This window comes from Anopheles coluzzii, chromosome 3 (assembly GCF_943734685.1).
Source record: "Anopheles coluzzii chromosome 3, AcolN3, whole genome shotgun sequence".
Lineage (NCBI taxonomy): Eukaryota > Metazoa > Arthropoda > Insecta > Diptera > Culicidae > Anopheles > Anopheles coluzzii.
The window spans coordinates 60,989,817-61,111,712 of record NC_064671.1 but is presented as its reverse complement, the minus strand read 5'-3'; the positions used below and the strand labels follow the sequence as shown (position 1 = coordinate 61,111,712).

Sequence of the window (121,896 nt, the reverse complement as noted above, 5' to 3'; positions counted from 1 at the left end):
CTGCTTGCACTAAAATAAAAGGTGGAAGACATGTTTATTTATTTCTCTCCAAAGTCTATATGAAAAATATTTTTAAATGAAGAAGAACGAATCTCATGTATACGCACCAGATCTTATACAAATAAAAAAAAAACAATGGCGATGGTATGAAATATTGAAGTATATTCAAAAGCCAGTAAAGCTTCCTAACGCTATCAATACCCTGAGAGAGAAAGAAAACGTATACGGGTGTTTTGATGTGACATGATAATTTCGTAGAGAGAAGCATTAAAAAATAGAAAAAATTAAGATGGAAGAATCATTTTACACATACAATTATGTGTGTGGTTATACCGTATTGTAAATCTGTAATTGCTAAATTTGTCAAATGCTGATTGTGTTTGTGGATTGCTCATCTAATATCATCTTATACATACAACGCACGGTACTATAATTGTTGCGAACTGCAACAGGATTCTTTCTTTCAGCCCAAGTAAATTGTTTTTATCAAATCAAGCGTTTTTTAAGCATCGATATTTTTATTTGCGAAGCTAAAAATCCGTCGCTTGTCTCGGGGTTAGGAGAAAGAATGAACTTTGAATGAACACCTTGCGATCGAATCGGTCGTTAATAATAATTAACAATAATCTTTTAAGGTTCTTTTTCGCAGAGTTCTTTTTTTCCAAGACGTTCAACATTTTACAACTTTCTTTTAACAATTAACAATTTATAAGAGTCTTCAATATTGTTTTTTCATTTACCAAGCGGTAGATCTAATTAGTTTCTCCTTCGAACCCAATTGGTTCGAGGGATCTACAAATAATGTCAATGGCGTCTTATGCTTAATTTTAAGGCACAGGAGCGAATACACCAGCGATCTCAAACTCATTTGTCCTCGCGGGCCAAAATGCCACTGAAAATAGTAGTACGGGCTATTGCTTAGTTTTTACATAATATTATGTGTTCCAAAATTTAGATCGTTAGCAGTTCTTTCCATTTCATTTTGGGATGATAGTTTCGTTACAAAAGGTAAAACTTTGATGTAAGAAAAAGTAATGAAAAAACTTTAGAAGATTATTTTCAATTGATCATAGGCCTCTGATATATGCAACATTTGCAAAGTTTTATGGCAACTAACAAGATTTAGTGGGCCACAGTCATTTACAGGGTTTTCCAATTGAGTTTAGACTAGCCGCATACTTTTTTTGAATAGTCGCAATAGATTCTTGACTAGCATCCTCTATTTTTGATTACGAGCAGTGGATTATTGACTAGGAGCAATTGATTTATCGACTTGAATAATAATCTGTGGATAATATTTAATATCATCCGCCCATTAGCTAAAAGCGTTTGTTTTACTGCCATATATCATCCAAAAAATAAGATATATTTTATCTGATAGGTTTTTGGTGCTATTGTTTTGATTTTATGAATGCACAATACAACACAAAAGCACTTAACGGCTGAATTGAAATATGCAGTAGTTAACCCACAGGCATAACCTAACCAAAAGCTAGATTAGGCAAGTTTTTTAGAGTGACCAGATGTAGTTCTATCGATTTTCGATCGAATATCGGTTTACACTTGAACACACTAAAACTCAGTTTTTCTAACCAAAAATCAAATATTTTTCTAAGTATTGCCCGTTCAACCATAAAATTGGAATTTAATAAAATTTATGAGTGAATAAAAAGTTGTTTTTACTGAAAATTACCGAATTTGCTTTAGATTTCCTACCGATAACCTCTAAAAACAATCTGGACACTCCGCGCCAGCAACCGATCTGCTGAAATCAATTGCTCCTAGTCAATAATCCACTGCTCGTAATCAAAAATAGAGGATGCTAGTCAAGAATCTATTGCGACTATTCAAAAAAAGTAAGCGGCTAGTCTAAACTCAATTGGAAAACCCTGTAATTGAATTATCGAATTCTTACTTTTGTGCTGTTTAAAGTCCAACATGTCGAGCAGTACAGTTCAAATCTCCATTTAATAGAGGAGTGCAAGGTGTCATACAAGTCCTTAGTACCCGTTATTCCCTTCCTGCCAAGCTCCATAGAAATCTCCATTCATTATAGCGACCAAAATCATAGTCATAAGCAAAGATTCATAAGCCTCTGTTATAAGAAATTGCTTAATTGGTTGCCAAGTGCTTTGATTGATGGCTTAAAAGTAAAAAAGTAATGTTACTAAATTGCATACATATGAGTAAAACATTCACGATTTTGTATGTGGTTAAAGCTCAAACGTGATTTATTTCTTTTAGGAATTGTTCATGAAATATTTGTTGCCAACAAATTTAATCATCGGAATGGGTATAACATAATTTTTAATTTTTATAACTTTATTAGAAAAAAGTCGGTACAAATCTGGAAAAACTTTCAAAATCTGCAAAAATTAGAGCGAAAAATCTGTTGTCTACATTGTCGCTGGTTATAAATACCAGTAACCAGTTATCATGTGTACTTCTATGGGTGCCATGAACCAAAGCCGAAAAGGGATTGCTTCGTGTGATATTTTCTTTTATCAGTTCTCTCCAATCCTGACCATCCCTAGCTCACAACAACCAGCTTTTATCGACGCTTGCTGGAAAGACGCTTTTCGTTCGACGTTTTGCCGTTAGAAGTAGGTCAGTCCGGTAGCGTATTGGCGGTAAGGACAACAGAGCAACGTAACAGAACACGAACGTCGTGTAAGACGCTTCACATGTGAAGAATTTTCCATCCACTTTCGCATTATGACTAAATGAAAGCATCGTCTGAATAGCGCGTCGAGAGTACAAGCTTTTAATGAGGTTCTTCACCTTCTTCTGTAGAATGGGGTCTTTGTGGAGAAAATACGGGCAATAAATAGAAGATTGTTAAACCGTCTCACCCTACGGAACATGGGGCGTACAACGGCGGGACTTGAAGTCGATCTTAGCTATGTGACCGGGGTGGCGTATCTGAATAGAAGTTAATAACTATGTCTGAAAGGTAGTTTTAATGGCGGCAACACCAACGTGGCAACGAACTTGTCTGTCTAGAAGCACACATTCTTCGGCTAGTTTCAGTTTGTCTATCATTGAAGTTGAAGTTTCATGACTGGTAATTATGGTGTGAAGCGTTTAGTTTGTAGTTTTATGGTCGTTTTGTGTGCTATCATTTTATACATCGTCTTTTGTTGTTAAAGCAAGTAAAGTAAGTAATAGAAATGAAAATAATTTTATATTTTCCTATCCGTGTTCGCTCAAAACAAGCAGTAATACAGCAGATTCTTGCATATTCTTCTTATTTTCGCGTAACAACCGTTGTTGATCTAGGCCTGTCTTTGCCACCAGTCGGCCTATTAATGTCTTATTGACTACCTATCCGTACCGTACCAAGGGTACGCATAAGGAGGTCACGGTCCATAAGGGGCTTGATCCTATGACGGGCATGTTGTTGTTTACGACTATTATTATTATTATTATTATTATTATTATTATTATTATTATTTTTATTTTATTAATTGCTCGGCCACGTTGGGTTACAGCAATAGTGCTTACTGACTATAGTATACAATTATTCACGAAGGAGTTGGAAGGAGTTTATGGTACGGAAAAGGAGCGAAGACGGGATCGGTAGACAGGATAGGATATGTTGAAATCGAACAGATCAGAAGTACTATTAAAAGACGACATACCATGGAACCATGGAACCGATATCCGTACTTGTACGTTAAACTATATAAATGTCGCTTTCAACAGAATAAAATTATTATTTTCAAACAAATAAAATGGGTTACTTATTCCATTTCTCTCTCGGAAAGATTTTGAAAAGTATGTAAAGTAGGTTTTGATATGGTATGGTGGTACGGTCGGAAAAAGTATTGATGAAAAACTCACAACATAATTGCTGTTTGAAAAAGCCTCATATTTTATTCAAACCCATAATTGATATCTTAACTCCTCTTTGTGGATAGAATGCGGATGAGAATAGTACATAGCCCCTCGGAGCAAATTTTCACGGATAGCTAGTGGAATTCCATGAAGCATGGCTTTAAAAGCACACTTGAAAATCCTCTGGCTCCGTTAAATCTACTCGTTTTTCTTACCTTGGCGTCTAGCACAAAGAAAACACGGTTTTAAGTTGTCGTTGTGCGATTGTGACCTTCAAAGGGTGAGCTAGAGAAGACAAACTTTCGCTTTACACAGGGAAGACGAAGAGCGGTTGGCATATCTCTCGCAAGAAAGAATGTATACTTCTACCATAAACAAAGATGCAAATAAGGGCCTCTTCAACCTGGTAACATCTGGTGTGACGCCGACGGGAAACAATAGCATTGAAAGCAGAAAAAAATATAGAAACACTCACCAAGACTCTGAAAAAGGTGGTAACCGATTGTGTGAGGAAAAATTATGCAAATTATTACCTACAATATTAGCTTTCGTTTTACCGGAACCGGGGGGGGGGAAGGTCGAAACGGAAAAGGTATGGTTGGTGTAAAAGGATTTACACGCGATTCTCTGTCGAGCGAAGGCTTTGTTTGTGGGGGTTTATTTTAATTTTTCGCTCCCATGGTTCGCTTTTAGCAGGGTTGAACGACAATGAAGGAATCTTTTTTCTCTAACGGTTTGGGTAGTTGTTTAACTTTTATTTGAAAATGGTGGGTGAGTGATTCTGGTTTTTTTACTCTGCCACGTCTTATAGATTTGTGGCTTGGGCTGTGCTTGATAAAGCTATTTACCGATGCAATGTTTTCTCTTTGTTTATCAGTGTTATCCCCTTCGAAACAAAATGCTAATTTATGGAAAACAAGCGGGTAAAGCTGCATAATTTGTGTTTTGGAAAATTATGGGCCGATCAGGAAGAAAAGAGAGAAACACAAGTGTGGAAATAAATAAGATGGTTAAGTCTCCACTAAATCTAGCCTTTATTTATTATAGATACACCAAACGTGTTCGGTTGGGTGACATTGCTGACATTGTTCGATTAATCTATAGTACCTATGGACGATGTAAAGTAAGTGTAAAACATGGCAAAGATAGCTCGGACATCTAAATACTGTAGAATTAATTAAAACAACTCATTCCCTTGCAAGCGTGTCATAGCTCTATGCTCCTGGTTCTGGATTTGGAATGTAAGTAAGGTTCCTTCACTGCTGTCACGCGTAAATGCGCTTCTACTTGCTGGATCCTGCATTTAGCGTCGGTTCATTGCTTCCTCCTCGCGTCTGAGCGCTTGCACCAGCACGATTCCAAGCACGGCATTGCAGGTCTGGTTATTTTTGTTCGTGTTAGTATAAAGAAAATAAGGGAAAGAGATGTTTAAGAAAGATAGCGGGTACATATTTAATAGCAAATTCGATTGAAAAAAAAAAACAAAAATCTCACGTGTACGGCAGCCAGTATCATAGCCATGATGGCGGCCCAGATGGACTTATCTTCCAGGAACCAGGTCAGCTCGTTGACGCATCCATTGAAGAACGCATTGCCGGTAACGGTGTCACGACACTCCAGTGGCAAGGGTTGACGCATCACCATGTAGTCGTTCGGTCCGTCCGCTCCACAGCAACCAATCTGTATCGAACAACGAGACACCGTACGATAAAAAAATCTGCTCAGATCTTGTGATCAATGGGTGCTCCATGAGTGCTACACTTTATTTTACAGTAGCAATTCACTATATTGAAATCTTTACAGAAGTATCTTTCATCAGCGAAATCGATTTGTGGGAACGATCGGTATCGTGGGAAGTGCTATTTCTGATAGTAGCTGTTATACATGTAATGTTTTATAGTTTTACTGTTTATTTATTCATCGTGGAAGTACGGGATATAAGGAAAAGGTATACTAACAGCGAATCATGCCCAGGTAAGCACAAAAAGAATCGTTTTAATTAGTGTTTATGCTTGCCCATGAAAAAGGTATCGAGAAATGAAAAGTGCTATAAAAGAAATGATCGATTAATGCAAAGCATTGCATACCAGCAGATAGTTTATAATTAGTTACAGATGAAAATCGATCAAAAACGTCTTATCGATAAAGTTGATTATGTTGCAAAGTAAACTAGTTTAAAAACATAAAAGTTGAATGCAATACTAAACTTTACTTTCCATGTACTGAAATATTAGGTCAGATATAACTTTTTATTTATAATTCGTTGTTTTTACTTCCTTTCTTTATCACAGCTCGTTTGAAGAAACTTGGAGCCCAAAGAAATATTGAGTTGCAAAAATGTTGCATATGACTTGTAATTTTGTTTTTTTTTTGCTTATTATCAACATATCGTCTATGAGATCTTTTTGGTTGGTTGCGGTAAGAAAATATTTTTAGTTTTGTGAAAAAAACTTTCTACAGGAACACATAAAAAATAATAAATATATCATGAGACACAAACCACCTTGTAAGCCTAATTAAGCCAAGTTTAAACTTTCATAAAAATGATCCTATGAACAAACTGTAGGCTTTATGCACTTTATTAGTACCTCGCCATCTGATAGTCCATAACTGCAAAGGGACTTTCTTCGGAGGCCATGCCTGATAAGTATTCTGGATCAACCTTATAGGTGCTGGCGCGTTCAGTGGCTTTTCATAACTTATCCATTTCATAGACATGCAGGGAATAATCATGCATCTCCATGCAGTATCGATGGGTGAATATTCACCCATCAAATATGCATCAAGGAATCGTATTTCAGTATTAATTTCTACCATTTCCCTCGAGTATACATTTTCTTTCTTTGGATGGAATGAAGTGATACAAAAGAACCATAAGAGCAACATACAACGAATGCTTCTCAAATTACGCATAGCGTGGTAGTGATGGGAAGTGTTTGATTTCAATAATCGATTAATGAACTGTACATTCGATATAGGGTGAGCTATTCTCCACGCAAAAGACAAAAGGCAACACATTAGGAACACCGGGGAATTCGAGAACCTTAGGGATTGCTGATAGAGAATGAGAACTCATTGGAAACTGGGGAGTGAAATACAGACTGAGGCTGAATCATGAATATACGTACGCTTTCTTGGATCAGCTTTAGTGCGGCAGATGAATGCGGATGTTCGGAAGTGACGATGAAGCGGAGCATCGTTTGACGAATCAGCGGCTGGATGCTGGAGTTCATGGTCGAGTAGTCAAGCAGAATGGCCGAACCAATCACGGTCAGAACGAACAGAAATACTTGTGTGCCGATGAACTAGAAAGAAAAGAAAAGAGATAGACAAAATTAGAGGGAAACTTCATGACGTTATCCGCACTTGTGGCTACATTTAAATAAACATTTTTTTTAAATAATAAACATTTATGCAAAAAACTAAAAAAAGATCAAAATAAAACAAATCAATAGTTTTTCTTGTCATCATGACAGATTGAAATTTCAAAAGAATTACAAATTAAAATTATCCTGATTATTAAGTGGCTTGATTGTAAAATAAAAGTCAGTCAGTTATATAACAAGTAAATGGTTAATTTAATGTCACAATTGCTTTATGTTATTATATGTTAAGTTTATAAGATCAGTGATAAGGTCAATGATGGCCAATCACTTAACATTTACAAATAAACAAATAAACAAATAAACAATTACCCTAATTTTTGTTCATCGATTTTATTATAATTTTAATAGCTTAACTTCACGCTCTGTTTTCAAAAATATAGGCATATATACTGTAAGTCACAGACATTTGATTCTACGAACTATATGCAACGTCAAAGTTTTGATGAAGAGTATATTCCTCCACGAAGAATTAATTATCAGTAGCTTATCAATTATGATGTTTCAATCAGAAACGACGCTGCTGCCAGGAAAAAATTAAACACCTCTTTTCCGTTCTATAAAATGCTTCCAACCCCTTCCCAGCACATTTTTATTCACCGATACGTGGAAACCATCATCCCTTTACCGATCCCTGCTGATCAATTGACGTGAGAATCGATGCGATGAAAATTGCACAATTACGAACATGATTAAGCCATGTAACGGGGCCGATTATCCTGCCGCCTGTCAAATATCTCCTCCGGGCCATCACCGGGCTCTAGCCGATTAAAATACAATCGAACGAACGAGAGCTACCTTCCGGGCAGCGGTTGGTATGTGTATGTGCGTTTGTGTGTGTCTTGGTTGATTGGAAAGCGTCCGTTTACCATCGATTACGACGGATTGTGTCCGGTAGGAGCTTCCCACAGAGATTGGGCATAAATTACAATGAAAACATTATTAACGATAGCACGGAGAAGTATTGTGGAGTGGATCGAGCTCTGTATCGTTTTGCTATATGGAATTGCATGTTTGACATAATGGAACTATTCAATGTAAAAAAATGAGTGAAAATCGTCGATTCATTGTCGTTCTAAAAACATTCATTTAAGTCGAAAAATTAAAAAAATACTTCGATTTGTATCAAACACTTTACATTTACATACACAGATGTGAAATTATTACTGAAATTACACAATTACTACAAAGATGCCGTCAACAGTTGCATAAGTACAATATTATTCTACGAAGAATAGATGAGCTCGGGATCATTTATGATTGGTGTACAAATTGCTTAATACGAATTGGGTTACATGAGCTCGTAAAGAAACGACTTTCTTGTGCGATAAGCATTTTATTCGCACAGGGCTATAGTCTCGGCCCACACTGGCCAGAAGCTAAAAGAATTCGATAAAATTACACGATCTTCACGCAGGTGCATGCATTCAAGTACCCCATGAATGAGCTTCCATCAAGCATAGAAGCATTCGTTGAAAAATTCAATCAACTATAGCCATTCAATTTTTGCTCAATAGCAGCACGATGTGGGCGATTCAGTGGCACAGACCGTCCACTCGATGATGAATATCGCGAAAGCTGATCGTACCAACTAAAGGGAATCCAATATAGCCTCCATCAAGTGAATTGAACCAGTCGTCAAATAGAATTAATATAGGCAAAACGTTCGTTTTTTTGTGTGTAAATGGTCGGAGATGGTAATGGTATATCCTATTCATCGAAATCATTTCGCTAGTGGTCTTCGAAATGGTGCCGCTAGGCGGGATTTGAAACATGAATGCATTTCTTTAAAGGACTGCATTGCAAATATTGATAGATACCTCTTTTTTTGAAGAAAATGATTTTGCATTGTAGGTTGGCTGTTAAAGTAAAAACTGCACATTTTTTTCTTAATACTTTGTTGTAATGTAATAACGTAACACGTACAATTTATTTCTGTTTCAATTAAACTTTTTATTTTTTTTTTCAATAAGGAAACCTTAAGCAATACGGCAAAGCATTCAAAGTGTAAACACTAAAGGAATACTTGAGAAATTGTAACCCAACTTTTTGCAAAACTTGAGCTGCTATTGATTTGTTCCCTATTGAAATCATATTCAATGCGTACATTGATCCCACATGAGCGTCTACTTTATTCCACACACAGCTTATAAAAGAAAGCTTCCTTAAGGTTGAATTATACATGTACCGTATGGTAGATTGAGTCATTTGAATATTTAAGAAGCCATTTCAGCTTTCCTGTGACAAAATTATGCCTATCTCACAGCACGTTTCGGTCGATTACAAGCGACGGAATGGCTTCATCATCATATAACCGAACACTTTTCAATGCTTTTCCACACCACACTGCTTTTCATCCGTACTGCGGCGTTGTACCGGTTGACAAGTGGGTAAATTAAGGGGCCGCAACTACTCAACCCTACGTAGCGGCATGAAGCTCCAGCAAATGAAGTTCCACCTTCTGCCAATGGAACGGAATATTATTCTTACAAATTATGTTACAACATCAAAGTGTACGCCCTGCTGTATGGCCTGTTGCATGAAGGAGAAGTGCCTCAGTATGGGAATAGCTCTTTCTCCTGCGGCATCGTCTTGCGAGGCTCGTTGCGAAATGGAACAAGGTGGGTTTCTTTTATTGCTAGTTCATCGTTACATAAGCCATCGGTTACGAAACGAAGACAACCTGCCGGTAACCTGCCACGATGGTGGCCCATTCTTGGATCCCATCCCTTGAGGTAGGCAAGATCATGCATATTGAAAAAAGCCTTCGAAGCAAAAGCCCACCAGAGGACACTTCCGTGTTTCGTGATGGTTATGATACTCGTTGGTTATGAAGTTTGACATCAGGCTAGTGGATTGATCCTGCCATACTGCTCGATGGTGCAACGAATACGATAAGCTTGGGCAGTAGGAGCTTCAAAAGGAATGAAAGAGTATTTTCTTGAGCAATGAGTCAATATGCCTCTCGCTTTCACTATCTTGCCATCTTATGATCATTTTACAATCTTGAACGGTGCTATGCAGAAACTCCATTGTGATGGCAATGACCGTGCTTGTGGTTGATCTATTTGGGAAGCAGCCTTCCGGGGTGTATCAGTTTACTTCTTACGAAAGTCTTGTTCTTGTGTAAATAATGAATAACGAGTAGCAAGAAATGAAAGTGCTTTTACAATATAATATAGGCCAAGTGGTTGTAGAATAAAGATGAAAATTTCGAAAATTAAGACCAAAATAATGGATTACACTGAGGTACTATTTGTGAAACTTGTTTTCATTGGAGTAAATACTATATCATACAAATGGAAAAATAGTTTGAAATATTATGCAAAACTCAAAGAAACTATTGTAACGCAATTAAACTATTTACGTTTTAAAAACATAGATCCATGTTGCGAAGAATAGATTAACGATCCTTCAAAGGCATGTTGTATTACATGAACCTGATGAAATTATTTGAGTCTTTTGACTTTTCATCTTCTGCTAGGATTTTCACGAGATAACTTATTTCGTGTGACTGGACGGGCGGAATTGGCAAATGATTTAAAAATATCAAAAAATTGGAGAAAAAACCGCACACCTTCCAGCCAGTGCGTATTATTGTCCACTTTTTAACCGTCTCTGAACGGTGTCCACAAGAAAAAACAACATAAACCACCAGAAATCACCAGAAAGAAACCTCAATAGCCGGGGGCAATGCGACGCTTCGATGCGGCATTTGATATGCTTTCTCAGGAAGCAAGTAGCTCTGACTCTCGGCTTAGAGGCAAGTCGATGCACGGTGAGAAAAACACACGGACTAAAGCCAGCGAAACAATGATTTACAAAAAAAAAATTAAACCGCTTCCCTTCTTGTTTCATCTTCTTTCTGCCTTTTTGCTTCAGCTGTTTTGTTTGGTTTTTTTTCCTTTCCTCCAGATCAGAACGAAGCCTACATCGGGCAGCATTCTGTGTTGGCGGCCCTGAAACCTTTCGACCAGACGGAAAGTATTCTTGCATTGATGGTTTCAGTTTTTTTTTCACATTTTCTCTTTCCCTTACCATTTGTGGTGAAAGCTTCAGACGGGAATGTGATCACTGCCAACCAGCACACTCCTTTCCCCCAGCGAAGCGGTCAAGGAAGCATACGGAAAGAGTGTCCTGATTTGCTGCTACTTGATTTTCGCCTTCCCAGCGCCCACACCCGTACCGGATGTTATGAAAACCAATTTCCGTGATGTGATTGGAAATTTTTGTCATTTTTCATCATCTCCTACCGACCCGTCCGTACAACAGGTCTGTGTACTGCCAACCCGTTTTATCAGTCCAGTTCTGTCCTGTCCGACGAATTGTTGTCGCTCCAGGGAGGGCCAGGTTTTTTTTGCACTCATCTGTAGCCCTTTAACGTTCACATTTAGTGTCTGAGTGTAAAGCGGGTTTTCCCCTTCACGTTTGTGCTTCAAAACGAACATTCTGGGGTAATGGGAGTTTTTTTTTGTCCTGTTTTCTTCGAGCTAAATTGATTGAGTGGAAACAAGAAGCTGGCATCTCCTCCCGAACGAGCTGATCTGGCCGATGGTAAATTGTTCGTTTCGAGAGTGCAATGAACGAGCATGGATACCAATTGTCTGTTCACCTTCCATCTGTCTGGGGGATCATTGCAGAGATCCTTGCTCTATGGTACCAGCCGTGCATCATGCCTTTCTTTGACGTTGGTTGCTGAATTTCATACGGCAGACATCGGTCGACTGACAACTGCTCATTATTCATAAATCCATTTGGAAAACTTAATTAATTAATCATCACCATGTGCAGCACCGGATGCATCGCAGTATCAATCGTTCGCATTGTTAAAGGCAACCAAAAAGGTGCCAGAGGGGAATGAATGAATCTCTACACCGGAACTGTGTGGGACTGGACCGCACGTTGCTCGTTCTCGTCTTTTACCCTTTCCCCGTCATGAACGAAGACCAATTATTGAATGACGTATGGCTTTACGTTGGACACCTTAACATTGATGATTTCGTGAACATTTTCTTGTACTTTAATTTAACTTCTCGTGTATCAAACAGCGAATGGATGATAGGCATTCAATAACTATCCTGAACTTAAACTTACTATATGCTCTATTTTTGCTATGGCAGACATACTTCGTGTCCAATTTATAAAACTGGTGTGACAAACACTTTGCTCAAAATGGCAAAATAATTGATTTTTGCGGTGTACAATGAATAACTAAAAAGGGTTTTGTTTTTTGAATTTCTGGTCTGGTGTATTATAATCAAGACATAGTTTTAAAATATATCACCGAAATGTTAACTGATCTATAAATAAGCACGTCATAACCGTATTCCTCTTAAATTATATTCTTCGGAGTTATGGCTCTGTCAGTCGTACCACCAGATTGGATTATTCGATAGATGCTTTGGCTCCTACAGGACCGGACAGAATCGATTCTCAACCAGAATCGCTTCCTCCTACCACTATCCAGTTTCAGAAGACCAGCATGACTGCCCAGAAAAAAGAAGAATCTCATTCTTTCTACTGAAAGTTACATAGTTTTTTGTAATGCACGATGCATAGTGTGCGAGAAATCTAGACAGTTTTTATCTGTTTGATAGAATCCTTGAAATATTTTTGTTGTGATTCTTTATTGTTAATTATAATCTATTCATGACTATGCATTCTAAAATGCCAAAAGTAGTCATAGAGAGAAATTGGGCTTTGGAGAATTGCTTATCCAGATTGTCTCCTTTCCCATCGGTGGAGAGTCAAAACTGAGTTACAACTTTCAACACAGATATATAAAATATGCTGCTGGTTCATATTTGTAGGCAAAGGGGTATCTATTTTTCTAGAATTTTCTAGATTTTTCTAGAAGTATCTATTTTTCAATTCTCGTAACACGGTAGTGTTTGCGAAGCACTAGACAACTATTCAAATAAACATCCATTGGACCTTCTTCCCATCCACTTGATATGCCAGCGAACTGCTGAGTATTATTGCGAAGACAGGGAATCACTTGAATTGCAGTACTTTTAAGAATAAAAAATCACTGAAGCGATTTACAATCGGATTGCTGAGGTATTTTATTCAACCATTATGATCTGCATGATAGTTGGTTTCTTCCCTCGATTTCATGTCGGAAAACTGATATTATGATTGCCATTCGTGATGTATGGTTCCAAGGGCAAGGCATAGGTATTAATAATTTGTAGAATATATAGTTTGAATATTTTGAACATTGAACGCTCGGGTTGGAGTAAAATTTAACGTGTCAAAATTCGGTCATAGGATTAAGGATAAATTTTGTAACCGGGTTAGGTTGACATTTACTAAGATGGCTTTATATTTACGATCTTTGAAACAAACAAATCACCATCGCTTGCAAGAATATAAAATTCCACCCAAATTGACAAAAATGTTTTGCTTGCCTGACTAGCTTTACCACGAAGCAATGTGAACAAGGAAAAGTCATCCCAACTTTGACGGTTGCGGTACCGAGAAATATTCCCCAATGGCAAATAATCAAATAGCAAGCCAAACAAACAAATAAACCAACCGGCAAACAGGCGAACAACGGTTGACCGATGGTCGGCCGGTGTAAATTGTTGAAACCACAAGCATCTTTGTGCAAGGGGGTTGGCAATCTGGACGACGGGATGGAGAGACATTTGGAGTTTATGATATAATCAGCATGTTTATCCCAGCTTTGGTCTTTGACTCACACACCACCCTACCTTCACCCGGGGACAGGGAAGTTGGGCTTTCTCCCGAGGCTGAAACTTTCCGCTATGGTATACTGTGGTCAAGCGATGGTAGAGCTGATGGACGATAGGGAAGTTGTGTTTATTTTCTTAAAAAGCGATGCTTTTCGTCTAGGGCTAGACATCTTGTGACTTCTCCGGTGCGCAATTTGAAACCGATTGCGTGTGGGTAGTGCTGGAGAGTGTTTGCACAGATGGTACCTCAAGAAAGACAACGTAGGGTTAGGCACAACAACAGTTAACAGCAGAGAGTCCTTTCAGGAATTTGATGCTCATTAAAGCGAGCGTTTGAAGTATTGAAGAAGCAGATTGCAAGCTTAAACAAGCTTTAGCTTTGAGTGAAATTATATTTCTACAACCGTTTTAGGTTGACGATATACGCCTGCTCGCAAGCGATCGGCAATCGCTCGGCAAGGTTTGTTTAATATCGTAGCTTGTATTTGGGTATGAAACGAGATTAATTTTTTTTTTGATAATTGTCTCGATTAATTTTATTTAACGAAAATTCGAATCCTTTGATGGTAAACGGTTCTTTAAATTGAAACAAAGAGCGTTGATTGGAATTATTTTTTTCTTACTGTTAGTTTTTTTTTCATCAACTCCAAATAGTTTTTGTTTTCAAATAAAATGTCATTTAAAGTAGACCATTTTTCAGCCTTGCTTATATATCGTTATACAGGATTTCGACGATTTATTGGTCAGTTCTCATGATATTTTTGGTGCGTTCCCACGATGTTTTGGTCGTATCCCATAGATTTTTGGTTCGTTCCCATAATTTTCCGATTGGATATCAATACAATTTTACCAAAAAATTCAGGGAAACGATCAAAAAATCGTAAGAACGCACCAAAAAATATGGGAACCCACCAAAAATTGATGGGAACCGACCAATAAATCGTGGGAAACTCTGTATTGCTTATTAAATTGCTGTCCTCTGAGAAATGAATTTAAAAATAAAACAAAAGGTATCTTTAGAATAATCCTGCAACGACAACATCATTTCACAGAAGCGGCTTAAATTAAATCGATAAAATGCATTAAATGAAGTGCAGCTTGGATTGAATGCTAGAATGAATTGCCTGTGGTTTTGTGAGTGCAACTTCATCGACAATTTCCCAGCGATAACGAAATGGATCGATCGAAAATAGGAATGAAGTTCAGGATAGCTTTGCTTAGAAATTTATAAATCATTGCATCTGCTTTTTGGCATACATGGCCTCAATACAGTGCGGTAGGAGATCTGAAAGGTCATTGCTGAAAAGGGAAACACAAATCAAACTGGCATAAGCTGGTATACCTCCTGACACTTTTTCCTGGTTGATAACATGCACTTTTACATTGGTATTACAATGAAACCGGGTTCATTTTCCGAAGCACCTTGATACTGGCACAAAAACACCTATATCGTAGCTCAAACACATATACACATACACACGTATGTGTATACGTAAGTAAGAGACATCCTGCTTCAGACGATGCTCGTTCTATGGCTGCCTTTGCTTCACTCGAACGAATGGTATGCTCCGAATCGTAGAAAAAGTTGTTGGAGGAAACATTTTGCATTCCAAAAATTCAAACCACAAACGTAAGCAAGGCAAAAGGAGCAAAGTAGTAGTGTGCGGGGCTTTAGCTAAATTGAAAGCAAAAGCTTAGAAAGACAAATTCCATGTCGATGGATGTATGTTCCTTCGACAACAAAAGGAGCTTACAAAAAAAAAATGAAAGCATTGGTATGGAAGGCATCATTGAACGGAAAGGATTTCAACGAAACGGCAAACACAAAATCCCTGTTTAAAATGAAACGATTTTAGGGAAACGAACATTGACAGCATGCTAGTGTGTCCGTATGGGCGAACTGGATTGTTGAAGGTGAAATCGAAAACAAGGCATACCGTGAGACAGACGCTAGAGTAAAGAAGCTTTTCAAAGGAATGCATTATCAATGGGAATTCGATTTTTTGTTCCTGTAGTCATTGTGCATGTGTTGAAACAGGAAGCACAGATTAAATTGCATTGTGCATTTCGGAGTGTTACACATATGCGGCAGGTTTGATATGCATCCAATTTCATGGGAAAGACAATACAAACAAATGATAATTTTGTTGCATATATTCACTGCACTTTGTAAATTCGAGTGTACAGATTCGAATGGACTTCAGCGAAAACAGTTGCTGAAAATATATGTACAGTTATTGTTTTGTTGAATTTGGTAAATTCAATTAGTCAGCCAAATGAGAATAATGAGTTTTTTTTTTATTTTTTTATTATTATTTTTTTTATTTTATTAATTGCTCGGCCACGTTGGGTTACAGCAATAGTGCTTACTGACTATAGTGTACAATTATTCACGAAGGAGTTGGAAGGAGTTTATGGTACGGAAAAGGAGCGAAGACGGGATCGGTAGACAGGATAGGATATGTTGAAATCGAACAGATCAGAAGTACTATTAAAAGACGACATAGCTCTTACAAAAGGCTCATTGCGAGCAAAACGTGTACGACATATAGGTAACTGGAGACGAAAACGATAACGTAAGGTGCGACAAGGTGCATACAAATGTAAGCGCGACAGAAGTGAAGGAGTATCAATCGTATTGAGCAATATGCCAGCGACGAAAGAAGCCTGAGCGACCGAGAGGCGGTGCTCCAACTTGGCAAGGCCTAATAGAGCGCATCTATCGTCATACGAAGGAAGCGGAATAGAGTGATGACCCAGCGACCTACGAAATACGATCCTTGTAAAACGTCTCTGGATCCTCTCAATCCTTTGGAGCAGAGATAGTTGGACAGGAGACCAGATGACACAGGCATATTCCAGTACGGAACGGACCCAACAACAATAAAGGGACTTAAGACAAAAAGGATCACGAATTTCAGTGGACATGCGACAAATATAACCAAGACTTTTGTTGGCCTTGTTGATGACATAGTCCGTGTGCTCCTTGAAAGAAAGACTCGGGTCAAAGAAGACGCCAAGATTCTTAGACAAGGACGCACGGGGAATAGGGGCATCACAGACACTATAAGCATGAGTTATACTTGTAGGAGATCGGAAGAAAGACAAGACAGAACATTTTTCAGGACACAGGACTAAACCGTTAGAAGGACACCATGTAGAGAATTTACAGAGCCAGGATTGAAGGACTAGACAATCAGCTGTAGAAGTTACAGGAAGAAAAATTTTAACGTCATCCGCAAATAGCAAGAAGCCGTTAGGAGGAAGGATCGAAGTACAGTCATTGAGGAAGAGAATGAACAGTAAGGGACTAAGGACACTACCTTGAGGGACACTCGAAGAACTAAGAAAACATTCAGAGAAAGAGCCACAGATTTTAACTGCATATGAACGATTCTCAAGATAGGAGTTGAACCACGGCAATATAGAGCCACCGAAACCTAGTTTTCGAAGCTTAGCAACAAGTAATGATAGAGGTATACTGTCAAATGCCGCTTTGAAATCGGTATAGATAGTGTCTACTTGCTTACCACTAGACAGATAGTGATATAGAGAAGACAAAAAACACATTAGGTTGGTGGACACTGAGCGATTGGGCATAAAGCCGTGTTGTTCCGTAGAAATATAATTTTTTACACAAGGCATTACAGATAAATGGACAATTGACTCGAGGATTTTAGAACACGCACAAATAATAGAAATGCCTCTGTAGTTTGATGCTAGTGTGCGGTCACCTTTCTTATAAATGGGAACAAGCCAAGCTAGTTTCCATTGACTAGGAAAAATCCCTACACTAAGCGAGCGAGAAAAAAGACGAGTGAGAATAGGAGTGAGGGTATTGCCACATTTTTTCAAAACACAGGCAGGGATGCCATCGGGGCCTGGTGAAAACGAAGTTTTAAGTTTGGATAAAGCGGATTTTACTAGGCTTTCACTTACAACGACTTAATTACATGATATCACATCAGAGGGCGTGTAAGACAAGCCTACGTCCAAAGGAACCTTAAAAGTACTAGGATCGACAAATACACTAGAGAAATGTTTGGCAAACAGGTTACATATATCAGGATTGGACGTAGCAGAGGACAGATCAAGAGACAGGGTGGATGGAAGGCTGGTAGAGCCTCGCAGAGAGTTCGCAAAACGAAAGAATGACCCAGGATCAATAGTGAAGCGCATTTGAAGACGCCGAACGTAGCGACGATACAGATGGCGATTAAGAAGACGATAAGCCTTAGCCGCATATTTATATACACAAAGATTGTGTAAAGTATTATTTAAACGGTAGGCGCGATGAGCGCGGTTTTTGTCCGATTTTAATAGACGTAAAGCTCTGTTCGACCACTTAGGATTAGGAGCGGGTTTAAGGAGAGGACAGCAGGAAGGGAAGGCGGAAGTGATTACATTAGTAAACGCTGCTACAGCTTGATTTATGTTACAGTCAGCATCAATAAAGGACCAATCGGTATCGGCTAATATACGATGAAGCTTTTGGTAGTCCAATTTCCTAAAATTGAACATACGAGCCGTAGGTATTCGTTGGGAGGATGCAGGGCGAGAGTGCGTAAGGAGCACGCTTGTCTCAAGAGCAGGATGATGATTGTCTAGCGCGACGAGTGGTACAGGTGAAGCTATGACGGGGGAGCAGCACTCCAAGAAGGCAGCATTGGCAAATAGAAGATCTAATTGTCTTCCGCGTATATTTTTTATGCCGGATAATTGCAGCAAGCCGTTTACCGACATTCCATCAAGCAGAGAAACATTTTCACGAGATACACCAGTAGGAATGAACTGATTAACGCACGATGCCGACGGTTGCCAGGAGAGTGATGGTGAATTAAAATCACCAAGTAACACCATTAGATCATTTGGTTTAAGTTTGCCAGCAACGTAACTAACACTCTCATGTAAATCGTCAAGGACTACTTCGGAAGAACGCAAATCGGGTGGGATGTAAACGGCGCCGATATAGATTGCAAGGTTTTGAAGCTTAACAATTGTCCAAACAGACTCCAGCGAGTCGAACGGCAGTGATAAAGTTGACGTGTTCAGCACGGAAGAGCAGGCAATGAGTACACCACCACCACGGCAACGGTTACTGTTGAGAGAATTTCGGTCGCAGCGATAGATGACATACGCATCCTCCGAGATAAGAGAGGATGGAATTGAGGCATCGAGCCATGTTTCAGTTAGCACCAACACATCCATACCAAGCTCAGATAGAGAGAGGCGTAACTCGTCTAGTTTTGTGCGCAATCCTCTTACGTTTTGATAGTAGATGTTTAGTCGATCGATCGAAGGAATGAGAGAGCGAGATGCGCCGGGAGTGCTCTCGCTGCAAGTTATTAACGGCGGAAGAGAGTCGGACGGATTGTGTGTATTAGATGCAGGGTTAGCTTCCATCAATTCGGGTAAAGTCGGTAGTTCATGAAAATCTTCAGCCGGATCAGCCGGTTTACGCTTGCTGAAAGTACTGCGTATAAGGCAAGCTCATAGGACCATGATCGGGCGAAATAGTGAAATCAGCGTTTCGCAGTTGTGTCGTGTGGATGATAGAAGGCGGCGATGAATGATGATCCGATTCACGGGTAACAGGCGCAGAAGGTGCATGGGATGCTGCAGTAGTGGGTCGCCAAACATTGACGGAGCGGGGATTAAGGTCGATGAACTCCTTAAAAGAGATCCCGCGAGGCCAGGTTGAAGCAGCCAAAGCAATAGCCCGGTGCGAATCCGGTACACCAATTTTAAAAGATACGTAGGAGAGCGTAGAAAGATCCCGGTCGCGTCGTACAAGGCTGTATACCAAGATGTCGTCTGTCCCTATGTTGGAACAGGCCATTTCACGGATCGCTTCAATCGGAGTATCAGGAGCAATACGGGAGATAAAGACCCAAGTCCGGGGTGGGCGTTCAGGAACGGTCGTAATATTGTTGCAGAACAACCCTGTACCCGATGACAGCATAGCGCGTGTAACGGTATTGGTAGGCGACGGATCGGGAGAGCGATCCATCAATCGACGTTTGGAAGGATTCTCACCAACAGCTTGATGGGTGAGCTTAGAGGCCGCAACTGGATTCGTGGTCGTTGAGAGCGTAGCAGGAATCGCGGAATGGTGAGCACTCGATGTAGTAGTATGCGTGGCAAGATGAGAGTTGAGCTTGTTCATTAGTGAGTTGAACGAAGTGAGAAACTCACGGTGCATGAGATCAAGCCCCTTGATGCCATGCTTAACTTCATCAAGCGTTGTGAGTAATGGAGCCTGTGAGTAGTTGCGTTCCATTGAGTGAGAAGCAGTAAGTGAGTCGATGAAATCTTTCACGGAACGAATTGATGATGCTGATTCCTGTTTCATCAAAGCTATCTCGTTTCTAAAACAATCCAGTGAAGAGGAAAGTTCAAGTCGCAAGCCAGCTGATGTCGCCTGCACAGAACGTGAGGTATCGCGGAAATCGGACTGCAACGATTCCAACAGGTAGGCAGCATCACGAGAAAGGCCGTGCGAGAAGCGTAAAGTGTCAACGGCCCGCAAACGCTGAGCACAATCCGCGCAAGCCCAGAATAGATTTTGTGACTTCTTAAAATCACGCAGGAGCGGGGTTGAAAGTCCAATACACTTATCGTGGTAATAGTGTTCACACAGACCGAAGCACGGAATTGGATCGTTGGTAATAGCACCTTCACATTTCTTACAGATCACGGACGCCATCGCAAAATAGCGCAAAGTTCAACTGCACAGTGAGTGGTCACAACAACCGCAGGCGGATCGCAATGTTTATATGTTGAACCGTACACAGGTGCCGCACAAATTTGTGATACGTGAACGCGCGAGTGCAAATTAACCGAACTATAACAGTTCAAGCACTTAAACACCAAGAAAAATCGCGGTAAAAATCAACTTGGAAATAGCAGAGTGAGAAAGCACAACCAGCCGCTATGAGTGACAAATGACAATTGATGGTAGTTTTCAAATAAAAGCACTCGATGCTGTAAAGCCCTTTTCAAATGTTGAATATGAGATGTTTAAACAAATCCGGAAGTCGATTAATTAACGATAATTGATAGATTGGAGCATTGTGCAGGAGCATTATGAATCGAATGATAGAAGACGTTGTAATAAATCGTTGTGAGTGTCGCGGATCACGGAGGCTCACTTACATAATTGATAAAACTACAATATTATAGTTATGTTATGTTTGCCGGTCTGGTAGTCAACTCGTACGACTTAACGACATGCCCGTTATGGGTTCAAGCCCCAAATGGACCGAGCCTCATTCACAAAAGGGATGAATAATCTTAATAATTACAGACTTTGAAATATATTCCAAAATCCAATGATAGCACAACATAAAACACTAAAAAAACTTTTATTGCACACATTAAACCCACGAATGAACTCTTTAGTACACACTGAAAAGGACGAAAAACAGTCCTAAAAAGGATGTTTTTCTATAAAATGATAAAAATAAAATGAGAGGTGATGGTCAAACAGGTGTGCGCAGGAATTAAACAATCTCACAGCACGTAATAAAGGATCATTTAAGCCAACTGAAGTGCGTGAATTTGGAACAAATAAAGGAGCACGAGGGCGTAAGGAACGAATTGGAATATATAAATGCAGGGATGAAAGAATGATTTGTGAATCCACAGCATTAGATATGAGCGAAGCAACAAACATTATTTGGGAAATGTGACGGCGTTTCTCCAATGAGTCCAAACCCAAAAGATGGCATCTTTGTTCATAGTCCGGTAGGGTATCTGATGTGTAGCCGGGCATTTTGCTGACAATTTACCGAGTAAATGATCTCTGCACTCTTTCTATGCGGTCAATCGATGTAAATGAGCTGGGACACCAAACAACAACACAGTATTCCAAAATTGGTCTTACTAACGAACAATATAACGCTTTTAAACACAGAGGGTCGGTTATGCGGATTGAAACACGTTTTATCATACCGATTGTTTTACGAGCCTTATTAACGGTAATGTCAATGTGTTCGAGGAATGATAACCTGCTATCGAAAGTTACACCAATTCTTTTATCTTTTTTTAAAAGATCTTTTACCGAGAGTACACGATTTATTGCTATACCCTCGAAGTTGTAAGCAATCGTAACGGGACAACGTGAACGACTGAAGGACATGACATGATATTTTTCGGGGCATAGAACTAGCTGGTTCGATGAGCACTATGATGCAAATCGGTTGAGGGTGTTTTGGAGCGATACGCAGTCATCAACAGACGATATAGATTTAAAAATATTTAGGTCATCTGCATTACAAAGAAAACAATCGTGTGGAATGACAGAGTTAACATCATTAATAAATAAAACAAACAATAAAGGACTCAACACGCTACATTGAGGCACTCCCGATTTGTATGAAAAGGATTTGAAAAAGCAGGAGTTTAGTTTAACACGAAAAGAGCAATTGCTGAGAAACGAATCAAGCAATGTGTGAGTCAATGAAACCCAATTTGGATAGCTTCGCAAGAAGGATAGGGTGAGGAATACGGTCAAAGGCTGCTTTAAAGTCAGTATAAATGATAACAACCTGAGAACCGCTGTCTAAACTAGAGGTGATAACGGAAGTCAAGGAAATAAGGTTTGTCAAGGTAGAACGTTTAGGAAAGAAACCGTGTTGCTGAGGTATAATGCAGTTTCTTGCAATAAAGAGGACATGTGAGTGAACTATAGATTCAAATATTTTGGAGCTTGCACAGAGGATGCTGATTCCACGATAATTGGTAGCGTTTGCGCGATTACCTTTCTTAGGGATAGGAGTAATATGAGCTAATTTCCATGTGTCCGGAAATGAACATGAGTTAATGGATATACGGTACAGTTTTAATAGGAGAGAACCAAGCACAGTATTGCATTTCTTGTATACTGCTGCTGGAATGCCATCTGGACCGGGATTATATGTGTGTTTAAGATTTTTTATTGCTTGTAAAACTGTGCTAAGGTGTAAGTTTAGATTACTGTCGTTGATTACATTGGTTGGCGTGTTATGAGTGCTATTAGAGATTGATGCTTTGGTTTTGATTGATTCAGCATTCAGCACACACTTGAAAAATGTTCAGCTAGAAGGTTGCAGCAGCCGTCAGTACCGGATGCAGAGAGATTATCAAGAGTTAGATGAGAAGGGATATCATTAGATTTACGACGTTTATCAGCATATCTCCAAAAGGCTTTAGGGTGAATTTTAAACTGTGCTTGTACTCGGTGGACGTAAGATCTAAAGCAAGCTCCGTTATATATGCGATATGCATTAGAGGCGTATTTAAATATGCGCTTATGATGAGGATGTCGCATGTAATTACGTAGTGTGTGATTGCGATCTCTTTTGAGGGAGCGGAGTGTAGAGTCAGACCAGGGAGGGGAGTTGTTAGGTTTATAGGTGGGACAGCAGGAGGGGAAAACCGAGATAATCTCACTATATATAAAATCGAAAATCGCCACAATGACGTGAGAGTAAACATTCAGTGAGAGCGTTGAGAGCAGAGCTCTCTTAGCAACGCGCGTTGCTGCGAAAGGACTTGCTCCATGCCACACTGCCAGCCTGCGGGTAATGAGGGCAATGGTTACTTAGATGTTTTGTTTACACAAACCGATTTGAAAACACATGGTATTGGATATAATGATTTTTTTTAATAATGAAAGTTGCAAATTAGCCACCTGATGATAACGTGTCCTATCTCATACCCCTTCCCATCACGAATCAAGATATTCAAGGCAATATTTAAAAAAACATGTTTGAAAACTATGCAAAACAGCTTAATTGTGAAATAATTGATATTCCAATTCATTCAATCATTAATAAAGCCAACCATACTCATTATTGGTGCTTAAGCACCTCGAATACTACATACACCGTCGTCATCGGCAGATAAGTGTGGTACAGAATATCCTGTAAAACGGGTTGCCAGGACGTCGAACATGTACACTTCCTCAAATCTTCTTCTATTTGACGTAACGTCCTATGCGGACATGCCGGCCTGTATAGACTTTCGAGACTTAATTCATTACCACGTAGCCGGATAGTCAATCCTTGCTACGGGGGGCCGGTGCGCGGGCTTGAACCCATGACGGGCATGTTATTGAGTCGTTCGAATTGACGACCACGTACCACGGGACCGGCACAAATCTACTACTCCGCAATATTGGCTGAGTCGGGACAAGGAAAACGCATGACAATAAGAGGCGGATGTAGCCGAGAGACCCTAAGCGGCCATATGCTAAAAAGCTTTGCTGAAATTCCGAGCAAGAAAGAGGCGGATGTAGATGGCTTGAAAATTAAAATTGAATTTGTAACGATTTTTTTCAGGATGTCCTTCCGGAACAAAGCACTAAAGGGAGAGATGGTTCATTGCGCAACATTGCTGCAACATATAGCGCGTTAGGTGAGACAACCGTGCGCACTGCATTTAGCCGGATAAGCATAAACTGCAGAATGATCCACAATGAAACTATGCTTACTGTAGCGTGCCCAAGAGGGCTGAATTGATTCTGACTGTATCTATCAAGAGTGATGGCGATATCTACCATGTGATGCTATCACCATTTTTTTAAGTTATATCTACGTATATTAGACGATACTGAGCGCGGAGCCTTTTGAATATTTGCAGAAAGAGAGAATTCTAAAGCTGGATGATAATCATCTGGTCATCTCTACAGCCGATAGCACCTGAGAGTTTATATCAACGGCGCTCTCATTAACAAAAATTAGATGTAATTGACGTCCCAGACTATTTTTGATCCCTGAGATTTGACGGAGACTACACTCTGTTATTATGTCACAAAAAACATTATGTTGAGCATTGCTTGATGAGTGTACATTACTTGAAACAGAATAGTTTTCAATAGGCGTCCAAATAATAGAAGGCATATTGAAATCACCTAACAAAAACATTGAATCGTTTCTTTATAGACGGTGTTGAACCGCATATCAATACTATCGCTAAGGCTATTTAACAATACGTTATTTGCTATCATACCTGGCGGGATATAAATTCCACCTATAAATAGAGATACTCTCTGCATGCTTATCTTTACCCAGACCATCTCGATGATGGCTGGAGATGTAATCAATTCGGTGATCAGATCCGTTGCACACGCAATTATTATACCACCACCACGAGAGTACGCTGTTATTAAGAGAGCGGTCGCAACGGTAAATGTTGTATTTGTTATCCGAGAAGAGCGAAGACAGTATTTGTTCGTTTAGCCACGTTTCGGTAAAAACAATGACGTCATAGATGTAATCGCTGAGTACGAGAAGTAACTCATCCAGTTTCGTACGAACGCCACGCACATTTTGATAGTAGACCGTGAAAATGTTGCGTTTCGACGAGCGATTATTGCGACTGACATATCCTGTTGGAGTTCTCTCAGTTGTTGTAGTTATTGATGTCGAGGGATCGTATGTGTGGGTTATAAATTGGATGTGTGAGCAGTGGCCAGCGGTGATGCTATTAGTGTATGATTGTTGGTAGTGGTTATGACAGGTTTCACGCGTAAAACCGATGTTGTTATTTGTTGTTTGCGGTAATCAATAAATTCCCTGTAGGTTATAGTGCATGGCCAAGTGGACGGAGAGAGTGCTTTGTCCCTTAGTGCTGACGACATCCCAACTTTGAAGGATACAAATGTTAGTGTGCCAGTATCACGATCTTTCGGTGTCAGCTTGATGATGATGACGTCATCAGTCCATAGTTGTTCCTTGACGAATGTCTTTACCTCGGATTCGGATACCGAAGGAGCGAGTGTGGTACAACCAAAATTTTGGTGGTGCTGAAGGTACCGTCAAAATAGGGTGAGACGATGTTGGCGGTGCTGCTGTAGCCGAAAGAAGTGCAGGGATCACATTCGGTGAAGGCGGTGAACGATCGATGAGTCTACGCTTCGATGTGTTTGACAGGTCTTGTTGATGTGTTGTGTGTGCGGTGAGTGATGGTCTGCGTAGTGACGTTGTCGGTGCAAGTGGAGTGGAATGGGTTTGGGCTATTGCTCGAGGAACCATATCACCAAGTGCAGTGGCTAACGCTTTTTTAGTTTCATCCAAAGCCGAGGCCACGCGCCGCTCAAACTCCTCTATTAATTGCTCTTTGGGAGATGAAAGAGCAGATGACAGCTCTTGTAGCATCAAGGATCGACCAGTACGCCGCGACTCTAGGCAATCCAAACAAAACCACAGGCACTGTGTGTCTGTTTTAGTGAGTTCCTTGTACACGGCACTTGTAACACTAATACAGGAGGTGTGGAACCGGCGTTTACAAACACCATCACACGTGTATGTCGGGTTATCTGAGGTCACAGGGCGCGAACAAGTTACGCAAATATCGGTCATTATGAAATGCGTTGACACCCGAAAGTTTACCGAACTATAACAAGTGTAACAATTCACTGAAGCAGAAGATACTTGGGAAACTGTTGAGTTTATGTGGCGACTGTCGTAAGTGATCAAACAGAATAGTGTAGATTAATCACGACGATAATACTGTGGACGAAATCGGAAGGACGTTTGCACTCGATGACGTATGAGACGTGAGTGCTAAAATATCTCTGCGGAACTATCTATGGTCCGTGTATTTGCGGCCTTACAGATTTCTAAAATCCATTATACTTCAATTATATTTCAAAGAGTAATCGAATCAAATTTTTCGACTCAAATCGAGTAAAAGAATAAAAACACACATAATCAGTTTATGCTCAAGAATTCGTAGAAGAAATGATGTAAACCTGATGCCATATTACGGTTTTAGGTTATTTTGCCTAAAATACCAATATTAAAAAAGGCGCACAAATTGATTTCTGAATGCCATCATAGCTGAGACAACGTTGCTACTCAATGTTGTAATCACTAAACACTAAAAATATTTGTTTATTTGAAAGTATTTTTTCAGTTTTAGTGAAAAATGTAGAACAATTTTCCACAGAAAACAAAAATTGAAAGTTGTTGTTCAATTGATTCATTCATTAGTATACTAGAATATCACCTATTGGCCCTGAATTAGTCGCGTAGCGAAAACGTTGACTATTCTTATAGGAATCTTGAAAACGCTCTTTGATTAGAAACTGTATTTGGCGAAATCTAAATACCTAGCGGTTTCGGTCACTATCGAGATGCCAATAATGGTGCAAATTTAAAATAATGATGGCGCGACACCTGATTGCCGGATTCGAACGAATCGTCCTATTTTTAGTCATTGTTTTATGCTTTTGCAACATTCCTTAAGAGATGACCATGTAAAGCAGGACAGCATGAAAAATGAGTAATAAATAATAAATAAACTAAGTGAATATAATTATTTTTCTCGATAAAATAAATAATAAAACTTTTAGTTAAAGCTTGATCTGGGACTAAATTTAAGCAAGCCACTATCATCATTAATGACTTAGCGGAGGGTATATCTTACATGAGTGTCTACGGAACATAAAACGATCTTTAACATGGAGATCATTGCTCGTTGGCGAATATTCTAAAACAATGAATCGTGAAACCTTCATACCTTTTCCTATGAGATTAAGATTGTTGTTGTACGCTGATTATACAATATTTCCTGACAGGAATAAAAATTCTACCGACTCCTCTGAAAGCAAAGAATAGTTTGCTTGAACTGACGCCAAAGATAACGAGCGAATATAATGAACGTTGTAAAAACAAACACGTCTTAAATAAAACAATAGATGGAAGTGACATTCGCACACACCATGACACAGATATAATCACCATCCGGAAGGTTCATTATAGTTCTGCACTTCCGCGTACCGTAGCCAAATGCGATGCACCCGAGACGGCAATGGGCGCACTACTGAAAGCAATTAAAGTTATACGTTTGGCCGCGTCCGGTTCCACTGCAGTTGAGATTGTAATCTTTGCTGGCAAGGAGCGACACGGTGTTCTTCCGCTGGAAACCATCGAAAACGTTTAATAATACAGAAAGCAAAAGAGGGCAAAAAAACAAAGTGAAGACAAAAGAAACACGCTAACGACAAAATGGTGGTGTTGCTGAGCTGGCACTAGAAAGGAGTGGCTTTGTCATAACAAAATAGGGAGTGCCAAGAAAGCTGGAAAACGCACTACCACCAGGGGATGCATCGCCATCGGTTAGTTCGGTTGGTTGATTATTGAAATTGGTTTAGCCCGGGAAAGGTTCCGGATACGGACGGCTGCCCGAAAACTGTCAGCTGCAAGCGCGTTTTCTTTGAAAAGGGGAAATGGGACATTTTCTTTGTTCCGACAGCAAAGCCGAACGCCGTATGCAGTATTCATGGACGGCTAGGTTGCGGCCAGGAATTGTGCTGTATTATTCATGCTTTAATTGACACCGAAGTGTCATGTTGTATAAGTTATAATTTTCCTCACGCTGGCGCTCACTATTTTCCTGGGATCGGATGTAATCAAACCGAGTAGGGGCAAGACATTCCTGGGAATGCTTTGCTGGTTCAAGGGACGCAACTTTCGAACGTCTTGCTTCTTTGCTCGTCTGCAATGATTCGTTACGGCTGACCAACCGATTCAAGTTCCAGCACATGTCACGGTCGTTACATTGACCGACTTGCCAGATTAGTTATTTTTCCTAGACACCGAATCGAGGATCAAAGTTTTCTCCGGGAAGCCACAACCACGGAACCTCTAGTTTCAGTCGCAAACGAATCTTGGAACAGGATCATGAAATCGACATGAAAAGATTGTTCTGCAACGATACAGCGCACAAGTACGGGGATTGGTTCGACGAAGGCGTTTAAGTGACAGTTCGCCACCGGATGGCGTGCAGTCCATCGCGGAATCCATTATTCACTGGAGTCGAAGGCAAGCGTAGGATGATTGCTGGATTGGGCAAGTTTCATTAAAGCTGTCACTGGCAGGACACAGCCCTGTCACCAATGCGCATTATGTCCTGGTGGTGTTTTTGTCCTGTCAATCGAATGCCTTTGTTCCAAAGACGTCTCGGTGCGCGACGGGTTGTCTGACGCTAACGTTCGTTTGTGATTCTGCTTCCGTAGAATGGGATGGTTATTATATTATAATGAGATGTTGGGAGCTGGCCGTGCGTGTTAGGCAAATGATGAAATATTACTCAAACAGTGCTAAACTTTCAAATGCAAACAAAAGGAACAGGAAAGCGTAATATTGCTTAGCATAACACTTACCAGGTACAGTGCAGACGAGTGCTCCATCAGTGCTGAGCAGCAGCCAAGGAAGGAAAATATCATAACCAGTGCACCGGCACCAATCAGTATATACACTCCTATGTAGTACTCGTACACTTCCAATATAGCGATCCACTCATCGAACCCGGGCTCGGCACGAATAAAAATGGTAAACGCAAACAGTCCCGCTCCAACGATCTGAAACACACATACATACACCACAAACAAACCGATTAGTGAACATTCTCCGAAGCGGCTGTAGAATACGTAATCTACCGTCCAAGAACACGATTTAGATGAAGATAAGCTTAAACTGGCCACTTCTAGCGGGAAACTGGCCAAATGCCACGGGTGAACACGGGTATGTGTAATGAAAAACAGGAAATAATTTGCATTTCTCTGAGCTTACTCTCGGCGTCTGTTTCCGGATTGCACATTTTTGTCAGTTCTCTTTCCTCTTACCATTTACACCAGTGGGTGGCAATATTTTACAACAACGCATTGCGGCGCGCATTGCCTTCTTTGATTGTGATTCCCTTTCTGGGACGAAGATGGGCCAGCGAATCATGGCAGCGAATCAGTACCATACAAACAACTAACTCTCTCTAGCGCAAATAATGCAATGAGTCAGGTTAGAGTTAGAGCAAATGAAATAAAATGTCAAACCAACATTTAAACAATTTAATAAAATTAAAAGCTTGAAAGCAAATGATATTTCCAAAAATTTTGTTTAAGTTTCAGAAACCTTGAATACATTGAGAAAAGAATTGACGCCTTTTTTTGTCAGAATGAGGAATTGTAGACTTATCAACTATCAGTATATATTACTTATTTACTTATTACGCTCACTGTAATCGCATTATTTTGAAATAAAGATTATAAATGTGCTAACAATATAAATTGTTATTACTCTTTTGTTTCATAGCGATAAGCGGCGTAGCACATGTCGTTCTCGTTCTCTCTTTCCTACCTCATTCGTTCTCAAGAGAATCACTGAGCGTCAGATACAAAGTGAGCAAAACCGTCATGCGATTTCATATGACACGGCGCTTAAAGTGTTAAAAAATGTGTTGTGTTAAAAAAGTAAATAAGAGTTTTTTACAACGTGGTCATCTCTACATCAATCTTTACATCATTCTAATTGATCGTTTTTTAGTAATGGTATAGATAATACATAATGACATAAAACGTTTAATACTGTTTTAAAATTTTTGATTTATCCTTTACTTTTCCTAGTTGTTGTCGTAACCAACACCAAGTTGTTGTGGTGTTAGAATTCGATCGACCGTAAACTACCAAGCGTCTCCATGATCAACCAGTCGCATGAACAACCGGGCGTCTCCATGCGCCAAGCACCTCCTCGTTTGGTATTCTGTCGTTTGCACCACCAACCACAAGCAGGCAACCGTTAAACAACAATACAATTTATCTCAGTACCACTGTCAAACTAGAACTGGATGTTTGCCGAAACGAGCTAGCGTAGCAACGCAGAGATAAGCGTACTTTTTTCGAGTTTTCTTCGATCTACTCCATCCTACTCAGTCGTTGCACCGACCCGTAGTATGCGAAATTGGCAAAATACCTCAAAGGGTAAGTAAAGAATAAAAACATTATGTAAATCAGCATGAAGTGAACATTTTCGAGCTGCTTCTTAAACAAATGATAGTTTCCATTAGCTGCGAGAATATGGAAGTCGAAAGGATAGCAATTGGTGTCCAGTTTGGCCAATGTTACCAATAAGTCGTGTGGGAATAGTGTTGTGCATGTTCTGCATCGCTTATCCGTTGCCAGAGCTGCTTCGCTCATCGCAACGCTTCTGGAAGGTAGCACATTGGTTTTATGCATGGGTGGCTATACTGTTTTTCTTGCATTGATCTTTTATGGGGTACGATTTACATTTGCCAGTTGCAAAAGGACAACGGAATCGACATTACCTCTATTTCTGGTTACGTGCTTTGGTTGTGTTCGTGCGTTATTTTTAGTGTAATGCAGTGCAAAAATGCCAAATGATTTTGTTCGGAAACATTGGTCAGGGGTACAGAAGATGTATACATTTTGATATAACATTCGTTGCATAATGTTAATTTTGATTTTTTGTAGTTTGGCTTGAAACGTTTCATTTTAGATATTGGATTGTAAGTGCCTTGGATTGATTAGAGATATTAATTGTTTTATTTCAATAAAACCGTCTAAATTGCAATAATATTAATTGCAGGGAAAATTCATTCCCACTGTATTTAGAAACACATTCAATGATTTAGTAACTGTTATCATAAGTAAATTATTTGCAAAATGTATCTTAATATTATTCTTATATAAAGTTTAAAATTATCAATATTCATGTAGTCATACCGCTCTATACAAGATTCCTAGACGGATAATGTATGTCACGGATAAATGCAGTCAGATATTTCATCTTTGCTACGAAATCCATCGAAAGCGGTCTTGTAATTTATTGAAATGTATGTAATTCACATGAATAATGTTTTATTTCTACTATTTAGCTCCATATATTAATATTGATCGGAGATCATTATAAAACAATATTACAATACCTACCATTGTTTTTTGAATGTGATTGCAGTCCTTCTCATCGGTACATTTGGATTGCCTTAGCATGGTTAAATTAAATTTTAACCTTTTTACCCATTTTAATAATATTTACACTATTCCGGATTGATGTAGGCAACTTGGCTACCAAAAAAGTCGAATCTAAACATTTTGTATGCCCGCAATTTCTAGATGAAATTCAAATGTGAAAGATTTGCAAAGCAGCCAATCCTTAATACTATGCAAAATTAAAATCTACCTATTTCTGCAGATTTTTATCTCAACCACATACGGGCTTCCATGCGCGGTTTTAGTTCAAATGACTCTCTTCGTTACGGTTTTGATAGCAGCACCCAGCAATCGGAGGTGTGTTTCGATCCTTTTGCTCTCGCATTATAGGTGTGGCTTGAGCAAAGCTTCAGGCACCCGATGTTTCTCAAACCTCGACACCGAGCCTCATTTCATATGCATTGAAATGGAAAGTTGTGTCGAATTTTTAATCAACTCTTGAATTATCATTCAAGCAGGTTTTATACGACGGGCGGCAGGCAGAAAAAAAGAAAGAACAACCAATCCCCGAATAACACAGGACAAAGCGCATCTCATCCATCCTGTGTCGGTGCGGTTTGCAACATCAACGGTCCAATGAATGAGCATCTTTCTGGTACACTGGTTCCATTCCATTCCCGAAATCCGTCATATCAACGGGAGAAGACATGACTTGTTCCTGACCCTCATACCAACTCTTTCCCAACCGGCCCAGTCCCAGACGGCCTCGGGACGAATGAAGGTGGTGGTTCATTTATATTCATCACATCACGTGTCACGGAATTGGCCTTCGGTATTCAACTGCTCGCGTAATGGTCGCTCCGATACGATACTCCATCCCGGCACGTTAATGTGCCCGTGTGGCATCCGTACAAGGGTAAATGAATGATTTTACCTCGATTTACGCATGTTTTTTTTTTCTTGTACTATTACCATCAACGGCATGTTTTGCTCATTTTTATGCGTAGCTTTCATTGAATTCCTGCCCAATGCGGGAAAGCAATCTCCAACGACGGGTATAGTGTCCAATCCTTCGGGAGCTCAATTATTCGTAAATTTATCTACGGCCTCCGGTTTTGGTTCGGGAAATCGAGGCATCCTTTCCGATGAAGATGAAGATATCCGGTACCGGCGGGGGAGCTTAATTCCCATGCCCAAACCCAATGGATAGCTTCCCTTATGCTGTAAGGGGAGGTGGCATATTCATCCCAACACTCGGGAGATGGGTGGCAAACCCATGATCCTTTGGTCATTTTCGGCTTTCCGACAAGCGTGCAGAGGGCAATGTGAGAAAATATAAATTTCACATCACACCCGCAGCCAAAAAAAAGGGACAACACGGACCTCGGACGCAATTCCCCCCAGGGGGCGCCGGCACCATCGCCTTGCAGACGCAACGGAAAACGTGGCTACACCCAAAGCATCGTGTCCCTCCCGGTGAGGATATGGTGAAAAGTTATTTTATTTAATAGAACCATACCGGTCTCAAAAGCCCGCGTTGAGAGGAATGGGTAAAAATCCTTTCTAGACGTGAGGGTTGCCATTGTTGCTTTATAAATTCTGGACACATCGCCAGTGCCGATACGATTCCCATACTAGCCTCGTGTTTCGGTAGCCTCGTATTATATAGCCCTCCTTCCCCGTCGATACAGTGACGGAACAGAATCGATGATTTTCCATTAGACGCCGAAAGATGGCCGGGAAGGGAACGCACCGGTTGACGAATGAAAGGAATCTTTTTTCACTCCTCTACAGCGACGGTAAAGTATGAATCTCATCTACATCCTTTCTCGCCGGACATGCCGCGTGTCGATAACCAACTGCTCCGCCAACGCACTTGACGAATCGGACGCAATATTAAGCCCCAAAGGGAAATCCCGGCTCTACTGGGAAGTCATTTTGGGGAATGTGTAAATAGAAATCAGAAAGCATCTCCACTCATCACTCGCACTAGATTGGCTTTCGATTGGGACGCTGCTCATCAAGCGTCTCCTGGAACGGGATGGAAAAACAGAGCAATATTGTGCTGTACAGTTCGTTCTGTTTGATTGAAACATAAGAATAGGAACCTTCTGTTTGAAAAAGCATAATAATCGCTCCCCTTACAGCTACAATCAAGCCCGATCGAAGGGGTGCCCGGGCGAAGCGAATGTAATCACCATTAGGAGAATATTTTCACTACCGAAAACTGAAAATGGAAATGAACTTGACTTCTGTACGGGGTGTGTTTGGGCATACGGAAAAGAAAGCAGTGGAATCACGGTGCCCAAGGATGGATGGCATACGATATCCAACGGCATCGGGATAAAACCGATTCGTCCTAATTTCGTATCGTTCTTTCGCTCCATGCCTTCCGTTACAAAATGACCGTGTGGTTAGCGTCAGAGGAACGGGGAAAGAAAAAGGGGCCCACAAAAGGAAAAGGACAACAGTTGAGTGGTGATGTATAATGCGTTGCTTGATGGAAGTGGGATTGGCCCCCAGCCTCGGAAGCAAGGGTTTGATGGAACGGTGAAAGGGAGACAAAGACAAGGCTGAGCGGTACAAACTCAGCCAACACTATCCCACCTCATGTTACCGGATGACCTCTGTTTCGGGGCCCGATCGAAACATGCAAAACCTGCGGTGCGAGGCACAATTGGGGTTGTCCTTCTATTATTCATGCGATTGTCTCTAAAATCACGAAATGAGATTTATTTCTAACCATTCCTCTTTTCTCCGACCGGTACGGTCCCGGATGGTTGGTTGGTTGGCTGGCTGGTTGGCTGGCTGGTCGGTTGGTTGAGCAGTAATAGAGAAATTGCTTCCCACTCGCACCGAACCCGCACCAGATCGTACCGTCCGGTTAGTTTCATGTTCACAATCTGTCAGACGAACGAGCTGCCATCACTGTGCGGGGTAGTGAGATTGTTAAGTTTTCGGCAGGCTTCATCGGAACCAGCCGCCATTGGTTCTTGCCCTTCCACGAGGGCTGGGTTTTTTGAAACTGGTGAATTATTAACATTGGCTTCCCTCACTTTCCAGAGAAGCCATACCATTGAGCGTATTTGAGTGGATTTACTGAGCCGTAGAATTCATTTGGTGTGCCTGAGAATAACTTCAAGCTTATCCTTTTTTACCCTTTGCTGGATAGGGACGGTAAATGTAAAATGATTATGATCAGACAGATCTGGCAGATATGAAGATTGTGTCGAATTTATGCAATCATTAGCATATTTTAAAAGATGAATGGATCGGGTTGCTGCCGGCTGTGGGGCAGACAATATGCTTAGTTAGGGGTTTATGGGTTATGAGACAATATAAGGCTTTCAGGTCGTTTCAGATACAGCCACCAACTTTGCATCAAAATTTAGCATATAAGTGAGGCTACATTCTAGCAAGCAAATGGATGCTTCTTTAAGTGTATCGATCCATATATGGCAAGAATGAATTTCGAGTAGAAGGTACATATGAACTATCTCTTATACGCTGTGTTATTTTCTGGAGAATGTGTTAGAGAATAGAATAATAACAAAAAACAAGAATCAAGAATAATCTTTGACTTTGCGTCCTAGAGATACGCAGAGTTCAAACACTTTTTCGATTAGAAGCACTTAGCTGTGCTTTTTGAGACAGAGCCAAATATTGTCAAGCCATGAAAATTTAAGCCAAATTCGATGATATGCGATGGTGTGTCGATGTAAAATCCACGCAGAAACAGTATGTTTCAGGGCAGCGGTCGGCAAAGTCCGGCCCGCGGGCCAAATGCGGCCAAATGGGGAACATTCAATCCGGCCCGTGAAAGGATTTGACTGATTTTGAAAGATGGGAAGAAACGATTCGTACACAAATTACTGAAGATTTTTTAGTATACTATATTAAACCATCGTACTTTTTCAACTTTTAATTAAACGGTGCATCATTCCATAGTAGTAGTTTAATTAAATGTTGGAAAAGTACGATGTATCGAACTCGAGGTCAATATCCCCGTAACTTTTGCATGAAAAAATATGCCATTTTCGATATTGGATGTAGAAAAAAACTAGGAAAGATAATTTCTTTACATTTACTATACATCTACAGCCTGAAAAAGCAGTTCACCTCAAAGAACCTGTCGCGACGGACGAAGCTGGAACTATATAGTACCTATATAGTACCAGTACTCACATACGCCTCTGAGACATGGACACTGTCCAAATCTGACGAAGCCCTCTTAGCCGCGTTCGAGAGGAAGATGCTCAGAAGGATACTTGGCCCCGTATGTTTGGAAGGACAATGGAGGAGCCGCTACAATGACGAGCTATACGAGATGTACGGCGACCTCACTGTCGTACAGCGTATTAAGCTCGCCAGGCTCCGGTGGGCTGGCCATGTTGTACGCATGGAAACGGACGACCCAGCCCGTAAAGTCTTTTTAGGCCGTCCACAAGGACAGAGGAGGCGTGGTAGGCCCAAATTGAGGTGGCAAGATGGCGTGGAGGCGTCCGCTATTAAGGCCGGGATAACGGACTGGCAGACGAAGGCGCGAGACCGTGAGCGGTTTCGGACACTCCTGAGGCAGGCCAAGACCGCAAAGCGGTTGTAGCGCCGGATAAGTAAGTAAGTATACATCTGTTCAAAGGGAATGATATCAGATTACTTGCACAAATATGTTCAAGACTTTGCGAATTGCCTTTCCTCAGTTATTAGGAATTTCCTCCATGGTGGACGAAGACATGCATGATTTAAGTTCTACCTTCGATTTTCATCAATTCCTCCTAAGTTTTCGCTACAAAATTGTTAGAGTAGAGTTTTTGCATCACGATGGCGTAGAAAAAAATCGATAGGACACAGGTGACGGATGTTGGACCAGTTTGCAGACTATATGAGTGTTATATCGAAATTCGGTCGAAATTCACCTGAAATGATTGCATTGAGTTTTTGCGTAATTGTTTGTCACAAAGAAGCCAGTGGGTGCGATTTCTAATTCCTGATCTGTTTCTTCATGTTTCCCAGGTATTATTTAACTGTTTGGTGGGTTGCATCGATATCCCGGTTCAGCTAACGCAGTAATGTAGCCACTTGACCCTCTGTCTTCATTTCAGCTTCTTTTGAAACCTCAATGAACCTAGGTTTTCTTTCGATGCTTTGATTGTTGCCTAATAGTGCCAAGATGTTGACGACCAAAATGCCAAAACGGGTATATACGACGTCCACAAACTTCCGCACGGAGTCGATTTTGGACGCTACGGGGTGCCATTCTTTGATCGCGCACGCTTTTGATTCACCTTTTTGGCCATCATGGTTAGAGTTCGACTGATAGAGGTCTGCTAACTAATGGGATACTACCACTCAAAGTGCAATTAACGTATTCAATGCAATGAGAATCAATGCGACGAAGACGAAGTACCTGCTTGCCGGTGACTCAGACCATCTGGGAAACAGTGTATTAGTTGACGGCGACAGTCTCGAGGTGGTAAAAGAGTTTTGCTATCTCGTGACGGTCGTTACTTCGGAAAACGACATCAGCAGCGAAATCAGGAAACGCATTGTGCAGGGGAATCGTGCAAATTGTGGGCTTCATCGACTGCTGAGATCCAGAAGACTTCGAGTCCGCACGAAATGTGAGATATAACGCACATTGATTCGCCCGTTGGTCCTCTACGGACACGAATCCAAGACCATCCGAGCGGAGGATGCAAACGCTCTGGGCGTGTTTAAGCGACGCATCCTCCGGACCATCTTTGGCGATGCGTTCGAGCATGGAGCATCCTGACGGTGGCGAAGGCTGGCAGGATATGATGGCTGGGGCATGTCATGAGGATGCCGGACTCATGCCCCACCAAGAAGGTGTTCGACAGCGATCCTCAGTTCGGTATAAGGTGCATGGGAGCACAGCGAACTCGATGGCTGGACCAGGTGAAGCGAGACCTGACGGAGATTGGGTGTCTGCATGGATGGGAGACTGCAGCCAGGGACCGAGCATCCTGGAGAATTATTGTTGACTGAGCCATGTCACATCGACGTGCCAACAGGCCAAGCAGGCCAACAACAGAGAGAGAATAGTGCGGGTTAAGATAAACCCATAAAAAATCGACAATTGTTGTCCATTTTCTAATGTTACCGTTATGTAATTTTATCATTATTTTAACACCACAATGAGACTATCGAAATGGAGGTCGCATACGAGATTTGATGATTTATTTTTTTGCATATTAAATTTGAGTAGGTACGTATTTTCAATGTTTAACCATACTTGGGTGACACAATTATAGGAAAACAGCAATAATTCCAATCACATTGCTTGATATCATTAACCAATTATTGTTTTTTTCTAAAATTATATAATGTAATAATTAAATCACAATAATAGAAAAACCGCATTCTCCTGGCCCGCGGCTTTAGATCATTTACTAAATTTGGCCCTTTGCCTCAAAAGTTGGCCGACCGCTGTTTCAGGGTAAATATTTTCACGGAATGTGTGCCCAAAAAATGGCATTACATTAAATGTCATCGCACCATACAATATGTCAGACAGATAGATGTTGGCGTGAAATATTTCAGACAAATTTATGTTGGCTTCTTTCCCAGATATCATTTAATACAGGCTCGATGTTATACAACCGGATAGTCTGCCCCGTAACAGGGAACTGTCTGTATTATAATCGAGCTCGATATTAACTAACAGCAACTGTATTTTTTTGTTCCCATCTCTTTTGTTCCTTTATCATCTCTTATGCGTATAATATCTTGCATTATATAAGGGTATAATTATAACTGCCTATCACAAAAGTCCATCCCTCTTATTCTTCTCCTTCTTGAACGCAATAATCGTAGTAAAACAAACGCTACCTTTAATCTTTAACGAGCTTGTGTATCGGTGACATATTACAAGACCCCTCAGTACGTCAGGCGTCACGGTCCATACGAGGCTTGAACCCATGACGGGCATATAGTAAAGCCGTGACGACTGAGCATGATAAGGTGGATCCTTAGCGTTCAATAAAATCTGTCAAACATAATGCGTTCGAGTAATTCCTATAATCGGTAAATATTCAACTTTTTGTCAAAAAACAACACAATTATCACGACTAATGTATGCATGTAACAAATAAAACTTGTTGCTAATTGCTATCATTTAAGCACTTCTATAAATTCATATATGCTTAATATGATGTATGTTAAGAAGATGTAAATCGAATTTCATTGCAACGAAACAACAGGGACTCTACCATGCAAGGTAACATTAAAAATCAACCAAACACGAAACCAAATTGCTAGTTCCTCCCCACCGCCCACCGTTTTCACCGCTTTCGAGGGGCTATCTGGGATCATTCAATTGAGCTGACAAATTAAATCATTTCTTGCATGGTGCATGCGGTTTTGTCTGCTACGCAGAGACAAATTTTGCATACGAGTGGACAAAACCATTGGCAACATTGGTTACCGAAAGCTCAACCCAACCGTTTTAGTGTCACTTAGTGGTCAATAGTGATAACGCAGTAGTTTCCTGTGTTTTATTTTGTTATTCACCTTCGTTCGTCTTGCACCATCCAAGGGTATTGTGTGCCGATCGACGCCGGAACAATGGAATTCGATTAAAATTTTATTACTTTTTCAATCCTCCGGTGGAAATGCACACAGTAGGCAGAAAGTAAAGGCAGGAGGGTGTTGTTTGGGGAGATGGAGAGATGGAGATGGTTTGCCAGGACTTTTTTCATTCATTTCAAACGCGCACACACGTTCCTACTATTGCATGCGAAGTTTTTCATCAGTTGGTCGTTTTTTTTTTACGGAAAACAACGTACAGTGTAACAACCCATACTGCCTGAATGCAGAGCCCGAACACCGTGTATCGAATGGTTTGAATTTCTGACCTGCCACTATGCTTCAGCAGTTTCTGCTTTCATTTTTACCCCTCCTTCGTGCCATGTTTTACTGCCCTCGGTTTCCGATGTCATATTGTTGCTCATAAATAACATTTTCTGTGTGGAAACCGGTTGTAGCTGTGAGCTGGTTGACAGTTTGGTTCTGCTTGGTTGTTATTACTACTTTGTCATTGTCGTTGTTGGTGTTGCATTTTTCCACCACGCCATTCGTCGTCGATGCAGCCAAATAACAGTGGCGAACCGTAATGACCGCCAAAATAGTAGCGAAAATCAAACACTTGAAGCGTTAACGTATGGCAAGGGCCAAAGAACCAAATAAAACCCCTAAACTTCAACAAGTCAAAAGTCTGAAAATCTGACCGGTGGAATATTTCAAAAACTTTCCTCGAACTGAGAGAAATTGCTTGCGTGGATACTACCTTGGTAAATGTTCCAAAAAGTTCGATGCGAGTATACGTAGAGCTGGGCTTGTGAGGGCCAACAAATGCACAGTGAAATGGTGTAACTATCATTTACAACCCCACTTGATGCAAGTATTGGAAATATTCAACCAGTTTAATAAAAAAAATGTTGAACCCTTTTTTCGTTCGCAATGTAAGATATACTGGTTTATCGAGAAAAAAACCCAAAATAACGAGAAAACCCTCCAGAATCGAATAACGCTCGAAAATGATTGAAAAATGTTTGACTCACAGCTCCCGGACCAGCGAGGTCAACTCCGGAACGTCCATCAGCGTAGAGATGAAAATTATTGATCCCAAATACATCCCCCAATATTGCTACCGACTGGCCTGCTTGGCCAGAGACGCTTCCACTCTGCACGTATATTGATAAATGCTTGATGGGGTTTACTTTTTGCAATAACGCCTATAAATCATTCATCGCAGGCGTGTGCAAAACCCGAGCACTTCGTCCTTTTTTTCTTTTTTTGACTCGAAACGGTCCCTGGAGAAGGAGCACCAACCGAAATGTACAAAATAAAATACAGATCCAACGAAAAAGCGATGTGTGCTGCGTGCCAGTTAATGGTAAGAAATTGAACTCAAGCAAACGACTTTCTCTTACTTCGATGAACTACCGCATGCAAAATATATGAGTTCTAATTTTCGTTGAATTATGAGCTAGGCTAGACACATTACGCTAATTGCATGTTGTATCATTTTTCACCGTCTTTCTGGTTGGCCATCCTCAGTGTTGCCAAGAAAATTATGTGCATAAAAGCATTCTTCAGTGCCATTTGCTTCCTGGAAAACATGTTTTACTGGAATCATAATTTCGCACACCTGAGAAAACGTGATGCTAGGGAGCAAATTCACCCGCGTAACGCGTTTTGAATTAACTAACGCTCACAACTAAGGGCGAAATTTTCAATGTCGTACGACATAAACGCAAATTTGTTGAGATTTATGTTGCTTGTGCTGTACAGTAAACGATTCATTTTTTTGTTACAACTATAAACTATAGCTATGACATTGACATAAAGACATTAAGAGTTAAATTATATATTTTAATTGGAAAAGCACAAAAAATTGGGTACAATTAAAATGGTTTTATTTGCATTCTAAAATTAGTTTTTCTCCAACTATACTATTTAACACATTATAATCCCTATCAGACATTCAGACTGAATTGAATACATCACATTAACTCAAACAGATACACGTACAGATCTCAACAATTGAATACATCACTATAAAAAATTAAAGGATATTAATGCTTGGAGACATTTTTTACAGCATTTTAAATTGTGTAGATTTGTGAAAATTGTGTAAAAAATAAAGTTCATAAATTCTTTAATTCCAGGATTTGCTAGATAATGTTTTCATGTAAACATTGACCAGCTAAGCAATACGGCCGAAGCCGTTCTTTCTGAATAATAAATTAATAACATTGGCCAGTTAATATCACAAAGCTATGAATTAAAAAAATACTACGAATTCTGTAATGAGCATAGAACAGATAAAATAAAAATGTTTAACTTAAAGATGGAGACTAATTTTTATCAACTAAATAAAACTTGATGTACCCTGAAAAATGATAACGATTAAAAATTTCTTTTAGTTTGATAGATAACTATTTTGACAACAACTTAATTTCAAATAAAATCATCTTTATTCTCCTACCCATTGTAAAACATATTTGTACATATAATATGTCAATTCAATCCGTAATTCTAATAAAATAGTGGATATTCTGACAGGTTATAATGATAAAGAAACAAAGCATAGCTAGTTATGCTAATAAATTGATATTGGCAATAAACGTAATAAAGAAACCTAACATGTTTTGATTTCAAGCTAAATAAGAGTGTTAATATATCGACCTTAAAGCGGCCTTTGATAGTGTTAACCATAAACTACTTGCCTTGAATACATAGAGTTTTCTCAGCATACAGTATCATGGATAAATTCGTATATCTAAAATAGGCGTTATTAAGTTAAAATCGAAAACACTAATTCTGCAGAATTTATTAGCTCTTCCGGTGTCCCGCAAGGTAGTAATTTAGGACCTTTTCTATTTATTATAATTTTTAATGATTTAACTTATTGTGTGCCGCCTGATAATTGTTTTTGATGTATGCTGACGATGTCAAACTCTTTTTATCAGTTAAGAGACCTACCGATTGCATAATCCTTCAAAATATTATAAATGGGTTTGGTACTTGGTGTCTAAAAAATGATCTAGATTTAGCCCTTGTTAAATGTTTCATTATTACGTTTGATAGACTAAAAAACGATCAAGTATAATTATTCGTTGTTAGGCAGTGTCGCATGGAAGTCTGTGATCTAGGTGTTACTAGTTGATCTAGGTGTTTCTAAACTCTAGTTTAAATTTCCGTTTACATATTGACAACACTGTTAACAAGGCATACAAAATGCTAGGCTTTATCTTTCGACAATTCCGTGAATGTAATGATGTCTTATGTCTTAAGTCGTAGTTTACTGGTCTTGTGCGCTCGTGCGTGGAGTATTGCTCAATTCTTTGGTTCCCGAATTGCACTACGATGATTAACAGAATAGGGGGAATACAATGGAAGTTTACAAGACTTGCTTTAAAAGGCGACCAATTCAAAGGATTTACAACCAAGCCAAATTATCGCTCTCGTTGCCTTCTGCTTGCCCTACAGACGCTCTAACACCGTTTTAATGATAACCAATGTGTATTTGTAGCCAAAATATTAAAAAAAAAATTAGACTTCCCTTATTTAACTGGTTGGCTGATAAGTCCCCGGTCTAACAAAGAAAAACACTTTTTTTTTGTCAAAATTCGTTTTTATTATTCAACATAGTTCCCTTCTAGAGCGATACAACGTTAATAACGACCTTCCAATTTTTTGATACTCCTTCGGTTTTGCCTCAAAATAGGCCTCAGCTTCGGCGACCACCTCTTCATTGCAGCCAAATTTTTTTCCCTGCGAGCATCCTTTTGAGGTCTGAGAACAAGAAAAAGTCGCTGGGGGCCAGATCTGGAGAATACGGTGGGTGGGGAAGCAATTCGAAGCCCAATTCATGAATTTTTGCCATCGTTCTCAATGACTTGTGGCACGGTGCGTTGTCTTGGTGGAACAACAAAATAACAAAAGTTGCTTGACAAAAGACGCTCTGTCTAACAAACTAATTGACATACAGACGTCAAATTTTGACACGAATCATTTGAAGGTTGGTACTATATAAAAAAATATGCATTTCATACTAGCGGCGCCATCTATGTGTCAGACCGGGGACTTATCAGCCAACCTGTTACTAGAGAAGATCAATATCTAAGCGTCTTTAAGACCCCTTCGCTCTCGTAAATTACTTGTCGGCGAGAACAGGCGTACCTTATATGGATACAACGAACCGTTACTAGCTATGACAAGGCAATTCAATACATGGTCCCATCCTTTGATTTTAATTTAACGACCAATCCATTTAAAGAGAACATTCTATTAATCTTCAATTTTGGCGACACTGTATCAATGGAGGTGTTAAGGGGGTAATAATTTAGGGTTTAGGTGTAGGTTAGGTTTTACAAGAGTGCAAGACACATTTGTTGGTAAGTAAATAAATAACTAAGTAAATATAAACTGATAACTTGCTTTAAATTTACATAAGCTAAAAAAACAATTTAGATCTTTTCCCTTCTAAATTTGAAGCAACATGCTTTCATGGAAACGGAAAAAAGCTCAAACAAAATAATAAACAATCATAATAAAATCACATTTTTGTAATCCTGCTTGTTCTAGTTGTTTGTAATGCAAGAATATTAAAATCAGTATATCAAGCCAAAGAATTTAAGAGTTGATTTGTAGCACACTTTTTTATTTGAGGCAGATTATTGCCGGCTAAGTCTTGAGAGTTTAATAAGGAATACGTATTTTCATATAATCTAATATAATGAAATTTGGTAGAGTATGATGAATTATGAAATAAATAAACAAATCAACAATCGGGAATCATTTATTTATGTACAACAATCTTTCTCATACTGAAGTAAATAAAAGAAAATGGAACTTGACAAATTTTACTCAAAACAATTTCAAGAAACTTTAAACAAAAATACATTTTAATAACAAAAAAAATCCATCGTAAAGAGGAAATAAACAGCAATGCGTCATGTATGACTCAATCCGCAAATCGCACAAGGGAAGATGACAGCACACCATTAGCAAAAGTGTCAATTCCGGTACCACATCCTGGGGCAGATTTATTAAAGCCAATTATATGACACCGAAAAAAAAAAAACACACAATAAAACAAATAAACGAGCTATGCAATCCAGTATCATCCCACAACGCAAGCAAAAATAAGCTATGCCCATCTTTTTACTAGTCATACTACCCCACAAAAACAAACCACGCTAGGCCTGTGGCGACGGTGATGAAATATTCAGGAAACAACCTGTAAAATTCAACAAGTTACGATTTGCCCACGGTATCCGGGTGGATATTTTTTCGCTCACCAGCAACAACCGTCACATACACACAGCGGCAAATGTTTTGCTAATTTCATTTACACCAGCCAATGGTAGTCCCTCGAACAAGAAGGACAGGATCGTCCGCTAAAAGAGTCGTAAAGTAAACGGTGGCAGATGATTAAAATGCTGGAAATATTATGCCTAACGATGACCAAGCAGTACCCGGTGGCATAATTTTTGTCCCATGCTCAACAGCGAGTGCGGGAGGCGTGTTGCTGTTTCAATAAGAAAAGGGATCGTCCAAGCAGGGTGGTTCTAAATTAGTGAATACGGCGACAGGGTAGGCGTATGCTAAAAGGAAAGGTTCAGTTTTTATGTGTGTTTTTAGTTTTGCATGTCACGATGATAATAAAAACATGCCCCAGAGTTCAGCGCTGGGCGCATTGAATGAGGGGAAAATAAAGTCATTAAGTATCTTACTTGATTATGAGATGGGTTGACTGGTTATGTTTGAGGTAGGGAGGTGAATAGAATGCGCAATATTTTCTTTTTTTAAACGAAATATGTACCAATAACGCTTAAAAAATAAATAATACAGTTTTAGATAAAAAATTGATTTTTTAGAATTATATAATTAAAAAAGGTAACAGTTTAGTTTTGGAAAACGTGATTGATGTATACATAATTTCTTTTTGTTTGTATTGTTATTTCTTCTGTTTAATACTACACTTAATTTTCAAATTTACCTAAATATATGTTTAAAATGATTTAACAAAAAATGCTTTTTTCAGTAAATTACATCTATTAACGAGTTGATAAATAAGCAGATCATATTTGAAAATGGAAAGAAATTCTCAAAAGTTAAAGATATTAGAGTATTGTAACTGTAACAGTAGACGATGTTTTATACTGTCTATATCTTTTTCTTCTTCTTGTCAACCAAACAAATCTTGCGGTCATACTGGTCTATAAAATGTTTATTCCTAGCTACGAGGGTCAATACGAAGCTTGAGTCCTTCACGGCTCGATGGAACTGCCCTGTCTATATATAAAAGCAAATCAAATACACGAAATGTAGACATTTTCAGTTTCTTTAGTTTTTCTGATAGGAAGAAGTATGGAATGAGCTATTTATTTACTCCTCTGTCGCTTACCAAACACCCTTACATTCAGCTATAAATTATAAGTAAAAATATATCAAAATCAGTTTTCGCTTGTTATCTGGTGCAAAATGTTTTCCAAAACTGACATGGAACACATGGTGACATCTACAATTTGTTATGATTATTGCTTTTCGCGTCCTTCTGACAAGATTTATGTCAATGTGTTTTGCCTCCAATCCATAAACATTCTCATCGAAAAAAAACCCTCAAAATGTAATGGAATCTGCACAGCTCCTGCTATGCAAAAGCATATTCCATATTGCAATAAGTGAAAATATTTCGTTCTATAAATTACAAACTATCATATGTTTGTGCTTCAAATTGTTTCTTAAAGCATCAATAAATGACAAGGAATAAACGGCAAAGAGCTAACATGCAAAATTATTTTAAAAATTATTACTGAATAATATTTGATCGGTCATTCTTTTCTCCATACTACTCGAACACACTAAGGTTCCAAAGCATATTTCGGATGAAAATGTTATTATCATTGTAAAATAGCAAACACAAATGAAGCAATATAGAGACAGTTTGTACGATCGATCGAAAACGTTCCCCTTTGTGGATAAATGTACAAAACATAATCACCTTGTCAAAATGTAAGTCGTTTTGATATTCTAGAAAACCAACACTAAAACAAGCGAGCGAAACTATCAGTAAAACAAAACTTGCAATTCAAAGTAATGAGCTTGACACTACAGTTAAATTTAACGAGACTTTCTAATTGGTGTCCAGCGGGGTGTTTTTCCAAGCGACATTTATTTTTTCGCACCGATGGGCAAACAATAATGATCGCTAGAGTGCTGCTTTGTTTGACCGTTTTCGTTCGCTTTTATAGTCGGTCACCTTGCATATCGGAGACAAATGAAGTTAAAAAAACGGATTTATACTTCCTCTTACTGTTTGGTGGTGACACTCAGTTCGGACAATTTAAATCTTAACCAAAATGCTTGGAATCGAGTGGATTGAGCTCAGATTTTCTTTCTCTTCTCTTTCCCTACGAAACGATATCCTTAGAAAAAGGACGCTCAGAAAATTAGCTGACCAATAATGGCTTTCAACTTAGTGATAATCGTTGTTACATGGAAGTCTGAAATATACAACTTCATTTTGAGCTGGTTTCAGAGTATTTTTTTCACTTTTACCCACTAAAAAAGTTCACTAGAATCACAAAAGTTAACCGACAGAACATCATACCGCAAATAGTAAGGAATTTCGTGCTTGGGTGACCACAGTATGCCCATTATGTGGACGTTCGCGTCATCCCTTGTAGTTTGCGGCTAGATGTGCCTTGAGCAATTAAATGAAAATTTCATCCTTATCATCCACCTTGCTTAACGCTCACTATCCAGTGGCTGTCAAGGAGAAATTAAGTTCTCTGCTTCAGCAACATAAAACAATTCCATTGTATTTTCAACAGTGCGTCCAGTAAAGGGAACACTCCACAAAATGGGCACAAGAAGCATCTCTTATTCACTTCCGTAACAGAGCAGGGAAAGTTCGCGCATGTACGTCCGTCTTCAGTGACATTAATTGACGTTTTCCAGCGGGATTTCTTTGAAACACCCTGAAAGCGTTGATTCTGTTCCTGTAACGAAAACGTTACATTTGCTCGGGAGAGATGATGTTTTCTGCGCCGTTGGGTATGTTCGTTGCCCATTAATGTGTCGCAGAGAACATGCTCCTTTATAGATAATTGTATAATAAGAAAAAGAAATAAACCACAAAAAAACCAATGTTGAGCTCGCAACTCAGAAATGTAAGACTTCGTTAGAAATTTAGTTAAAACACATTAGTATAGTTTGTTTTTATGTTAAGAAATATCGTTTAGAGCGCTGAAAGTAACAGATTTAACATTGTTCTTGTTAAAACCCATACAATTATGTTATTAAAATACTTACACTACAAATGCAACTAGAATGTAATATATACCTCCTATCTTACAATAAACAACAATCAACTCCATTTTTCGAGCCGTAAAATATTCAAAATCCTTCCACGTGATGCATCACTGATACTAGATAAACTCGTTTGAGCTCGAACCCTTCATCTGTTTTCTTCACACGCCCGCTCTTGCTTCCCTCACAGGGCGATTCTAGACGTTTGTTACGCCGGAAATTGCGTGTACGTTGCTCGATTCGCGATAGTAAGCAACCACCGAGCAAAAGGAAATGAACTAAGATTAATATATCCCTTACCATGGTTCGAGTTTTGTGGTCAGCTTCTATCTATGACAACCGCACGATGTTAATCTCCCGAGGCAACTGTGAGAGTGAAGCGTAGTCGAAAAATTATTGCCATCGCGTAGCGACGTCATTTGCAACCCGTCCGAGTACATGCCGACCCATGCGCATAGTTCATGACCGTGGAAGCTTCTCAAAGAGATAAACGGCCCAACGTAAGCAGTGACAGGTAAGCTGTAGGCTACTGAAACAGACCGTACAAACTTCAGCCAGTAGGCTCATGTAACAAATCGACGAATTCGCTGTGGCTCGGGACACCGGTACGTCCAGTTGGACTGGAACTACGTGGAATTTCCATTTGAAGCGTCAATTTGAGCTCCACTTGTCAGTGTCAAGTGATTCTACCGGGTGGTGTATATGCAGTCTAGGTTATATGGCAACTCTGGCTCAGTCCTCCCAACTTGGCAATGATTTGCTTGGCTGAGGAAAGGCATCAGATATTGAGGCCTGCCTGTAGAATAGCATTCCAGACACGACCATCGCGACAAACGAATGTGATACGCGATAAAGATCTATTGGCATTGAACGGGCTTCGGGAAGTTTGCCATGGTTTAGATTAGAGAAACGTTCATTCTGATGATACGTGGTGGCTCCATCCATTTTGGCGACTTAATATCGATGGGTAGGTTAACCGCAAGCAGAACTAGAAATATTCAACACTGAAAATGTTTTCATTTTCAAAGATAGTGCATTCAGCGATATGCTTGTCGGTTTGGATATATCATCCATTGAATGTTTCTGTGTACAATTTTTATTATTTATTTCATGAAAATTAAATTTATTTATGTAAAGACCTTTGTCATTTTTATTGCAGTTAAATTCTGCTTAATACATAGTTAGTTATAAGTATAAGAATTTATGCGTTTAATAACACATTTTAGGCCCTTAATCTTTAGTCGTAGATGAATCTTTAAATCACCCGAACTCCCGCTCACCAAATCAATCACAGATAAAAGAAATTAAAACCGAATTTATTGAGACGTTCAATGACTGTACACCGTTTGATTACAGCAGCAGAATGTCATAAACGTACAAATGAGATCCCGAGCGTACCACAATTTGCAATAAAAGAAACGATGTGTTTTACGATTAATTTCATTTTATTGTTTTTTTTTCGTATAGTTGAATGCTAACATTTCTCGAGCGACATCGTTCAACATTGACGTTTTCCTTTTCTTTGTTCGTGTTTCGCTATTTTGTCTAGTAGATCGGTTGTATTGACTGCGCGGAAACGACAGAGTCTCTGTTTGTTCTGGCACCGGAAATTGTGTTTCTTATCGTGCTCACATAGCAGACACAACAATTCGTTTGATCCTTGGTAGGATAGATGCTTTCCGTCAATATCACTGTATCGCCTTGTTTTGACAATATAGCAGGTTAGGAAGATGATTGAACTAAAGCAATGCGATTTGCTTAGGAAGAGCTGAAGATTCAATTAAAAATGAGGGTTGTTATGTAGCTTTACCAAAAGCATATAAAAACACTCTGAAAGGGATTGGTAAACTATGTCTGAAGCTTAAAGTACCATTTTCTATAGCTTAATGATTAACTGTTCCTGTCAAATTATATAATGGACTCAGGAATTAATCAAATGCTAGTATATTATAATGGAGAGAATTTTTTATGGTATTCAACTTTCCACAAATAAACTATCAATTGCACTAGTTCGTAGAGCAAAAAAAATCCAACCACCATTTATGTTCATCTTCAACTACGCCAACGGTACTGGTTGAAAAGAACAAAGTTAAACCTGCCTAACAGTCCGATTGAGTTCATGAGCAAGTGCGCGAAAAGAAAAGGAACTGTAAATATCGTTACCGAAAGAAAGGCACAATTGGAAGGGAATAAAAGTGAATTTTGGGTGAAGGTAAAATGCACTTCCTCGCCAAACCAAATCAAATTATTGTTTGTTGGTGCAATTCGTGTGACCATGACAGTCAACTATGAGGCAACCACCGTTAGTAACAATGAGATTGTGGTTAGAATGTCAGAGCATTTGGTGGTAAAATCGCTGTGGATGAATTTAAGAACAAATGTACGCTGAGACAAAACAACTCCAAGAAGCGCTCAATTCACTTCGCAAAGAGAACTAAAGAAATTTCCCAGTACTCTTTTTTTACAAACATTGTTATCCTCTTTTTTCAACTCCTATTGTTTTCAGTCGTAAGCGATGCAAAAGGCTAAACATGGAGATAAAACAGAGAGCTTCACATTGTCCAAGCAGCCCGGACAAAATGACTATGGAACTAACACTAGGAGGGGATGGAATTGTGCACTTGAGGATAAACTTTTTCGTTAATTTAGTTTGCCAAACCTTCGACAAACTACTCAAACCTTGCTAGTGGAATAGTATGGCCGCTTGTTGGAAACAATAGTTCAAAGGGATCGGTAAATGCAGTTGCTGCTTACGCTTTGAAACTTTTACGTTCTTCTTGCTGTTGTTGATTTTATTTCAGTTGAGCATTATTGTTCGTTTTTCTTCCAATATGGGTTGGCAAATAGAGAAGACATATTTTTTCGTAGAAGTTCGTCAAGAATTTTTACCGAGTTCATTGCTTCCAACATAAAACTAGAGACACTTTGTAACTGAACGCTTAATTAATCAAACTTGGAAGCAATTGTTGCTGAAAGTTTATCGTAGGACAATTGAAAGAATAGTAAATAAAGTATAATTGAATCGTAGTACTCTTGAAGCGGGCAGAAGTTTTTTAGATTTAAGATGTATGTAGAATAGTCATAATATTGAAACTGCACCGCTACCTTTCGTTATCCTAAACGAACAGTAACGGGTTTGCATTTGAGTAAATGTCCAGTGGTTCGTTCGTCACCACAACGGTTATCATTCTCATCGTTATACAGCTGAGCGGGCCGGTTATGCAATCCTCTACCAGCAGCAAGTGGATAAAGTTTTGGGCGCAAAGTTTTCAATCCTTCTGACGGCTTTTATACTAATTGAATTTTTCTACTCGTTTCCTCCATCCATCCCTGGCTTCAGTGTGCTGCGTACTCTTCCTTATTTCTTCAAAAAGGACACAGTTCACCTTACAAAAAAAATGAAAATAAAGGCACGAATCCACCAACCATCACAGGAAGCATAAAGCATCAAACGGGCGAAACGGTAAGAAAACAAGCATCGACTGTCTTTGTACAGTTTTACCCGTAAAACATTCTGCTGTTTACATCTACTTGACTCGATGGGGTTCCCTCTGATCCTAGCCTTTGCTGGATGACTACTTTTTCATCCTCTCCCGGAAAAAAACCTCCGTTCCAAACGCATGCGGGTCAGTTTTTGGTCGTAAAATTTTTCGGTCCCAAAAAGGCTCTTAAGAAAAATGCCTTCCAAAGAGGAATTTTGAGGACTGGGGAAGTTTTTTTTTTGAGAAGAGGGGGAGGGGGTTTGTTGGAGGGCACCCCCCTGCCGCACTCATAATGCGTCCTTCGCCAATCATCAGTTCGTCAGCCTAAAGCTGGAAGCCCGGTAACGCACATTTCATCCTTGAAAATATTCTTCGATCGACCATTTAGGCGACTTGTTGCGAGGCACCAATCGACTTGATGGATCTCGACCGTCGGCAATTCGTGTGCATCGTCCCACCACCGGGAAGGGTGCGTTCAACAGCTGCCCGGGTTCGCGTAAGCAGGGTATATCATCCCTTCTTCCATCTAACGTGTTATTTTTTTTATCCAAAAGGTGCGTTCGGTTTCTGGCATTAATAGCCTTCGTCGTCGACGTTAGTCGTAAAAGTGCTATTGGACGCAAATAAAAAGAAAAGTCCCTTGCCCCATTTAGTTTTACCAGCGCCTTTTCTTTTTATCCCTATTTTTATACAGAACTCGTTCAGAAGAAAGGGTTGAGAAAGTAGCAGCTGACAGGTTTTGTTCAGTTGCTTCATTTTTTACTTTCACCATGATGGTATTCATCGATAAACCATTATAGAACCAAAAGGGATATGGTATAACAAAAAAATTAAATCAAGCTCCTGATCGACGTAATGTTATTTTTTAAAGGAAAGATAATTATGAATTTCACTATTATCATATGATGGTGATTAATGCTTTCCTTTTGCTTCAACAATGGCTTGAGTGCAGAAGAGCTTATGTCCTAGACATTGAATTATCATGAAAAAAAAGGATTTTTTCATGATTTAATATCTCATTATTCTTCTCAGCACTGCAGGGAACTTCGAAATAAAAAGAAAGGGAAAGAAAGAAATTTGATAATCAAAAACAAGTGAGTCGTTTATATTTATTTATATTTAATTGTATATATTTGTATTTATTTGTATTTATTTGTATTTCTTTACAGTTCATATTTGTTTGCCTTAAGGCTTTATAAAGTATCGTTCGATGTAAAAAAATCTTGTTTGTATTGTATTGTTGAATAGTCTGCTTTATAGAAGCACAATTCAATAATAAACTCTACTTCATCTGTAAAGCGTATGATCCGAAAAACCGGAAATATAGCATTGAATTTTGCAGGTGATTTTCCAACATTGAAGCAAAATAGATAATTCTCATTAATTCTAGCTGCTGCTGCGATGTAAAACGGTGGCCTGATTACGTAGTCAAGCGAGAGCGAAAACTCTTAATTGAGACACAGCTTCCTGGAAATCTCTATCACTTGATTCAGTATGTGGCTACGAAAAAGGATTCGATGGCAGATTTAGATGTATCGATTAGAAAACAGCATTTTCAGTTTCAATGTGCGATACAACTCTTTTCTAATCGGATTGGGGTTTCATTAGACTAAGTGCATTATAAACTTTTTCCTATTTGTTCCGAATAGCGGTCCAAATTCCTCAAATTATTTAATTTACATTATATACAATGCCTCCCGATTGCATTCACTGCCGGGTGTTTTACTTACTGTGCGACAAATATGCACTTAAGGGTTGTACACTTAATCGAAAATATACGATTTCCATTGGCTTTTTATTTCTATAGAACGATTTATTTTTTCTACTGCATCTGGCACAATGAAAAACTTCGTTCCAACCAAATCCTGAATGTGTCGTAAATAAGAAAAATAAAACAAAACCCAAAGCATGTGAAAATCTGTCAAAACCCCAACCGGTCCCAACGTTGCGGTCGAGAGCCGAGCGATGATGAGAAACAAAAAAAAAGTAGGATTTGCCCCAACATGCAAGAAGTAAGTTTTTTGCTTCCCACATTTTGTCATGCTTGTTGCCATCCTCACCGACATGAGTCTCGTTTTAAGCGCCGTTAATTCAATCCCAACGAAACCGGAGAGAAAACCTGTCATCGTGGGCGAACATTCACACGATCCACTTTGGAGGCACATTTTAGAAACAGCATGAAACTACGAAGTAACGCGTAACAAATAGCGGAATGAGACGTACGTAGCAAATCGGGGCACACGCAAGGGGCCACTCATTTGCGTATGAATTATAAATCATAAATACGCCGGTGCCCGTCCTGCCACAACCATCACGTCATCGCACCATGTGTGGCAGACAGAGCGCACGAGACACATGTTTGCGACGTGAGCCGCATGTGAAAGACACTCGCGCGAAGCGTAAGGCTTTTAAGAGCCTGATTGTTGAAACTGTCACACCCCTTGCGAAACCGATAAGCAAATGGTGCACGCAGCCATTTTCAAGCCATGCCCGGCAATCACTTGCCACCACTCCAACGGGTTGATGGGAAATTAAAATTCTTCCAAACTCTCACACTTTCTTCCCCGTCGGATGTTTGGGTGTCGGCAAGAAAGGAAGAACCAAAAATCTCCCACGGTTAGCATCCATCGAAAGGGCTGTTAAGCGGTAAAAGTTCGTCCCGCCTCATGCCACACTTCATCCGGTGGCAAAAGGGGATGGTTTGGGATAATGGTAAGTAAAAAAGCGCTCCGCGCTCGTTCACTCATTAAATTCCCTTCAACGTCAACGGCGCACAATTTCAGCGACTTCCTAATGGAATAATCTCATTAGTATCCTTTTTCCATCCACCGTTGGGACAGTAAAGTCGGCGGGAGGGAGCTTTTTTTTCTTCGGAACGCAGTCGGTGTTACCGTTTTGTGTGACTGACTAGTGCGTGCGTATGCGTTTGTGCGCAGGAATGAGTTCGTATTTTCGCCCTGGGGACCGAAATTTAATGTAAAGGTAGGGTAAGTGGAAGTAAAAATAGCATTAAAAATGCCGTCAAACTTTTGGAATCAGTACAAACCTTTATTCGGATTAAATTTTGAACATCGCTTTATCAAATGATAGTCTTTGGTAGTGTTGTAATGTTTTACAAATAGAGAAATTATGTTTTTAAAACAGTATCATGTAAAAGGAAAGGGATTTACAGAGGAAGAAAATTGTTATAGGGATTTGTTGGGCTTTCAAAATAGGCTTTGATTTCATAAATACAAAAATAGACTAAAACGTTGAATTCATAAAAAAAAGTTAATTGTAGCGTCAAAAAGACGTTCATGTTAAATTCAATCCTTCAGTGTTCTGAACGCGGTTTTGGTAATTTGTACTACGTTGTTGACGCATGGAAGTCGAAAAGGGAAATCGACGTAAACTTGTTTGGTCAAGTGAACACTGTGATGACGGAAGAAGGAGATGAGTTATGCGTGAGTTGCCATTCGAGTGAGTGGCAATAATAAAAATGTTATAAATAAGGGCAAGATGATTGAATACACTCTCTTGCTCTTAAATGATTAGAAACAACAGATTGGTAATTATTCAGCCCATGAAAATCAACAAATTAAAAACATACCGCGATAGTTCATTCGTTTATCATTTTTTTATCAATGATATTTATGAATCTTCTTCTTCTTCTTTGGCTCAACAACTGATGTTGGTCAAGGCCTGCCTGTACCCACTTGTGGGCTTGGCTTTCAGTGACTAATTGGTCCCCCCCCCCATAGCAGGATAGTCAATCCTACGTATGGCGGCACGGTCTGTTTGGGGCTTAAACCCATGACGGGCATGTTGTTAAGTCGTACGAGTTGACGACTGTACTACGAGACCGGCCTGATATTTATGAATATCTGAAGTAATATGGCAAAGCCGTCCCTCCTGAATAAAAAAAATGTATCTCAAAACAATGCAAAGAAAATACTTTATCGTATATTGTATATGGCGCAATTATCATACAACTCTATAATTGATTAAAAATTAATGGAAAACTGTGTCAGTGGTGTCTCACTGAGGTTCATTTTCAATCGAATGAAAGCCGATGAAATAGCTCGATACTCCGATCATACGTGTGTTATCTTCATTTACGCTGTCTTTTTACATCAAAAGTTAATCCAACGATTTTTTTGTTCTTATGATTAACTCGTCAATGTTGTTTTAAACATTTTTTCCATTTTCTTTGAACATTTTCGCTTTCACATTGATATCACACAATATTTATACAATACTTTTCCAACTTCTATACTGCCTTTAGAGCGGGTAATAAAACTAAAGTACTGATGTTATTCGTTAACTGTCTGAACAAATCAGAGCTAACAGTACTTGTTTTAATGCTACAAATAAAGTATTTACAACATTCGTAAAGTTAAACTCTATCTTCAACTGATTAACGAATCAGAGGAATACAGCACATTATACAAAATGTCATTGTGATTGCAATTTATTTCTTGTAAAATATTCTTTGTAGTATACTCCCCTCTGTCCTTTTATTTAATTTGTCATGACTTTTGGGAATTTTTACTCCCAACATGATGGTGAATTCATAGTGTTTTCCTGTTATGAAAGATACCGTTAATTTCACATTTTTTGTGGACATCCTACGTACATCCCACTAATGCGGAGCACGGTTCATTTGAGGTTTGCGCCCATGACAGGCATGTTTCTAAGCAGTAAAGGTTCGTCAAACACTAATTGAAATATACTTTTATTCTTAGTTTTTGAGTCAAGATTTTGCACAAAAAATTCATTCATAGCCTTGTGTAACAGTCAAACATGCACGCTAGCGTGAGTGCTATATTAAAACAGGAATGTGTAATGAAAACATGTCCGTACCATAGGTAACCGTTTTTTTTAACTAAATTGTCTTCATTCGCCGAAAGACAACTACATAAGAAAGGAATTTCTTCGTTATGAAATATTTGCCATGAATTTTCTGAAAAAAAAACAAATAAAAAAAAACCGCCTGAACCATGCAGCACTAAACCGACCGACGAAAGAACGTGTGCTGTAAGCAATCACACATACCTAAAGTGGTAAACGGTCAGCCACAGAAAGGGACATGCTACCGTTTCATCCGACCACGGTGTGCTAAAATAGCCTCAGTGTTGTACACTGCTTTGGTTTACTTCCATATTAATACGGCAGGAATGAGCTCATCCGGAAACTGCGAAAGGATCACCGTCGCAAAGGACAGCAGGGAGACATTTATTAAATATTTCAACCAACGCTCCCATCACCCCATTCTCCCAATGCCCCGCTTTGCTCCGGGCATAAGGATGCTTTTGACAAATTTTCTCACACAAATATTCATATTTGTGTCGAGTTTTCGTTAATATGTTACTCACACGCCTTCGCCCTTTCGTGCCTAGCTGCCATTCCCATTTGACTGTAGCCGAATGGATGTAGCTTTCCCTTCTCGGTCATCCACCGGGAGCGCGGCCATTTCCAGGGTGCTGTCGCTCAAATTAATTGCTTTCGACTGACTGTAATTGCATTTGCCTCGCACTAACCTTACAAACTGCAAAGCTGCCTTGGTTGAGATATATCGGCAGAGAGAATGATGAAAAATATCCTGTTTACCCCGAGCCCGAGGGAGGGCAATAGTTAGAATGAAAAATGGCAACTAAAAACAGTGCCCTACCCTGTTCGTGATGCACTATCCGGGGAGCGTGTATCGTTTTAGATTATTTCTGACATTAGTTAGCTCCTCAACAGGGTGTTGGATTTGTGCATTTTTTTCTATTGTAGTTTCTTAAACAGGAAACCGAACAATGGGGAAACAGTAAAACAAAGATTGGCTTTAAATTTTATTGAATTAAAACTTCACCAGCCACGGAAAAATAACACCGAAACCGTGACGGCCGCAAGTTTATGTAGCGATACCGCTTTACCGATTGCCCTTTTGCCTGTCCTAAAGTCTTTTTTTTCTCTCTGTCTCTCTCTCTCTTTCTTTCTTTCCTGGCAAAAAGGGGCAAACTCAAACTTGGTGGAACACCAAGCAAAGAAATAAAATAAACACCGAAAAAGTGCACTGTTGCACGGGTTAGTATCTCTTCTTGCTTCATTGCCGGTACGGCGTCGGGTTGGCAAAAGTTAACTGCACCTAGGTCAGAATGGCCCGTTTAAAAAAAACAGTATCAAGAATACCGCTCCAAAAAAGGCACGAGATCACGTAAGAATGATAAATTTTCACACCGTATAAACTGTAGCCGAGATCAAACTTCAAAACGGTGGGAAGTGCAGCCAAGAAGTGTAATTCCTTGGCGCTGGGGTATCTGGGTCAGTCGACTGAAATGGGATGGTGTGAAAAAATCACAAAGTTTCCAATTCTGAAATCGAGCCGAACGGTGGTGTGAAAAAAAAGGTAGCTCACTTCCGCAAAAGCAAGCAAACGAACGAGTTTGTGTGCTGGCGTGGCCGAGTGCAAGTGCGAAGTGTATAAAAATACAACCAGCAGCACGAACATGAAGCTATAAATGTAATATAACAAAAAGCAGGTCCAGCATTGAGCGCAACTAAATTTGAAGAGAGGAAAAACTTGAAAAAAAATTTGAAGGGGTGGACCAAATAAACAAAGAAAACATCGGAAAGAAGGAAGAAAATGAAAAGACGCAACAACACAAATGAACGGAAGACAGCAACATCGGCTGTTTCAGTTCTGCGTTCATCTGTTTGCTGCTGATTTTAGTTCCTGCTAGTTTCGGTTTCACTTTTTCTTCGTCTGACTTTCAACAAACACGCGCACATGCACACACATACACATTCTCAGATACTTTGCCCTGCTTTGTGGTAGGAAACTTTGCCAGAACTTTTGTCGTGTGTTTTTATTTTGTTTCTTTTTTTTTTTGTTTTTGTTCTGTTTCACACCACCATTTTTATTTCCTTTCGCACCATCTTCCCGGCCTGCTAAAAATAAAAACAAAAAAAAAACACGAAGCCGGATAAGAACGGTGGGAAAATCGGCTGTACACTTTGCACTTTATTTCGGAACCAGTGGCCTCGTTCCGGGAACAGTTGTACAGGTCGTAAAATAGACAGATAAAAACACGAACCAGTGGCCGAAACGGTGCAGACCGGCGAGGATAGGGAAAACCCGTCCGCACAAACATGTTTTTTTTTCGCTCGAGCCCTCGAACCGGGTGCTTATGTGAGCTCCACTGAAGCACTATCAAATGGAGATGGCTATGTCAGCGAAACGGTACCAGTGTAGTTTTGGAGTTGTTTAAAGGAAGTCCATTGGAATTGGCATTGGCGGTGCAGGGAGAAAATGAAAGAAATAAAATCAAACCACAGTGTGCAATTCGCTGCGTGATCAAATGTGTGGTAAATCGATCATGCATTAAGATGATCTTAACGTTTCAATTATATCTGATTTATTGGCAGGTGTTCATTTTGGCACCTAGCTTTGTTTGTATGTAATGTAAGAAAGGGTTTGAACAGTATGAATCTTTTTAATTTATACCGTATACAAAACAAATTTCGCTAATATCCTAACGATATATTCTTCTAGTTAGCTGGAACATAATTATAGAGGGGTTATTTCGAAGGGCGTTAGAATGGGAACTTGAAATGGAAAGAAAATTGAATCCCATTCGTTAAATATAATATTACCAAGAGTATATTGAATGTGTCGGCCGGTCTGGTGGTACAGTCGTCAACTCGTACGACGTAACAACATGCCCGTCATGGGTTCAATTCCCGAATAGACCGTGTCTCCATACGTAGGACTGGCTATCCTGCTATGGTAACAATAAGTCATTGAAAGCCAAGCTCACTTCGCTAGTTGGTATAGGCAGGCCTTGACCGACAGCGGTTGTTGTGCCAAAGAAGAAGAAGAAGATATTGAATGTGTATTTCAAACGTTTTTTCACCGTGAAATCATGATAAATTTCAATTTTCTTTTTTTTTAGTTTTATCATGGTGCGATTTAAATGAGCTGACAAAATTATTAATTACCTATGTTTTTCATCACACTTTTTTAAACCTTTTTACTCATTCCACAAACAAATTAAATAAACAAACTACTTATCATAGTTTAGGTAGATCTAAAACAAAATTAAAATTTTAAAAACAAAAAATCAAACTAAGCTGTACTTAACAAACAGTGAATTTATCAGTCCACAAATTAACAAACCCACTTTAATTATTCTTTTGAATGCAAATAAACAACGAAACCAAGTTAAAACTATTACCTTCCTGCTGGAAGCGCCAATTCGTGTGGCTTGTGATGAAACATAAACTTCAAGAGAAATTTATTCTTAGCATAATTGCTCCCTGCGAGGGCGGAGAGGTTGATGGTCACTGTGGTGCAGTTGAAAAACAAGCGGACTGTACAATTTAAATCTCGAAACAGTCTCTCAACTCCTCGTTTAATGAACGAAAATTATCGTATCGTTTCTTTCTTACTTCTTCAATCGAGCACAATGCACTGTTGTAATTGGTTGGTAGCATGGACCGGTCGGCGGAGAAGGCGAGCATCTTACAGCACCAAACCCACCCGTATCCGTGTTCAGTACCGTACGCTGGGGACCACTGTCCCGCAAGCGCACTGTCACTTCACTTGTTCACTCTAATTAATATTAATTTGTTCTCTTTGTGCCAGAAGCCGGTCCTGTTGGCTTGGCCGGACACTGCAGGAGCTAAAGTTTTCTTTTGCATTTTTCCCACTTCCCGCACGCTTTCGTAGCTTTCCCTTCATTCACTTCCACTTACTCTGTGCACCCGTAAATGCTTCTTTGGCATAATAGATTACGGTGGGTGCAGCTTACTGGGAATGTACCGAGAAGAGGTTTCGTTTTTCTTTCGATTCGTTTGAAACGAAAATCACCACCGATAGCCAACTGTGGTGACCGTTGTGCCCGACCAGGAGAGTCTTTTCTGAGGTTATACTGGTGGTTCTACACTTCTTTTGCTCATTACAATCATCGCTGGATAGAAAGCGTAGGATTCGAACGGTAGCACCAACCATTTAGTGACCTCGGGAGCACAAAGAGAAATCAATTTGCTCTAGTCTTTTCCCTTTTCGTGCACAACTTTCTTCATTCCTGGATGTAGATTTTGTTCTTTAATTATGCTGAAAGCAATCTAACTACTGCCAGAGAAAGAAATGGTAAATGTGAAATCAATACGTTGAAGAAATAATCATAACACGAAGGAAGAAAATCATTCGTTGGAAAGCACTTTGCAAATGGTTGCGAAGCTTTTCGGAGCAAAGTATCCTAAATTTGAAAGAATTGACAATTTCTACTTTTTTCAATAAATTAACTGAACCATAAGCTCAGAAATTGTGTCTCAGAGAAATGATGTCTCATAGTCGTGACAAACAATAGTAGAAAAATGAATGAGATTCTCTTTATTGATGATTAAATGAACTTTTTGTAAGGGATTTTCGATCATCAAAGAATCTAACTAGCTACACCATTCTATTTATGGATACCTCAAGTATTTACGCAGTACATTCAATGATTTGTATTTCGCTGAGTTTATCATTGTACATCGATAACAAAGTATCGGAAGAAAAGAATTATTTTTTTAAAGAATAATACAAAAAGATAAAAAAACAATGATAACATAAAACTTTGTATGGGAAATTATAGATAACGGGAAGAATAAAACTAGCCCGAGAAAAAATAAAACAAAATAATAAAATACTCTGGATGGTGTATATGCTTCATTACTTTTATTCATACCAAAACCTCACAGAAAAGAGTTTTTTTGTTATCTTGAGCTCTCCATGGCCTCAATATCCTATTTCTCATTTCTGCTGTGAATCTAATTGTTATTTAATACACATATTTTTCTGAAGAAATAATTGAAAAATATATAAAAGCTTTTATCTTAACTTATGAAATAAAAACCAACACCATTCAAACATTTTCCGCAAAAAAGAAAATATTTCTAAACCACATACAAGAACCAATTAACAAATGCTTGAAGTGTGAAAAAAACTCCTTCTCACATACTCACACACACAACCCCCCACCAAACGTGTGAAATCCACCAAGACGAATATAGCCTTCCCTGCTGACACGAAACAGAGTTGTGAAGGTATAGTAAATTTTATGTTTCACCCATCCTCGCAACACGCAATAAAATTGAGACTCTCCTAAACTTCTTCACTTTCTACTGCTTTCCCTGCTCCACGAAATCGTGGCGGCGACGCACTCTCCATCATTTTGGACCAACATATTTTGGAATCCAAAAAATCCCTACCTTTCAATCCAGCTCCAACCACGCTCCTTCCAACACCGGCCGAGTTGTTGTTGAACGATTTGTGCGTCTTTTATGCGGATTGTCGAAATTTGCCAACGACTAAGAAGCCTCGGATGCGACGATCCAGACGGTGAGACGGATGAATTATCCTTCTGTTTTCTTCTGGTCGCATTGGTGAGCTTTGTCTGCACCGTGGGTACACGGTAGAAAACGAACGCTTAAAGAAGAAATCTACAACCACCACAAACTCATCCTGGCGAGAAACGTGGTGGGAGGGAATATTTATGTCCCTGTACAACTCTGCCGTCCGTACGAAATTGCGTGCGTGCGTGCGGGTGTTTCGTTTCTTTCATTTCCAGCAGACGCGCGCTCGCACCCAGGAAGAAAAGGGAAATTTTTATGGTTTCCATCATAAATTCGACAATTTTATATCGGTGTTGGGTGAGTTGCTGGTTTTTTAATCCTCTCAAAGTGGGTCTGGAATGTTTTCTAGATGGTAAGGCAGGAAGATTGGGGCAGCTGACGTGCTGGAATCTGTTTGATTTCCAAGAAAGCCTACATAATGACAATGGTTCAATATTCGCGTATTAAACCGGCTTTTAACATTTTAACTGGTATCTCTTGATGCTTTTGACTTGAGCTAGGGCGTATGTTTTATGGCTGAGGATTTCTATTAATACGTAAACAACACATCTATGACAGTTTGAATCTATTGACCCTTAACCAGAAATGTTAAATTATTCTAAAATAGAATGTGTAATGATGTGGAAAATATACCAACAATCAATTTTTGATTATCTTAATGAACTCATTGATTCATGTATTTCAAAGAGAATATTTAAATCCATAAACAATGTACTCCTTCTTTATTAAAGGAACATTGATGTGTTGATTTTTCTCTCCAGATTGAATAAACTAAAGGCTTCAGTTCAAAACCCCTTGACTTTATTCAAGCCTTGAAAGGTATAGACAGTCTTTGACCTTCCGTGAAGGAATCTTTCTGCTAGTTTTGATCCTTCTAAACTTTCGCACAGATATAATACTGATGCATGTAAAGCTTTTGACATCAAAACTGCACTACGCAGCAGATAGAGAAAACAGTGTAAGAAGCTTTTATCTTCGATTGAAACGAAATGAAATCGATCCAGTTCAAAGAGGGAATCTTTTTTGAGCTGCTTTCTGCTCAATTAGATCCTTTGTTTTGTACGCACATGAAATCTGTTAGCTAGCTTAGATGGCAGTGTTATTTTTGTACTTTCCTTTCCCATCCCACCAGAAACAATACCTTACGAGTGGTGAAGAAACACCCCAAAATGCATAACAAACTCTGACACGTTTGTTGTGCACAGACCCAATCCAATCACTGGATTGTGAAGATTGTGCATCGTGTACAAGATGTAGTGCCGCAGTATGCCAAGGATCGATTTCCATCGTAAAACTTCGTCAGCCATCGACTGGACGGTTGGGCAAAGAACGTAAAATAAAACTATTCAACTAGAGCAAATTGAAGTGCACTTGATTGAAAGCAAAGCACAACGATACGGGAGCATAAAATTGGAATGGATTTTACCAGGTACACAACAGGCAAGCAGCCTGGATCGATTGGTTGTGAAAGAAGGATGGGTCAGTAAACTCTGGTAGGTTACTTTAACGTGTATTTGGATAAGTCGATCAACATTTTACTAGCTTTAATGAAAACACCATATGAACAGTTACGTGTATCTTAAGTTGGTTTCAAAGCTGATATCTAAAGCTTGAATAATTGTATCATTACAATCGCTTTAGTTTGTGATCATTTATCGAAAACAATTTATAACAACAATTGACGCATTTCATTTATACGTTTTTGAAACGAAATCTTATTAAATATACGCAACCCAAGCGATGTACATTTCCGTTTCATCATCGCGCTTATCACTGAAGACTCACTCATTGCGATAGCCACGCATGTAGATAACGTCGGTTTACACTAACACATCCAACCCATCAATTGTAGCACTCGTATACCAACACTACCATTCAACTGATATGTTGCGAATAACGTGCATGATTCACTCGTTAAACTGGGCGACTTCGCTAGCATAGCACGTTTCCGTTCTATGAATTCCAATGATTTCACGCTCGCCACTGAAGGGAACAATTGGAATGTCTCCTTTAGTGCGCATTCAAGCGCATTCTTTTCCCCTGCCCTATTATTGTAACGATTTTACACTTACCCATGCTACTATATTGAAACAAAACAGCGTGTACTTGATGCAAGCGATTTGGTTCGACAACCTGGCAACACTTTCACCTTTGCCTTCACCGCGAGCCATTTTCGTGTTCGCTTTGTTTTCACTAATGTCACTGATTGCTTGATACACCTTCTACACCACTCAAGTGATGAGAAATTCGAATAAGTATTGCAAAATTTCAACACCAATCGTAACACTTAAAACTGCTTACACCGTTTCTTACACCGAATCCAAAAGTCGCTGCGATTGTGAGAAACTAAACCGTTCACTGGCAACTGCAAACGCACCTGTCCTCGAAAGGGCTAAGTTACGCTCGTTTTGGGTCGATTCTGAGCAACAGCGAGATAAGATAAAAAGATAAGGCGCGAACACCCCAATGGGCGCGAGATGCTATGGGCAGGGTCACATTTTGGTGTGTGTACTGTTGTAATCTTCACGTTGTTTCTGTGTTTGTGACTCATTTGAGTAGTGGTGGTTTATGTGTTTTTGCGATAATGTTTTTTACGGCACAGGTGTGGATGTATCGTTTGCGGTATTTCGTTAAATGGTGCGATGTATTAAGAGTTTTGAAGCGATGTTTTCTTTAATAGTCCGTCTAGACCCTTCACAAGATAGTCGCGATTGTTGTGAACGGTTTTGATCGCAGCTCAGTAGCAGTTCGTTCAATCAAGAAATTGGCTGTGTCCATTTTCCCCTATCGTTGAACATGTTTTCCATGGCGTTTGAGGTGTTCCATTCATTCAGCGAATTTTTCGAATCGAATCGAAGCCACTTCCGCGGAGTATTTTTGGCAACACAGGGGATAAGTCCAATGAATAGGGTGCACAGTGGTAGCAGCCCATAAAAAAAACTGCTTCTTCTTCTTGTGGCACAACAACCGCTGCCGGTCAAGGCCTGCCTGTACCCACTAGTGAAGTGAGCTTGGCTTTCAGTGACTTATTGTTACCATAGCAGGATAGTCAGTCCTACGTATGGGAGCATGGTCTATTTGGGACTTGAACCCATGAAAATAACACCAGGATAAAAATATATTGTTAATAGATTTTAATAGTTTCTATTGAACAAGGGTGTTTTATTCTATTTTGCCTTGAAAAATAAAAATTTCACATAATTAGCTACATTTTGATAGTTTAATGGTTCCTTGTGATGGTATAGTAAATGAGCTGTCCTATAGGTACATTACGACAGAAATGTAAAGCATTATCCATTTTGAAAAAATCGAATTTATATTGTTATTGAGATGTTGTTAGACCTTGCAAAGACTAATGTGTCTCTAAAATTAGTTTAAAAAAAAAATCATTTGCAAAATCAAACCACAAAACAAAAAACAAAGTTGGATTACTATACAAACAAACGAAGTTATTGGAATTAAAACGGCAACACCGGCCAGGTCATACTTTACTTACGTTTAAACCTAATCTTTAATATAACCAACGTATATATTATCGTTTAAATATCCACATCTATAAAAAAGCATCAATATAATGTAACCATCCCAACTGTGATTCATACTATATACTTATAATCTCATTCTTGAAAATTTGCTCAAACACATCATCGCCGTATCATTTCTAAAATAATAGTATTAGAAGAGGTAATATGGCCTATACTTCTTACAAACCGATAATTACAATATTTGAAGTATCTTCTAAAGTTGCGAAAGTTTATCTTGATTTTGAGCTTGAACAAGCTTTATAATAAGTCATTCTATAGTGTGTAGTACTAGCGAAAACAAAAATATTCCAAATTCTTGATTTAAACAGACTTAAAAACTTAAAAACAGACCTTTTAATTTTGTTGTTATAGTTATTGCCATAACTCTCTTCAAAATAAGGTAATTGTCAAAATAAGTCATTAATTTTAAGGGTTATTAAATAACGTAGTGTATGATTTGAAACATTTCTCATGCTTGAAAATTTATTCCTTGCGATTCTCTCACACAATTGGCATTACAGTGTTTTTTTTGTCGTTTATTTATTAGTGTGTTTATTCGTTTATAAGGTAAACGTTTGTATAGTGGTGGTAGTACCAATAGTGGTGGTATTGCACTAAAATGCGTTCCATGCGATAATTTGAAAATAATTAAGTTATTTATGTTAGTGTGACATATTCTCACATATAACAATAGTTAGTGTGACATATTCTGGTCTAATTCCAGGGATTGAAAAGTAAAATAGGGCCATTCCGTTACTTATTGGCTGGTATTATTGATTCCGTTCGTAGCGGCGGCGTACGTCCCGACACTCATTTTACTAACGTACTAGATGATTATTCACTGCGGCGTTGTAGGACCGGGCTCAAGAAATGTGTTGCCATCCCTAGAATTTCATTTGAGCGCCGTACGTTCCCGCTACGAACGGATTCATTAATACCAGCCATTATTTTGTTCCGGCAAAACCCATTATTTTGTTAAATGTGGCGACATTTTTTCCAAAATCCTTAGGATTTTATAACCAAGCTAATATGTTTGTTAACGCTGTAAATTATGACTTAACAATTAATTAATATCTTTTTTGACATAACTGTTATGAAATGTTATTGATTTACTAGAAATAATTGCTTGTTTACCATATTTTTGCTTTTTTCAGTATTTTTTACCATAGTGCCATTATTAGCCATTATAAGAACACAAAACAGACATGTTCTTATTGTGATTTTAGTCATAAAATCAGTCGAAACAATACATTTTAGATTTTTTCTAGAATATTGTTTACATGTCGAATTGTTTTCACTAAAATAAGCAACCAAAATGCGTTTTCTGTTAGTAATTTACCGGGTGTGGGTTGACCACAGGCTAGTAAATATTTTCGTCAAATTTATAAAAAAAATTACAATCAAATTATGAAAGACATCAATATTATGGCAGCAATACTTGCTATACATAGGAAACAGCTTGAAAACTAAGTTCCATTGATATTATACACTGTTTTTGAGGTACAGTATCGGACATTAAGATAGGACCCTTTTTTTTCAATGCACCGTGCACTTGTTTTGCCTCGTTACTTGTGTTTGTGTGTGTGTATGTGTGTGTGTGTATGTGTGTGTGAGTGTGTTTGTGTATGTGTGTGTGTGTGTGTGCATGTGTGTGTGTGTAGTAGTAGTAGAAAGAGAGTGTGCTTTTTAATGTGTATTTGCAAGTGCGCGGGTTTGTGTCTGAAAAACATAGCTTGCCATGATGTCATATTGCGTTGAAATTATTCTTATTATGTGTGTTATCATGTGAAACATTGTGCGTTTACACTTGGATAAAAACTAAAGTTTGCATCGACAGCAGCGCTTGTTCCTCGGACGAAAACGCAGGTGTGCTGTTTCATGAATGTGAATGCGACACCGGTGCGAAATGGACACGCGCAATAGCAATGAACTCGGCATTCCCTCACAGGTGTTTCTCCAGTGCACGCCATTGAAAGGCCTTCGTGCATCTCTGCGTTGCACGTTGTGTGCGAATGGTAAACTTTGTGCGTGCATTGAGCTGGCGCGCAGTTATTCTTTTCAATGGGCGTTTTGTTTCATGAGCGCGGCAGTATTCTTTTCTCGATTTTGAAGGGAAGACGCTTACTCGCGTACTCGTTGATAGTTTTTATCCATGCGATGTTTTCGCTGCTCAAAAACGATGTAATTCATCGCGTATAGAAGTAGAACGCAGGCAGAGCACGGGTTCAGCCGTGTCCAAGTTTTTAACCAGCGCGTTCTTGACGGTCCAAGCAAGCAATGTTAGTAACAATGGGTCGAGGTAAACGTTGTACCGATTATCAGCGCCATATGTAAAAGCGAATGGCTGCTGCTGGCATTAAGCGCAAAAGGATCGAGTTCGTAATGGAACGATCGCGCACTTTTGTGGCAAACGCGCTTCGGACAACCGAAACGTGCTTAGATAACTGTAACGCGCTTGGACAACCGAAACGCGCAAGTCAACCGGACGTCCTCAGAAGACCACGGCGAAAGAAGACCGTAACATTGTTAATATATCGAAAACACACTGATCGCGAGGGCGATGGTCCTGCTTATCACACCAAAAACCTAACCCAAAACACAAAAAAACTACTTACAAATCTATCCGAAACGACCTACTTGTGAAACAAACACACACATCAATACACATTCAAACATACATCCACACACACACACACACATGCACACACTCATACACACACACACACACACACACACACACACACACACACACACACACACACACACACACACACACACACACACACACACACACACACACACACACACACACACACACATACACATACACACACATACACACACACACAAACACAAACAAATACAAACCACACATAAACTTGGCCCAACGGGTGCACGGTGCGTTAAAAAACCAATGCCCTATCTTTCTGTCCGATACTGTATCTTTGTTTACCGCCACTATAGGAACACAATACGACTACTATAGGAACCATACTACTATTGTGGTACAACGAACTCGTAAAAAATATAATTCTATCGTAAATTTGTTTTGTTAGATGTTCAAAATGCTTGTGATTGCGTAGATTAAACATATTACAATTGCTATGAGTTAGAATAATCATAAATTTACCTTCCTGGTACTTTAAATCCAGTAAAACACATCTATACTACTATAAATTGCACCACTATTGGTACATCAACTCTAATACTTATTCCTTTCAAAAATACTTTCGAATGCATATAATTCGGATTTTTTTCGGACACAACGCATTTTTCATATGTATAGATTTTATTAAAAGAAAGTTTAATGAATACAGTACTTTTAACTATAAAGTCAATAGCATATTGCGACGAGTTTTGAAAATTGCAAAAAAAAACAAAAACACAGAAAATTCTTATTTACAAAAGACACTTTAAAATAAACATAAAATAATAGGAGAGTGAAATTTTCAATTAGAGTAATAACTCGACGGCCATCGCTTGATTCGTAATATCATTTTACATTAAATTGTAAAGCACGTGTATTGAGCTGAGTATTTTCATGTTGTATTTTCATGTACCGTTTCTTAAAAGCGGTCAACGCATTTTCCTTCATTTAAAGTACTAGCTATTTCTAGAGCAATTGCAGTAATCACGTATGAAAACGATTCAGATATATTGCTGAGCTGATCAGTATTAGCACATATAGGAGGTAAGTAGCAAGCTGAAGACTGTAAAACATTTATAGTAGCAATGAGAATTTTTAGAAGAATAATATGAAACAATAATCGTCAATTGTTTAAAGTCCATTTTATCATAAAAAATATCGTAAAAAGGAAATTTTAAACATGCAAGAAAAAATAAATTATTTACAAAAGAATACTAAATCAGAACACTTTGAAGGATTCAGTTCTAATAAAAGATCTTTTTTGTAATTGGAAAATTGTATTAAAATTTTACTCAGCTAAATACTGCAGACAAAGTAGATAATTTCGTTTCAAGCGAGGCTTGTTGCGTAGCCACACAAAAAAGCCTGTGCGCTCCTTAAACGGACAACTCGAGCCGATTGTTGCGATAATCGTATAAAATATTTACAAAATTATCCGTTTATGAATACGGCGTATCCATTACACCTGATACACCGAGGAAACGGTCCGTAGTTTGCGATGATGCGCTCCAATTTCATAAATCCATTCTTTTCCAACTTTTCTATTCATCTTTAACGGCCACACTTTTCACTCCGATTTCATTCGTTTTTGCACCTTCGTTTGGTTGGTTCGCCATTGCGTCGCCATAAACCGTTTATCCTTTGTAGCATAAAATAAAACCTTTTGCGGATCCTATCCTGTTTTTTCTCCTCTCTCACACTGTTTTGCCTTATTTCGCGGCCCACTGAAGCTAAAGGGGTGCACTTACCCGCCTTTTAAAATCACTCCCGCCTCATCGTATACTTCTACGGCAACATTTTCACCGTATTACCGAGGCTCTAGTTTGAATTAAATTTAATGCTATTCTTAAGGAAAATGTTTCTTCCCTCGCTTACATCGCGCTGCTGGGAGGATGCGGGTTGGAAACAAAAAAAACATGGGGAAACATTTCGTCCACTAAACGGAATGGAATATTTTATGTCCAGCCACCAGGTTTGGGTTCGTCAGTCAAGGGTAGGTTTTGGATCCGCCTGGATCGTCCGGCAAGAAAAACAAAACATGCAAATAACACTAAAACATCGTTCCAGCTGAGGGTGGCGCGCCTTATATTCCGCTGGGGTCTGGTTTCTTTTTCTTCTACTCCTCTTGCTCCTTACTCTATTGTCAGCAGCAACCGGTAGATACAGGCGTCTCATCCCCAGCCGTGGCAAGATTCCTGTGCACAGACATTTAACCTTTCACATCCTATCCTGTGGCGTGCTATCTCTATCCATTTCGCTGCTGCTTCGCTGCACCGTTGAATAATTTCCTTTTCCACGCGTCACCAGCCCGACACGGTATCATTGCGGAATTTATCGTGGCGGTAGAAGATTATCCACGGCCACGGTTAATACAGCGGGCCCGGGATGTGTTCACTGTTCGTTGTGGCATTAGCTTTTGTCCCTTGTACGATCGTCTATAAATCAATGTGAAAAGAAAAGGATTAAGGATTAGTAAGTCGCATGGATCTCCATGGATAGGGAGTTAAAAAAAGCTTCTTTACAAGCATTAAGTAAGAATAAAGGAAAATGTTTGCTTTTTGATAGGCATGAAATGTATTCCCTATCCAGCGCAGACTTTTCAGACATGTTTTTAAAAGCTTTTGTAGATTTTTGAGATTTAAATGCAGAGCACTTTGAATTTAAAACGAAAGTTCCGTTGTTTCTGGTAAAGCATTCACACTCGAAGTAACTCTTAATGAACGAATTCTTTCGTAAAAGGACGAAATTCACACCACATTTCACGGTCTGTTGAGACTGCTCGTACGTACTGAAAGGTGCACAAAATTGCATTCATTAAAACATTGTTGAGGAAAAGGGGATAGTTCCTGTCTGGAAAGTAATGCTTCCTAGAATGCACAAGAGTGGTTCTAAATTCTGGCCCCAATTTATTCTTTGCATTTAAGTTTAAACCCCATCCCAGTCACCGGCCGAATGGTTGAGTTTGAAAACTTTTCCCTACCCGTTGAAAAGAATTTTGCATTGCAAAAGGGGGAAAAGGTTGAACCAAACTTTGACCACCGACCGATGACGACGACCCAACCAGAACACATAAATCTTTTGACCGTCAAACGGTTTTCTTGTGTTTTTTCTTCCATCTCTCTCTCTCTCAATCTCTCTCTCTCTCTCGCTCTCTCTCTCTCTCTCTCTCTCTCTCAATTTCTCTCTCTTTCCTATGGGCCGACGTGAAAAACTCAGCCGCCTGGGATACTGGGCCGTAAATCAAAGAACCATCATCTTAACGGAAAACGAAACTTCAAAAGTGTTTTTAACGCCATTTTCCACCAGCCGCTAGTAGCTCAACGGTTGAAGATCCACAAGCTGTTTGGTCGCTTCTCTTCGAGGGGTTAAGCGGAATATAAAATAGAGCAGAATGATTTCACCAACAGACTTTTTTTTGAGTCGGTTGGGATCTTTATTTCGCACATTGCTCACTTTGGTAAAATTGTTTGTCTCGGTGGTTTTGCTCTGAAGTGGTCAAAATGAGCACTAGAAAGAGAAAAAATCCCATCCCTCACGTATACGTGTTGTGCAGGGATAAATTGTACATTACTTGCAGTAGGTGTTGAGTGGGGTAGCGTGAAGACTAGAATAAAGCCTGGCAAAAAAGGGCCAGTACAAAGCAACCATCTGACGACGAGGACAGAACGGTTGCCACTGGAAGCAAGTTGCAGAAATTTCACGCAGTGTATCTTCCTCCCTCCCCGACTTTCTTTTGCACTGAAGCACTGAAGTGTCAGTGTTTGTTGTGGTCCGGAAGGGCTGGGAAAGAACCAACAGACACTGCACCAGAACTCTTCGTATTGCCAGCAATGCTTCGACAAATTCACGCAACAATTCCCACCACATTCTGCTGTGGTTTTGCCCATACTTAATTCCGATCCAGTTCCTGCACGGGAAAACCGAAGGAGCCGATCGTACTGCGGCTGGTGTTTTGGTGGTATCCAAGGCACTCTAAACCACCGGTTCCTTCTCCTTGCGTACTTGTCAGAGGAAATATTTTCACACTAATTAGTGTCACTTTACCTCGTTCTAAACACACTGTGGTCGATGGATGATACCATTCCCGGAAAGGCTTGCTAGGTGACGGTGCGTTAACAGTTTTCTAATAGAGTGCTAGGATGGTTCGGTGAGCGATTCCAAAGAAACGGACGATACTAGAAGCTACTGCTGTGTGATGTGGTTTTGATGAGTAATCATACTATAGATAAGTATGGAGATGACGTTTGTTTCATTTTCATATGATTATCTGAGGCTGGTTCTTTAGAAGACAAGATTAGGAAACAATCCCTAATACACAGTCGAAAAATGTTCTCGTCTTCACGATTGAATAATACCAACACTTTGTTTAACTCTACGATTGTTTGACAGCAATGCGCATTCTATTTTGTTACGAGTAGATCTACAACTCATCGACATTCAAATGTCAGTTTAAACAATCGTCTTCTTCTTTGGAGCCCAACACTACCGTTGTCGGTCAAAGATTGTGCCACCATTCAGCAACTTTTTGGTTACCCATACCAGAATAGGCAATCCTACTTATGGGGGGCACGGTGCATACGGAGCTTGAACCCAAAACGGGCATGTTGTTAAGTCATACGAGTTAACTGTATCACGGGGCCGTCCCAAAGTTCAACATTATTACAGATTAGAAACAAAAAGGTAATCTTATTATCATATATTTAATTTCATAGTGAACAAACCGTTGTTTTACATTACGTATAAAAAACTACACTTAGACAACTTGTTTCCATACTACCCGTTGATATATAGTTTTTGCTAACATCAATCTGTACAATTGAAACTCCCTGTTTCGTTGTTTGCAGAACCAGTCCATTTTCTTGCACAATTCCAATGGTTTTGTTCACATGTGGATCAAATATTGATGTTATTCTGTTTTCAACTAGCCAGCCACTTTATTGAATCAGCTATTGATTGAAACACAAATGGCCAGTTGGACACGGTTCGATTCCAAGTTTATGGCACATCTCAATGCAACAATCCTCTCGACGACGATACAGCTGATGTTAGTGCCTATGCGTTATGTGGTAGACCTATGGCTACTCGGTGTTCACTGGCATTTATTCAAACGACTTAAAGTTTTCGTTACGCTCTACTACGCTTGTAAACCGGTTAAAAAAGGTCTACGGGCCGCTCCTAGATCAGATCCCCTAAATGTTATAGGCTTTTTGTCTTTGTTTGTTTGCGTAGAAGGCGCGTTGGAGACGAAAAAGACGACGATTCTAATCCAATCAAACGGTCTGATCGGCTCCTTTGTAGCGCTTTATGTCCTTTCCTCTCTAGCTCAAATAAAACAGACCACGATCCATCCACCATCCCTGAGTGGATGCATCGTTAGAAAGAAATAGGAGTGTTCAGTCTTCGGCTGAATAAAAAACTAATCCGTTTAAGGATTTTCCAAAACCTCGCCCGAAAACAACCCAAACGGGGCCAATAAAAATAACCCTGAAAGGAAAACTCTCGCCGGTTGAGTTCTAGCACCGAACACAGGCTCATAAGTCTTTCGCGCGTTTCCCTTTGTCCATTTTTAGTAACAGCTGTAGAAGTTGAATAACCACATCGTGACAACAAAAAAATAGTCCCGTTGTTCCCTGGTTTTACTCCAGAACAAATAATTTCTCTACCCAAACAGCTACCGAATGTAGTGGAAGAAATACAACAATACGATCAATCGATCGATAAAAGCATACGGAATCGATTCAAGCAGCACACAACAAAGACAGTGACAAAAAGGAGTGTTCCCTGGTGAACCAATTCGCCAAAATCCTCAACCGAAATTGTTTCTCCAACTAAACTTAAGTGAAGTAATAAAATAAGTTCGATTGAGCAGTCTTCACCAAAACCAAATGGTAAACGAAGTAAAGGAAAAATTGTTCCAACATGAAACGCGTACATACAAAAACAAAAGGGCTCACTGTACATTGGCAAACTGGCGGCAAAAGTCGTAAAATAAAGGCGAAATGAGCCATGGTAACCATACTTTGCGCTTGCTTTGTGCACAGAAATACACACATCTTTTCCGAACGGAAGTTGATCTTCGCCGGATTTCACGCGCATCTGGAAAGCGGATGAAGGGAGATGAAAAAAATCCTATTCCGGAAAAGGAAAAAAAGAAAGTGGAAAACTTTCCATCTACCCACGACTCTTCACTCCGCCGTTGCCTTAGTTCAATAGAAACAGCAAGGCAAAGACCAAGTCTTACAGTGTGTGCCGTCGCCAGCCGGACGTTGGGTTTGACTTTGCGGGTATTAATGATGATGGTGATGATGATGATGTTGATACTGGTGATGACCAGAGACACCATAGTTTCGCTAAACTAGCTGGACAAATAGTAAATGAGGAAAAATCGTCCTTACATTGTGCTGTCCTGCGATGATGTGAAAGTTGAGCCATTCCCGCGATGCATTGTACGCTCGAACGGGTAAAAGTTTGCGATGCGAAATAAACTTCCATTCAACAAGAGAATTAAGATGACTTCTCGCACATTTTTTTGCTTCTCCGTACTTCTTCCCTCGCCAATTTTAGCTCATGAAACCAATCGGTAGTACATCGGTATGGAATGGACTGTTATTAGCGAGTTTTCTGTGCAGCACTTTTTTTGCTTTTGCTATTGCAGATTGAATGTGTCTGTTTAGGATCCCAATGGGGAGCAGAACTTGGCATTGTGTGGATTTCAATCAACTTGGATCGGTCATTGTCTCGAAGGGTAGACGGTCCGTCCTGAAATGATTGTGTTTTTATTTTCATTTTGTAAAGGCTTTCTTTAACTCGAAGTAGGTAATTTAACTATCCACAGCAGCATGACAATAATGTAAACAGATGTATTGATCACGATTTGGTACCATTTGCAAAGTTTCGGCTTGCTGGAAAATAAAATCTTAGCTGCTTTTGCTTGCTGCTTCATTCACAAGCACTAGACATAGGGCGTCCACAATAGACCAAACTTGTTGCACGTTGATTGCAAGCGGAATCTTCCAGAGAGATCTCAATGCCATTTCTGGTGGAAAGCTTTATCCACTGTTCTTACTGATGGATGCAAACACAAAAGCTTCTCGTCGCTAGACTAATAGTCCCGCTGCTGGTTCAAGTTTGTTTCCAAAGTGGGACATTGCAACGAGCAGTGCAGGAAAACAAATTCGGTTGGAAACTTTAAAACCACCCAGGATGGGAGACAAGTAGACCCGGATGTTTGTCCGATAATTGCGCACAAACCAGAGGCTGAATAAACGACAAAAGTTTGTTCAAACTACAATAATCTGCCCATTCGATAAGAATTGTGCAGGAAAATTAAATCAAACTGTTCTGTTTACTTAGTTAGAGGGTTGGTTGCGATAAAAACTTGACCACAAGGAAAAAATCTCGTTAGTGCGGATTTGTTGCACAAATTGCATTCATTAAGGCGTCTTTTACCAGCAACAACCGCTTTATGCGTCCATTTTTATCTTAGTATTATCTTAGGCTTAGTATTATCTTTTTATATCTACGTTAGCTTACCTTCTCATTCACGCCATCTCTTTGCTCTGTCAATTCGTTATCCTAAATTAGCAACTAGGCAAGTCAATTCGCTCCATTCCTCCTTAGCCGACGAACGGGAACGGTGCGTACGGGTTGGGGAAGAATCCAGGGAACGCAGCGGCTGCCGTCGGTTGAACGGAAACCGACTGGGTCAAGTAGGTGGTCAGCACCGTTGGAACCACCGTCGTCGAGTAGAGCGTGGTATACGCCGTCTTAGCACCAAACGTCAGCTTCAGCACCTTACTGTTCGTCTCGGTGACGATTGTCTGCGTGACGACGGGTGTCGACTGAATCTGGAGCGACTGTTGCTGCTGTTGCTGCTGCAGTAGAAGCGGATTGAGCTGCGGAATCGGTGGGATGGGTAGGCTGGGCAGCGTCGTCGTTACAAGCTCGTAGCTCGTCTTGGTGATCGTACCGATCGGGCGCGAAATCGTGCTGAGGATTGTGTTGGCACCGTTGATGATGGGCAGCACGTGCGACTCGTACACCGTCTCGAGCTTAATCACCGGCTTCGAGGAGGTCAGTACCGAGGGAATCTGTGCAGCAGCGGCCGGGTTGAGCAGACGGAGCAGCGCCAACTGCTGCAGCTGTTCGGGTGTAAGTGCGGGAGTCGTTACCGGTGCTTCGGTGGTCACACGGTTTTCCTTGTTGCTTCCCGTGATCTTCTTCTTCGGTCGAATGTTCTCCGGGATGTTTGTCTTGTCCACCTCGGACAGGTCAAAGTCGGACCCAATGTTCGAGAGGTCCAGATCGGATGGTAGCCGTTCGCGCTTGGGCTTATCCTCGTCATCGTTCTCGTTGTCATCACCGAACTCCAGCTCCAGGTGTAGCTCGGATCCTGCCTCGTCCAATCGGCTGTTGAACTCGTTCAGTGTGCGCGACGGTACGAAATGGTACAGCTCCATCGGTGGCAACGTTTTGGTGGCAGTGACCAGACGCGTCACATGGTAGGTTTGAATGAGGGTGTAGCTGGTAGTATCGCCTTCTCGGATAACAGGCAGAATGTGCGTCTTAAGCATGGCCTGGGTAGTGCTGAACGTTTCCGTTAGCGTTTCAAGTGGTGGCGTCTCCGTGTCAAGGCCCAGCACAATCGGAGGCAGTGTGGCAATGCTCGAGTCCAACAAATTGCTCTCCTTGTCAATGTGCGTCGTAGTGGCCAAAATGTTCTCAGTCAGTGGTTCCGTTAGCGACGGTGTGATGGTGGCCGTCTCCTGCTCCAGCACCTTCTCAATAGTCGATGTGACAGTAATATAGCGCGTGTTCTTCACCGTACCCACCTAAAAGAGAAGACCATTTGCATGAGAACAGTTTATTCTCACTAAATAAAGATCAACACTTACCTGGAAGGTGTAGGGCGACTTTATCGTTGCAATCTCGTAGTACGTATCGCGGAAGTCAGCCGGCGTCGAAATCTCCACCTTCAGCGTCTCGATCGGATAGCGGCGCTCGATCTGGTTGTCGTTATCCGCATCGTTCAGCACATTCCCATGCACCGAGCCGGACTGGTCCAGGTCCGCATCCGTGTCCACCTTTTCCGCGTGCTCGGGTGACTGCGCAATATCATTAGACTGTACGGATGTGTCGGAAATCGGTGCGGTCGTGAGATTTTCCAGTACCTGATCCTTGGGCTTGACCGCGCTCTGCTTCCGGATCGCGACTGTCGGCTTCGCGGGCGATTTGTACTGCCAGCGGCCCGGCGACCGGTTCAGCTTGAACTTGTACAGACTGGTAGTCTGGCCCGGTTCCTGATCCTGCGGTGCGGACGGTTGCGGTTTCGGCTTGAACGATCGTCTGGTAGCCGCATCCGGCTGCTGCTGCTGTACCGTCGACACGCTGTGGGATGATGTTGGTTTGAAACCGTTACGTGAGGACTTATTGCGCCGGTTCTGATAGCCCGAGCCGGGCGTCGGATTCGGCTCACTATAAACGGACACCGTGGCAACCTCCACGCTTGATGTAGAATAACGGTTAAATCTTGTACTGCAAAAACACGGTTAGCGGAAGAAAAGGGAGGGAAGTGTTTACAATCACCGGGGTGGTGTCTTTGTACCAGTATGTACACAGTATGTGTGCGTGTGTTTTGCCGTTGGTTTGCATGCAGCACTTTGCCCAGAAGAAAACAAAACCCAAAACGAAACGCTCGCTGATGATGTGTTGATGGTGAATTTAGTGTTCATGAAATGGTGAGATCATGTATCGTGACATTGTGAAGTTTGTGAATCGTGACAAGTATGAATGGAATGTATAGTGGATTGCGTAAATAGGTGGAAACATGTGAGAAGTAATAAGTTGTGATGAATGTATGGTGATGGTATTGGGTGTGCGTTCATGAAAAAATAAAAACAAACAAAAAACAAACGTGCAAAACAAAACGTAAAACAAATGGATAAAATAATAAAATGAGCAAAAACACATATGCAGCTCAAACAAAACTCTCATACAAACAGACACATTCAAATCGGTAGTAATGTGGTGATGAACAATTAGACATGATGTGTTTAAAATGAGTGTAGTGAAACATGATAATGAAAATGTGAAAACTTTCAAACATATGAAGCGCAATCATACAGCAGGCACACACACAAACACAAAAACGTAAATGATTCTTTTTTAGTATCACGATGAGTTAAAAAATTGAAATTTCGACACAACGAAATTATAAAATTTACACACATTTACATATTGTTCACAAACAAACGATTGCAAAACGCAACATTATGATTTCAAAACATTAATGTTTTAGTTTAAGAGGAAAAGAGAGATTTTTATGCTTGAAATAATAGTCGAATATACAAAATGACAGAAAAACAATAAATGACATGAAAGCGTATTGAATTGTTTGCACTTATGAACAACAAAGGAAAATAACGTTTCAAAATAAATAAAACGAAAAAAAGAAATAATAACGAAGGATCTGCTCAACTGAAGAAGATAAAATAAAAAATAAATAATAGACGACAACACTCATGCATAACATTCACTTACACAGGCTATGAGCACGAAATGGAATGAAATGAAATTAAACCGACCGGCACAGCCGGATCGATCGTTTGAGTTCGCTTTAAATTTTGACTTCCGATGCGAGAACCGGCCCCCCCTCTAGCGGCACGTGTTCTGAATCGGGCAAAGTCGATGCAAGCAATACGTACGACACCTTGCCGGTACGGGCTTAAGGCACCCGACCTGCTACTGCTACTTACTTCTTGGCGACGGGCTTAACGATTTGTGTGTTGCGGTAGCGGCTGCCTGGCTTCTTGCCGTACGTAGGCTGCGGCGTTACCGTGGCTTGCGGTGTAACGGGTTCGCTCTCACCGCCCTGCTCCTGCAGATCGTTCTCGTCCTTGCTGATGCGGTTCTTCAGACGGTTCTTGAAGTTACCGCTAGCGCTACCGGGCAGACGGCGGGACGGCCGCACCAGGCTCGAGCTGGGCTGGCTAGCGAACAGATTCTCCAGCGGTAGCCCAGTGTCCTCGAGCGCGTGCGTCGCCGGCGACGGCGTGATGATCGAGGCCGCCTCCGGGTTGTACCGTGGCGTCTTGTTGAGTGCCGGCGCCGCCGTCTTCAGGATGCGCAGCGTCGAGCTCGGGTTCAGCTTGGGCCGCCGGCCATCGATGGCCGGGCTGGATGGCCCCGCTGCCCCGTTGCCGCTCGCTGCCGCTCCACCTTGGTTACCTTGAATGACATGAGACGTGCTTTGTAGGACCTGCGCATACTTTCCTGAAATGTAGGTGCCGATCACGCTGGTCTCGTGGACGGTGGTAACGCCCTCCTTAACCACGGTGCCACCGAGCGTCGTTACCAGGCCGGTCGGATGGGATCTGCCCTTATTACCTCGCTTCGGTTTGGCCGCCTTCTCGCGCGGTACTGACGATGGGGCAGTGGCAGCTACTGGCTGGGAGCCTGCCGCCGTCGGCCTGAGGTTGACGACGCGGAACGTTTCCTCGACGAACTCGGACGGCTGGCGGGACAGAAAGTCATACTCCGGTTCGCCAAGATTGTTGCCAATTTGCAGCACCGGCACCGGTTCGTCCTCTTCCTCATCCTCTTCCTCTTCCTCCTCCTCGGCGTTGGTATCGTCTTCGGGCGTTTCCTCGTTCTGCTGCTGGTGGTCGTCCGTTCCCGCTACGGGCGAGCTTTTATCGGCCTGAGCATCCTTTACCCCAGCAACTGGTTTCACTTCATCTTCCGAAATGTTGGAAAACATTATCGGCGAGTGCTCTTCGTGTTGATCCTCGGCAGCATTCACCACAGCCACCGGTTCTTCCGTCGTCGTGGTTGTTGTACTTGCAGCAGTTACTGGTTTTACCGCTTCAACAACGTGCATCTTCGGTTTCTCTGTAACTTGAACCGCTTCAACTGCTACATTTGCGACTGGACTGGGTTCTTGCTGCTGCTGTTCCTGCTCCTGCTCCTGCTCGTGCTGCTGTTCCTCTTCTTCTTCTTCTTCTTCTTCTTGTTCCTCTTCATCGTGCTGCTCGTCATGTTCTTCTTCAGCAACTTCTTGCACTTCCTGTTCCTGCTCCTGTTCGAAATCCTCTTCCTCCTCTTCCTCCGATTCAACTGCCGGGTCATTCTCGGGAGTCGTCGTCGTTGTTGGTTCAACCTTCGTAGCTACCACCTTTACGATCGGTGCGACTGGTTTAATGATCACAGATTTCGGTACCGGTTTCACGATGAATCGATCTGCCTGGGGTTGTTCTTGTTGTGGCACGGCTTCTGCCTTAACTGGGGCAACTTCAACGATTTTCGGCTTCGGCTTTAGGATCGGTTTGATTGCCACCTTAGGAACGGCCTTGGGGACGAACTTTAGCGGACCGATCGGTTTCGTCGTCGGAGGCTTCGGAGTTTCCGGCAGAACCTGCACGATGCTGACCTTCTCCTTTGGCTGCACCGGCAGCACGACCGTTTTGCTGGGTTTAATCTCCTTCACCACTTCCTCCGTGGTAGTGGTGGTGGTTGGGGTCGTTTCAATGACCGGAGGTGGTGGAGCCGTCGTTTTTGGTGGTTCTAAAAGTGGATAACATTTCGTTAAGTACCAACTACATAGCAGTGAATACGAACTTTGTTTGCTTGTTAGTGTCTATATTTGTAAATTATTAAGATAAGGCTAAACATGCAGTTACTTCTTGCCGATGATTGCTTGCCCCACCCTGGCTTTTTAAAATCCGCCTAGCAGTTTAGCTTGCTAATGTTTAGCACAGTGGATAATTCAAATCTGCAAACACCCCACCCTGTAGCATGCTGTATTTTTAGCAATCATCTAAATCAACAACAAACCTATCTGAACAATCAACCGAATGCGCCATCCCACCATGGCAGCTGACTGTTCGCAATCTGAATGCTAAAACCGAATTACCTGTCACAGCCGGAGCGGCACTCTGCGGCGAAAAGATCATCACCGTGTTACCGATGGTGGTGGTAAAATCGAGAAATCCATACACCGTCTGGGTTGTGTAATAGTCCGGATTGACGTCCTGGCTCGGCAGCACAGCAAACACTGGATCCCCGCCGGCATCTTTCGGTGATGAGTCCCCATAAACTCCGCCTCCTCCCGGCGAATAGACGGCACCGTGTACGGCTTTAACGATGAATAGCGACGCGAAAAGAGCAGTGAAAATAGTTGTTCAAAATTATCAATCGTGTAATCGTGCTGTCGAATGCGGAGAAGGTCGCTAGATGAGAAACTTAAATAAAGCCACACTAATTTCCAACCAGCGCTCTACGGCCACCGCAGCCAACGGGGTAAACCATTCAGGCAAAGGCGTATCGATTGCGACACCGTGGGTTGTGAACGATCATTTATTCTAAAATGGCGTTCAACCAACAATCCGCTGCGCGAGTTGGGCGTAATAATTTGCTCAAATATTGACGCCAACAGTCTGTCACTTTTCCCACCAGCGCGGCAGCGAACGGTGGAGGGCCGTGCACAGTGTTCCGCTCAGAAGTTTTGTCGCACAGCTAACAATAAGCAAACAGGCAGCAATCAATTCATCTCTACGTTTCTTTGCATTTGGTTATTAAACTTTATCAAAATTTGAACGGATCTGTGATGCCGGTGTGAGGGGCAAAAATGGCATAATTGGAGGAAAGGGTTGAACTTTCATTTGTTGTGCATGGTTTTGACAGCGTTTGGAGCAAGCTTAACCGTAGACAGCACTAGCTGAGTAGAACTTTATGTCAATATCAACATAACTACACAACGCGTGCGTTTGATTCACTTAAAACTTTCACCTGCAACCATATCCTAACGTTGTTTTCTAGAACAAATAAAGCTGTTTGAATTGTTTGAAATTGTAAGTGTAAAGAAATTCCTTCCAATTAGGTGTTTATCAAATATTATTAAAAGTACCATGCACTTTAAATGAAGATGTTGAGCCCTTACAGGAATGTCAGAGACACTCACAATGGAATTTACTATTAGATTCCAACTTAGCCAGTCTAAAAAGGGTGCCAATACAGCCACAAAAAATTCGCTTCCCGAAAGAAAGAGTCACGAAATTGTCCCCACATTATAAAAACTTCTAATAAATACTGAAAGAAAATACTTCTTCATTACATTTTCTTAATAAAAACATTACTTTTGTTGCTATTGATATGAAAATTTTGTACCTGTTAATGTTTAATGACTTTTACTTATGTTTATTTGTCATACGTATTAGTGAAATTGTTTATTTTGTACAGTTTTGTAAAATTCAAAATACTTCAATCTCACCTTCTTCACAATTGTCTTCTTATTTAACGCTACAATATGTTAATAATATGTTTAAACCTTCCTTAGACTGTCATAGAATATCCATGATGGGAAGAATTTATTTCGTTATTATTCATATACTATGGGAGTGACAGTTCGTTTAATAATTGGACCTGATCCGATGGGCATTTTTACATTAAAGTTCAAACTCACTCTGTCGTGTTTTAAACATATCTTATGCAACACAGAGATTTGTTTCAAAAGTTTTATAAGTATTTCTCTCGTACTTAGCCTTAAAAAATTATATTTCCATTGCAAATCGAACGCTTAATATTCATGCCGATCGGAAAAATCATTCGCCTAAGCATTTATTTTTCTTTCACATCTAAAGAAAAGAAAGTGGTATAAAATATTATTCTCAATAAATTGTAAAGGTAAGTAATAAAAAAAATCTTTCACAAATTTACTCCCCATTTCTTACACTTTGGGGTTGATTATTCAGCGTCAAACCGTCTGGAGCGATTAAAATGAGTTTTTTTTGTTCACCTTCCCAAACCCTGTGTGTAATGTTTCCATCAATCCTACTGTTGAATGGAAATGAATAAATTTTCAGGTACTCTCGTCTGAAGCGATGGATACCGTACCCTGGGTTGAGGTGTGGTTGTGGGAGTGACATAGAGTGGGAAAAGACTTCAAGTTATTCCATCCCTTGACGCTATCCCAAATCGATCTTCCACAATGCAGTCTAGACGAATCTAAATGTGAATGGTTGATTTGAAGTCCCTCCTGTCCCCAGTCGAAAAAGGCGAAGGCACGTGTTTAAGCACGGTTTTCGATGGTGGAATTGCGCTGGCGGCATGGTCAGCCGGCAGTGAGAGCCTCCCTACTGCACACCAAATCGAAGTCGAATAAATCGTTCGACTCTGTTTTATGCATAGCTTGCTAGAACGTGAACCACAAAACTCACCCGTACTAAAAATCTGCCAAGTGTTTGTCTGTGTGTGTGTATGTGTCGGCTCAAGTATGCTAAAATGGAAACGACAGCAAATTATCCGAAAAAAGCGTAATGAAGCTTACGGTTTGGGGTGGAACAATGCTGACTCCTTTCTCTCCCTTTTTCAATTTATACTCGCAGAGAAAGTAATCACTCTTTCCAAATAGTCATGAAAATGCTAAAGCTCCCTTCCTACGTAGCGGTACCGGCGGTCATTATGGGTGAGGTTTGAAAAAGTTGAAATTTTATTCCCAGTTACAGGGCATTTGATGCAGCAAGGCCCATACGAACCAGCCTTTTGCAGGCACGATTAATCAGCAGCTGAAGGGTAATAGGAAAGCTTTGGCATGGGGGGGGGAGGCAAAGAAACAATCACTCACACCCGCCACTCGAAAGGATATTTGCAAATTACCACTTTGCGTGACGAGCCAATTTTAAATAGAATTATTCGTTCGAGCATGGAGCAAATGTTTGCACTGTCGGGCGAATGCACCACTCTCAAACACCATATGATGCACTTTTTATATAAACTTTTTTGTGTGTGCTAGATGTAAAGAGAAGGCATCCGATGAACAACGTCATGGAAAATGGCGTACAGTAAGCGTGAGTGAGGTGCGTTTCTTCGCCTGTGTACGTACAGATAGGAACTTCTTGCAAAGGGAAGCATTGCATGCAGTTGCGGGGTAAAGTTTGTACCGTGCGTACCGGTGCCTTTCGCCTTTACAGCTTACTTCGTAGTGTGAGTGGGTGAGGGTGCGGGTGTATGTGTGTGTGTGTGTGTATTGCTGATGTTTGCAACTAAGTTGAATAGCAGTTAGGAAACTAGAAACACACGGAAATCAGAGGGAAGGGACGATAATGGCACTGCGAAGGTTTGATGATTGGGCGGCACAAGAACTAGCCAACGAAAGCAGTAAAGTTGCGGTAGTTAGATCGAGAGTTTTTTCCACATTTTATTTCCGCTTTCCGTCCCGTGCCGCGGGTTGGCTGCTCCCGCTTTGTAAAGCACAACTTTTGCTCACGATTTACCCTGGTACGCTGTTTTGAGCCGAACATGTGAAGGGAACTGATTGAAGCGTGCGTTTAGATTTTCTGATTCAAAAGGATGCATCGCTAGGTGGAACGTCGCAAAACGGGTGGAAAAGTTTAAAAAGGCGGAAAAACGAATACGTGCATCGTTCATACACACACACGCACATACAAATTCGAACCCATGTGAAAGCGTCCTCAGGAAAAAGTCCCAAAACTGATGCCTTTGAACGGGAAAAAGGACAAGTTTTAACGCAATACTCTTGAACCTCCAAGGACAAAGTTGTTCCGTATGCGATTGCCAGCCGGCACAAAAGAAGCCTGCCTCTTTGTGGGCGCAGGAGAAACAGAACGCAAAAGCAATCGTCCGAATGAAATGTAACTAGACGGGGTTTGCTATCGGAGCCCCCCTATTTTTTCGTCGCCGAGACTTCTGCCAAATGGATTGTGCCTGTTATGTTCTTTTGCTTTCTTTTTTAAAAAAAATCTAAAAGTACATGTGCAGAAAGTTACGCTCCCACAGGTACACCCACGGGCAAACCTTTGGGTCGCATTGCAGCGTACGTGAATGTATGCACGCGTGTGTCCTTTGACTAGCAGTGACATCGGAAGATAACCAGCAGGACAAAACTGCAGGACAGGGCAGAGCTGGCCTTGTTAACGAGCTTTTACCAACTTCTTCTACCTACCATTTACATACCAGCACACATATTAAATTCTTTCACTATTCTAAACACGGACCATTCGCGCGAGTGCAATCGAGCAGGACGGCGTGCCTGCGCGCAAGTACAAGACACTCTACGCGCCACTCCATCGAACGGAGCTGCCATTTGCTCACGTTTGGCAGGTTTTCTACTCAACATTTTTGGTCCTGGGCTTGGGGCATACCATCCCCGTTCCATTTCCGATTCTGCCCGCACAAACCAGCGTGCAACCAGTTCGGCTCGGTGCGGCTGACTTTAACAATATATCAAGCTCGGCTTCCTTTTTCGACCGGGCAGCGTCTTTGCTGATCCCCCGGGTCGGTAACAAAGTGGTCTAGATCAAACGATAAGTAACCACGGCCACGATTTGCATACCTAACGATTAGCTCTACGAACCTCTGCGTCTTGCTCCATCTCTTACTCTCTCTCTCTCTCTCTCTCTCTCTTTGATCTCGAACAAGGGTCAAATGTTTCCCACTTGCCGCCCATTCAGTAAAGCCTGGCAAGTAATGGATCACGTGAAGAAATGCTTTAATTCGACGTGCCCATTTGCTCTGGCGTGCCTCTCGTGATTGAACGATTTGCAGGAGAGCTAAATTGAAAAAGTCGAATGTAATTTACACGTTCCGATTATAACGATGTGTTTCAGCGCTAGTAAAAACATGAATGTAACAATAAAGAATCAACTAGAAAACGAAGGAAAACATTAAGGATAATAATTCCAATATCTTGTGCTACAAGATATGCTTTCCCCTATTTTACTTGGTTTGTGCTGTACAAATGCTGTAAAATAGCATATCCGGTCTGCGTATAAATTGTACACGAATCTTTAGTACATAGGAGCAAAACTATCTTACTAAGGGATTGTCAAAAAACTAAACAAGGCATCCAATCTGTGGCAGTTTCATCAATACCACTTGGATTTTTTTCGAATTAAAATTAATTAATTATTTAAAAAAAATGAAGATTTAAACCAAATAAACTTTACGATTTTACATAAACATACATAAAAATAACATAAAAATGTATATAGGTACAAGGTATGAGAATAAGTTATAATTATATTAAATTACATTATTATTTCTAACCCTCATCCAATAAAGCAATAAAGAGCATTTGTGTTTTGTATGCTTCACATATTAACTACACATATTCACAATCTACTAAAGCCCTCTCTTCAATTCTAATTAAAAAAAAACTAGATCTCTACTAGTCTTGTTTGAAAATTTCTTAAATTATTAAGACTAAACATCGGATTGCACCTTTAAAACAATTTCATGGTTTCAAGCGAAGCCACTCTTCGCCCTTCAGTAAAAGTCAAAGAATAAGAGCACAGACACGGGAATAAAAATATTTGCCAAAATAAAAAGCAATGAAACGTAAACAACCAAAATAAAGAAAAACACGTAAATGATAAAAATCCAGCCCCACTGGAACGACTGATGTGTGGGTAAAGGACACGCACTGGGACAAAACGACACGATGCTGCCATGTATGTCGTCGATCCGATGCTGAGAAGGATTTTTTACCTTTACGTTGAAAGCTCGTGTACGTATCCTCTCGCTCCTCGTATCCCCCCCGCTTTTCAGCGTTTCAGGAGAAAGATCAAAGGTTGTTGCCGTTCCAGTGCGGCATACAAACCTGCCCTTATTTTTAGCTAACAGGTAGCAACATCTCCTCCAGAATCGCCATCGGCCTTCCCATACACGCTTAACTTCTAAAGCCACGCATGTAAACATCTCAATTAGGCGAGTGCTCTACAGGAGAGTGGTTTTTTTTTTACATTAGCGTGGTGAAATGTTTATCCCTCTCCCGCTCCCGTTACCCGCTCCCATCGGTGACAGTTTTATTTCCGGATGATTGTGTTTTCTTTTTTTTTTATTCTACAGATATACACAGAGCTTACCAGTTAAGCGCTGTGGTGCTTATGCGAGAAAGCAGCTGGAGCTGGCTGGCTTTTCTGCTTCCTGGGATGGAGTTTCAGCTCATACGAGTTATCAAAACCAAAAGATGGTGAAACGTGTATTCTTCGCGTATAATAATACACATGTATGTTTCACACCATTTGTCTATTTCCTTTCGCCGCTGTCACAACACATACACTGGCGACTGTGAGTGAACCATGCGCAGAAGATTAAGACATTCTTAGTATACACAATATTCACAAACAAACGAATAAACAAAACGAAGGCCAGAAAAATATTCCAATCTCGTCCTTCACCACATGGGCCAGGTTTATTCATCTTTGATTGTATTGCACAAGGCGCACACACGCACACCAACTCGCATGATTATATGGCGTTAGTGTGGGCTTGATTTTCTCCACACAAACCATTGCGCTTTTACATACGTTTTTTGGTGGAAAAACAACGAAAAGGGGTTCCACCAACTAGAACGTAATTGTTTTGTGCAACAGGGATATGTTGCCTAGCGGAACAACGCCATCATGTTGGAGTTTGTGAGATGCTTTCGTTTTGCATTCCGTCATGTGTCGAACATCGTTCGCCGCTTCCCGCGGGACAACTGCAAATCGTTTCACTTTTATGCCTCCACATAAATTTAATGGACGATTGTCCCCAAGGCAGTCGTCTCTAAACGTGTGTCACTCGTTTCCCATTTTCTACCTTGTATTCCATCTTTTCGTTGCGTTATTCCTGCTAGAAGTGTGAGCCGCAAGGATAATACAACAATCATTGACAAAAAAGTGTAACACGAATGTAACCAAAGCACTAGGTGTGTTGGAACATTCAAATTCTTAACTTTTCCCCACAGGAATGGTCACAACACATTTTGTGTAAGGTAATTTTCCGTCACCGACCCGTCACACCGCCATCACATGTTTGTCACTTTTTCCCCACATTCAAACGGGGTGGTTTTGCTTCCACTTCCTTTTGGTTTGTCAATTGTGAAAGAAAATTGAATGTTTTTGATGCCCCCTTTCACTCGGCTCCTGAGCCGGTGCTATATGTTGGCAGGCCTCAAATTTGACTTTCCCGGAAGGCCCAAACTGGCAGGATAAAATCTGTTCACACGGATTGCTGTTTAGGGGGAAAGTTTTTGAAGATTTCATGTGGAAATAAAACGTTGATGTCTTCTTGTCTGTGTGCTGAAACGTTCAATGATGGAAAGATAAAATGCCACAAATTTCAACGAGCAAAACAACCTCGCTGTTGCGTTTTTTCACCCTACAAACACTGACAAAATACTTTGGCGTTGGCGCCTGATGTGTGGTACTTTTCATTCTTTTATCAAACGTACATGAAATGGGCGCCTCATTAAAAAGACATTCAATGGCAGGAAAGTATGTGTGCGCAAACGTAAAAGGTAATTTTGTGTCGCAGACTGTATGAGTATAGTTAAAGGGAAAAACGAAGATGCTCACGGCACATACACATTTTTACATACCCTTTATACACAATCCGATTGAGCAACTTTTTATTCAAGAGAAGAAAGAAAAACTGTTACCTTCGAAGGAAAGAAATTTTATCTGCACATTTGTATCATCAAATAAGTCGTTTTCATGTTTTCTTTTTCTGCGATCGTTTGATGGTTTTCGTAAGGGACCATATGAAAAGTTTAAACATGTTGTGATGTTCACATACGTTAATGATGTAAATAAGCACCACAGTTTGTTTGTTTAGAGCCTTTAGACTTATATGTTTTTATAAATGTGAGATAAATTATTAACTGAGCAAATCGAAGAATAATTTCTGAAAATAACAATTAAGTATAGAGTAAATTTACCAATAATAGTGGAATGTATGATTATTTTAACACATAGCAATTAGTATATGCTTTATCTTCGCAATCACACGCATTTTTACCATCTAACAAAACAAATTTACGAAAAAATATATTTTTATAACGACTTCGTTGTACCACAATAGTAGTATGGTTCCTATAGTAGTCGTATTGTGTTCCTATAGTAATGGTAAACAAAGATACCTCAAAAACTGTGTATAATATAAAATGGAACCTAGTTTTCATGCTTTGTCCTATGCATAGCAAGGGTTGCTGCCATAATATTGATCTCTTTCATCATTTGATCGTAAAAAATGTACAAATTCGATTGATGAAAATATTGACCAAAGTACGATATACTATGGTCCACCCACACCCGGTAAATTACTAACAGAAAAGTCATTTTAGTGAAAACAATTAGACATGTAAAAAAAATCTGGAAAAAATCTAAAATGTATTGTTTTAACTGATTTTATGGCTATAATCACAATAAGAACATGTCTGTTTTGTGTTCTTATAATGGCACTATGGTAAAATACTGCAAAAGGCAAATGCATGGTCTAAAAGCAATGAATTCTAGTCAATCAATAACATTTAAAAAAAAGTTATGTTGAAAAAGTTTATAATTCATTGTTAAGTGGTCGCTTACAACGTTAACGAAAATATTAGTTTCGTAAGGAAATCCTAAAGGCCGGGGGGCATTGTCCGTACTCGCTGGTGTAATTTCGATTTTCACAAGCGCATCTGGCGGCGGCTGACCGAAGCATTTTGCCAAACAATTTGGAGCCGAAAATGTGTTATTCTTCCATGTTTTTTACTAAAACTGAACTGGAAACGCTTTATAAGTGATAGATAAATATGTTGTGCAAGTATTTCAGCCATATTTTCTTCAAATAACGGTAAAAAACTACTTTCATTTGAGATCCGGAACGACCATTCCCTCGAATATAAAAAAAAGCTTCCACCAGCCGCCTCCAGATGCGCTAGTGAAAATCGAAATTACACTAACGAGTGCGTACAATGTCCCCCGGCCTTAAGGATTTTGGAAAAAATGTCGCCACATTTCACAAAATAATGGATATTTCGGTCACTAAGTAACGGAATGGCCCTATCAATCTTTTAAACCCTTTGCAAATGACCTCAGAATATTTCACAGTAACATAAATAACTTGATCTGAAAATACGGCCGAAGCCGTAATGGGCCGTCCATAAATTACGTAACGCTCAAATTGGGATTTTTCGACCCCCTCCCCCCCTATCGTAACAAAACGTAACGTTGGAGGAGACCCCCCTTCCAAAATTACGTAACGCATGATCGAACACCCCCCCTTAATTTGGTTTTGCATCAACAAATACAAAAAAATGTGGGTTTATATTTTTTTATTTGATTGCTTTTATAAAGTATGCAGAGTTGTTTTAATTAATGTTTAATTAAAATTAATGTTTAATTAATGAAAGGAAAGTTAGATAAAAAATTTATAATTAAAGAAACGCATAATATATATGTTGAGCATTTTTAGACATCTTGCCAGATTGGCTTCAATTGTTCAGTAATGTTTATGATGGGAACACTATCTGTTTCGATTACATTGGCATCTTCTTCATTCCATATGGCATCTTCATTATGTATGTGTATTACTTCTTTAAGCCTATCATCATTCTTTTGTTCTTAAGTAAGGTTTTTTCCCTTCTCCTTGGCTAGCATGCATTCTCAAATGCTCGTTTAGCAAAACGTATTCCCTATCAAAAGATATAAAAAATAAAAGTGCAAAACTTACCCAGGTGGGCGATCATTTGTCAGTGACCAGTGATAGGATTGTATTACGTTACGTAACAGAATGTGAACCCCCCCTCTCCCCTATGTAACAAACCGTAACGCTACAGGGAACCCCCTCCCCCCCTTTGAGCGTTACGTAATTTATGGACGCCCCCTAATAATGTGAATCTAAATAAAAATGAATAACTTGATTACTTTTAAATTATCGTATGGAGCGCATTTTAGTGCAATACTATCACTATTGGCACTACAACCACTATAAGTACGTTTGCCCTATACTATTTAATAGTAATGAAAACTGATATGACATCATAGAACATGCTTTGTTAGGTGCTGAATAAAACTAGTCGACCCTCTTATAACTTTACACAGAATGAATTCAGACCCCTTCTACCATACCCACTAAGTTGGTAGGCTACGTATTGAAAAACTTGGGTAATAAAGTAGACGATATTCAAGAACGATGAGTAAACGCATCGTTACCATTAACTGACTGAGCATTATGTGGTTTTTAATGAAATGCATAATGGCATTCAACCAACCTCGCCAAACTTTAAAGCCTTGCGTTATTTATTTTCCATGGTAAGGTAACGATTTTTCAATATCTCTGGTCAGTATCATGCTCGGCTTTTTCCTGATCCAAACGCCTTTGCACAAAATTGAGCTTTAATTGAGGCGTCGAAATGAAGAACTAATGGGAAAATTTTAAACACCAAATGGAACAGCAGTTTGCCACACTCGATGGTGCGCCTCTCGATGCAACGCTCTGGCGTTCGAGTGTCGATTCAACATAACGAACCTAACTCTGTCCGAACGACTACGGCTTCTGACCGGTCCAATCTGAAGCTCGATCCTCTCGATCCGGCTCTTCGCTATCCCTGATAGTCAAATGAAGAAAAATAGACTTCACACTGCCACTTGCACACGGGTACGGCTTGATGTTTCATTAACCACCAGGGCATAGCAGAACCAGGGGTATGCGTGGGATGCAGTGAGAAGCTTCATTTCCCCCGGTTTGAAACCAGTGCGATGGTTCTGGATAAGAAACCTGATCGAAAGTCCAAGCCCTCCGGTGCCCGAAACAACAGCCCGATGTACGGTTGGCATCCACCAGTGGCACATATATACAAGCACAAATAGCAAATGGTTTGAAATTTAACTTTAATTAGACTTTTCTCCAACTTAATTTGCATTTAATTGGACTGTATCCATCTCTGCAGTGGTTCCCGGACCGGCCGACGAGGGCTCAGACCATGCCGCCCATGAAGGGAGTATTTTTCGCATTCTGTTGCGAAAGTTTCGTCCCATTGGCTCATTGGGTCCATTTTTCGCACAACTTCCGCCTATTAGTGGCAATAAGCTTTCCCGAGTCCCGAAGGTGTTACGAGTAGTGCCGGTACGACCTACCTGGAGCAACCAAACCCATTGCTAACGGTGCGAGAAATGGCCACTGGCTGCTGCTGAAGGTCCTGGAGCAAACAGTGGAAACTTTGACTAACTGCAAATTAACCGTAACTTTTTACCATGCTGTGTCATCGAATGGAGTGGAGTATCCTTGCAAGTGCTACAACGCACGTCGCACAGAAAAGGAATGAACAGGCTTGAAGAAGTTTTGTTTCGTGCTTTGATTTCTGTGAGAATTGCAACAAAAACAAAATAAGGTAGATTGCCTTTAAACTTTGAATAGCATTTCGTAACGTTCTGATGACAATTTCTTATTAACTAATCAGTATAATGCTCCCCATGTGAATCATCGCCCACAGTACTGATCGCCCATAACCACACGGGCCACACTTTCCTACGGAGAGCCAAATAAAAAAAAGCTGGTATTTCCTGCAATCGCAACGCTCAGCGCTAAGGCAAAGAAACAGACGTATCCGTTACAGTTCCGGTTCCGTTCCGGCAAATGCTCCGAAGGGAAAGAAAACGCATCACACTCGAACCTCGTGCAGGCATAGAAATTGTTCGTGGAAATCGATACCGACTACCGGACGAGATGGCCCCTAATTGTAGGCAATCCGCACAGCGCGGTAATGATCACTGTACGCTCTTCAACAGCAACCCACACATACACACTTTGCCTCGCTGGTCGACATTCATGCGAAATTATTTCCCCCCGGGCTTACAAGACCCCGTGTCGCGTCGTACGTTTCCAGGGAAAACATGCTGCTGTGGGAAAGATAAGAATGTCCGAATTCTGGAGAAACCCATGAATGGTGAACAAAAAACTACCGTCGCCCTGGGCAGTCGAGTGCTAGCAAGGAGGATAAAAAAACAGCAAGCACAAGTTAGCGAAACGAAAGGCTGGATAAACAAAACTTTTGCTCTACCGGGAAACTTCCGTTTCCCCTGCCCTGCCTTCCTCCGGGTGAGACTTTCCGACTTTCCGGCAGCCAGAGACAGACAAAGCCGACAAAAGTCGATAATTGGCGGTACTTCGTCTAACAGAGGGCACATACGTGCAGCGGTACAGCTGGGAATGTGTTTTCGTACGACCACTTCACTTCACCTGGAGCGAATGCCGCTGCTGCGCACCGTGTACTTCACAACCTACCGCAGCCTGATCTTTCCTATCGATATCAGTCTGTTTCCTTGTTTTGAGTGTATGTGTGTGCAAAGGTAGGCGTGCCGTTTGGAAAATGGGAATTTATGTAAATTTGTATCAATGGAGAACATACACAGGTATTTTATTACCGGATGTCGGTTTCAGGGTGCGAATGAAACATCCCTTTTTCCTTATGGTACGCCTGCAAGGTAGGCAATCGGCAGAACACTACCAGCATAGGGTGGGTTCGAGTAGAGAAAAACGTCGACATAGCCTACAAACACACCGTTTCCGGGTTTTGTGTACGTGGAAGTGTGTTTTGAGAGTATTTCCCATGGCGACGGAAGCGTACTGCTCATCAGCTTTTAACAAAGAGAAGGAATGCAGCAAAAAAAAATCTACGATGGGCACGGAAGTTTACCTGTAGTCTTTGTCACTCGGAACTAGAATGTCTCCCATCGATCGAACGTTCACAGTAAGGATTGGATTGTAACCTGAAGCTCTAATGCTGTTATCGGAAATTGGCTACAAAGTAGATACACCTGCTACCGGATACCGGGCCAACCATTACTATCCTATTATCGGGCAGGCGTTACGTCTCATCCCTATAGGACCCTTTCCCAGGCTGGTTGGCAATGGCGCACAAAGTGGATTGCTTTTAAGAGGGTCCAATAAAACCTGGCTCCGTAAAATATTTTAAGAGTTGGAATTTGTTGCTTCAGAAACTTGGCTATGTACTTGGCTAAGAAGGTAAACTTCACGTGCTTATTGAATCATTCCAATATCATACGCCTATCCATAGCCTCTTCGCAGAACACAAATCAACTTCATTTAGATCCTTTCATTAATGCCAATCCGCAAGACGTTAAAAGAGCAAAAATACCAGTTTGAAACGAATTAATATTTCATGCTTCCATGTCAAAACTACCAAACTATCCTGTTATCTTAAACACAGCACGTCTGTGACATTATTTTATCCCCTCCGCCCAGCCCGACCATCCGAAACGGTTCAAACAATTCGGTCTCCATCTTTTCTGGAAGCGATTATTTACTCAACGCTCGCCCATAACTCCCTCGGACCCGACGCATACGAGCAAATGCAGTATGTCGTTCATTTTCGACGCTGGTTGCGTTTATTGTGGTGGTAAATTGCCCCCAGACGCTTCCTCTCGGCGAGCAGTTTTTGTCTGTTTCCCTTCAGATAGCGGTGCTGTGCACCAGTCGAACCGAATGCCACTTATAGCGCTGTTAACCTCTGGAGGTCATAAAGTTACCACACTCGGGGCTCAGCTGATTCTCTTCCCCTTCGTGCCGTTGGACGCCGCCTTGTTTGGGCTTTCTTGAGCGAGCCAAGAAAGCAGACTTCTCGCTTACAGTTCGCCCCGGACAAAGAAATACGACCAAAGTGAACCGCAAAGTGAAGCGAAGAAAATTATTTTGTAGGTTAGATGGCACTTTTCATTAAAGTTTTCCTCCGTCCTGCTTCCTGTCCCGGGTTTGGCCGGTGGTAGTTTCTTCCTTTGCCTCCCCGCGCTGCATTGCGCTCGGTGCGGCTTCCGGTGGTGTAATGACATTTGCATAAACATAACCATTTCTTGGGCGGCTCAAACCTTGGGCCCAGTGCTGACCTAAAACAACTTTTACGGCACGCTTGTGTCCTCCTTCCTGTCTAATGGAGCCTTATGGTGCCTTGGCGGTCGGTAAATAAAAGTAGTGGAGAAAATGCAAAGCAAATCAGCCTATGGTTTGGTACGGTACAACAAATATGCAAAGAGACACATACACACACACACTCGCTCACGTTAGGAAGAAAAGTGAACGATCACGACCATCTTGATGCAGTTTGCCTATGGCGTGACAAGCATTGGCTTACTTTGTGCTGAAATATGTGCGTGTCTGTAATTGTCCAACCTTTTAAAGGTGCTTTATTTCCCTGTCGGCCAAACGGGGTTCCAAAGTTAACTTCGAGCCACAAGGACAATGTGTCGTTGCAACAACACATACACACAAGCCTGAACCGGCAAATAAAAAATAGTTTGCAGTCACAAAACAGAAAACCCTTTCTTTTTAAAGGATATCCACTCCTGTCCAGAATATATCACACGCAAGGAAGGAATATATCACAATTACAAACTTTACAGCCCCCGGGCCAAAAATGGGGTTGAAACCGAGAGGGGGCTGTCATTTACAAATGACTGACGCAGCCTTTGCTTCGTGGCTCGAGTTTGGCAATAATTAATCACTGATTAGGGCGTTAATTTGTGGAATTTAATGGCGTGACGAAAACAAAAGTGTTTCTACGTGACCGTCGTGCCAGGGCTTAATATAGAGTGGCTTTTCGCAGGTCATATCACTCACGACAGCAAGGATTGATTGCGTTTAGAGAAAGTGAAGGGTTGGTTGCGAAGTTTTAGTGAAAAAATAAAAACGGATTGGATAAACAAACACGAATGGTTTTTTGGCACATACCACGGGTAGATATAATGGAGTAAAAACTAAAACAAAAATGAATTAACTTACCATTTGCTAAGCAAACGCACAGCAGCAACAATTTGATAAAATGTTCCATTGTGTAGCTGTTCAAGATCGATTCGCTTTGATTTACCGGATTGATGTTACGAAATTTATAAAAAAGACGTTCTCAGATTTTGGTGCTCTGTGCTAGGAAATTAAGTTGCAAGCGTTTGCATTATTTGTGCAATCAAGCTAAAGTTGGTATGCAGAGAGTTTCTGTAAAGAAAAAAAAAACAAAGGTTAAATCAATGGAAAGTAAAATTTCAAAAATAACATTTTTACAAACTTATTTTAGAGTATAAAGATCGAGCTAAAGAAAACAAAAACATATTTCAGATAAATAGAACATGCATTAAGAAAAATATCGGTAAAACCACAATAGAAACCTTTTTTGTTAAACAAAATTCAAAATTATGTAGGATCATCATTCCAAAACATCCTTCCTGTTTTAACGGCTAGAAATTATTGCTATCAAAAGTTTGATAAATTAAAAAAAAAACAAAGATATTGTGAGTGTCAGTAACAAAACCTCTTCTATTGTATATTTACCAACAGATAAATGATCTGGCCGAGCGACAGTCATCTAACTTTTTCCAGTCCAAAAGTCATTACCATACAATCACCACAAAATTTATTGAATAAATTTTCCCATCCATAATCTAAAACTTTAAAACCAAACGATTTGAACATTTGCTCTCAATAAAAAAAAACATCGAAAACTACATCGAACGTTTCAGGCAAAAAAAATAAACGCCCACTGGACGTACTGGAGGCAAAATTTGAGAACAATAAAAATAGAACAAACTGAACCCTTTTCCTCCATGATTTAAGCCTCCGACACCTGTGAAACAAAACGGCAGGCGAACAACAACTGCATTTAGCACCATTCGACCTACACCAAATCGAGCCGTGGATAAAGAGTTTTAATTACTTTAGTTTCCACGATTTCGTCCGTTTTGTCCACCAACAGCAAGCAACTGCAAAAGCGTTGAGCGTTGGTACCCAGCTTCAGGTGGGAAAATATGCACGACTCGATGCAGACTCGATAGCCAACGTGTAAAAAAAACAAGAGCGAAAATCTAATAGTGGCTTCACAAAAGCTTATGTAATAATAATTCATGAGCCAAGGTACTCCTATTGGGTTGGGATGCTGGCAAAAATAAAGCTTCAGGATAGTTTTTTTTTTCTTTTTTTCATTAGTTTAAGTTAGATCCAGCAGTGAAAAAACGCTCACCACTGGACCATAGCCTGCGTGGGTCAGTTGTGTACTCTCGATGCTGCAAAATTGGCCTCACTTTCTATTCACACCACAACGTCATCATGGATGGCAAAAAAGGAGCACTTAAATGCATTCTCCCATTCGATCCTACGCTCTAGAACACGAGCAGGGTGCAAGTGTGCAACATTTCAGCGCAAGCCACATCGGCCAGTAATTGGATAATAAACTGTCTGGCAAAACCGGTACGGTCTGTGCGGTGCATAAGTTATGGCTTTATGGAACTAGGACGATCCCCGGAAGTCTTGTGCGATTCCTTCCTTTCTACGGATATCTCTGTCGGGGGTGGGTATGAAATAAAGAAGCGAGTTAGTTGAGCTCAATTAGTGCTCGAATGATGATGTGTGGTCATTCGATTTGTGTTCGGCTATGTGTAATGGCACGATCATACACAGCAAGGGTGTAAAATATTCATTGTTACCACTCCTGCACCACGTACAACCATCGTATGGAGTACGCGTTTGATAGCCAGTTACATAAATGGCGCTTTTGCCGTGAAATTGATTAATTCATCATTCTCGGCTTACTTGTCTTGTCTTGCGTACGAAATTCGTCTCTCCCTACGGGCCGATTTGCCACCCATCAATCAACAATCGACGCCTGATATGAAGAAAAGATCGCATATGTTCGCGAGCAACGAACAACGCCCTACATGTCAGGTCTCCATATCAAGTTGTGAATGAAGTAAGAGATCATGCTAACCTGACAGCAGGAGCCACCAGTTGCCCTTCCCATGCGAAGTGTAAAAGGTGGAGTGAAGCAAAAAAAAAACGACACCTACTATACGATCTCTTTGGAAGCGTGCCCTATTTTTGCTTCGCGCTTTTTTGTGTTTCGTTTTTCAATGCACCATTCACAAATTCTTCACTTGGCGAGCTCCACACGAGCAAACCATGTTTAGTTTTAATTGCTTTAAGTGAAGCTCCATACACCGTGGCTATGCAATGGGATAAAGAGTTATTAATATTCGCGCCACCGCGATCGGCATTTTGCAAAAGGCTCTAATTGCTACAACGGTGACAATTAAGCTATTGTGGCGCTCCTTGAAGAGTAAGGCGTGGTACTGTGATTTTTCACATTTTTTTAACGATTGGCTACCTTTTTCCATAAGGAAAGTTGGTAATTTAATTAACGAAATATGCAGTTTTTGCTCTGCGACATGAAATGGAACAGTGTCTGTCATTAAAATAATTACAGTGAATGGTGATTGTTTTTAGGTTTTACCGTGTAATAATATTAACAGACATGCATTTACATGTTTACATAGTTAAAAAAGCTTGTTTGATAAAAATTCTCTATAATTGAACATAAACCAATCAGTCTTGAAATGGGACATAAATCTAAGTCGAATTTAAAAACTGTACTAAAAAAAGTTTCTACCATTTTGGTTGAAAATACGTTATGCGGTTGGGTGGTAATATAATTATTCTGATTATTGTTTTCTTTATACAAACAAACTAAAGTGACATAAAATTGTTTTCAATTTGATGCTAAAACTCCATGTAAGTTTGTATGCCAGTAGATATCACGAATACAATTACATTGTAATTCATAATATTTGTACATGTATACTTCTATCACAATTGCAATTAATAGTTCTGTATAGTTGAAAAATGCACGAAAATGCATAAAGCGATTAGAAAGATACCTGTACAAGCAAATTTAAATGAGATTTTTCCTGGTTTTTTTTTTTTTTTTTTTTTTTTTTTAAATAAAAAATATTGTTTTTCAACGAAAACCTGTTTCAATGATAATAAAAAAATATGGAAAAATATATTTGTTTGTAAAAAAGGGTTATTTAAAATAATGCTTATGTAAAGCATGTCTTTTTTCTGTTTTGACTTTCTTTTACAGAATTAGTACAAGTTGTGTTCTATTAAACCATTTTGATAAATATACTTGATCGAAATAGAAGATGCCGGAGATTCGGTCAAAAACTGTGAATTAACTAATGTAAATAGTAATTATCCTTCTATTTAGCTTTATGGGGTTTCTTTTGATAATAATAGTAATGTTTTATAATATTTTAATAAATTACTATATCATATTTCAATAATATAAATGCACAAAACATAGGTCCAGAAAGGACGTCACAGAATGGTAATGAATTAAGTCTCGAAAGCCTGTATAGGCCGGCATGTCTGCGTAGGACGTTACGCCAAATAGAAGTGCATGCATCAATAGATTTACGGCCATAGCGAAATGTCCTGTTAATAAATTAATTAAAAAAAAAATTACACACCCTTATAAATGACTTTTTCTTACTAACAAGGGTCACAAATCGCATACTACTGGAGAATAAAGCTAAACTAGACGATATATCGGTTGTGCAGGATCTAATGAGAAGCATTGAAGGATAAGTTGTTGCATTCATCTGTTCATCAACACTTTATTATTTTTATATCTTGCAATGAATTGGCAATGTAATACTTTTCGTTTGACGTCAAAATCATTTTTCTACGTTGAAAATTGCTTGTTTTTACAGTCTGTATTAAGTAACCTGATTCTAAATGATCAGGTCTTTTGATTCACTTCATTATCGAATCCTCTCAAAGTAAACGTGTACCTAAAATCGTTTACTTTATAATCTTCCCATCGGCCAATCTCATCTATTTTGCCTAATGAAAATATTTACTTTTCTTAGAACATTTATTGACCTTCTTTCTCCCTCTCTCTCTCTCTCTTTCTCTCTCTCTCTCTCTCTCCCTCTCTCACTCACACACACACACAAGCGCACACAAATAATCCTGAAACCCTCCAATAAAAGTTTCCTGAGAGCGCATTAGCAAATGCACCGCTGGATTTTAAGAAGCAAGAACACAAACAAATCAAACACTCAATGGTGTTTCGGTAATCCATGGCCGGATTTGAAACTTTGCCAACTCATCTAATTGCTGCTCATTTTCAGAGGCCAAGGATTTTGTTCGCTAGCTCTCAACACAAGCTCTTTTCCCTTTTATGTTGCAGTGTGCTTAGTATAGAAAAAAAACGATAAAAGCTCAATTGAAATAAAATTTAAAAAAAAACACACCAAATTCTTTTAGTTTTGCTAAAAATTCTTGATTATAACCTTCAACAACAAAAAATCTATCATTTGCAGATTCTTTTCGTGCAATGAACAATTATAGGAACGTACTATCGAAATAACAAGTCGTTAGAACAAAAAAATGCAGTCATTATCATCCCTGTAAATGAACTTCCCAGCACACATTACCTTGTTGCCTTCCGTATAACTATTGAACCAACAACGGCCGAGTGCATTATGCGTATTTACTTCCACTCGCTCCTGTTTGTGCTCGGCATCGAGCCAGCTATTTTCCACGGCAGCATTCATAAAACTTAAAACACCTCAAGAGCATTGCACAAACACCACTTCTACCACTGCAACGCCACAAAAAAAAAACGAATCCCTGCCAATGCGTTGGACGGCGGATTCTTGAGGCGGAAATTAAATGTCAGCAGCCCTGTCGACGTTCCACACTTCAGAACCTTCAGCAGAAAAGGGTGCAGATAAGCGCCTTCTTGGAAAGTGGCGCCTACGAAATGTCTGCCTAAAAGGTCCGAAACGCACCGCGAGCTATTTGCTCTACCTTTCTGCCTGCTGGTATACTTTCTCTGCCTGCTACTTTATTGCCTCTCTAGCGAGAATCTGCCCCATCCCGGTGCGAATTTCAACCCCGATTCGCCGACACGAATCCAAGGAGCAATCATGGAAAAAGTTTTTTTTTCTCTCTCTCCTACTCCTCGATTGCCGAGAAAAGTCACCTCAGGGAATTTCAAGCCACGTGCGTTTTGCTACCTTTTGCCCGCCCGGCCCCCGTTGGTATTGATATAATTAAAAAGAAATTAAAAAGTTTTCCCTTCAAGATTACTTTTAATTTGATTCTGGTCGATGCAGTTCGGGGAAGAGGCCGCTACTCACGCCTCTACCACCATTTCTCCTGATGACCATCCTTGGGGGAATTTACCGGCGCTTTTTTCTCGCCTTGGTAATGGGGTATTGCGTATCATGTGAAACTTATCTGTAGGTTTGACTTCAAACAGGATGGATCGGTTTATTTTTGGACTGTTATTCACTTGTAATATTGACATGGGGGTTTTCCTTTTTTTGCGAATCTGGTGTTTTGTAAACATAATCAACTCCCTCTGCAATGATACGAAGGAAACATTATTCATTATCCTCAATACAAGTAGCCAAGTAGGTTCACCGTGTTTACCAACGGCACAGAGCAAGCAGAGCAACTTTTGATGTGCAAAGTTGAGCCCCAACAATTACTCTGCGCCTACTCTGTTTTTAGAGCCATGAGGAAGGTCGCAGCTAGGTGAAGGAAAAATTCACACGGGAATCGTAACTCTCTGCCAGCCCGATCCCGACGACGATCGAGTGAAATACTTGCCATTAGATTTATTCCAAGAAAGCTTGAGCGTGGGGTCGTAAGCAAGCGCAACCCCCTAACACAAAAGTTCACAAAAGAGGTTAATTAGGTTTTATGGGAAATTGTAATTGTCTTTTCACGGCCGACACTGGGGATTTGGCGAACGGGGGAAATTGCGCTCGGTTGATTTGCTCCCTATGTGGGAGATTTCCTCAGAGAATCTTTTTTTTTTTTTTTTTAATTTCTTCCCTTCTCCTCAATCCCGAAACAGAAATGCATGGTTTGGTAAAATTAATTACAAACCAAATTAAGGCCAATGATTGTCAGATTAGCGGTGAATTAAGCATTCAGCTAAAAGCGAGAACGGGTTCATGAGCTACATTCGCTGCAATCAGCTGGCAGAAAGTAATAGCGGTGTTAATTGATTTCTTTATCGACCACGCTGAGCTAGTAAATGAAATGTGTGTGGCGATATTATTTAGACTTGATGTTTGATGCAAAATTTACGGTCAAAGCGCAAAAGTAAAGCCGCTCTTTAATTTATTAACCACTGCATACCATGGCTTTTCGTGGAAAGCATATTTTGTGGTATTAAAAATTACGCCCGAAAGGAATGCAAATACAACTTAAGCGGAGCATTCCTTGCTCGAATTCTACACTTTATCGCATTGCGTTCAACTCGCCCGCAACTGCATACCATACGATTATGCTTCACATGACTGATTTGCCAATGCAGCTTCTCCAAATAAATGCACCCATTTTCCTCTGCCAGTGCTGAAACACTACATTCATGTACAAACCTCACTCCGCGTACTTTGCAAAAACACACACACACAAACACGACGGGTAACAGAAATCATCGGAAATGGATATAACTATCGCCACGCGAGTCCGTCGTGGCGCAATGTGTCGGCGTGTGTGTAGTAATCCATGCTCGGAAAAATGAAATGAATATGATGGAATAATATACTAACCACTACACCACGCTGCACGTGGTCTTCCCTCGCACCGTCCACTCGTACCAGGCTCGGCGTAATGGGAAATGCTTTTAATGAAATTAAAAAATCTCATTTGATAATGTGCTTCTTCCGCTGCTGAATGCTGCAGTGCCGCAAACAGCGGTGCAACAGATGCGGTTCGGGCGAAGGGGGCAATGGGAAAGTTATGCCACTAGCGGGACCGTTAGATGGGTACAGATTTTTATCAGAAGGACGCGTTATGTTGCATCAAACCGTAAATGTCGGTGCACTCTGTGGCGTGAGACGGTTGCGGATGACGAGTGACGTTCGTGCAGATTGCATATAAGGGTGGGTTTTCCAAATTTTCCACATTTTTTAACATAACGCTGATGCGGGTAAACGTTTATTACGACGGCAGCTAAATCAAAGCGAGCAACGCATTATGATTTTTATGATGAAAAGTGAAAAAAAAATAGTAATCTTGCTGGGGCACCTTAATCCATTAGCCAGAATAACTTGAATGAACGAAAATGCACATAAACCATTCGCTGTCATGCTGTACCAGATCGGTCTAAAACATTGTTAAGATGTTTTTGTACAATTTTTCTACTAATCAGTAGTGATGGGTAAATTCAACAAAAATCCGGAATCGATTCCGAATGACTCCGCCAAAATTGGAAGCGGTTCCGGAAAGTAGGTGCAAAACTCAGACCTCGGAGCCGTCTGGAGCCGTTTGGAGCCGTCCGGAGCCGTCCGGAGCCGTCCAAAGCCGTCCGAAGCCGTCCGGAGCCGCTAGTCGGCAGCCGGAGCCGGTCGGAGCCGTCGGAACCGATGGAGCCATCGGAGCCGGTTGGAGCTATCGGAGCAGTTGGAACCGATGGAGCCGTCGGAGCCGTCGGAGCCGTCCGGAGCCGTTAGTCGGCAGCTAGAGCCGGTCGAAGCCGTCGTAGCAGTTGGAGTCGACGGAGCCGGATGGAGCCGTCCGGAGCCGACGGAGCCGTCCGGAGCCGGTCGGCGCCGTCGTAGTCGTTGGAGCCGACGGAGCCGGTTGGAGCCGTTGGGGCTATCGGTACCGTCGAAGCCGACGGAGCCCGTTGGAGCCGTCGGAGTCGTTGTAATAGTCGGACGTATTCTGAAGCGCTTTAATTTCCCGATATCAGCAATAATTTCATTTTAAAAAACAGCTCACGAATAAAACAAGAGTCTTCTTCGTTTGCTCTGAAGTTTTTTTTTAATTTTTTTCCAATAATAAAGTCAAACATAATTGTTTACTCCGTATATATATATATATATACATCCGTTACTCCTGAAAAAAAAAAAAAAAAATATATATATATATATATATATATATATAGGAAAAAAATATATATATATATATATATATATATATATATATATATATATATATATATATATATATATATATATATATATATATATATATATATATAGGAAAAAAAACTTCAACCGGCTCCGTCGGCTCCAACGACTACGACGGCTCCGGACGGCTCCGTCGGCTCCGTCGGCTCCGGACGGCTCCGACGGCTCCAACGGCTGCAACGGCTCCAACGGCTCCGGACGGCTCCGACGGCTCCGGACGGCTCCGACGGCTCCGGACGGCTCCGACGGCTCCAGACGGATCCAGAAGGCTCCGACGGCTCCGGGCGGAATCGACGGTTTGAATTATTTGGAATCGGAGCCGGAGTAGCAATGATCGGAAGCGGTTCCGAGCCGTGGGTGCGATTCCGGTTACCCATCACTACTAACAGCCCCTTATAATCGTTATGTTTTATTTTTTCTGTTTGAATTGACTTTAATTACTTTTATTGAACTTAAAAATATCGATCCATACAATTTTCAACCTATCTTGACACAATATTCATCCTTCCGAAGAAAAAAATCATTCACGAGCCTGATCGCGCCCGCTACGAATCGGAATTTATTTACATATTTTTCAGGCTTAAATAATCGCTGAAATACTGAGGCTAGTTTTGCGTGTGGTATTGTATGGGGTGTTTACATGATTTCAGCCGCCAAGTGTCAAACTCCATAAAAAAACTAGTATCGCAAAACCCCAATAACGGAAAATTCCACATACTTTGTCAGGTTTTTGTGCTATATATGGTAAAAAAATCAAGTTACAATTTTTATGAAACAAAATTTGCAACTATATTCACTACATGTAGCTCGACAGGCTGTATCTCAACAATAAGCTGACTCTTACAGCACCAAACATTTGCGTAAAAGTACCACACTCGATCTCAACAGCCGGCAGACGAAAATTAAATCCAATTAAAAAGAAGCTCAGCTGTGGTCTCTAAGCGGAGTACCGCTGAATTATTCAACTGATAGAATTAACATGCTATTGATTATTAGCATCAAATTTATGATAATAGTAAGTTCATGTTCATTCTGCATGGTATTATAGTTAATTGTATTTCAATATAATTATTTGTCATAAAAGCTATACAACTGTCTCAAATTAGTTACAGCTTGTCCTAAGGCTACCCTGCAGCTAACAAAAGAATAAAAAAATGTGCGTAAGGTTGTGAAAGATAGTACAAAAACAGCGGCTGAAAACATTGTGTATAAACATGATATAATACTGTTTAATTCCATTAGTATGTGGTATTGAAACCAAAGCAATTTTATGCAAGGTACAATCCACCTCAAATATACACGTGGTCTAAAACATTTCTCTTTCTTTCTATCCTTATCGATCAATTGAATATTGCCTCAGATGCTAGTAATGCGATAAGTCATCATCTATTGTATGCAAAACGCATTTGCATTTCCGGGGTGTTAAAAAGCATCTCTGCCCTTCGTCAACGATCGCGAGTAGCCAAAACGGGCACGTCTGGTCACCAGCAGCTAAGTAGCTCGTTCTGTTGAAAGTCCATCAACCTAATCACTTGTCGCTGATCGTGCAGCCCGAGGGAGCGCTCGAATAGAGAAAGGAAGAGACGATGACGAGCGTGAGTGTCCATCGGAGGGTAGGCGTCCTTCCCGTCCTACCACTGCCAACTGGCTCATCTTGTAGTTTTGTTGCAATAAGTGGACATTATGTCATCATAAATCATCGCGAAAGGTTCGGTGCGCTCGGAGGTGGATGAAAATCACTACAGAATATTGGAAGCTGGTGGCGGACCGTATGTCTAAAGCAGTAACCAACCAGCCACCCGGTGCAGACATAAGACAAATGTTACGCACGCTATCTTCGTTTTGTCCATCGTTTAGCGAAATGATGCTGCCAGGCATCATTGCTTTGCTAGCGAGAAGAAGCACTGAAATTTGTATGCAGAAAAATGCATTTCCGTGCGTTTGCTATTGAAAGGGAAAGCTATCAACGAATGTATAGAAAACGCTGCCGCACGAAGCTGTCTGGAAGGCTGAGAACGACACTCTCCGTGGAGCAGGCGTCGTCTTTATTGCCATCAGTAAAGTGTGCCTGGCAAGTGCATCATCATCCACCGCGAGTAGTGCGGTGGGACTGCGAGGGTAAAGAGTAACTGATTGCATTTGCGACGAGTTGAGTTGGGTTCCTACTGGTGCTGCTGTTGCGATAACTTATCACAAACGGTGTCGGTGCTTCCTAGATATTTTTCGAAGCTTGGTAAGCATAGGAAAGCAGTGCCCTCCCCTACCTCCAAGCATGCAACTAGCAAAGTGGAGCGGGAATGCAGAAAAAAAATGAAACCACCAAACTGTTGTTTTGTAAACTGTATATGAGCGCGCCTAATTCTCCGTGACAACTTTGTCATCCACTCGAGCAAAACCGCCCGGGTGAAAAACGCACGTCAGAAGCACCATCAGCGTCACGTTGGCGTCGTGTTTTCGCTCGGGCGGGAAGGAACTAGTATAGCTTTCGGGACGCTCCGGACGCTCGAGACGGGCAAAACGGCTCTGCGCAAAAGCGTGTGCAGCCAAATTGTGATTACTTTCCAGCACGATGTATGTTGCGAGTGGTTATATGGCGGATGTTACTGTGTACTCTCTCACTTTCCTCTTCCCAAGCCAGAAGGTTATGAGCAAAGTTTTAAATTGAAAATTGTTTACACTAAAATGCAGCCAGCCAGTTAATAACTACTTGCGGGAAAGCAATGATGTTAAATTTTATCAAAATTAAAACGCCCTGCCAACGCTAGCAAAGTGTTTGATGATGGTCAAACCCATCTTATATTGATGGATAAATTTTACACTAATAAAACATCAATTTAAGAGCCAGAGATTTACCTTAAATATCTAACTAAATAGTTATCTGCTAAAAATTATGTGTTTTCAATTTAAAAATTTGTTTTTAACTTTTGCTACATTTTGCAGTTAAAAATACTGATTTGTTGTCAACTTTAGCTGACTTGTTACGTAAACCAAAAAATCGGTTCATGTAGTATTGTTTTTTTTTACTGAAGATGCTAAAGCATTTAGTTTCTACTTTTGATAAATTGATAAAAACAGTTTCCAACTGTTCAAATTTAATTGCTCAAGAGTAGAACATGTTGAACCAGTTTGAAACAGTAATGTACAACTAAATACAATTATGAACATCTTTTAAAACTTCAATCGATTGAAAAAGCAAAGAATAACCCATTTTATTTATTTTTCCATTTATTTAATAACCAAAACGTCCACCAAAAAGGCCTACCGAGAGGAGATTACGGTAATAATTTTAATGATAATTACAAATATACCTAAATTTTAAAACATTTAATGTGTTTTACTTGAAAATGCCTTCTAATAATATAACAGTACATGATTATCTACAGTCTCATTTATTAAAAGTATTTATGATTTTATTATTATCAAAACACGGCGAGACCACAATTAAGCGTCTGATCATCTCGTTTTGTGGCGAGTTTTACACATTATGCTTTATGTATATTTCAACTGACTCGGGCTAAAATATAAGCTTTCTAACATGAACCATCGGACACCTTCGATGCATTATGCAAGGTGCATTTTCATGACTCTTAAACGTCTTACATTATGCAATCTACAAAACATTATCCTGTTATCGCACTTTTAACATTTTTCTGATAATTGTATAAGGATGATGAATTTGACATTTTTTATTTAATTAAAATTGGTTCTTCTTTCGACATCCAAACGAATAGTGAAATCAAAACAATACATTATTCCAACTGCATCGCAAGTACGATTTTTTATCGGCAGAAACTCGGCCAGTACTAATGGACCGACAATAATCCTTCCAAACACCCCTATACTACCAAATGTGAAAATTTACACCATCATCGATATCGACACGCCCGGGTTTGCCGAATGTTGATATTCAACCCTTTGTCCAGACACATTTACCCAAACATACCGACACCAAACCGCACCGAAATCATATTAACACGAAGCGCTAATCTGTAATTTATTGACCATTGCACGAGCTCGAGGCAATGGTCCTACTTCACCCACACACCCAAATTGGGTGTCAAATTCAATAAATTTCCTTAACTCCACAAACCGATGACAGCAATCTAAACCACCCACCACCATCACTCGCGCACACACACACATACACAAACGCAAGCACTGAATAACAGTTTCCAATTGAAGGCAGATGAAAAAAAGCTAAAATCGAACTAGATAATATACACTGCAAGATCGTAAACAAGTGTCAATTATCTGATTACGAGTTTGGCGGAAAAATTGTACAAAACGTGAGATAAAAGTAAAGCAATCTTTATAAAACAAGTACAGTGCGAAAACGCTCCACACAACAATAACACAGCACACAACAATTTTCCTAGCAATCGTCCAAGTAACCATTACAGAGCGAGATAATGGGGGGAACAAAAAGAAGAAAAAAACCTCTGCAACGATCCTGACGGGCCAGCGAAATTTTGCCAGATTTTCCACCAGCTGTCACGCTGGGCTGGTGGAGAGGTTCAACTAGCCGGTCCCATGAAAGCGTTGTAGATGTAGCAGGCTTTCGGCTAGGCTCCCGCGGTGGTCGCCATGGTGTCTCATTTCATTTGCCAACAACCGGTAACAAACGATGTACACGATGCCATTGCTGGGAGGCTGTACCAAACGAATTGACGCTGCGGCGGGGTTTGCTTTTGTTTGTGTTTTTGTGCAAACTTTAAGAGCTACAGATTATCCTCGAACGCGGGAAATAAAATGAGTTCCTACCGCATTAGCCTTGGTATGTTTGCGCTGGCTTTGTTTCTTTTCTTTTCCTTTCGCTAAAGCTAAACAACAACAGTGCAGTGTTTTTGCCTGGCTTGGTTGATTTGCCACGTCCCCGAGGGTGATGAATTTGACAGCAAAACAACGGGAAAATGCTATGCATATTGTTGGTTCCAAAAATTTGCCCGGTAATGTTGGTGGGTAATTCTAGAACTTGAATTAGGAGTATTTTTTCGCAGAAACTTATTCATTTGAGAATAAAATGTGAGTGATATCAGTGTAAACAATAACTTACAGGATTCATGGTATTCGTTGAAATCAATTATGTTTTCTTACCCCACAAAATCACCTCAACCTTTGATCTTCGGGCCAATCGCGCTTGATGTCAAAATCAAATGTTGAACATAATTATTACCCAGCACGCTCGGTTATCACCAAACACTCCCACCAGCCAATACATCAATTCGAAACTTGAGGTGAAATAATGAGCTTATGGTCTCATTTGGCAATGTGTAATAAATTTCCTGTGCTGGTAGCACAGTTTGATATTTGCCAACAGGGCACAATGCCCCGCTGTGTGGAGCACAGTTGACAGATATACTAATAAGCGTCAATTAAACCAACCAAGGTTGTTGTTCGAACCTTCGGCGCCCAAGGATATGTCTGCAGTCGTTAGTCTAACGCTTTCCACTTTAACACCCACAGAAGGAATCACACTTGCGTGCCGCTTTTGAAAACCAGCAGCCTAACCCTGGTGTGCCTGTGAGTTATCATCTACACTCAGCAACCGGGTCTACTCGGGCTCGTTTGTTGGCGGGCCAGTGAACTCATCGGTAAAGTTCAATGAATTTCAACGACGCTGCCAAGGCAACACCGATCAGAACTTTGATCACTAGAGCTTTTAGCTTCATTGGAAGCTAAAGAGACAGCTGAAGGATGTGCTAAAGCACTTGAGATTGATGTTTATTCCACTTGTGGCATCGTTCAAACTACACGCCATCGACCAAGACCACACGCAGACACATGCAAGAAACTGGCTAGGCGCGGTGGTTTCCGCGGGAACACCCCACACGAGGCTACGTGCTTTGCGTGGCTAGAGAAAAATCGAGTACTATGAGAAATTGAAGAACTCCTGAGCGCTCCGTCACAACCATCACCACGTTCCCTGCCCGATAGGTAAGTGAAGTGATGGAAGAATGTTTTATTTATGAGATATTTACCGAAAATAAACCGCAAGCAATCAAACACGTACCCATCACGCCAGCAGACATCCCCACAGCATAGATTAATCTTTTACTCCTACCCAAAAAAAAAAGAGAAAATGCTTTCCATAACAGGAACGTTATTCATGAGACTGTGTGGCTGATCATTCTCGGCCCGATTGCTTGATAAAGATGCATTGCGAAAAGCGGGGAGGGCGACGAGCCACCAAACGTGCAACTCGCTCGAAACGTTTGCACCGGCTTTAGCCAAGCAATTAAGGTCACTTATGCAACAGCATCAACATCGTAACCTGCACAAGCGCTTGCAGATGCTTCATCCGACTGAAGATTGGTATTGCCCGGACGGTGTTGCGAAGTAAACAAGACGAGACCGCAAGCGGAGGTCGATGACAACGATTACCCGACCGATCGGGACATACCAGTAAAGTGGTGAATTTATTAGCCACTGCCGATGGGGAGATGGTACCCGTGCAAACACCATCGAATGTGATACGACGCTGATTATGAATGGGTGATTTGGGGGGGTTGATTTGTTGGTTGATTGAAAATGTAATTGAGGCGCTGATTGTTGTGTGCGCCAGACGTCAGCCTGCTGACATCTGTCAAGTGATACCGTTAGACGGTAAAGAGACTTTCAAGTGAAATCAAGTGACTGTAAAAAGTGTTTCAAAATGTGATTCACCATTCAATGAGTGTTAATAAATTAAACATGATAGCATCAATAGAAAAATGTTTTCGATAATCTTGAATCATTCTTTATTCATATGAATTAAGCTATTTTTTTTTTCTTTTCCCCTTTTTCTAAGGTTTACATTTGTAAGCACGAACAGATGAACAAATCATATAAAATGCTTTTCGCTATCGACAATCTGTAACAATGTAGATGAAAAAAACCCCTCATAACCATAAAGTATTTACATGTTGAATATTACACCAATCTTATCATGCTTCCTCGAAGTCCATTGTACAGAAACGTACAACTCCTTTTTTCTCTCTTTTGCCTTTCTCCTTTACCTACGCACAATGTTTTGGGGGCACGCAACAACACCCAACCGTACTTACCCGCGAAAATGTATGCTCTCCAGCGATTAGCTCAACCTGAAACGATAACAGTAAAGATAGGGAAACTTTATTAGCATGGAAAACGAATGCCACCTCTCTGTTGGGCGTGTGCCTTTGCGACATTAAAGCGTACCAGAGGCGTTAGGCTGAATGTTTTGTTGTATTTTTTTTTGCTTTTCGTTCTTTCTCTTTCTCTTGTTTAATTCTTGCCCTGCAATACCAAAGCCCCGACGGGCAGAACAAATATTCATGATCTTTATGACACACCAAGGCACGCGGCTGCTTCCGCTCTTTCTCTCTCTCTCTCTCTCCCTGCAGAATTGTGGCTGTAGCTTTATTTGTAACTCAAACTCAACCAAACGGTGGTGGGATGCTTTTTTCTTGTCTTCCTTCATCAATTTTCCTCCCTAATCAACTTCACCCAGAACTCGCTTTAGGACGTACCCCAAATTGGAGGAAAGTTACAACCTTCCCTCCTGCCTCATCTAACCAAACCGGACATTACGCTGTGGTGTACCGGTGTTTAATTAGCATTCTTCGAGTTCGCTTCCGGTGCATGGCTCTGTCAGAGCGTCCTTCAACGCACCCGTGGGTCAGTCGTTCTGGCCCCATCGGGTGCTTTGCCCCGGAACTCAAAGGGCGTCTTCGATAAAATGTTTACTGCTTCCGGCCCGAGCAGCGTGGCATGGACGACATGAGCGTGTGATGTGATTATTTCTTCTCTTTTTTTAAGGATCATTTCCTCCCCCAACAACTGCTTGCACTTGTGACGTCCCTGCTAATAATAATACGTCCCGGCTCAAAAGCAACGTATCCGGTCCGAACCCGAACACGAACGGCAAGCGAACGATAACAGGACAGTTTATTGTTCAGGCTCGGAGCGGTATTTTGGGACATTTTATGCCTTTCCGTTACGTACTATTGCCGAGGGGATGGTTGGCGTTGTTTTCTCGCTCAACCACGTCTGCTATTTTCTGACGAACTACATGCAGCTCATTAGCCTTCATTATCGATAGTGGGCAGAGAAAGAAGATGAAGAGGGTAAAATGGGGACAAAAGGATAATGGAAAAAATAACGCTCTGAAAGGAAATGATATCAACATGCAGATAAATAAAACTGTTGCGTTTAAGAATTGGGAGTGATTCCCTAATTGTTTCATTGGAGACATCGTATGACTTGTGCAAATGCTTGATAATAATGAAGAAGAATTAACACAACTAACAAACAATAAAATTGTAAAAGATATAAACGAATTTTTATGATACTGAAACTTTATTTCCTGTTTAGATATTATTTTAAAAAAAAGATGTTTAGAAACATTTTTTTATTCAGAAAGATTAATTTCGAAGTCGTAGCATTTATTTTATACATGTCACATATTACTTATGAACAATTATTACATGGTTTGAAGGTTTCCCAAGTCACTTCCGAATGTGCACATCATTATTCACAACCAGCAAGATGTGCTTCAACAACTATCACATATTGTATTGACATTACAATACAATTTTAGTCCTTATACATGACTTTCAACACATCACAAAGAACCGTCAAATTTAATCCAACTTGAGACGTGTTCGATCAACGGGTGATGCAATCCGGTTTGAAACCCCGGCGATAAAACGATGACAGACCGTTGAAGTGTTGAAAATCATGCTGAAGAAATTAAAATTATTATGATGAAAATGAAACATTAGAGTGATGTAGAATAACATCTTGCATGCGGTGAAAATCAATGTTTACATTCAAAAGTAAATTGGAAAACCCTGTAATTGTGATGCAAATTGCAACATATGCAAGTTGTTGAAAAACATCTCGAAGCAATGAAAAGTATTGTTGACATTGGAAATTGACTCGGAAAACCCTGTATGATGTACACTACCACAGAATGACACGTCTCAAACTGGATTGTTGTGGACAGCTCTTTGCTATGTGTTGAAAATCATTTAGAAGAACTTTTACATTATTTTGAAGCAAATACAACATTAGACAGTTGTGGAAAAACATCTCGTAAGCAATGGAGAATGCATTTGAAATTGGAAATTGGCTAGCAAAATCTTTAAAGACAAATGTGTATTTGTCATTACAGTTCTTCACGATTTAATAAAAAAATGTAGAAACACGGTATTTACTTGAATACTTACATTCAGCTTATTACTATCGCTATCATTGAATATTTCAGCGAATAATACATTCACATGTTTCGAGTGCTAACTGAAGCAAATAAAAGAAACGCGTAGATTTTTCCAAGAATTCCTTGGCAAAGAAATACAGCTATCGCAAGGCAAAGGAAAGGAATATTGCACGGACAATTGTGGCCAAGCGAGTCGCGTGGACACGCTGGTAGCAAACGTGTTTCCTTTTACAAGTGTCTACAACCCAGTACATTCCCCTACAGATGCTCTCCGGCACCCCGGTGGTCCAAACCGACGGTCCAAACGAGGAAGATGATGATGATGATGTCTTCCGGTCTGCCGGGTACGCCGGAAGCAAACCGCCACATTTCCTACATTCCTCCACTGGCAATGACATTATTTTCCTGCATTGTTGCGTTCTTATCGGGTGCCTCCGGAACCCCGCTACACCGTGCCGTGTGTAAGGCTGTACGAGACGTTCAGTCTTGTTTTTCTTATTTTAGACAGCTTTCTTTTCGTTCATTTTCCCCCCTTGTGTGGACTCGTGTGTGTATGTTTGTGATGTGTCCTAGGCCATACATTAGACGGTACATTCTTTCCAATGCTGCTTCCATTGCCCGTAACAGCCTTAAAACTCATGACATAAAGTACACCGAAAATGGAATTCAATCTTGCTCATCAGTTTTTTCTGCTGAAATTGAAAAAAATGGTGCTGCAGCTTGGCGTACCAGCGTAGGAGTAGGTTCTTTCTTTCACAAAAAAATCTCATTGCCATACTTGTGCTGCAAGTATGAAAGCGGGCCTGTTTTGTTTTTTACTTTCGGAGAGCGTATGTGTGTGTGGTGTACCTCAATAAAAAAACACTGAAATAACGACTCGAGGACAGTAAGAGCGGTCGCCAGTTGTAGTTTGTTGTGTCGCATGAAATCAGGCTCCTAAGCGCACCCGTCGCACCGGAAACATGTCACCGAGCGTCCGGAACGCTTGACAGCTCTCGTCTGCCAAAGAACACCGTGAACGTCGGGACACATTCGGGACAATTGTTTTTTCTTCGCTCTTTTTCTTCCTCTCTCTCTCTCTCTCTCTCTCTCTCTCTCTCTCTCTCTCTCTCTCTCTCTCTCTCTCTTGAGCGGAAAGTAATACCACGAAGAACGCGCGACTATTCTTACGGGCAGCGCGATACCGAGCTTTGCTTCTTACGAGCCACCGCACAATGCTTCAATTCATCCGACTTCAGCGTACGCCAGCAATTTTGCCCGCTCGATGAGCACACAATTGGTTCTGCTACATGGTGCGCTCATGGTGAAATCATTGTTTGGGTAAAGTAATTTGTCCCGACATGAGAACGTTTTGTGAGCTGGCAAACCACCAAGCGCCCGGACGGGAAGCAAGTTGCAAGAAAGCGACACACAGGCGTACTGCCCTTCCGAAAATACATAAATCTGTCACAATTGGTACGCTCCATAGGAACGTTTCGGAGGAAGAAAATTACACATCAGCACATCAGCATGATAAATAATAAATTGATTTCCCTTGAAGCGATCAATCTGTGGTTTGACAAGAGTGCACAAAGCGTGGAACAAACGTTCCACTTTGTGCGGAAAATAAATTCTAAATTAATAAGCTGCTCTATTTGCGTTACGTATTGTACAAATTCTGCCGGCACAATTCGATGGAGTAAAATTGAATCAAAACCCTTTGCAGATTATTCCTGGTAAGCCTTTTTGGCAACCGCTAATTAACCGAAGCCGTGTTTTAACTAACATATGACGAATGTGATGTAATTAATGCGTCTTGCTAAAGGTAAGAGGAATTCAACAATGAAGGTAATGAAGCGATAGAAAATGACATGACGTTGATTTTTCCTTGTGGCTTACATTTTAGCAAAAAAAAGAAACAACAATGCTTCCATATTATAGGTTTACCGAGCGAATGAAATGTTTCCGAATAAGTATCATATTTCTCTTACTGCCAAGCGAACGCAGCTCTGTTATGCAAACGCAAATGCTCGATTTGCTCACTTCACGTGGCTTGATTTTAATTAATCATCAATTAGCAACATCGCAACGGGATCCCTTAGCCTTTTAATGAACCTTCTTGATCAATCTTTGCCATCAAAAGGGAAGAGTTACATCTCCAAAGGAACACTTCTTGCCGCTGTGGATGAGCTGTTTATTTTTCAAACATGGTTTTCTTGTAATCCCTTTTTTGCTTTGATGGCAAATTTGAACTGCTCGTTAATTATCGTACTCTGTTCACTCAACACCATATGGTACGCTGCAAGCATTGGAGTGATATATTTTTAATTAAGAAAAAGTGATTTAAAATAACGAATCCCTGTCGCTGAATCGTTTACTGATGGAGAAGCCTGGTGGTTTTCGTTCGGTTCGAGGTCGTAAGGAACTTTTATTTTAAATAATATACACATTTTGTAGACTATTCTATTTTTAAAAGCAACAAATTTTAACACACGCTTATTGAGAATCTAAATTGTGTCTAAGAAATCAATTACGAGCCAAAAACGTTCGCTCTGGAGCGCTTGGAAAAGATAACATTATTCCTCGTAGTGTGGGTTGGACATGTCAAAATTCTTAATTACCAAGAACCTCTATTCAAATAAAGGATTAAAACTTATGAATGAAAAAAATCACTGCTCACAAATACGTGCAACCTACAAAAGGAAAGCAGTTGCACTCTTTGCTTATACATTTTTAATATCGTTTTGTCTAATAAATGAGAAATGTATTCTTTTAAATAAGGTTATTTTATCACCAAAAACATTCATCAAAATCGCGAACGAGGTTTCTACACGCGCAATAAAATAACTCTCACGAGACAAATTGTATAATGTGTAATGAAATTGACTAAAAATTCATATCATGCGGAAATTGATTGAATTTCGAATTTCGATTTCAATCAATATGCAAATGATATTACTACCGCACACCGGTTTTCGTCCCTTGCCACTCTCTCTTTCTCTCACGAAGCAAGGACCAGGCGATGAATGCCACCAAGAATGCAAACACTTTGCGTTGCGTTTCTCCCCACCAGAGCGCAGTGCCGTCCCTATGCCCCAGCAACAATGCTACCCTACCCTTCGTGCCAATCAACGCTGAGAGTGTATCACGCAGAGCAATTTCAGCACCACCACGGGAATGTGGCTGCACTTTGCCACGGTTGCCACTTGGTTATTGCCTTCGCCTCTTCCCCTGTCGGCGGTGTGTTTGGGTTGTGGATGCGTTTTGCGTGCACAGTGGCACACTGCAAACGGTACCGGTGTGTTTGCTCTTTGCGTTTGTAACCCCGTGCAACCAGAGCAGAGTTGCGAACAAACAAACTGCCAGCGCACGGGGTAGCAGTTTGGGATTTATTCCAAACACTTGCACCGAACAGCGTCAATCCGCCGGCAGCCGGTGCTTCCAAAACGAACGATATGATTCGAATCACGTAAATCATCATCTCGTTTGTCACTTACGAATCTCTCACAGCTTTGGGTAGCTTGGCCGGGGCTTTGGAAAAGGAAGCAGGCATCGCATGATTGCATCTTGAAGATGCGGAGCCTTCAAGAACGAACGGAAGCTGTCTAATCTCGGTTAAATGTGCAACCGAGCGTACCGTAGCGCATACTGGCCGGACGAAAGGAGCAGGGTGAGCAGGCATCGAGAAGATGAGCAGTATTGTTGAATGAAGAGATACTGGGATATTAAGGCACCATCAAATGATGTTCACAACACAACCAATGATATGCCATTGCAAATCGGAGTTGTTCTAAGTTATTTTATTCAAAACAGAAAATGTTCGGTATGCAAATAAGGAAAAACATATACTAAATACTCTGAAACATGAGCAAAACACAAGATAGATATTTGGCATGTATATTAAGATGTGAAGAATTTTGTTTTATTTCTTAAAACATACTGTCTAAAAGATAGTAGCCGTTTAATCTGAAAGTTTTTTAAAATATAATAAGTAACCTCTGGCATTTTATGATAATGTTCAAAATTTAAATTGTTATCAACTCTTGCTCGGTAGGTGTGTTTCGAACATATCGAGAAATCCATATCTGGAATTAGCATAAAGCATTAAATTCGCCAATCATTTTTTTTCTTATTAATTGTTTATTTTTACAACAAATAAGCTTTTAAAAATTATTAATCTTGTTTAAGTTTTTATTTGAATTTCAGGACTATCTGCTTGTTATTTTAAAAACAGAAACATCACAAACTATTTCCTTTAATTCTCGCTGTTCTAGATCGGTTAAAGTTTTTTGTAATATTAATTTAGTTTTTAGAATAAGAATATTTTGATAATGAATAAGCTTTGGTACTTGTCCATTGAAATATTGAAAAAAAAAACCAACGGCATACCGAAGATGGCAATTTTCAATACCAAATGACTTGAGCGGCACTCGGAAAACTTCCAAACACGTACCAGCCCAACCTTCCGCTGTTCGACACTTCATTAGAAAAACCACAACGAGTGCAAGACCTCGGCATAGAAACTCAAGCCCCAATCGTGCCACTCGTGCCTTTGCAATGCCAAGGTAAATAGCGCACCAGCATCTCTGTACACCATCTTGTGTCGGCGGGGCGAAAGTAAATTGATCCCAGTGCGGTTGCCATTTGCGCGCGGCAAATCCGATGCCTTTCGGTCGAGCGCTGCTGCGATGCGATTTCGATTTCGGTGGCCATCGATAATAATTGGAACATCCGCACGTGAGCGTCTGTACCTTTTCGAGAGGTGCTTGTATGTGGGAGATGATGACGGTGCAGCAACAACAACAACAACAACATTAAGAACAACCGACACCAACAATCAAAGCCGACGGTACCGACATGGAAGCATGGGATGGTGCTTGCGAAAACTGGGTCGTCATATGATTGTTTCATGCGTGTGTGTAACCTTGCTGGTTGGGGAAGTGTGTTATTACAATCTCAACTACAGTGCCGTACCGCATGCGAGCGACGCATCGATTGTCGGTTAGTTTAAAGTAGACGGTCCTTTTTTTGCTCTAGTCTATCATCAATAGCTGTTGATTTGCCAACTCGAGTAAAAGGGCATCCCAACTGTAGCATAATTGTATATGCAGTGATTCATACAGAAGTTCAATGATGCAATTCGAGACACTGTAAAGGAGTACTATAATATGGAAGATTTTTAGTTTCTTTTTTTAAATTCAGTCATTTTGTGTACACGTTTAATCGCCCAAATTAATCAATTAATTATTATTTTTTGTGGCGTTATTAAATTGTAAATAGATTTTAAGCAATATAGTTTTGGATCATCTTCATTAGATGTCGCATTGTGTATGAGCATTAAAATAGTTACGTCTTAGATCAAACGTTCCATGTTTTAAAAATATAAAAAAGATCTGGAAAAATAAAGCTCAAGTTTCTGTCGCCATTATATACTCCCATAGCAATCGCACACAATATTACTCTCGTGGATTACGTCTCGGGTGGTAGCATCGTTCAAAATGAGATCATTTTACAACGATGGATCATCCAGCCGGTCCAGCCTCATCAGCGTTATGGACTCTATCGAAAGTTTCCTTTTTGCCTTCGTTTACTACCGTGCAGTCAAGAATGCATCCATCACGTACTGATGCTGTTAAAACGAAGTCTATAGCATCCTTTCTTCCTGGCAAAATACGTGAGTTGTTTTACAGTGACATACGATGCCATAAATTCTACCCGTCAATATTGATGGCAAACTTCTCTTTTTTAATAAACCCTACCAGCTATCAGTTGCATGAGAAAATGGATTAGCTTTTTATACCCATTCCGATGCTGTTTATCAGAGGTTCCAGAGTGTGCTCTTCTAGAGTGGTTGTTATGTTGCAGTGACTACGTTAGTGTGGAGTTAATTCAATTTGTACTTTATTTGTATATAGCTTTCGAGGAACAACGCCTACAATCATTAAAAATTCTTTAAAAAAATTGACACTGAAATATTTTGGCTCCAAAATCGAAATGCCTTATAATTGAATTCACAATGGGCCGTATTTAGGAGTAGCATGCGCGATTTTTATGTTCCTTTTTTATACTCATACAAGATCCAATGTCAATTATATGATATTTCTTCTTCTAAATCAATTTTAGGACGTGCCATACCAAACGTAGTTGGCAAAAAGTGTCACAAATATTAGAACAAAGTAAGTTGAGGATATGTAATAATAATAATAATAATAATAAAGTTAGATGTCTTAATGTAACATAAAACTTTAAAAAACCCAAAAATATTCTAAAACTAAAACAAGAATCTTTCAATTTAAAAGCAATCGCGCAAATCGAGTATTGCGTACTGTGGCTAATTGCTAAAATGTGGACACCAGAACAAATTGTATACCTTAGCAGTATTTTAATCTTAATCGAAGCTTTTTTTAATGAATGAGCTGTACACAACAAGAACAACAAAACGTGAAAACTTTCTGCAAGCCTGACAATGACAAAATTAAACACAACGAAGGCGAAATCTTTATAGAGTTTAATTTTTAAAGTATGTAGAAAAAAAATTCTTCATATACAAGATTCTTATACAATCACTTTTTCCACAATAATTCATTAATGCCTAAGTCAGTAAGCTACTCTCAGAAAACTCTTGAAGAAAAGGGCTTTACCAGTAAACGGTCAATTAACTGTGTTCATAAACATCAACTCCTGACCTACCATCGGCTTCGCTGTAGGCAGCATCCAAATTAAACATTATATTTTAGTACTATTCTGCTTTAGGGTGTTTTAAAGAACCCCTTCTACAACAACAAGAAGTTTAATTATATGCATATACATTTTCCATAATCTTCGCCATTATAAGCAGTAGTTTATTATCTTCACCATCTTGACCGTCGTTATTTTTGAGGTGGTGGATTGTTGATAGCAGCTTGGCATCATGAATAAATAAAAGCTCACAACACTTTGCACTCGATCGTCTACAGACCAAAGTTTATCCGTAGAGTGTATTAGGGTTTTGTATTTCTCTCTGTCATTATTTTTTTATAACACCCTAGTTTACAATTATTTTTCAAAGCGTTTCAAGCACAACCCTCACAAAGTCTAACGTACAAAGCCTACCAAAGTAAATAGAAAAAAATCAAGCAAGTTAGATTTAGAAACCACCATCTACTCTTTAAAAGTACGACCCGTCGACTTTAGTTGCAACCAACTTCCCGAGGCACACACACACACCCTGGCCCACAGGTATGGAAAGCAAAAATTAAATTAAAACTCATAAAGTGTGCACTAAGCCTCGGGGCAGGATTAAAAGATGCTTCACTGGACGATTCATCCCTTACGGCTCTTGCAGGAGCTCCTGCTGGATTTTACCCTATCCTGCCTCCCTCATTAGCACCTGAGCATGTGTACGTGCACACGTATTTCTTCGTTAAAGTCAGTCATAAATTGCGAAGGGGTTTACCACCCCGATCCTTCTCACGCCTCCTTCTAACGCTGCAAGTAATACGCATCCGAGCAGCGGCAAGGGGAAAGAATGAAAAGTACAAGAGGCGTATTCTCACTTCGCTTACCGACGGCAACATTAATGCGAATATCTGCTAAACCGTTTATAGTGCACGTCCGACCGAAAAGGCAGCGCGGGGAAGAAAATTCCAATTAAACCTTTTTACGCCGTATAAAGCTTACCCATAGCGTTGCTCTCCTACCGCCTGCTAGAATCCAATTATTTGAATCTTAAGCTTTGCTCCGTCCAGGACGTTCTGTTGGGAATTTGATACCAGCAAAAAGGATCACGCGACACCGTTTAACCATTTGATCCGGCCAACCAAAATTAGCTTCCAGGCAAAAGTCAGGATTAGGAGTGTGCGTTTTTTTTTCTCTCTTTGCTACTACAAAGATTTAAATAAGATTACGGCACAACGACGCACGTACCCAAAAACGGTAATGTGATCTTTCAAGAGACACCTTTGCTGTGGTTAATTTGATTAGCTGCATTCACCTTTGGGCAATTCTAAATTAGGATGGCTATTTGAGTGTACATCGTTTGTACCTCTGAGCTCTTTTGTTAGCACTGTTGCTACCATTGAAGTTAAAAGATTCACATAAGCAATCAAATGTCTGTGTTTCAAAGATAATACTCTTCATTCAACGCATGGAATCTATAAAATATCAAGAGCTCTCCATTCACGAAACAAATGAGAGTAAAATCCACAACCAGAAATGTAACGGCTTTGAAGTTTTGCAAGACAACGACAATTTCTAACCATATTGAAGACAACATTTACAAAGCTCGAAAGTGTCAAACAAACTTTGATCTCAGCTAGGATCAAAAGGAAAACCCTCTATCAATACCACTCCTGTATCGCTCATAGTAACCAGGCCGTTCCGAATTATCTCCATAGCGATCTTCATCACCTTATCCCACATCTTTGCGGATTGCTCCTGTATGCCGGATCCGTGTGGGTGCTTCACACACGCTTTCATCCTAAAGGAAACATATCAATCATATCGTAAATCTGCCCATGTGCGTTCATTAAAACGCCTCGGCGTCGTTATGCCAGGGCGGAAGGTAGAATGGTGGAATATAAAATGTTTACCATCAATTATGGCTTACGGAACAGCATCCATCAGCATTAATTTAGGCGTTATCGATGGTTTCCGTGCATGCCGATACACGCGCAAACACGCCACAAATCCGACACAAATCCTGAGAACCACCTGTCAGCCCAGATGTGGGCGTGGGAAGGGAATATGGAAGAACAAGATTTCCTTGTGGAGCATTACAATTGTAAATTTTGCTCGCGTTCTTCCCATTCATCGGGTGCGGTGTGCGTTCATCAGGGCTCTATATCGAAAGTGTCACAGTGGTAAGCCTCTTTGCGACGTATCATTAACGCAGGCGGAACTATTCATCTGCTTGTGGAATAACTAAGTGTTACACGTTCTTCTCGCAGCGAGAAATCAAAATAAAGACTTAAGTCAGAATATGGTTTCTGTCGTAGTCATTGTGATTTCTATCGAATAGCTTATGATTTATACTTTACTTGTAAACAACCTACCACATCAGAAAGCGTTATTAAAGCAACAATTTTCTATCTACACTTTATAATTCAGTTTATCCACACAATCATCACAATCATTCACAAAAATTTACACTAAACACTATGTTTTAAGCAACGAAATGCAAACCACACCATCAACACCAAATGACAAACCGATACTGACCAAATACACTAAAGAGTCACAGTCATAGAGCATCAAAGAATCATCCCCGAAGAGTTGGAAAATCCATGCAAGTTCTGCGTCGGAAGGACAAACCTATTTTAAATATTATACGTCATTCTATGATTCACGAATGACGACATGCATGCGACAGCTCTGGAATGCCATGAACTTGCCGGAATACAAAACATTATGATGGTGCTCATGTATGCCTGACCAAACACTAGTAACAGCGTGTTTGAAACAGTTTATACTAAAAATAATATGTTCAATTTGATTAAAGGTACATACCGATTGACATGTATTTCCACGCAAAGGTACAGCTATCTGCAAATGAAATAGAGAAAGTAAGAACCAATGAAACGTAGCGTAAATAATTCACATGGATGCTTCAAAATTGATTATTTATTTATTTATCTCACTCGTTTACCGAAAGCAAACGTTGACATTTCCGTCTTCCTTGTGTCTTTCACATGACAAATTAGGATCATTTCCAGCAAACTCTCCTAAACACC

General features: G+C 40.3%; 2 protein-coding genes across 5 annotated transcripts; both read right to left on the bottom strand.

Moving 5' to 3' along the window:
- Positions 1–4,847: 4,847 nt before the first annotated feature.
- Positions 4,848–63,701, bottom strand: LOC120956771 (tetraspanin-2A). The gene is made up of 5 exons (XM_040378497.2): positions 63,391–63,701; positions 29,070–29,267; positions 6,966–7,142; positions 5,332–5,517; positions 4,848–5,215 (listed from the first exon to the last, which is right to left on the bottom strand). Exons 1-5 carry the CDS (start codon positions 63,487–63,489, stop codon positions 5,141–5,143), a joined length of 735 nt encoding a protein of 244 aa, XP_040234431.1. The 5' UTR covers positions 63,490–63,701; the 3' UTR covers positions 4,848–5,140.
- Positions 63,702–68,112: 4,411 nt separating this feature from the next.
- On the bottom strand, positions 68,113–95,226 carry LOC120957028 (proteoglycan 4). 4 transcript variants are annotated; one of them, XM_040378946.2, is made up of 7 exons: positions 95,045–95,226; positions 80,400–80,621; positions 78,244–80,050; positions 76,660–77,023; positions 76,384–76,593; positions 75,023–76,320; positions 68,113–69,924 (listed from the first exon to the last, which is right to left on the bottom strand). In XM_040378946.2, exons 1-6 carry the CDS (start codon positions 95,091–95,093, stop codon positions 75,106–75,108), a joined length of 3,867 nt encoding a protein of 1,288 aa, XP_040234880.2. In that variant the 5' UTR covers positions 95,094–95,226; the 3' UTR covers positions 68,113–69,924; positions 75,023–75,105. The 4 variants fall into 4 exon arrangements, with proteins under 4 accessions (XP_040234880.2, XP_040234883.2, XP_040234879.2 ...); XM_040378949.2 differs by having other exon boundaries at positions 76,384–77,023; positions 78,244–78,715; positions 78,875–80,050; positions 95,045–95,225; XM_040378945.2 differs by having other exon boundaries at positions 76,384–77,023.
- Positions 95,227–121,896: the final 26,670 nt, after the last annotated feature.

Coding starts and splice junctions, on each gene's coding strand:
- LOC120956771 (XM_040378497.2), bottom strand. CDS start 63,489: ATGGCTCGCGGTGAAGGCAAAGGTGAAAGTGTTGCCAGGTTGTCGAAC. Junction 29,268..63,390: donor GTTTCAATATAGTAGCATGG/GTAAGTGTAAAA, acceptor TGTGTGTTTCAG/ATCGTTGGAGCGGGACTGTT. Junction 7,143..29,069: donor ACTCGTCTGCACTGTACCTG/GTAAGTGTTATG, acceptor TTTTCTTTCTAG/TTCATCGGCACACAAGTATT.
- LOC120957028 (XM_040378945.2), bottom strand. CDS start 95,093: ATGGAACATTTTATCAAATTGTTGCTGCTGTGCGTTTGCTTAGCAAAT. Junction 80,622..95,044: donor GTGCGTTTGCTTAGCAAATG/GTAAGTTAATTC, acceptor TCATCGTTAAAG/CCGTACACGGTGCCGTCTAT. Junction 80,051..80,399: donor TGCCGCTCCGGCTGTGACAG/GTAATTCGGTTT, acceptor ATCCACTTTTAG/AACCACCAAAAACGACGGCT.